Below are 130,209 nucleotides of genomic sequence, written 5' to 3' on the forward strand. Positions count from 1 at the left end.
CAGGTCGATCCGTTTCGGTCGGGTTTGGGGTGTCATACTAAGATTAATAAAATAAAATAAGTGAATAATAAAAATAAAAAATAAAAACAAAACAAAATTTAAAATAAGGAATAAAAGTTCTTCAAAAACCAGGACGATCCATGTCGCCACCATAGAAGAACTTCTAGCTGGTTTCCAACATTTTAATCCGTTGTTTGTTCCTCTGTCGATGTATATGAACCAGCCCATTTTGTTGCTTCTAATGATGTTGCCATATTTTTTTACTGACGTGACATCTACATTACGAGCCACTTAGTACCAAATCCAAGCCAACCCCAAACCATTTTCTAAGGTATAATTGCCTCAAGCTTCCTTCTCTCCATGTCGCATGAAGTTTTGGTCACTCGAGCTTTCTCGCCGTTGTCGAATGAGAATGAATGATACTACCCAACTTCTTCGGTTGGTACCTTCTCTACGATGGCCAGAAAGTGTATTGGCTCTTATACACTTCCATTCACTATCGGTTTAAGCTCCATGTTAATGGTTAGTTCATCTATCACTTCTACTTTTACAGTTATATATGTTACTATGTCAGTTGGATCAGAGACCATTTCAACTATGTCCAACTCCTCCTCAAGGTCTTCAGTTACAAGCTCAGGTTGAATCTCACCATAATTCTCATCATGGTCATCGATAATACAAGGGTTCTTTTGATCCAAGTTGCAAGCCTCAGACATGTCCTCTTTCCTGGAAGGCAACGCTTCGGATATTTCTTGCATTATTTTAATCATTTGCGCCATCATATCTAACATGTTTGATAATACCTCAGAGTTGGTCGTCCTAGTGGTTTCACATGAAGGCATTCTATACGAATCACATAGAGGCTCATCTGAACATTTACGCATGTCATGATCTTCTTCAAGTGCCTCATACGAATTACCAATAATGTAACACCCCTTACCTGTGTCTGACGCCGGGACAGGATACGAGGTATTACCGGACTTAAACACCAATAAACGTACAAAGTCGGGCCATAAAATTTTGTTCAAATTAAATTCATTCGTACATGTGAAAATTGTCCCTTATATTATTCCTTCTTTCGGAACAACTGAAGCTTTAGAATTCCACCAATGATAAGCTGTGTCTTTTAGCATTGAGACGATACATTTTAGACATTCTTCTGGTGTGCAAGATAATTCCTCTAAAACCCGAGTAGTATTCTCTAACCAGAATTCAGCCCGATCGAAATCATCATCAACTGCTGCTCAGAATTCTTCGGCCCCATATTTTCAAATTTTATCTACTGGAGCTTTCTCTTTTCTAACAGATTCAATACCTGTACCTTGTGGGATCTCGGGAACTGGTGGAGGAGCAGGAGGGGGAGCTTGAACTTGCTGCACTATAGGGTTAGTTCTTCTACTGCTAGTTTTTTCTCTTTGTACTGAAGCCGGAGCATGACTCCCAACTTCCTCGGATTGAGCTCAGTCGGATGACATTACTATAAGAAAAACACATTTTAAATGGTCAGGAGATATCACACTATCAATAATAATTTAAATAGCATGTATAGCTAATCCGTATTTGCTACATCGATCCTAGAACTGGCTAAACCATAGCTCTGATACCAACAAATGTAATACCCCCTACCTGTATTTGTTTCCGGAATAGGGTACAAGGCATTACCGGAGTTTACGAATTATTATTATTTTTTTACTCAATATAGCCCCTTTATAGATATCTAACCTTCCCTGCAAATTTTAAACCAAGACCAATCCACATCAACCAATCCAATTCAACATATTTTCAAGATATATTCATGCATTTTTATAAGATAACCTCATCACATACCAAAACCAAGATTTGTTAGCCATACCAATGGCTGACCTTACATTCATTTCTTATTAACATTTACTTTATTAGCTTATACATGCCATTGATTTCCAAAATAAAGTTTCTTTATATATCGAAATCTTGAGGTTGATAGTGTGATGTGTCTCCGACCGAATCCGACCTCCAAGCTCTTAACACTACAAAACAGGGGAAAAGGAAACAGGATAAGCACTTTGTGTTTAGTAAGCCAATGTAACAAGAATTATACTTACCTAATATTTTCATACAATGCAATAAACATTCAAATATCCATTCAATGCATTATTACCCTAACATGCACAAACTCAACATTCAAGTTAGTCCAATAATTTCCATGTATCAATAATATACACCATGATTGATGAGCTAATCAATACCATGATTTCCATTCCCTTGTTATTTTTCCATATTTATCCTGTTGAATTTCTCAAAATTTCGATGGATTTTCAGAGGTACACTTTTAGTGTACATTTCCGGGTCTGTCAATTCAAATTCATGTGCGCACATTTCCATTTCGGAGAGCACACTCCCACGAACCTCATCCTTACAGCGGGATTACCAATCCAGGGTAAATCCCCTGTAATATAACTCATAGAGTATTGTTGGGATTACCAGTCCAGGCTAAATCCCTTAGAACGACAATTACTCTAATGAGATTAGATCTAAATTACCAGTCCAGGCTAAATTCAGACCCTAGTTCGGATTACCCGTCCGGGCTAAATCCATTTTACACATATTCTTCGAGAGGGCTATATCGAGATAGGATCACCCGTCCGGGCTAGATCCTTTTTACCATCAATTCCTTTTCAGAGATCCATCGAATTTTCCATTCATTCAACCGGGATTTCTTCCCCTTTTATCAAATATATCAATGTTTCATCAATTTTCATACAATGAACATTCAAATCATATTCACATCAATAATATACATTTTAAGCATTTAAGAATATAATTCAAGTTACACGAACTTACCTCGATACTTGTTCGTATACAAAAATCTACTAATCCCGAACTTTTTCCTTTCCTCGGTCTAGCTTCGTATTTGAATCTTCTGGATGTAAATAAATAAATTTAATTATCAATTTAATACATTTCATGTTCATATGCAACATTCTCTATAATTTCATTATTATTTATAGTTCATTCAAAGCTGTCTACTTGAGTCATAGTCACTAAATTATTTGTATCTTGATCTACAGAACTTCAAATTAGGATCCGCTAATTTTCCCTGAAACTAGACTCACATATCTTCTTACCATAAAATTTTCAGTATTTTTGGTTTAGCCAATAAGTTCAGTTTATTCTTTAAAGTTACCCCTATTATGCTGTCTCACAGTTCTGACCCTTCTTCACTGAAAATTAATTATCTCTTCATAAAGGACTAGGATGATGTTCCCATTAGTTTTTCTTGAAAATAGACTCATTCAGGATTCTAAACATATAAATTTCAACCCATTATTTTTCTTCAATTTTTTTATGATTTTTCAAAGTCAGAACAGGGGAACCCGAATTCATTCTGACCTTGTCTCACAAAATTTATTATATCTCATGATTTACAAATTCATTTCTTACACTGTTTCTTCTATAAGATACTAGACTCAATAAGCTTTAATTTGATTTTTTTTCATCTTCTAATTCGATTTCTACAATTTATGGTGATTTTTCAAAGTTAGTCTACTGCTGCTGTCCAAAACTGTTTTAGTGCAAGCTGTTTATTATCATTTTTCCCCTAAGCTTTTAATAAATAATAATTTAGTCCCTACTCAATTAGCCTTTCAATTGAGCTGATTTTCCTCAATTAACACTTTATTCTATCACTTTAAACTACTTTATAACCTTTAGCAATCAGAATTTCAGCAATAGACTTTAATTCCAAACATTTTCATAATTACGTCTTAAAAATCAATTTCTATTGAAATTACCTAATAAAATCATCTCATAAACAAATTAAAGTTTCAATTTCATTCTATTTCATCATAAACTTACAGCACTCAACCATGGTGACTTTCAATTTCATCCATGAAATCAAAAACTAATGAATTTAATAGTAGGACCTAGTTGTAAAAGTCTTAGAAACACAAAAATTGCAAGAAATAGGCGAGCATTAACTCACTTGGTGCAAAAATTATGAAATACCAGCTTAAAGAACCCCTCCTATGGAATTTTGGCTGATGAGAATGAAGAAAAATGAAGAGAAATCTAGATATTTCCTATTTAGTCCTATCTTTATTTAGTTAATTATGCAATATTCCAATTTTGCCCTTAAATCATCAATTTTCCTGCTGATTTCACGCCCGTACGGTCCAGCCCAATTAAATTTTGGGTCTAATTTCCTATTAAATCCTTTCTCATTAGATACTTAAGGTATTTAATCATTCTAGCAACTTTTACATCTTTTCCAATTTAGTTCTTTTCATTTAATTGACTACCCAAACATTAAAATTTTCTAACGAAATTTTAATACCACATCACTAACATTTCGTAAGTATTTATAAAAATATTTCCGACTCGGTTTTATGAGACCGACATCTCGATATCTTGTTTTTACCCAAATTCTTCAATAATTTTTTTTCTAACTAACCTCTAAATTGGTAAAATTTTTCTATCGATATTTTCATACAATTTTCTATTATATTAATATTCATGCAATAATTTTTTAAAATAATTTCTCTTTAAATCGGATTTTTGGTTAGAAACCACTATTCCGATAACTTTGAATTTAGTCCATTACAAAAGCTCATTCACGAGCTACTCACAGGTCTGCTCACACAAGCTGTCGGTCAGGGCGTAGCTACACGGGCTGTTCACACAAGCTGTCAGGTATTCGCAACACATGCCAGACTACCCAGCCACCGGTAGGACATGCAAGACCAACACCCGAAACCACATAAACATATATCACATATCTCATGAGCTCATAAATCATATAGTTCCTAGTGACATGTCACTTGTATCCTAAACATTCCTAAGGTTCAAACGCGATTTTTCGATATCTCATCTCTATCAAGCTTGCTCGTAATGTCGGTCTCAATGTCCATAATACCAAACCACTTACTCATGGAGCAATCAAAGCATAACTCATAATAGCATTAAAAATAGCATTAAAGAATTTGAATTAACATAATATTCAAGCATCAAAAATACAACATGACATCACATTATTTGTATATGAACTTACCTTGGTACAAAATGATAAAAACGAGTCTATTCTTTGTAAATCTTGTTTTTCCCACGATCAAGACCTGAATCACGTTTTTCTTGATCTATAATGCCAATTTAACTTATTTAATACAAAAATTGTTCGAATCGACCCATAACACATACTTTGGTAAAATTACCTTTTTACCCCAAACATTTTACTTATTTACAAATTGGTTCTTAGGCTCGTAAAATGAAATGCATGCATTTTTTTTATTACCCAAGCCTAGCCGATTCATATTCCTACTCCTAGCAACCTACATTTTTTCTTTATTTCACATATTTACTACCCATTTTACCATTTTTACAAATAGGTCTTTTTCATGCATTTCCATCAAAAATCACTTAGTAAAAGATGTTAAACACACATCAAACTTTCATAATCCTCCATTAAACATCAAAATACATGCATGTCACACATGGGTATGTTTTTGAACATGAACCCTAGGTCAAAATAATGGTAGAAATAGCTAGATCGGTTGATGACAACTTCAAAAATGTAAAGAACATTAAAAACGAGGCTAGGATGCACTTAATATTGAGCTTAAAAATTGAAGAAACCTAGCTCTGGTGAGCATGGAAATTTCAGCTATGGCATAGAGAAGATGAGAAAATTTTGCTTGATTTTTCCATTTTTATTCTTTTATTAACCAAATGACCAAAATGCTCTTAAGGCTTTTCTTTCAAATTTTTCTTATTCAAGTCCTTTTTTGTCCAAAATTTTAGAACTTGGTCAAATTTCTATTTAAGGAACTCTAATTAATAACCCATAGCAATTTCATGCTTAAAGCTTCTAGAACTCAAGTTTTGCAACTTATTCAATTTAGTCCCTAACTTCAAATTGGACACTTTAGGCATAAAATTTCACACAAACATGCATTCATATCATGGATCATCAAATAATCATAAAATAATTATTTCTACTTCAGATTTGTAGTCTCGAAACTATTGTTCCGACTAGACCCTAATTTGGGATGTTACAAGTAAACGCTTGTGGATGTTTGACTATATCAGCACCTCGATTATCACTCCACTGGTACATTGATGTTTCGTTCCCTCGTTGGCTCATCTCGATCATGAACAGTTTTTTTATTCTTCATGATCTCTCATTCTTCATATGCTCCCTCCTCGTATACATCGTCATCCAAGAACATCTCATCATTAAACCATATATAGTCTGTTTCATCCATGTTTGAATGATTTTGTAAGATTATCTTTATGGATCAAAGACTGACTAAATAGGTGTTCCTCTCCTCTGAGGCATATACTGAAATTGACAAAGAGAAATAAAGAAGTCAGTTAACTAGATTAATAAAATTAAAAATACAAATTGTATCTATAGTTCAAAAATGTTCCTAATTATTCTATTAAAAAAATTAAAATCAACTTAGTAACATTGACTCCTTGGCAATGGCACCAAGAACTTGATCGCCTCCGGACGTACTAACGTCCAGAGTATGAATACTACTACAAAATATATTATATTTGAGGTGGTTTTCCGCAAGTATACGGGTCAGGTTGTAATATAGTTTGTTTACAGTGAAACACTTAGTAAGTATTCTGAAGATCATACCAAGGGAGGCTAGTACGAAATTAATTCTAACCTAAACGCCAATAGATCTAATTGTTACTTTAAGTAAACTATATTACAAATGAACATAAATAAAGGATTTTTAGGGTTTTTATAATAATAAAGACAAAATAACATAAAGGAAATAGACTTCAAGAGATAGAAAGGGAGAATAAATCAAATCTTGATTATAGGTGATTAGCTTGTTCTGGTAATCTCCATCAATTGTTGTTTCGAGCTCCTCGTCAATCAACTAGTCGATACCCTAACAGGATCTTCTGATCTTCCACTAACATAACGATTCAACAAGAACTACTTATCTTCTGACCTCATAGTCCATGCTGGTTTAGGGTAAAGGTGTTCACGAATAGGTAATACCAATTTTGAGTTAATTCCCACCTTGATGACTTTCCCAGGTTGTCAAGCCTACAGTTTGTTTCACATTCTTCCTTCCCTAAACAGTTGATCCATCTACTCATTAATCCCCCATAGAGGGATTAGTTCCTAATGGCTTTTATAGACAATATGAAATTGATATAAAGAGAAAGCATGCTAATTAAATTGACAAGATAAAGTAAATGAAAGAACCTGATTGTATTGATATTAATTGCGTATCCACAGAGCTTGAATGCTTCCACAATTCAGATCTCTTGAAATCAACAAGAACAAATGAAACAAATCTAAAACCTAAAAACGAAAGAAAACTAAACTAAATTTTACAAAGAGAATTTAGGTTAAAGGAATGAGGCCCTTAACATTTGCCAAAAGAGCCTATTTATAGCCTTTTAGTGGTCGTTGTCCTTAACCCTAAGTCAGTTGACATTCCCTAGCTTTATGTTCAATTGTGCGGACCAAAACGCCCCTACTTCCTACTTAGTTTCCACCCCAAAGTCGATGTCCTAGAGTCGATGTCTCGACACACCAGGACCTGTGTCGCGACATAGCAACTAGTATGCTCTTCTGTAGCCATCTGCAAGGGTATGTCGCAATATTGAAGGCAGACTTAAGTTTTCTTCATTTTGTTCCCTATGTTGCGACATCAGACCTCCCGTGTTGCAACATAGCATCCAATATCAACCTAAAATGTCTTCTAATGGTCTCTTGTACGCTTGCAAAGTATGCAGCTTTTTCTTAGGGCTCATTCGACCCTTAAGATCAATAAAAGATTCAATTTGCACATTTAATTGAATGTAAGTAAAACTAAAGAAACTTAACTAAAATGTAATGAAAATGCTTGTATTCAGGCTCCTTAAGTGTGAAAACTAGTTTAATCTATTACACCAAATTATTGCATATCACTTCGACTAATATTCATTCTACCTTGTGGGTTGTATCTTGCTAGATGATAAAATTCTTACATCACTATAGAGATATACTTAATACTCCACAATTTCACATAGCTAAACAATGGTTTATATTAACCCATGATTAGAAATGTGTATACATATGTATGTGTATATGTATAAAGAGCTGAATTGCGAAGAGAATTATTTCACTATTGTTTGTGAGAAAAGTTCGACGTTCACATCGTTTATATAATTTTACACTTTATTTTGATTTTGAAACAAAGTTCTAATTTTGATAAAGTTTATATAATTTTAGCTAGTTGCACTTCTCGCTAGCTTTGTATCCAGCTACGGTTAAATTCGATTCAAACATTTCTATGACATTAGACTAAATAGTATTTATGATTTATTTTTGTAAAATTAGATTGATCTATATATTTTGTTTATTTATTATTAAAAAATAAATCAAACAAAATCATGCTACGTTCCATGAATTGGTTTTTGTTGTTATTTATTTGCTCAAATAATCACTTTTAATTGTGATTTTATGTTCTTTCTTTATTGTGTGGCACACTTTTCACCAAAGAAAGTACACTTGCTCACATATCACTTGCTATGAATCAAACTCACTTGCACACATGGCAAGGTTGGCAAGATTCTTAGGTTGTTCCACTTTTGGAATGTGTTAGAGAGTATGACTCGGAAGCTTAAATAGAGATGATGAACTTCTTAACCCTTTTTTTTTTAGAATACAAATGCTTTCTCCTTATTTTTTTATTGAACAAACAATGTATTTGCACTTAAGGATCCATTTGTTTACCAGGAAAACATTTTCTGGAAAATGTTTTCCTGGTTTTCCAGTGTTTGTTTGCTTGAAAATAAATTACATTGGTAAAATGTTTTAGAAAATCGAGAAAATGAGAAGGGATTTTGGGCTCGTTTTTGGAAAATGTCTTACCGATTTTATATCTGTAAGACATTTTCCAACTCTCACTTGGTTCTTTCCTCCTCCTTCCTACCGTCGTCATCTTCCCTCTCCGTCTTCATCCAAGTAACTTTCCTTCTTCTAACTTCTTTCGTTCTTCATCTTTTATAATCTTCTTTAAAGCTCTTTTTTTTTCTTCTTATTCTTTACTTGTCCACATTTTAACCAATAATTTTGGCAATTCCCTAGAATTTTAGTGGTGAATACCCTTTTGTTCTTTATACTGAATTAGTGGAGGGTTTTATATGAAAGTGAAGTTATACAAGTTTCTTTCGATTCATATGCCTGAAATTTTATGTTGTTCTTTATTTCTTTATTTTTAATATTTTTCTGGGTTTGGGATTAAAATTTTATGCCTTTCAATTATACAATTGAAGTGAATTACAAATATCCTTTTTTTCTTTGTTTCTAGTATTTCCTTTGTGCTTTTTCCTTAGAGGGACAGTTTACGAAGGGATAGGCTTCATAGATTTATCTAAATGGAGAAGGAACAACCTAATCCTTTATTTTGAGACCTTTTCTCGAAAACAAGTTTTGTTGGCTTAAGAACTCTTGCATATTGATTTTCTCAAGGTAGGTTTTGGCATCAAGAACATTGCCTTGTGAGGTCACTTATATATTTTACAGTCATCATGATAGTCTAGCAATGCATTTAAAGAATAGAATTGAAGAAAAATAATGAATCTACCGAGTTGATTATTACTAGAAGGTTTTTGTTAGCAAAAAGTCCATGTCAGTCCATCGTTAGAAAGAGCTAAGACTTTGTTGTTCGCTCATCTTCGTAAGCAGCCCCTGCTTTACCTTTTCAAAAGACTGCTCTAGGTTCATCAGTTGGATCATTGTAGACAGCATTAGTGTTCCTAATTTAATTGATAGTAATATTGGATGCTTGCTTTCAGTTACATGGATAGTAAAATTGTAGATAGCATTAAACCAGTGTACAATAGTTCATAGATGAGGGTGCTTGTGAATTTTGTTAGTTGTATTCAAAGTAGAGAAAATTAATGTTTACACCATTTTTTTAAGCTGCCATTTTTAGGATGCCATTCAGCCATATATATGTTTCAAAATCAACCTCATCCAACATATTCTGAACCTAACCTCAAATAATCCATTCAAAATGAAGGACTTGTGATATTCTCGACATATATACATTAGCCAGACAAACGGAGCCTTAACATCATCTCAAGCTCAGTATGAGAACTATTTTGGGGGTTTTGAGCTTGTGTTCATTTATCTTTCCTTGATATAATTTGAATGATAACTAGCTTTATATATATGCTTGTTAATTGTTAAACCATAAAAAATCACTACCACCTTTCTCTTATCTTGATCTTTCTGGAACTTGCATTCTTTCTATCACTGCCTACAGTTTGAAAATTGTATTTACGGATCATAATTCACAAGGAAAAGGCTATCTACTTTTCACATGTCATAAATAAATAACTATGTTCACGTTACAATTTTTTTTTATACATGAGATTTTTCATTTGAAACTGTGCAGCTTCGTTCTGCTGAAGAAAGATGTAAGGAAGCAGAAGCTAGAGCTAAGGAGCTTGAGAAACAGGTGTGTTACTCTGTCTTCAGTTGCAAGATCTTAGTCTCCTGCTTGTTATTGTTTGAATGGCTTATCCTATTAAAATGTTTAGCATCATTTGACCTGTTTCATCTAAAGTGTTTCTACTCTATGAACCATTTTTGTTGATGTGGGGCACTTAAGTAATTTCAACTTGATGACACAAGCTAAATGCATATGGTTATATTTCAGAAGTCTTTCCTAGTTTTCCTTGAAGTACATATCTTGTCCCTTCCTATGCTGTTTATCTCTTGGAGAGCTTAACTTTATGTATTTGGTGGATTTCATTGTATAATTCATCTTACACTTACATAAGTTAAGGTCTCCACATGTCACAGATAACAGAAGCCTAATAATCAAAATTTATTTCTTTCGACTCAGCTAGTGCACCTTTTCAAGCAGGTTCTCATTCTCTCTTGATTTCATTGGACAAAAGGCCTTCACTCACTGTTTCTTGTTGTTTTTGATTAAAAAACAATGGCTTAGATAAGGAAGCAGGCGAGTTGTGTTAATGTTGAAAAATTCTTCTACAGGGATAATTACTATTATAATTTTGTTTTTCTCTCAAATGGAAACGTATAGGATTAATTAGTTGGAGTTCAACTGTTTTGGTCTTATGAGTTCCTATATATATATTGATATCTATTTTTCTGGTCTTATGAGTACTCCATTTGTGCAGTAAAGGAGAAAAAGACTGGACAAGAAGAACTGGTAATGATTTTCATTTAATCTGCATAGAGGATCCGTTTGTGGTATCTCATGACCTTAATCGAGTGGTGGACAAGTTCAGCATTAAAGTTCTAAGAGAAGAGTTTGAACGAGCGACTAATGTAGTGCAATATGATCCAAATCTTTAGATAACACTCTTTGAACCTTATGTCCCTAGGTAACAAAACCTTGTCCAAGTGTGTTAAAAAATCAATGGTTAAAGCTATTTGGTTGGTTTTTGTAGTAGGTGTGCATTGCGTCACCCATAATTTTCAATTTTGACCTCTTGAGTTCACATCCATTTTAAAAAAGTTCAAGCTTATTATATGTAATCAAGAAAAGAAATTTTCAAACATTTTATTGATAGTTGTTAAACAAGTTATAATTAATTGAGTGATAGCGTATAGAAAATTCCTGTATGATCCAAACATATTCATATCAAATGAGTGTGTTATATCGTATTTGTGTCTTCAAGTGAAACAAACAAAACAGTCTTATTATATAAATCTAATAAATCAATACAATATATGTAAAAACAATTTAAAATATAAATTTATTAATATATATATATAATAACCTCAATTAAACAATGTAAAGATAATAAATTCTTAAATATATATTTGTTTAATTTAAAATAGCTTTTATGAAATATTTTCAGTAAATCGACCAAACACCAAAAAATATTTTACACAGATTCATTCAAACACCAAAAAAATAAATCATTTTCAGAAAAATAAATCATTTTCCAAAAATTATTTTCTGAAAAATATTTTACTTACAAACGGAACCTAAATCTTTCTAACTAAAATATTTTAAGTAGATGTAATTTTCCTTGTAATCGTTATTATAACTTACTTTCCTTTATCCAAGTTAAAATAACTTCTCTCTCTTCCACTATCCATTATAACCATTTTTAATAATTTATTTAAAGCAAAGTTCCATTTTTAATTTCTTTAAAAATTCTGTGCAACTTCTTTTTTTTTTTTCTTTTTTAACACAATTACAACCAAGTTGCTTTAATCTTTCTCAGCTCATCACAACTATTTGCCGCCATACTTGTTTTTTAGAGTCTGTTCCGACTTCCTCCCCACCATTTATCCACGACACTCCATTTTACTAATTTGTAACCTCTACTCAACCAAAAGAACCCTCTACAGTGATCCCTGATTAAATAAACAGAAAGCAAAAATATCCATTACAGACTATATACAGCACCAAGCAACAGCACGTCCATGTATTTGACCGCGCAGTAGTACTTTTGCTGCAGGCAAAAACACATATTCCAAAACAAATTATTCATTTCAACGGCCTCACATGCCAATCTAATGGGTGTAAGACAACATTGTGCCTGGACTGAGAAGAGGACAGGCAGGTATGAAAAATTATAAATGTAATAACAAAACAGCGGGTCAATTTGGATTTCAGGATCTTCACCGGGTTTATGTGAAACATTAAAGAATTCATAGCAATCATTCCCCTAAGTGCCAACTCCTCCCCAACGGAGTACCCCAACCCTAGTGAACAATTTTCTTGATGGAAAAATCAGAACTAACCATTAGTAAGTCGTCAAGACTCTGTTGAGAGGAGGGATTGGATTCCAAAAACAATGAAAAGAACTCCACCCGAGAGTGCAACCTGCATCAAAATAGATATAAACTTGGTTTTACTAGTTGCTCACCAAATTAAATGCAAACCATAACTGTCGCATAAGGATAAAAAGGAAAAGTATGGATCTGGATTACAATTTTCTCAGATATCTGAGATGCCAGACTCTTTCCTCCTAGTACAGCAGCAGTGCTGCACACTGCTTGTCCCCTGAGAAAAAGGGAAAAAAAATGATGAAACCTTACTAATCACTAATCAGAGCAGGCATATACAGAATGAAGATATATAAACATATAAAATGGAAACAGCATTGTATACATACGGAGTGGTTTCAAAATATGAAGGAAATAGCGATGCTTCAGTAAATATGTATAGATATCTCTAATGGTAGTAGAACTTACAAAATTCCACCAAGAACCACACCGAATGGATTCTCATCTGCAGCCAAACCAATAGTAGCAAGCTGAAAAGACGGTGAAATACTCAGTCCAACATGATAAACATGCAATAGTCCTGTTAAAGAAAAGACAGAAATATGACATTCATGTTATAAAGTTTACCTGGCTCTTGTCGCCCCATTCACCGAAGAATGTGATGGAAAATGCCTGTAGAATAGGCACTTTCATATTATTTGACAAAATGCAAGCTTATCAAGATTCAACTAAATAGATTATATAACTTATGACCTTCAGAAATATGGGAGAGAAGAACTGTGTAAGAAATGGCTGCCTCTCCTTTTTTGAATCATCATCAGCCTGATAGCATAGGGAACAGTTAAATGTCTTCATAATCTTAAAATGTTACTAAAAAGGCTAAATACTAAAAAGCCCTTTCCTTTTCCAAATATCCTAAATAAGCTCCTATACAATTTTATCTAATTCCCCCCTTAGGTAGGGCTTGGGAGCTAAGATTTTACAATTTGAATTTGGATTTCAGAAATAGTGTAAATTGAGTAGTAAACTATTGAGAAATGTAACATTCATGATTTCTCAAATCCATGGATTTGTTAGATGCTTATCTAGTAATGAATTTGAAATTCTTAAAATATTTTTGGATTTGACAAATCCATGTTTTATCCTTCTCTAACATATATTGTATTGAATCTCAACTAATTTGCTCAAAATATATGCATCCCATTCTTACCATTTATATAATAAAAGAAATACAAATCCAAATTTCGAAATCCATTTTCCCAAACAGAGCATTAAAGTTCTAATCAAATAAGTTCAACATTGAAAGAAAACATGTTGTCGGTATATAACACTTTTCCCTTTTGAGAAATATACTGTTGTTTCTGTACCTTATTGCCCCCCTTGACTGTTCCTGGGTTTGCCTTCCAGTCAGCATCCTAGTCAGACCAGTAAAGTAACATTTAAATAATTTCATTTTTCGCCAAAAAGGGAAAATTCTACTTAAACATCAGAAAATTCATTAAAATAACCAACCAGTTTTGCTTCAACTTCAGCCAATTCTTCAGCCTCCCTATTACAGAAATATAGTCAAATCATAACATGATTAACTTACGGTAAAACAAAGTTTTACCTAATGACCAATGACAAATTCAGTCAGCCATCTTTATGACAACCACCCTTTATAACAGCATTTCATTATAAGAGTCAAGTTTCTAACAGAATCAATTTTTTATGTTTTATTTTAATCCTCTATAACAGCTTTTCACTAAGAACAGCAACAGCCATAATTATGAAGTATATTTTTTATTAATTAGTTCTCTACATCAGCTTATTGTTTCAAACTTTAAGTAAAGTTATAGCTATTTCATATAAGCAAACCTATTAATTATATTTTATTTAAATAAAAATTATCTTAGTTACGATATTATTTTAATAAAATGTTTAAATTTCACATAAAAATATAATAATCATATTTCATTAAATAAAAATAATATTTAATAAGTAGAATTAAATATATCAATTCAGTAACCATTAAGTTCTCTAATTAAGTACTCTATTATGAATCTGAAACATCATAAACTTATAAATTGATTACTTAACTTAGTAACTCATGATTAACTAATGAATTCTTCACCAATATAAGCATTATATTGCCACCAATAGAATGGAATCTGCCAAACAAATTTCCATTAAAAACTTCTTTAAATAGTTTATTAATAAAATATAAATATAATTGTTGGTGTTTAAATTGTTTCATTTATTTTATTAAATAAAATATAAATATAATTAAAAACTGCAAACTGCAAATTGCAACTCAAATATATTTTTATTTTCTATAAGGTGAAAAAAATAGGTTTACAACAAATATCCCGCTGTAACATCCAAATGTTGTTATATTATAACAGCCACATCTTGGTAGATAAATGAGACTATTATAAAGAGGGTTGATTGTAGAAGCCAAACCCAAGAAAATGATATAGGACTATTGAAAGAGTCTAAAGAGGTAATAAAAAGCATTACCCATTCTCCATAAATGCATCCCATAAAGACCACAAGCCAAATCCAAAGAAAAGCAGAGTCGTAATGTGATGTGTCCATTTCCTAGAGATCTGCATAATAAAAAAAATACAAGAAGAGAATGAGAGCATTTCCCCTACAAGTTCATTATTGTTATATGTAAAGGAGTGCATGGTACATAATTAAATTTGATTAAATTAACCACCCAAGCAGACTAAGGTTTGTTGTATAGTTCATAATGAAGGACACCACACTTTTACACACTAGAGTTCAACAGTACCACAGTTACTGATAGAACTACAGAATGCGTGGCTATTACATGCTTCACTTTGTATCCAACTGTTCAAACATAATTTACATCTGAAAAGATTTAATCCATGTTTGTAAAGAACACTCTAAGATTATAGTTCCACAAGAGATTGAGATCTAAGTTTGGAGGACAATATTTTATCACCAATAGCAGAAGCCCCAATATTAAATATAGCATATAGCTTTAAGTGGGTAAACCTATAGCCACACTGAAGTACATCCAGTGCATTTTGTAACCTGTAACTTTAGAGAACAGGGATCAATCAAATTGACTTCAATTCAGTTCTCATCCTAACACAGATATTCATATTTTCCAGGCAAAAATGACCAAGAATTACTTAGTTCACTAAATATTGCTAGGAGTTGTTCAAAAAAAGGCCTTTAATGTGGTTGTTCAGGTCCTTTAAAAGAAATTAAAATTGATCCACAGGTAAAAGAAGCCTTTCTCAAACAGCAACCAAACCACTTACAAGATTTGGAGCAGCCCAGCCAACAACAGCAGAAAGAATAGTCATCACCTACAGATAAAACGTTTCAAATAACTTGATGCTCAATTAAATAAAAGTTAACAGAGTGAATCTGAATGAAAATGATGCATGGAGAAAGGGAAAGAGAAAAACACTTACAATTAAAGCTGCCAGGCATCCTAACAAGACAAGTTTCCTGGGATGGCGCATTGCCAAGATCTTGAAACAAATAAAATACGTGATTTTAAAAATTCAATGATCGAGCTATTTCAGGATAAAATGCAGTAAATTTTGTGATTTTGGGCCAAGCACAATACTGCAGGATTTAATACAATATTCAAGTGAAAACATGGAAATCAGTATAACACAATTAAAGATGCGAAACGTAGGAAGTGCTTTCTGACATTTAAGTATATATCATATTCGTCTCTAAATAAAACCTGTATCAGTGACAAAGTTAATACTCTTATCCATCATGCGTTGGAAGTTTGGAACTAAATACCTACCCTCTCCAAGAACCAGAAAAAGACATTAGTTTTTCTAAGCTTAAAGCCATGTTCCAAGTTTTTAGTACTCTAAACAATCTACGCTCCATTTCTTCATTCATAAATAAGGCTTGCTTAGGTTAAAACGGCAGCTTCGTGTCACTGTGATAAATATGCATATTATCACCAAAGAAAAACTAAACGAACAAACATTAAAATTATTAACCTCATGAATGAAAATGATGATGTACTGCGTTTAAGAAATTTATGCACAAGTTAATTCCAGTAAAACCACTTGATTACTAAAAACCAGAAATTCAACACTTACAGAAGAAAAACATTTTACTACAAAATATTCAGCTATCATTACTATTGTCTCTTAGAACAGTTCATTCCCTTGAGTGAATACAAATATTTCATTCTCACGCTGGCCAATGGATAACAATTCAGAGTGTGGGTAACCTGAAAAGTTACAGTTTACATGGATGAAAAGGAAATATATTACTTTAAAGGTCTGTAATCTGATTCTTTCTTTTTCCTACATATGAGGAAATCCCAGAGAGAGGGGGCTTTTGAAATTAATCCTCTTAAGAGATAACAAGAAATACAAAGACTGTGTTGTTGAAGGATGGATTTAACTGGCACAGGTGACTTCGGGAGTAACTCATGTGAAATAAACAGATACTTAACCAGCCACATTTGTTAAAGTTTCCGCATTTCAAAGATACTAGCCAACGAAAGAGTAAATTGGCACCTTATTTTTTTCTAAGGATGGATTTAGCTGGCACAGGTGACTTCTGGGGTAACTCATGTGAAACAAACAGCTACTAACCGGCCACATAAGGTTTGACAAACAATGATTGTTTAAAGTTTCCGCATTTAAAAGATACTAGCCAACGAAAAGAGTAAATTGGCACCTTATTTTTTTTCTAAGGATGGATTTAGCTTGCACAGGTGACTTCTGGGGTAACTCATTGGAAGCCAACAGATACTAACCGGCCAAGTAAACTTTGTGAGGAAACTAATACCAAGAAATAGTGCAATATTAAACAAAGGTGAATTTATTCATGTCCACGTGATCGATCTGGAATGCACCTAATGAAGCAACTGGTTTTCTTTTTCCATTCAGAACTCATTCGCAATCAATTTTTAAGCAATTTAAACCCGCAACATTCCTATTCCTTTTAGGAGTGAGCAGTCCTTCAAAACTTTATAATCCAATCAAATGTCTGATAAGCAGGTTATTTTAGCCTCTTGCTTTGTTTTACACGCACAAAGGAGAATAAAATACTTAGAACATGATAAATTGAAAAAAAAAAAAAAGAAGAAGAAGAAGAAAAAGGAAAGAGCAACAATATTAAAACAATACAAAAGGTTGTAAAAGGAAGTTGACTGTTCATTATTGACAACATGAACAACTCAGTTTTAGTTTCAAGTCCTTTTCAGAACCATATTCAATACATATTAGTGAAACACCAATTTAATAAATGATTAACCAACCAAAGAAGAAACTCAAAATATAAGATTTGACTAACCGCGGCAGCAAAGAACGTCTTGTCGCCGATCTCCGATAGCACAGTCATGGCCAAAGACTTGGAAAAGCCCTTTTCAAAAGAAAAAAAGAACGATGATTAATTGTCGCAAATCAAAATTAAAAAGAAAGCCATAGTCGATTCTTCAATTTGAACAATAAAAGAAAATTACTTGCACAATTGAGGTCATGATTGCAGTTGCAGAGAGTGCCGAAAGAGAAATTCACAGAAAATAAAAGATTTCTTCTTTTAATTGTTTTGTGAAAAGGAAATCGACTCTCTTTCTCTCTCTGTGATTGAGTTCGAGCTCCGAGTTTATGACTCGGGCTGAATCTTTGGGATCACCGAATTAGCTGCCCAGAGAAAGAGACCACTAAACTACTGCTTAAGGGGAGTTCTATGGCAAGCATAGGGGAAGCTTTTGCCCATTAAAAGTTTGGTAAATTACACTGCAGATCAGCAATTATGCTCCACTTTCTGTTTTGGTCACTCCTTTATTTTTTTTTTATTTTTTTCTGTCCATTTCCCTTAAGAGCGTGACGAATAGTGGGGCTCGCAGTTAAAAATAATAATATAATAATAAATTTAGCTTTAAATATTTATTATTGTTTTAATTTCATCATAATTTTAAAATTTTAACTTTAATTTTACAAATTATTTTAATTTAATCTTAATTTTAAAAAATTTTAAAAATATAAAATGTATATAAATATTTTCAAAAAAATTATAATATTTTTTAAATATACATATAAGTTATTAAAAAGTTTACATTTTCCTCCACTTCTCCCGCTACTACTGCCACTATTTCCCCCTCCCCTATCGAACCACTTGGCTTAGACGATTTGAAGGATTAATGAGAACAAACCCTATAAAGGTTGGGTGTTGTGGAGTGCAGTAGATTGAGCACCCACCACGAGTATTGTAACGCTCTAAATTTTCCGATTAACTATACGAGAGTTTTTTCGGTAACTTCATCCTAGATAATAAATTCAATTTTATTAGTTCTTTTTGGACAATTGAGAGACCATTGAAAAGCAATTTGTAGATGTTTTTAAAGTTTCGAATTCAATTAAATAAAAATATAAATGACAATTGAGGTATAATTATGATTAAATATTAATGTTTAAGATTGTCTGTGGTGGTGAGATGACCTGTAAGCTATTAAAATCATTTTAGTCATCAAAAATAAATATTAACCACATGTACCAAAAAAGCTTTGACGTTTGACCCAGATATTTTAAATTGCTAAAATAATACACTTAACACCACCTTTGGTCCGCCATTGTTGAGCAAAAGAGAAGAAAATTTGTTCTTCTTTCACAGCCTTTTCTCCTCCAAATCTCTCCTAAATCTCTACACTTTTTCTTCATTTAATCATCATTTTCATCACGAGTTTTTGAGCTTTCCTAAAACATAAATGGGTTCGTACAAGAATCTGAAAATTAAGGTGAATATTTGTGATTTTACATCATTTTGATACTCCATCTCATATTTATGAGATTCGTTATATTAATTGAGTTATTTGAATAGCTATTTAATGTTGTCATTATGAATTGTTTATGAATTTTCACCAAGGGCGAAGTAAAAAAAATTAAATTGTACAGTCAAATTTTGAAAAAAAATATATATAAAAATTATATAAATTAATGTACAATATTAATCATTGATAAAGTAATACATAATATAGGTAGATATAAGTATACTAAGAAGTTGAAAATTTTAGATCCACTCTCCCAACATTTTTTGGGGGAAAGTAATGATTATGAGGTTTACAAAGTATTTTTTTACTAATATGTTATTATATTATCTCTATCATTCAAATGTTGTAATCTTAGTTCTCAATTCTTGAATAGCCAAAATGCTTTAAAGGCTAAACTTAACTCTTTTGATTTTTCTTTTTTTATATGTTGATTTGTATTTCACTTTGGTTATTCACCCTTATTGTTGTTGTTCTTTTTCTATTTCACTAGTAGACTTTTAAAAAAAAATTAAGCTTTAAGCACAAAAGTTTTTATGAAGCCAACATTTCAACTAGAAATTTTCTTTCACATAAATAAAAATCACTTAAGTATTTTTTGGTGTCATGAGAATGTAATATATCAAAATTTAAACACAAGATGCAATATATCAATTTTCAAACATAAGATTCACAATAATCACACTAGTAATAACAATTTCTAAATAAAAATGCTACATTTCTAATCAATATTCAAAAAATTCAAGGTTATAAATACAATAAATCCTAATTTCTTCATAGATTTGTATTAGTTAGCCTCTAAAAAATCATTACATAGTCAAGATGTTAGGAATCTCAAACAAAATCAATATCCCAAAATCATTCAATCAATAAAAAGATAAATCTTGCACAAAAATCTTAATCTATAACAAGAAAAGTTAAAACTTTGATCTTCTAGAGGTTACTCAATAAAGCTTGAAAAGAAAAGAAGAATTGTTACAAAGACCCACTTGAAGTATTCAAAGATTGATCACCTTTCTTGTAAAAATACTAGAGAGTTTGTGTGAGAGAAAAAGAGAACTTTGAGAGAAAAGTAATTTGTGTTAAAAGAAAATAAAAATATTAGGGATTTTTGAAATTTTAGTGGAGACAGATATTCATTTATTTTTATATAAAATATTTTTTTATAAAATAATTTTCTTTCAAAAATTTTGGTGAATAATTTGAAATTTTTTACAAGGTCAATTCATTAATTATATAAATTTTCTAAAAAAATTTATGAGTGAAATTCCCTTTTACTTTTTCTTAATGGGGTCTATGCATGTGGCTCCGCCCATGGTGCTTACAACATGCTTATTTATTTTGTGATAAAAATTTATTAGAGAAAGAAGCTCTCAACAAAGGTAAGGAAAAGATTGTTGATTGAAGTGGAAAGTGGTAAGCTTTCCATCATTTTGTTGATTTTGGATAAGTTCTTATGGGACTTATCATAATTACTTTGTTATAGGAGTTATTTAACTTAATAATATGTTAATTAATGAATTAAAAGATAAATTAAGAATTATGTGAAACTTGTGTGTGGGTGACTTAGTAGAAGGTTACTTGAATGGTTATTGATTAATGGAAATATGGATTTAAACATGAAACATAAATGTAGGTAGATGTGTATATATGGAAATGTGATTACATATGTGATTGATGATGATATATGAAATTTGTGTAATGTAAATGATAAGATAAGAATGGTGAAAGTTAAAGGTGTTCTTTGTTGAATTAATGGTATGAGATTTAATGGTTTGAACATGTTTTTAATATATTTAGAGACTTCTAAAGCTCTTGAAACATTACACTAATATGTTGATTGAGTAATGCCCTTGTAAACTTGGTAGGTTTAGGACACGGTTGGCATGGCAATAAGGATTATTAGCGCACGTAAGAGTTATATAGAGACTTGGAGATTGGTGTTGTTACCTTGGCTTGACATTCAATATTGGCCAAAGGAATGTTCTTTTTGAGAACCTTGGTTGTGTAGGTTGGAATGTACATTTGTGCAATGATTATATACATACATAATTGTGTGGGATGGAATTCTCGAGTGCTCAAATCTCGTTTTACTAAGGTTACAAAAGGCCCAGAAGGATAAGTGAATGTAACAGCCCGTTTTTCAATGGTGACGAAACAGTGGTTTCGGAACCATAAATTTCTATTGTGTCAGCCTGTAAATATTATTTATAGAACATTTGTTGAGCCATTAGAGTCGTTTTAATATTTGGTTAAGAAATTTTAACGTTTAGATAGCTAATTAAAGAAAAATGACTAAATTGTAAAAGGTGCAAAACTTAGTAATTATTGCATTTAGATGATTTAATAGCTTAAATAATAAATGTGGGAGGGCCAATGAAGCATTAAACCCTTATAATAGATAGTGAACGGTAATTTTGTAATTAAATCAAAATTAGACAAAGCATAATTAAAACAAAATTTCACCATCATCTTCATTTTCCCATGGTTTTGTCGAAAACACCATGAAAGGATAAACTTGGGGTTCAGTTAGCTCACTCCTTTTCATGAGTAAGTTTTTTAGCCCCGTTTTTAATGAATTTTATGTTTTTGAGATCATTACAACTAGGTCTAGTTAACTCGTACCTCCGTTTTTGAATCTTTTAAAAATTTTAAAAGTTTCCATTGATGAATCTTGGTTGTTTTTATGATAATTATGTGTTTAAATCTTTGATTGTGGTATTTGGTTGTTTCGTGAAGTAATTTTTATTAGCTTCTGATTTAAGGATTAAAATGTTAAAATCACATGGTTAATTGGTAAATAAGAGGTGTATTGTGGACTTTTTAGAAACCTTGAACATTCGGCTATAAGTTGATTCATTGAAAATGGTTAATTTTATGATTTTTAGGTTAAGGGACTAAATTGCAAAAGTTGTAAAATTTAGGGGAAATTTTATAAATTTTAAAAATAAAAGGGTATAAATTGTAGAATAATTTGGAATATGAATTTTAAGCTAATAATTGAGAAATTTTACTTTTTAGTTCAAGACCATATTGATTACGTGGAAAAGGGAAAATTATGGAATAGTCCCTAAACTTCTACAACTATTAATATTCAGTCCAGGTAAGTTTGCTTGGTTTGTAATTTAATATCTATATGAATTGTATGGTGATATGATATGAAATAGTGGATATTATTTGTTCTATTGATAATGTAAAGTTGTTTGGAAAATGTTACTGAATTTCGGTACTTGGGCCAGATGAACGCGAGATAGAGTACAAATAAATGGTGGTGTGTTATGTGGGGTTGGAGTGGAGATTGATGTGGCGTGCTTTATATATTTTTCCCTAGCATACCGAGGTTCTGCATTTGTTGCGAACCTTCGTGTTATACTATCATATTCTGGCGTGTTATGGGGGCAGATGTATAGCCTATGGGCTAGGCACTTAATGTCGAGGTGTGTTATCGGTTAGATTAGCTTTCATGAGTGTTTGGCGTGGTATTGGTTGGATTATATTTTATGAGCATTTGGCGTGTTTCTGTTGGACTACTTGTGTACTTGTATCCATAAGTCGTTCATCATGTCGTAAATTATTGTTATATAACTTGTTTAATAACTTTGAATGGCATGACATGTACTTGATATCTTGAAGTGATTTCATTCTGGACATGTATACTTTCCAGAAATTATTATTTGAGAATTGAATTGAGCTATGAAATTCACTAGTTTGAAATTGTGGATAACAGGAAACATTAGTTGTGGAATAGTATTTGGTTAAATTGTTATATTTATTTCGATAAGATTCATTGTTTCTGTCCGTCGAACTTACTAAGCTTCAATAAGCTTACTTGTGTGATTTGTATTTTCTTGTAGATATCTTTTTATGGGATGGAAGACCGGATCAGCACTCGAGTCACACTACCGATCCGATTTCGGTAGTTTTTGAATGTTTATTTTGGATTATATGGCATGTAATAGGTTGTTACGTCAAAGACCTCGTTTGATATTTGTTTATATAATCATGTGCCTAGTTGATCTTTGGATTTATGTTTGTTTCATAATATGAAGGTATTATATGGTTGCTAAGTGTGGTGATGAACATAAGTTTGTTAAATGTAGTTTGTTGTTTGATTTTGGTAAGCTTAGCTAAGAATAACTATTGATATATGTTTGATTTTAACTTGGTAAATTAGGAGGTTGGATAATTGGCTCAAATAGGATAAGTATGTATGTTTGAATAGTTGAATGCTTGATGATTTATATCATTGTACATGTATGTATAATTGTGGTACCAATGAGGGTACATTGGTTAGGCACTTAAAATGGTTGATTTGGCATGATTTGAGTAGGTTTAATGGTAATTTGAATAGGTTTAAGGGCTGGAGTTTGGAATGCTTAGTGTCTAAAAAATCTGGAAATGGTAAACTTGAGTTTTAAGGTTCATTTTGGCACACACGGGCTGCCATACGACCATGTACCGTACACGGTCTGAGACACGGCCGTGTGTATCAAGTCAGTGAGTCATATGGTTTGGCACACGATCTATAACACGGCCATGTGTATTAAGTCAGTGAGTTACATGATTTGAGACACGGGCTAGGACACGGCCGTGTGTCCCAACTTTGAATATTCATACGGCCTGGGTTATGTCACACGACCGTGTGTCCCCTATTTTTAAAATTTTTCATATTCTTCCTAAAATTTCCTGATTTGTTTCAAATTAGTCCCTAAGGGTTTTAAGATTATTTCTTTAGTCCTTTAAACTCGATTAAAGCCTCTTAAATGTAAGTTATTATTGCAATTTCATTACATTGTGGTATTTTGAGAAATTATATTGAAATGATTATGATTCTACCTGTTTATTTTTGTTAACTTGCTGTAGCATTCTTGTAACCCTATTTTGGTGACAGATACAAGTTAGGGTTGTTACAGTGAATTCAAGAATGTACACTTGTAATCATGAAGAAGAGAATAAAATCATGAGGTATTAATTGAATGGAATTAAAATATCCTTAACACTCTTATTTATATGATGATTGTTGTTATCTATTTCCTTATGAATTGTGCTTATATGACGTTATTTGTCACTTATATTTTCAAAAACTATATTAATGTTTCTTGTTTCATATTATGTTTACCTTTGTCCAATGGGTAACTATTAACTTAGCTAACTCATTCAATGAGGTAAGATAAGTATGGTAATTTCTATTTAACTTACTAAGCAATTATGCTTACACGTTGTTGTTTTTGCGCATAGATTGTAGATTCATAGATTCATAAAGCCAAGCTAAATTTGGGACATCAAACTGTCATTGAGACCTCCAAGAGCATGAAAGTTGCATATTTAGTTTATGGCATGTACTAGGGTGTCTACATTTAAATATCTTAATTTCATATTATTTGGTATCTATGTTGAATGTTATTCAAATTTGAACTTGGAAACTCTTCTTGGTATATCACTATACTATTCTTCTTTTGATTAATCAAGGGTATGCCTGGTTAATTTACTTTCGAGTGTACTATTTTTAATTTTAAAGTGTTTTATAATAGTTTTTGTATATATTTGAGAGGTTTTTTAATCATGTTATATGAATACCATGAATAAAAGGACCTTGTAAAAACACTTGAAGTGTTTTTGGATGAACTTAGTGAATCACATTGCGACTATGAAGTTGCAACATCATGACTTTGTATTTCTCCTCATCGCAACCTCATCAAATTAGTCACGCCACAATGTCATAAGTTCTTTGTCGCAATGTTGCGCCACTATTACCTCCCTGCACTATTTCAAGTTGTTTTGACCTTTCGGGACCCGTTTTAGGTTCCAATCACCTCCGATCAAATCTGAATAAATTCTAAACAATTTTAAATTATTTTTAAAATTTTAAATTTTTATAAAAATATTTAATTAGTTTTTAAAAATATTTTAAACTTTTAATTCTTAAAAAAACCAAAATTACTTACTTGCACATGCTTCGTTGACATCTCTCATTTATACCGATCATCTGGTACGGGTTAAGGGTGTTACATGCATGCATTTCAAATCCTATAATAATATATTCTATAAAAAAACTATTGATATAGGGAATCAACAAGGAGGAGACAAAGGGGAGAATGTGGTGCTTACAAGGAAACTGATTCACCTGTGACAAACAAAGAATTAAAGTACAGTGTAAGGCCTACGACATGGCCGTGTGATCTAAGTCAATAATATACACAGGTAAAGACACGAGCTGGGACACGACCCTGTGTCCCAACTTCAAATGCCCACATGGTCTGGGCTATGTCACACGACCTGGACACATGGCCGTGTAACCCCTGCATCTCAAATTTTTATGTTTTTCTCAAAAATTTCTAATTTGTCTCAATTTGATCCCTGATTGTTTCTAATGTAATTTTACAGCCTTGTAAACTTGAACAAAGGCCCATGTGCATAATTATTCTATGCTATGATATATGTTTATAAATTAATTGAATACTTATTATGGAATTAAGATAAATTATTTTGTCCAGTTCTATACCACTCCGATCCCTAATCCGGCAATGGAGTCGGGATATGAGAGTTACATTAAGCTAGTTTGGTATCGATTTTCCAAGTAGTATCGATACCACTTGAGAGAATTATCGATACCTCCTCTTCAGTATTAATACCTACGTAACAATTTTGGGAAATTTAGCCAAGTGGTCTAAATGCAAGTTTAGTACTTATTTTATGTTTATTTAATGAATGCTTGACATGTTTTATTGATAAAAAGAAAATGTATGACTTGCAATTCATGTGAATGTTATGTTAGTAAATAAAAGAAAAGATTAATGCGTAATAACGTGACGATTTGAGATAAACATGATGCGAGACGGTGGTGCTCGACGACCGGGCCAAGTATAGCATGTTACATTTGGTGGTATTAGAGGCAGGTTCAATAACACTCGGACCTACATGATTGTTATTAATGTCTTGATTGGGGTTTCACAACCTAAGTGATTAAGTTGTTTTGATAGCTTAAATTGCATGAGATATCTCTTGTTTGTGATGCATGTGGGGTACGAATGAGAACACATTGCCTTTAATTCCAAAAATTTCTTACAGGAACGAGACTCGGATCATTTCCCTGCCACTCACAACATTTATTTGCTTATGTGTGTATGCTAGATAATTAGATATTCCTCATAGACTTGTGAATGCGAGAGCTAGTGCTCAAGAGGATGGTATATCCTCTACACCTCCTATGCTGCCACGTAGAATGAACATACCTGATGAGGGTGTAGGCCCTCTGATTAAAGTGATAATTAGAGTGTTTCAGCAGATTGGTGGTGCTAACCCTACTGCTGCACCTACCAATCCTGCACCTGTGAATCTTAAGTTGCCGCTTGAACATCTTCAAGCGTTAGGCGGTAAAGCATTTTCTAGAGTTAAAAGGATTGATCTGGCCATAGCTAAGTACTGATTGGAAGAAGTTGAAAGGATCCTCGAGTAGATGTCCTGTTCTAACGAGGAGAAATTAGGTTGCATAGTGTCCTTACTCAATGGTGAAGCTTATCGTTGGTGGAATACTGTCAAGAGAGGTACAACTACCGATTGCCTAACTTGGGATTACTTTCTTGAGGTTTTTAAGAAGAAGTTCATGGGTGAGCAGTATATGGAAGCTCATAAGTGGGAATTTTTAGACCTTGTGTCTGTAGCTAACTATGAGGCAGAGTTTATACGCCTCAGTCAATATGCACCTGAGATGGTATTGACTGAGAAGGATCATTGTAAAAGGTTCCATTTTGGGCTTAATCAAGAGATTTGGGTTTACTTGGTGGCCCAAAATGCTAAGTTGTTTGGTGAGCTTGCGGAAAAGGCCAAAGCTGTTGAGGAGACTTTGGCTGAGCCAGCTCATTTTATGGTGGCTAAGACTGGTAAGAGGGCTTCTGATAGTGCTCCTGGACGATCACCCAAAAGAAGGCGAGATAATTACAATTTTGGTAAGGGTGCGAGATTTGAGACTCGATCGAATCAGTCTAGACAGTAGAATAATGTTATGGCTAACACTGGTGGTTTTAGATGGCCGCTTTGTGCACATTGTGATCGTAGACATCTTGGAGAGTGCCATAAGCTAATAGGTGGTTGTTTTAAGTGTGGTTTGAAAGAAAATTTTTTGAGGGATTGCCCAAATAGAGCTAAGGTTTCATAGGCTCAAAGTTTGGAACCTCTTTTTGCGCCTGCTAGGGACCGAGGTCATGGTAGAGGTAATGGGAGACCGGTTGGACAATAAATTGTTGCTCACACTTTTGCGTTGCAAGTTGAGTCTGGAGGTTCAACTTAGGTTTATACTGTTAGGGAACCTGAGGATTAAGATCTCACTAATGTTATTGCAGATACTTTCATTTTGTAATCTATTCCATTATTTTCCTTGGTTGATTCTGGTTCTACACATTTGTATAGTCTGAGTGAATTAGTTTGTAAGTTAGGGATTCCTATGGAGACTATTGATTTGGGTATGACTGTAATTAGCTCCGTTGGAGATAGTGTTGCTGTGAATAAGGTTTATCTAGGTGTCCTCTTATAATACAATTTTCTCTATTGATCTCATGGAACTACCATTTTATGGATTTGATGTTATTTTGGGTATGAACTGGTTTACTAAGCATAAGGCTAAGGCAGAGTTTGAGACAAAACGAATTACTTTAAGGAATAATGATAGGTTGGAAATCGTTGGGGTTGGTAAAAGGCGATGATTTTTGTCTAATATGGTTTTCACTTTGAAGAATGAAAAGATGATGGGAAAAGGTTGTGAGGCTTACTTAGCCTATGTGATGAATTTGGTTTGTAATGAGTTGAGAGTTCAAGATATTTGCACTGTTAGGGATTTTCCAGATATGTTTCTTGAAAAGTTGTCTGCCTTACTACCAGAACAAGAAGTGGAGTTTGGAATTGAGCTCTATACTGGTCCTATACCGGTGTCTATTGCGCCTTATCACATGGCACCAAAGGAGTTCAAAAAGTTAAAAATTTAGTTGCAAGAGTTACTTGATAAAGGGCTTATTCGACCAAGTGTCCCCGTAGGGCGCACCGATTTAGCTTATAAAGAAAAATAATGGTACAATGAGGATATATATTGATTATAGGAAATTGAATAAGTTAAATATTAAAAATAAGTATCATTTGCCTCAAATTGATGACTTCTTTGATCAGTTTCAAGGTGCGACGGTGTTTTCGAAAATTGACTTAAGATATGGGTATTATTAGTTGAAGAAAAAGGAGTCTGATATGTTGAAAACTGCTTTTAAGACTTGATATGGGCATTATGAATTTTTGGTGATGCTGTTTGGTTTAACTAATGCCCCTACCGCGTTCATGGATTTGATGAACCAAGTATTTCATTCGTTGTAACGCCCCAAATTTCTTATGTTTTCTTCTGTATAATTTTGTCATAATTGTGTATCTACTTCAGTGGTTAAATGTTCTGGGTGTGTGTGTGAGGTCCCAAGTTCAAGCCTTACCTTTAGCAATTTTTGTTATTTTTGGAATTAAGCCCTATCCTTGGTCATCGGACTTATATTTAATTACCTATAAGTTCATATTAGAATGAACTTGCTGGCCTGAGTGGTAAGGGTGTTGGTGTGTTGGAGGTCCTGTGTTTGAATCCCTGCGTTAATAAGGGTGTTAAATTATTTTTTGTTCTGTTATTTGATAGAGTTTCGATTAAATAGAAATTCTGAGGAGGTTGAGTAGTGGGTTAGTGAGAGTAATTTTGGGGATTGGGGATAATTTTGTTTTATTCAATTTTTTTCAAATTTTTCGGATTCCAGAGAAAAACTGACATTCCTCCTTTTCTCTTCTCTGCTGTTTCCTTTTCTTTTTTTTTCAAACGAAATATTTTCCTTTCCTCTTTACTTGTTATGATAAAATTTTGGCTTTTCTCGTTCGGTTAAAGTATGTGTGTATAGAATGGTTTGCTCGTTTGGGGTTCTTTTAATTCGGTTTTTGTGTTTTCAAAATCTTTTATTTTGGAATCTTATTGTAACACCCCAAACCCGGCCTGGACGTTATGGTTGAATCTGGCGATGTCACATTGAAGTGTTTTCCGTAAAGTGTAAATTCAATAGAAACCCATTGTCTATTAATCCTTTAAGTACGATCTTAAAGAAGATTTTAAGTTTTGTTGTTAATTTTCAAAATGTACGTTGTTTGTTGAAAATAAATCATATTAAAACTTCATTATTTATTTTAAAACGTTGTTTCTTGCGGAAGCTCTTAAAATTATATTAAGAAGACGTGGTGTTTTTGAAAAACAGTTATCTTTTTAAAACATGTCTTCTTCCTACAACTAACAGTTTATATCAAAGCAAGTATAAATCCCCAAATTAAAAATAAAAATCTAGAGAGGTCTTATTGTATAAAAATACCCAAATTAAAATACTTATAAATTAAAAGAGAAATATGAGAGCATAAGTTGTTTGTATGGCCACATTCGAGTCTCTCGCAGCATCGACCCACCTAAGGATTACCTGCACAGATAAGCAGAATGGTGAGTTTATGAAAACTCAGTGTGTAATCCCTTATAAGCCAACAATCAGAGTAAACACAATTTGGGCCTAAGCCCTTTCAGTTCCAGTTAGGGCCTTAGCCTAGTGTGGGCATGAGCCCATTCCAATAACAGTATCAGTGGGGCCTAATCCCATTACAGAATCAGTGTAGTATGCAATCAGAACATCCTACCCAATCCAGCCTCTACACACCATCTCTGTACCAACCCTACACACCATGTGGGGATAAAATCGACCCACCCATCCCTACACACCAAGTAGCACCGATTGCGGCACTAAAACAGTATTTGCAGTAGAGCTGCCAGTAATAGGCTTATAGCCTTTCAGTACACTTCCTCCAATATCATATATCTCACCCCATGCAATTCAACATAATATAAATGTATATACAGTAAAAACGGTATGCTCAACTAGTCATACATCACATAGGGGTCTAGGTATACTTACCGACCCAACAGTAGGTCCACAGTCGTCTCGAGCGACATGTGCAACCTTAACAGTCAAATAGTGAAAATGGGCCCAAAGGCCATAACACGACCCATGTGGGCCCACACGCCCGTGTGGCCCAATAATCTTCACACGTCTGTGTGGCTTACCCATGTGGGGCCCACGAGCCCGTAAGGCCCACACAACCCATTTCGGCCCAACATGGCCCAAATCAGCCTTACACCATGAAGTCGCTCATGGTCGACCTTAACGATCTTACACCCATGTTTAGGCGTTTGAATTACCACACGAGCGAGCGCACGCTCGTGTGGTATCGACAGTCACTTATTTCGGCTTTTACAGATTTACGAGTATGACTGTGTGGTTACACACCTAATTGCTAAAATGCAATACTAGAGCACGAGCACTCCAACCTACATTCAATCACAAGTTTCAGTTAATCACATCCCACTTGACTTAACGAAACCTCCACCAAACTACTTGTCCAAAAATTTACCTCTTTATTGATTAGATCAGTTGATTATGGCTTCCTCACTAAATCCGTTTGCAAGAGCCCTAAACAATAGGCCCTAGGGGTTTCTTGCACTCCAACTAACCCTTATCAACCATCAAACAAATGAACAGTCTAAACTAGATGAACAATCACTTACCAGAACCGCCATGCCCAAATTAGGAGGGAAGAATAATCGGCCTACACCCATACCAAAGCCGAAGGTGATAGGGATAAAGTGGTACAATTGTACCCCTAGCAGCAACCGACAGAGAAGAGGAGATATTAAAAGAAATATCATAATGATAAAGAGAAACAAAAAGGATATTCAAAAGCATTTACCAATTGTCAGAGAACAATTGCCAAACCAAAAGTAAAAACACAGAGAGGGAGAAAGGAGTATTCAGCTATCATAATAAGATGAAAAAAGTGGGATATGTTAAACTAAAAGAATTGAAAGAGAAGGAGAATAGGACATTCGGCCAAAGAGAAAAAGAAAAGAATGTTAGTCAGAGGAGTAGAGGAAGAAAAAAATCGAAGCAGAGTAAGGCTGCATGGAAAAATAAAGTCGAAACAACAAAACGAGAAATACTTTAATGGTCTCTAAGCAAATATCAGTCCCAAAAAGAGAGAAGAAAGAAAGGTAGAGAAGCAGTAAAACCAAAGGCATAATTCAACTTAATAGCAATAAGGAAAACAGTTGTTAAAGGAGTAGAGGGAGAAGAACAAAATCAGTCAGCAGGGTATTGAAAATGAAGGAAAAAACCGAAATGGGCAAAATGAAAAGTACCCAAAACATCCCCCAGCAAAATTCGGCAATCAAGAAGTGTAGAAAAGAACCAAAAGCAATCACAAAACTGTAAATGGAGAGAAATAGTTGCCTTCTTAGGAAGTAGAAGTTCACAAACGGCACAACTCTCCTTCAAATTCGAACTTGCTCGATTTACTCCTTAATTTCCTCCTGTCCACCAATTCAAACAATTGAAATCCCCCATAAACCTCTCTTCAGATTCGGCTAACAACAAATCTGTTCAAACTTATTCAAACTCTTAGTGTTTCGATCAAACACAATTTCCTCCCATGGCTAGCAGCAAAAATAATCTCCATTCGCACAAACAGGGATTCGAACCTCAGACTTCAGACCTCAGACCTCAGACACTAGCAATACGCCACTTATCCCCTAAGCCAGCAAGCTCTTTTTTGTCAAGTTTTATGCATATTTATTTAAAATCCTACAGCCTAGAGACAGTGCCTATTCCTTAAAAAAACAAAACTTTTTTGCACTTGCTCAGGCTTGAACCCAAGACTTTGCAGACACTTCCCAGAACACTTAACCACTGAAACAAATATATATTTGTGTCACACTCTTACATAACTAAATATTTATGTGCAGTCTCTTAACTGCACCCACGCAAGGCTTAAAACTTCTAGGCCCAAAATTCGGGGCGTTACACTTATTGACTGCTTGGCAGCAACAAATCAAGAAGTAAGGAGCTCTCTTCGTTGAGGATCGAATTGTTGAGGTATTAGAGTAAGTGTTGGATTTCGGTAGTTACGATTTGGTCGTGAAGTAATTCTGACTCTGAGGGTTGGTTTGTCAATTTTTAGGTCCTAGAGGGTTCGTGGTTGCTGAAATGTCAAAACCATACCAGGTGTCTACCCAAAACGCAGAAAAACAAGATTCGACGAAAGCTGAAAAACCCCACTGTCGACGCCACACAGTCGTGTGGTAGGCAGTGTGCGACGACACGGCTGTGTGATCGATGAAGGCCAAGCCGTGCGCAAGACACAGCCGTGTGATGGCCGGAGTGTGGCCGTGTGAGCCATATGGGCTAGGCCAAATTGGGCATGTGAGCCCACATGGGCATGCCACACAGGCGCGTGGTATTTGGGTCAGGCCATGTAATCCACACGGGTAAGGCCAATCTAGGCATGTGGGCCACACCGGCGTTCGGGCCCATATATCTGAATTTTTCCCTAGGGTTGCACGGGTCATCCCAAACGATTGTGGGCCTACGGTTGGGTCAGTAAGAGCTAACAAACCCTAAATTATATGATTTATTTTACTGATATCCTATACTGGGCATGATAGAATTGTACATGTAAGATTATTAATCTAGTTAATAGAAAGCATGTTAAATTGCATAACTATTTATGTATCTGCTACTGTTATTAGGGTGGGATGATGTATATTGGAGGAAGTGTTTTGAAAGGTAGCATGCCTATTATTTGGCAGCATAGCTGCGTTATATCTGTTATGTGTCGCATCGGTACAACATAGTGTGTAGGGCTGGGTGGGTGTTTTAAATCCCACATAGTGTGTAGGTGTAATATCCTGATTTTGGGCCTAGTCGAAATAGTGGTTTCGTGACCACAAAATCCGAGATATAAATAATTATTTTATGATTATTTTGAGGTCTATGATATGATTTCATGATTGTGTGAAAATTTCGTGAAGAAAATTTATGCATAAAGTGCTTAAATTGAAATTAGGGACTAAATCGAATAATTTGTAAAACTTGCATTCTAGAAGTTTCTAGTATGAAATTGTTTTGAAATATTAATTAGGAGGTCTTAAATAGAAATTTTACCAATTTCTAAGTCTATGGTCAAAAATTGGACATGGATGGAATTTTTGGAAAGTTTAGTAGTAAGGGCATTTTGGTCATTTAGGGGTAAAATGAATTAAAATACAAAATTAAAAGCCAATTTTGCTCATCTTCAACCCCATGGCTGAATATAGCAAGGAGAAACCATGGCTAGGGTTTTTCAAGCTTCCAAGCTCGATTGTAAGTCCGTTCTAGCCTCATTTTTAATGATTCTTACGTTTTTGGAGTCCCGGTAGCTCGATTTAGCTTATGCTAGCAATAATTTAACCTAGGGTTTATATTTGGAAAAATACCCATAGGTGAAATTTGTGTATTTTGGTGTTTTATGATAGAATATGAGCTTTTAGATTATGTTAGACAACTTGTGCTACTCGGTTTTAAGTGAAAACGAGCAAAATGGCTTAATCGGTAAAAATACCTAATAGTCATAAGTACATGTTAGAGTGAGAATTTGATGTTGCCATAGAAGGGGAAATGATCAGCATGTCATAAAACATAAGAAAATAGGCTGAAGTTTAATTTATGAGCTTTGGGGCAAAAGTGTAAATATACAAATGTTTAGGGGCAAAATTGTAATTTTTCCAAAATATGATTTTGGGTCAATTTGAATAATGTGAGTCCTAATTAGACTATATTTTAAATGATAGAGCAAGGAAAACTGAAATTCGGGCTAAAATGGGGAAAATACCAAGTTGTGGACGAAATGGTAAAAGTAGCCATTTTTGCATACGAGGTAAGTTCATGTGTAAATGTAGTAACATAATTGTCATTTTAAGCAATTAAATGTTGTTTGTATGATATGATGCTGATTATTATCATGAAATATTATGCTTTGTGGTTATTGTTGAATAATATGTAATTATGTGAATTACTTGATGAGTATGAACTATCACCGAAGTATCGGTTCTGATATTCCATGGAAGACGGCAAATGTGAGATCGAGGGAAAAAAAGCCCGTTTGAACCTTAGGAATAGATTAGGATACAAGTGACATGTCACTGGGATATTTGGGCATCAGAACTCGTTGAGTTGAGTCCGAGTTCACTTATGGATGCGAATGTCCGAACTCGTTGAGTTGAGTCCGAGTTCGAGAGATGTAACTAGGCATCCGAGCTCATTGAATTGAGTCTGAGTTCACTTATAGATGCGAACGCCTGAGCTCGTTGAGTTGAGTCCGAGTTCACTTATGGGCGGGTTACATGGTAGCTTGGCTACATATGTGGCACTTATGTGCAAACTTTCCATGTATCCGAATTATATTCCGATGTGTTCAACGGGTAAAATTCTACTCAAATGGAGGAATACTCGAGATGAAAGGGACGTATTGGTAAGTGTTGTGAAATTAATACTTTGAACAGGTATGTACTTAACCCTCGGGTTGAAAACTCGATATAACAACAATATGGTAAGATGATAAATGAAAATGTGATATGAATGTCTCGGTGATGATTATGCAAATGATGTTTTATGTTTGCTTATATAGTTGTGTTACTTGCTATTTTCATGTGAGCTTACTAAGAATTTATGCTTACTTCCTCATTTTCATTCCTTGTAGTGTTGACAAGCCAGCTCGGAAATCGGGAACGGTCGGAGGCATGCTCACACTATATCCGTATACCATCTTGGCATAATGGCTTGCATATTTTGAGTATGGCATGTATAGCATTATAATCATTTTGTATATATGGTATTATGATATGGTTATTGAGTGGTATGGAAATGCTTGGTAATGATTAGCCATTGGAATGGCTAATCATGATCATATTTGGTGTTATGTATGCTAAATTACTAGCTAATCCATGGAAAACATGAAATAGGTAAAATTTACCATAAAATAGATTCAGACAGCAGCAGTGACGTGAGTTTGAAAAATCATTAAAAATAGTAGAGATACAATTAGATGGTGAATAAAATATGGAATTGAATAATTATGAGTCTATTTTCATATGGATGGAACAAAACAGGTATATGAGTTATATTTTATGAGATGTTTAATTTTTGTGAAATAGGGCCAGAGTGATTTCTGGATCCCCTGTTCTGATTTTAGAAATTCACCATAAATTGTTCAAAAATAATTAGAAGTCATGATTTATATGTACAGATTCCTTATTGAGTCTAGTTTTATTAGAAACAAATTGCATAGTCATTGAAACTCTTTACAGGGAGATATCTGATTCGTAATACACAGAGGTCAGAGCAGTCGAACCCTGAAACAGGGGAGACTTTAACTAATAAAATGTACTAATTAGCTCGACCAAAAATTCTAGAAAAAAAATTAGTAAATAGATATATGAGTCTAGTTTCAGGGAAAATTTTACGGAATTGGATTTCGAGTTTCGTAACTCGAGATATGAATTTTTAAGCGACTATGACGCAGATTGTTAGCTTGACTAAAAATTTTAAAAATAAATTGTTTGAGCTGTTTAAGTAATGAATTAAGTCTGTTAACACCTCGTGTTCGACTCCGGCGACGGTCTCGGGTACGGGGTGTTACAGTAAGGATGGTCGGAGCTGGTGTGTAGAGGATAGGGGTAGGATATCTGATTTTTTATTCTGATTTGCATATTTGTATCTGTATCTGTAATGGGCGTAAGCCCGAATCTGTATTTGACTGATTCTGATTTAATGTTGTGAGCATCCTTAATTCTGTAGGGTTACATACTGAATTTACGTAAACTCACTATTTTCTATTTATTTTGTACAGGTAATCTACAGTCTTACGTGGATCGGTGCTACGGAGCCCCTCGGTGGCCACATGTTCGAACTGGTTATAGTTACAATATAATTTGCATATGTTATGGTCTATTCTTTGTTATTCCATGTAATTCGGCCTTTATGGACTGTTTTAGTTTAACTTAGGTTAGACTGGGATTTTATGATTTTACAACTGTAAACTCGGATTCTACCAAAAGTAAGGGTTTTTCTAAAATCTTGAACACCTTTCTAAACACAGCGATTTTAAAAGCTTCCGCTACAAAAATGTTTTACCTCTAAGCGATTAAATGAATGAGAGCTTTGAAATTGTTAATAGCTATAAGGGCTAATAAACTAGTATGGTTTTAAACTTAACGACAACAGTTTTCAACCCCATTTTATGTGAGACTTCCAAATTCGGCCATAACATCTAGGCCGGGTTTGAGGAGTTACATTCATACTCAGATCAATTTGTGGTCATCTTCCTAGATAACATTTTGGTGTATTCTCGTTCTGAAAAGGATCACGAATAGCATCAAAAGGTTGTCTTGCAGATTTAGAAGGATAATCAACTACATGCGAAGTTAATTACGCGTGAATTTTAGCTTAAGGAAGTGACATTTTTGGGACATATAGTTTCGGCAGAAGGGATTCAAGTGGATCCTAAGAAGATTGAGCTGATTTTAGAGTGGAAACCGCCTAAGAGTGTTACAGAAGTTCGAAGTTTCTTAGGTTTTACTAGTTACTATCATAAGTTCATTGAAAGCTTTTCCCTTATTATTTCACCCTTAACGAAACTACATTAGAAAAATGTGGTGTTTAAATGGATTGATGAAAGACAGAAAAGTTTTGAACAGCTAAAGGAAATGTTGACGAAGGCACCTTTATTGATTCAACCAGAACTAAGAAAAGATTTTGTAGTTTATAATTATACTTTTAATACATGACTTAGTTGTGTGTTAATGAAAGAAGATAAAGTTGTGGCTTATGTTTCGAAACAGTTGAAGACGGATGAGCGGAACAACCCAACTCATGATTTGGAGTTAGCTGTTGTAGAGTTTGAGCTTAAGATTTGGCGCCATTATTCGTATGGAGAGAAGTATGTGATTTACACTGACCACAAAAGCCTTAAGTATCTCCTCTCCTAAAAGAAGTTGAATTTAAGGCAAAGTCGTTGGATTCAACTTTTAAAAGAATATGATTGTATGATTGATTATCATCCTGGCAAGGCGAATGTTGTTGTTAAAGCATTGAATAGGAAGTCGATGACGGAGTTGAGACCTATGTTTGTACGCTTGAGTTTGGTTAATGATGGTGGTTTGTTGGTTGGACTTCAAGTGAGGTTGACTTTGTCTCAGCAAATTAAGGAAAAACAACTATTAGATGGACATTTGTTGAAGAGAATTCATCAAGTTGAATAGGGTGTTAGGGGAGGATTTAATATTGGTGCAGAAGGTATCTTGAATTTCTGAGGTAGATTGTGCATACCGCAAGATGTGGATTTAAGATAAGCGATTCTCACCGAGGCATACAGTAGCCCTTACGCCATGCATCCCGGTAGTGGTAAAATGTATCACGAACTTTATGAGATTTATTGGTAGCCTTGGTTGAAGAGTGATGTTATGGATTTAGTGACTCGATGTTTGGTTTGTCAAAAGGTGAAAACTGAACATCATTTTCCTTCAGGGTTTTTGCAACCTTTTGTGATTCCTGAATGGAAATGGGAAAAGATTATTATGGATTTTGTTTCGGGTTTGCCTGTGACTCCATCAACAAAGGATTCAGTATGGGTTATAGTTGATCAATTTTCGAAGAGTGCACATTTCTTAGCTATGCATACTAATTATTCATTGCAAAAGTTGGCAAAGTTGTATACTGCTGAGATTGTTCGTCTTCATGGGGTTCCAGTTTCTATTATTTCTGATAGAGATCCACGATTTACTTTGAGGTTTTGGAAAAGTTTGTAAGAGGCTTTGGGATCGAAGCTTACTTTCAGTACGACTCATCATCCCCAAACTGATGGTCCATCCGAGAGAGTAATTCAAGTGTTAGAAGATATATTACGAAGTTATAGGATCGAGTTCAGTGGTAGTTGGGAACAGTATTTGCCTTTGGTAGAGTTTGCTTACAATAATATTTTCTAAGTGAGTATTCGCATGGCATCGTTTGAGGCTTATGGTAGAAAGTGTAGGACTCCTTTGTGTTGGATAGATTTGGATGAAAAATGAGTTGTTGGACCGGGTTTAGTTTGAGAGACCGAAGAGAAAGTGATGGTGATATGCGAGAGTTTGAAACCAACGACAAATAGGCATAAATCTTCTGCAGATTTGAAACATCGAGGCATCAAGTTTCAAGTTGGCAATAAGGTGTTCTTGAAGGTTTCTCCTTGGAAGAATGTTTTGAGGTTTAGAAGGAAGGGTAAGTTGAGTCCTAGGTATGTTAGACCATATGAATTTGTTGAGAGGATTGGATCGGTAGTTTAACAACTCAAGTTGTCACAGGAACTTGAACAAACCCATGATGTTTTCCATGTGTCTATGCTTTGGAAGTATCATTCAGATCCATCACATGTTGTGCCAGTGGAGGAGATCGAGGTTCGACCTAATATTACTTATAAGGAAGAACCGGTTTAGATTCTAGCTCGTGAAGAAAGGTTTTGTGAAATAAGAGAGTTCTGCTAGTTAAGGTTTTTTGCCACAACTACGAAATGGAAGAGGCTATTTGGGAAACTGAGGAAGCAATGAGAAGTAAATATCCTTACTTGTTTAACTTAGGTAAATTTTGAGAACGAAATTCTTTTTAGTGGGGGAAAGTTGTTACACCCCAAAATAGGGCTTAAAAGTTTTGAGGGTATTTTAAGAATTTTATATGCTCGGAATTTTGTAGGTTTAGTAACCGATAATGTTTGCGACAAAGGCTATTAGGATATTAAACTAATTTCTAATAATGAGTTTTAAATATCTCTAATTTTGAAAATAGGACTAATTTGTAAAAGACTCAAAATTGAGAGTTTTTATGAAGCAATTTGCCTAGAATTTTAAAATTGAACCTAATGAACCCTCATTCCTAGTTTTATTTCAAGATAGTTCTCCCTTTTTGCTAGTGTGTCGTCCCTTGCTCTCTTCTTGTTCTTCCAATTGCTTTTGATCTCCAATTCATAATCCCTCTTAATTTCCAACATCTCTTGAACTATAAATCTTCACTGAAACCAAGAAAACACCCAAAAACTTCATTAATTTCTTCATCTTCTTCAACAATGGATTTTCTGGAATTTTTCCAAAGTTAATTTTTCTTGCATTCAAGGTAACCAATCATCTTTCTATTAGTTTTAAATGTTATCTAGACTTTTAAATCGAATTTCTACCCATTAAAATACATGTTTTAGATAAAAGTCAAAATTTTAGTCGTTAATGGTGGATTTCAGGTTGGTGGATTAAAAATCGATTTTAAAGTATTTTTCAACTTTTTTTAACATAATTAGAAGGTTTCTAAAGGTATTTTGAAGTTTCGTTAAGGAATTCTCAAGTTTTAATGAATTTTAGTCATAATGGCCAAAACTTATCAAAAAATGTCGGTACCTTGAAACATGTCGTTTTATGTACTTAAAAGGTTGAGAATTATTTATAGATGACTACGTAGATGAATAGAATTCATTTTGTGCGAAAAGATTAAGTGTAGGCTGAGATTCTCGAATTTAAAGTTTTTTATGTCGATGGTTTCGGTTAATAGTGAACGTAGTATGCCTTCGTTTTGATTCTAATATGGTTATTATGTTTAGCTAACTGAGAAAGAGCAGGCTCAAATGATAAGAGAAAAATTAAGCAGGTGTAGTGTAACATCCCCAAAACCCCTTGGTCAAAAATAATATGAGATATATTTTTAGTGAAATAAAATATAAAGTAAAGGATAAGGGGTGTTAGAGAAAAATGAAATAAGAAGTATGTTGTGAAATATTAATTTGAGCTAAGGACTAAATCATAAATATATGAAAAGTTACGTGAGAGGTTAAAGTATAAATATGAAAAAGTTGAAGAGTCAATAGTGCAAATATATTACGGGTGGAAGGGCTTAGAAAATAAGGAAAATGGAATAATAAAGACCAAATTGAGTAAGTGAAAGAAATACGAGCGACTAAATCAAAATTTTACTAAATTAAGTAATGATTCAAGGATGGAAGTTTGAAAGATCATAAAAGGTAAAATAGTCAATTAGCAAGAGAGATAATTCTAGAATGTAACGATTATGTTAGTGATATTTTGTGATTTTTTTAATAAAATATTTTATTTATATAATTTAATTAGATATTTATTAATAATTTAATTAAAAATATTGATATAAAGGGAAGGAAAAATGAAGAGTTTTCTTCATCTTCCCAACATGAGGAAGAATAGAGGAAGAGAGAAATTTTGATTTCTTTACAATTTAGTCCATTGCCAAGAAATCTCACTATTTCACCCAAAATTCTTTGAAATTTCCATAGACACTAAAGAGGAAAGATGAAACAGAGATCCTAGAGAGTATATTCATCAATTTAGAATAATAAATTGGTAGATAAAAGTGAAGAAAATTAGAAGAAAAGAGAAGGATAGTAAGGAAGATGAGAAAGAAACGGAAGTGAGAAAATAAGGGAGGAACTCTTGACAAAAAAAATGAAAGTTTTCATACAAACCATACTTGTATTCAATAAATTGAATTAAATATATTGTGAATAAAATGGATGAAATATGTATTTTAATCTAATTTCTTGAAATAGAAAGTATCTAATGAAGCATGACATGTAGAAACTTGAAATACAAAGCTTCTAAGTAAAAGATAATATGATGTGTGTTGTAAAAAGCATTAAGATTAAGAAATGATTATGTTATCTACACATAAATATGAGTGATTAAATTGAATATAAATTAAAGGTATAATGACTATGTATGATTAAATGAAAGTAATGTAAAGAACCATGAAAAAAAAGTAGACAAATTTACTAAAAATAGTTTTGGACAGCAGCAACGACTCTGCTTTGAAAATTCACCAAAAATAATATAAAACACATTAGAGAGTGTATCAAATATTAACTTAAATATTATCAAGTCTAGTTTTGTATGAAAGAAATGGTGTAAGCAATGAAATTGTATATTTTTATATATATTAGTTTTTGTGGGACAAGGTCATAATAGATTCGAGTTCTCCTGTTTTGACTTTGGAAAATTATAAAGAAATTTAAAAAACTTATTAGGGAAAAAAAGTTATACTTTTTAAATTCTTAATAAGTCTATTTTCAATACAATAAAATGGAAACACCATTTGAACCCCGTATTAAGAGATAATTAATTTTTAGTAAAGAAATGCCGAAGCTGTCAAGCAACAGGACAAGGGAAATTTTGAAGAATTTACTGTATTGATTGGATAAAGTAGAAATTCATAAATTTTGGATAAAAAATATGTTTGATTCTAGTTTAAAAAAAACATCAAGTAGATCTTAATTCTAAATTTTTTAGCTCAAGATATAAATAATTTAGTGACTATGACACAAGTGGACAACTTTGATATGAACACATAAGTAAATAGTGTTGTAACACCTTCTACCCATATCCGTTGTCGGAATAGGGTACGAGGCATTACCAGAGTTTACTGAACATTTTCAGATAATTCTGAATCATTTATTATTCATATTCTGAAAATAATCATAATGTCTCTCTATTGGGCCCTTAAAGCCTAAAACATACATTTAAACATTCAATTCACATTCATGTCACATAAATGTATAATTTAAACATTCAATAACTCAATTCAAGTTGCACGAACTTACTTCGTTGCTTATTCGTATTTATAGTTTTACTAATCCGAAAACTTTTTCTTTTTCACGTTCAAGTCTCATATTTGAGCCACCCGGATCTTTATAAATAAATTTGATCATCATTTTTATTTATTTCATATTCTAATACATTCAATTAATCTCTAGGAAAAATTATCATTTTACCCCTAAACTTTTGATTAATGACGATTTCATCCTTAGACACAGAAAAATAAAGTTCTTGTAATTAAATCCTTATTTCGAACCTAATTATTCTTATGTATTGATAACAACCCATAAATTCTATAAAATAACAAAATTTTTCACAATTTCAACACTTTTTAATTTAATCCCTAAAACATGTTTTCACTCGATCTTGATCTAATTTAATAATTTCATTCAATTTTATAATTTAAATAATAAAACAATTCATTTCCTTCATTTTGGTCATTTTTGACATTTTACAAAATTACCCCTACAATTTTTATTTTATTCAATTTAGTCTCTGAGTCTAAAACATACAAATTATCCATTTTAAATGTAAACCTATTAAAGGTGGCAACAAACAGCAGTATGTATGTTACCTGGATGAAATACTTTTCTAAATTTTTCATCCCATTTGCTTCTGTTCGTTTGGTTACAACTCCTAAGTCCTTGAATCTCAAACTTACTTCATACTTCATCCGGAATTATTACCTTGTTGCTCTAACTTCAACAAGAGCTTCATATTTCATCCGGAATAATTACTTTGTTGCTCTAGCTTCAACAAGAGCTTAATGTTTCATCCGGATAACTTGGTTCTGTTTTTCTTCATGTGTGAAAAACCCAACAAAACCCTTGCTAGCTGAAAATTCATATATTGATTTTCCTCCTCCTCCTCTCCATTCCACATCCTTAATTTATATAATATGCTTATAAGTAACATTATCAATAATTTCAATATTTACTTATATGTATATTCAAAGCTGTCCACTTAAGTCATAGTCACTAAATTATTTATATCTTGAGCTAAAGAACTCCAAATTAAGGTCCGTTAATTTTACCTGAAACTAGGCTCACATGTCTTCTTACCATAAAATTTTAAGAATTTTTTCTTTATCCAATTAGTACAGTTTATTAATTAAACTCTCCCCTATTTTGCTATTTAACAGTTCTGACCACTCTTCACTAAAGTTTAATTATCTCTTTAAACAGAATTAAAATGATGTTATCATTTGTTTCTTATAAAAATATACTCATTGATGAATCTAACCATATAAATTATGTCCCAAAATTATTTTTATATAATTTTTAATGATTTTTCCAAGTCAGAATAAGGGATCTCGAAATCATTCTGAACCAGTCTCACAAAAATTCAAATATCTCAGAATACAGAATTCCTTTACTTTCTTTATTTCTTTTATATGAAAATAGACTCAATAAGATTTAATTCTCACTCAGCTTCTAATTCAATTTATACCATTTTTCGTGATTTTTCAAAGTTAGCCTATTGCTGTTGTCCAAAACTACTTTAGTGCAACATATTGATTACCAAGTTTATAACACTCTTATTTCCATTCTCTACCATATTTCCCATTATTTTCTCTCATTTCCCTTCACTAATATATCAAGAACATGGATCCGTATATAATAAAACTCTACCGTAACATCATTCTCATGCTTTTGATATTACCTTACATGAGAAACTCTACTTAAAATATATTGAAATCTTAAAATTCTTACCTTGTTTCATTGACTTCAATCTTTAACTTGATTTTATCTCTCCTCCAGCTTCTATTTCTTGAATCTAACTTAATATTCTAGCTCCCCATGGTCTCCTTGTGATCTTTCTCTCTTGATGGCTATGGAAATTATTTTGATTTCTAGGTGAAAATGGTGGATTTTTGCTGAAAGGACCAAATTATAAAGAAAACAAAACTTTCTTTCTTTCTCACTTCTTCTCACGTTGGTTTGCATGGAAAAAGTGATAAAAATTCTTCTTCTTTCCTTCTTTTATACTTAATAAATAATCATAAAATAATATAAGATCTTATTAAAATATTAATAAAATAATATTTATTTAATTAATAATTATAAAATATCATCAACATCATCATTACTTTCTAGATTTCTCTCTCTTCTAATTGACCATTTTGCCCTTTGTGATCTTTTAAGATTCTATCAATGAATCATCACATAATTTGATAAAATTACAATTTAGTCCCTCATAATTCTTTTCCTATTCAATTTAGTCCTAATTCATCCATTTTCCTTAGTTTCTAGATCATTCCACCCTTAAAATATTTACACTATTAGTCCTTCAACTTTTTCATATTTACACTTTAGCCCTTCAAATTAGAGTATTTATTCTTATGCAACAAAGCTTTTCTCACTTTTACAATTTAGTCCTTTCTTGAATTAATATATCATAATATACTCACCAATGTTGACAAAAATCAGAATTTTTTTCTTTTTTTTTCTTTTTTTTTGTCACTTTATTTCCTTATTTTACTATATCAAGGATAGTATTTTACTGTAAAAATTTTTGGGATATTACAAGTGCAATTATAGTTAATGTTACATATAAGCATATCTGGAATGGAGAGGAGGAGGGAAAAAAATAGTAGATGAATTTGAAATGTTACGAAATGGTTATAAGTGATGGAATGACAAATACATGTGAGAATGTTTAAATGAATTTATAAAATAATAAGTGAGGAATTGTTAATTGATGTGATTTTAGAATCTTGGCTAAAATTTTATGAATAATTAAATTAATTGGCACAATTTAGAAATAAATATAGAATATACATAAAGTAGGTAAACTGCTTTAGAAATTGCAAGTCCTCCAATGGATCTTTCATTGAACATCAAGTTTTAATGAGATCCTTTAACTCATAAATAGTTTTTCCATAAATTCAATTATTACTAAAATGAGTAAAATGATCTTCAATAATCAAATAATAAAATAAATCCATCTGAAATTTTTGTAGTTGCTTCAGCAATGAATGTGACATCCTAGAGGTACCCAGCGACCGAGTCGAGTATGAGAGTGTTATATGTAGTCGATATCATATTTCAGTTACATTGCTGGTGATTTCATGAACTCAAATTCTCATTGGTTATTTTATTTGTTTCAACATTGTACTGTTTGGGTATGTTTTACTTCACGTTCTGCTGATGATGGGGGGTTGTTCTATTTCAGGAGGTAAGTTGTATTGTTGATGCATGTTTGGTTGTAACTATAAGCTGGTTGTTTTGATGAGTTGTTACTGGTAAAGCCTTATTGAATATGTTATTGTTGATCGATCAATTAGGTGATATGTTTGGCATGATTTGTTTGTGTTATTAAACAACATGTTTAGTTAAATGCTTGTTATATGTTAGTCGTGAGAATGAATGATATTCAGAAAATGGAAGGATATATTGGAGGATGAAAGATGAAGAAATGTATTTTGCGCACTTTTTGCCACATGTTATCTGGCTTTGCGAGGGTTCAAGCGGATTGTACGGAGAATGTATATGCAAGATATTTGGCTTTGCGGGTGTTCAGTTAGACAATACGGAGATATATGTGCACAAGTATTTGAAAACCCTACAAAGGTTCTACGTAAGTAAGAGACTCTGCGAAGTCTAAGATTTTAAGCCTCATGTATTTAAGCAAGCCCCATGGCCATGGGCACACGCAAGCCCACAAGACTTATCTCATTATTTAAGATTACGAAGTCCGCAAGACTAGTTCTCTAAACTTCATGAAAAAATTATATAAGGAATTCCACTAGGCGAAGTCCACGAAACAGTTTGCATATATAAATATGCATCTATATGTAAGTATTCATCTACGTATCCGCATGTATGAGTCCACCATATATGAGTCTGTAATCATGAATCTTCTATATAAATCTGTATGTATGACTGTCCACTGAGATTTTCTTTATGATTCAAGCTATTACAATCCACTGATCTTATATTCATATTTCAAGTATTAAGAGTTCAAGAGACATCTTTCACAAGAGTTAGTATGGACTACTATTAAAGCAAGAGATCACGTAAGCTTTTCCTTATACTCAAGCTACAAAAGTCCGTATTAATTTATTTCCTCAAGCCAAAACTTGCAAGGAACTTCTTTCATGTAGAAGTCCACCAAGGACTACTTTAAAATCAAGAGTCTGCAATGACTATCCTCCAAACAAGAGTCTAGTAGTGATTATCATTTACGAATGAGTTCACAAGGATGAACCCGTATATATGAATCAATGATTATGATACCACACATAAAGGTTCTCAAGTATGGTCTGCAAATATGGATTCGCCAAGATCGAGTTTGCGTATGTAAGGCTTTATATTTAATGTGTAAATTCGCATGTAAAAATCATCCAAGTGTGAATCTCTATGCCTAAGTTTTCTGGAATAAATCCATTGTATGCTAATCTGCAATGATAACAATTACTAAGGTAATTAACATATGTTCTATTGATAAAAAAAGGAAATAATTCGTCTTGTATGAAATCATTGCAAATATGTAAGCAAAATCATTTCACACTGTAGCCTATAGCACGAGCGATAAAAATAGAGAATTGTGACAATGTAGAAAGAGTGCAAATTTTCAAGTTGAGCCAACACAAGGGATGACAAAAGTACGCCATGGATGACAAGAGTATGCTTGTACAAGTGATGTCAAACAGAGGATCAAACCTCAGAAATTTTGACTTATAAATTCATAAATGGTATGTTATATTAGTAACTCACTAAGTTCATTCGAACTTACTTAGTTTTGATATATTTTCTAGGTATAATGGTTTATATAATGAGTTAAAGAGGGATCAAGCCCGAATTTGTGCAAGCTTGGGCGAACTTGCATTCTTAGTAGTGACATGAATATAATGGGGTAATCTAGAGGCTGAGCCTCAGGGTCAGAATTTACAATGAAAGAAAAATGATTTAAAATATTAAAGCTACTATTATTAGTTTTTCATAAGTTCACTTGTTACGGTTTTTTTAATCTAAGGATCTATACTTGTATTTTCATTTAACACATCAGCAAATTTAAAAATGTTAAGATGTTACTAACATATGCGAACTAAGTTAAGTATGATTAAAGAAGGCTTATTTGGTTGTTTTAGTCATGTTAAATTTTACAAGTTAGTTGTAAATTGTCCATAGTTGCTTCAGAAAAGTAATATGACACACTATACTAGGGTGTTACATTACACCTCTAGTCCCTTCTGCTTTTTTCCCTCAATTCAATTTAATCACTCTAACTTTTGATTTTATCATTCTGGCCCTAATACTTTTCACTCTCTTACAATCTAATCAAAACCCCAGATTAATTTCTCTCGATACAGAGACTTTTCCAAATGCCTACATTTGTCTTCATTGTCTCATAACACTGATAATTTCACACTTTTGACTTTTTCAGATTATAACTGATTCACCATTGTTTATCACTATTTCAAATTCCTAATTTTGGGGATGTTACAGTAAGCGTCGGAATGAAGGGTGGATTTTTTGTGTAGAAAGGAGCAGGGGTGAACAAAATTCGATCCTCCTCGAAAAAAAAATGAAAACAAAATTCAAATTTTGAATTATTCAAATTGAGTTAATCGAATCAACTCGAATTTTTTTTTCTAATTTTGAGTTTGAGTCAATTTTTCGAATAATTCAAATAAATTGAATATGAAACTGTATTATTTTAAATTTATATTATTATTTAGTCTAGGCATTTTACATTTTTACCCCCAAACCCTTTTACTCTCCTTCATTGCGTTTGCCCCACCCTTTACCCCCAAATCGAAATCCCCTAGAAAATCCCTAAATCATCCTTCTTCTTCATCAGTTTTTGAAATCCCTCTCCCATCCAGCCATTCCTCACCCATCTCCGATTAAACCATCATTCTTCTTCATCAGTTTCTGAAATCCCTCTCATGTCTAGTTGTCCTTCACCCGTCTTCTAGCCTAAAAACCCTTAGCATCTTTCCTATTCACTAATTGAGAATGATATATCCTTTTCTGTCATTTTCATGATTATTTCTTGTTTGTTCATCAATTGTTGTGGGTTTTTTCACTTTTAGTATTTGGGGTTTTGAATTTGTTATGGTTTGTTTTAGTTTGGTTCTAATTTGGTTCAGTATTTGTAGCGTTGCTTCTATTTCGTTCTCTTCATTTTGGCAGCAAATGACTTTTTCTTTTTTTTTAATTATTATTAGTATGGTAGCTACTTTGTATTAAGTTTGGGGACATTGGTTTTGCCTACACCGTAGGCTTGTGAAATGGTAAAATTTTGTATTATTGAATTGTCCATTATGGTATATACTTATGAATATTAGTAGAGAAGCAAATGGAATCAACTTTTATTGAAGGTAAATTATCATGTTAGTTTTTTCATCGAATTGGTCGTATTGATAAACCAATGTTTGACCAATTCGACCATGAGTTTGATTTAAAAATTAGTGTCTAATTTTACAATTTTTCATTCATATTTACAAAATATTAAATGCCAAATTTCAATTTTCACCAAAAGGAGTTGATGCACTAGTTTCAAATTCTAGATTAATTATTTAAATAGGCTTTTTTTATTTTTTAGATTTATTTTTGCACTATATTAGAAAAAATTCAGTTTAAAACGGTTTTCTTGCATAGCAGAAAATTAAAACTTTGAAAATTGACCCAGTTTGTGATTTTATAACAATAAACCTTATACCAAAATTGTACATGTGTTTTTGGATAAGTGGATCCTTGATGTTTTCCGGCTTTCAACCAAATGATCTTCTCTGCTATTCTCGTACCAAGAATTTCTTTGAGTGTGGGATCGAACCAATTGAATCGAAACACAAAACTAGAAAAAGTTTTCTTTTCTTTTTGGGGTGAATACAAAAATTCTCTCTTCTTTAATAGAACCTGGTAGACCTGTTATTCTGGAAAAATATGTTTAATAGTTAAGAATAAATTCTCTCTATTTTTTGGCAAAGTAACAATCTATCGAAGGAGTGTCTAATGCCTTACATGTTTCATCTATTTATAAGAAGAGAAGGTAGAATCCTTGTTGAGTTATAGTGGTTTATTTCAAATAGAAAAACAATTTTCTACTTAGAGTAAAAGTAGAGTGGACGGCACACCCTAGTATTCTTACTAAGGTTGTCACCCCCTTCATGCTAAATTAGGGGATTTGGGGGCTCTTTCATATCGGGTCAAATTACGAGTACTTCCAAGGCCTTTTGACTCAATACTCTGTAATGTTATCCAACCTAATTTTGTTTTTCTATTTCCCAAAATAAACTTTAATATTTATATTCAATTAAATAATTTTCTAATCCCAATTTTACCCTGGTAAAATTATGATGATTTTACCTCTAGTAAAATTTCTGAAAAATATATTTAATATTTCACAACTCAACTTATTCATTATGACCAAATCATTTATTTTCATTTTCGGGATTTAAAACAGCTCAAAAACATAAATTCATTATTTTAATCATTTTTTAGTAATCCATTTACATTTGCAAATGTATCATTTCTCATTTCCATTTTGAGAAACCTACATTCATTTCCAAATGTTTCCTTTTTTCTATTTCAGAGAAAATCATAATCATTCTTGAATGTTTCTCATTTCTCCATTACTATTCATTTCGTTCATTACGATTCAAGCATGCAATTCATTTCTAGTTTCAACAAGCTAGCAGAGGGACCAATTGGACATATGTAATTAGGGCTCAAATGATTTATAATTAAGTTTCGACTCTTCGCCTATTAATTATAAACTCATTTAGTCACGAAGTCATTCCACTATAGTATCATGACTGAGCTCTCCCTAATGGCATACCATTACGAAAGTAACTACACAATACTTGTCCAATGACCTTGTCATAAGTGTGTTACCATCATAGGATATCCTTAATCTCTTTATGATAATATCCTCTCTCCCAATATGATCCTATTTTATCTCATGGTAACCATTACATCTTTCTTCAAGAAAAGTCAATTATTATTAAATTGTAATCAAGTCATTAATCATAAAAACGAACGACTCGTGGCCACGTTTACTTTTCATCAACCATGTAATGCCAGTGAAAGGATATCATTTATGTAACACCCCTAACTTGTTTTCATCACCAATTAAGGTTATAGAGTGTTACGACACATAACAAATCAAATAACAATACTAAACCATCCAATTATTAATTTAAATATCAAATATTCAAAACCAATCTTCAGTCATAGCTTATATCGAGCTTATGGTACCTAAAAATCATTTTAGAAACAATCAGAGACTAATTTGAAATAAAATAAAAAAATGTAGGAAAAATAGAAAACAGGGGTCACACGGCTATATGACCAAGTCATGTGACAAAGCCTAGGCAGTGTGGTCAAACCGTGTACAGTTCAAAAATAGGGTTACACAGTCGTGTCGCCAGACTATGTGCTCCGTGTGCTTGATTGTGTGCAAACGAAAATAGGGTCACACGACCGTGTCTCCAAGTCGTGCAACAACCTGTGACCGTGTGTGACAAACCTGCACAAAAAAATTTAATAGACCACATGGTCATGTGGTGTGACTGTGTATGGCAAATGGCCGTGTGACAACCCGTGTCCTAAGCCGTGTGCACCTAAATTTGCTTCCAAAATGAGGCAAAACATCATTCATTTATTAGGTACCAAGCCAAACCATTTCCAATCACTTTGACCTATTCAAAACACAAACATTCCCAAATCATACCAAATCATCCACCTTTGGTAACTAACAAATATGCCATCATTGACACCACATACAATCAACATTTATCAACCAATCAATTCATCCATTCTAGCATCCTAACTAACATTAAGTTGATAAGCTATAAAGGTAACATATTTTAATCTATTCTTAATGTGTTTTTGGATGATTAATTATGTAAATTAGTGAATTTGATGCTCCTAATCCTTTAAATTCATGTTTCTATACTTAAAAGAGCATTTGGGAGTGAAAGGAGTGAAAAATGAGTCAAAATCAGACAAATAGAGCTGTTTCTAGGATCCACACGGCCTGGGCATTTCTACACGGGTTGGCCACACGCCTATGTGCCAGCTTGTGTCGATATCACACCCTGTGGTAAACCGTAAATTATACATATTTTTACCCTATGCTTGGCATACTTATGAATGATTTTTCTTTGGTTTTAGTGAATTTGATGCTTCTAATCCTTTAATTTCATGTTTTTATACTCATGAGAGCTTAGGGTAGCAAAAAGAGTGAGAAACGAGCCAAAAATGGACAAATTGGGCTTAAAATAGTGTTACACGGCCTAGGCACTTCCACACGGGTAATCCAAACGCCCGTGTGAGGCACATGGGTAGTCCACATGCCCATGTGTCATGGCCGTGTCGACATTAATCCAAGTCAAAATTAGACATGGTTTGAGCACTTGCACACTGGCGTGGCACACGGCAGTGTCCCTGTCGAGCCCAAGTCTAGTTTTACTCAGAAAAGGCCACTTTTGAGGGTTTGGAAGCATTTTAAAGCCTATATAAACACTCTAGAAGAGGATTAGAGGAGACACGTGGAGTAGGAAGCAGAAAATACTGAAGAACAACCATCAAAATCACCTCGGAGCCAGGATCTACATCAAGATTGAAGATTTTCATCCAATTTCCTAGAAGTTCTTTGGGTTTCTTTATGTTTTGTTGTTTCCAAACTTTGAGATGTTTTCTATTAGTATTATGAACTAAACTCGCTAAATACCTAAGGGAGATGAAACCTAAGACGAATCTTATTACATCTTTGATTTATATGATAAATATTTGTTCTTATTCTTAATTGTGAGTTTTAATTCTTGCTTTAATATTCCAGGATATTAATTCAGGTTTTTGATGTGCTTATTCAGTGGAGGAAAAGTCCATGTTTAAGAGTAGATCATTCATAATTAAACGGAGTTGCATGCAATCCTAAAGATAGGATGACATAAATCTGCCGAATTAAAGTCAATTCTAATAAGGGAATCCATAGATCGAGTTAATGCGATAATAGGGGTTTTAATTAGAAAGAGATTTCAATTAATCAACCTAGAATCAGTTGATTTTAGTCTCGAAAGGGATAATAACATAAATCAGGGATTTCTATGGAATAAGTCAAGTGAATAAATCGTCTAAGTCAAAGGTAATAAGTGAAGTCTAGGTGGATTCTTTCTTGGGTATTATCTTCTCAATCGGTTTTTCAAAAGTATTTTCCAACGTTCATCTCTGTCGTAATCTTATTTAATTATATAATTAGTTTAGTTTACAACATTTTCTTAAATTTGAGGCTAGATAATAAAAAGAGAGTAATTACTAGTACTTTTAGTCCTCGTGGATACGATATTTCCGGTCTCACGATAACTATACTACTGTTCGATAGGTGCGCTTGCCTTAAGTTGAATTTTTAGTTAGTTTCACGACCATCACCCTGCTTCCCAAAAACACGGAAAAACCTAATTTTTAGGTTTTCTGAGCATGTTAAAGTCTATAAATACCAATTAGAAGAAGACCTAAGGAGGCGCTCCGAGAAGATTGAAGAGAACACTCGAAGAATGCCATCGAAATCAACTCAAAAGTGGATCTCCTTCAAGATCGAAGATCTCTATTTAATTTCTTTCAAAGTTTTATTGAGTTTCTTTATGTCTTGTTGTTATCCTAACTTTGATATGTTTCTATTCAAGATTATGAACTAAATTCCCTAGATACCTAGGGAAGATGAAACCTATGATGAATCTTATTATTTGATTTTTGATTTAAACGATAAATACTTGATTCTTGTTCTCAATTATGTATGATTATTTCTGGTTTTAATATTTCTGAGATATTAGTTCAAGTTTAATGTGCTTATTTCAGTGGAGCAAAAGTTTCTGTTTAAGAGTAGATCTAGCACAATTAAGTAGAATTGAATGTAATCCTAGAAATAGGACGACATAAATCTACTGAATTAGAATCAAATCTAATAGGGGAATCCATAGATCGAGTTAATGCGGCAATAGATGTTTTAATTAGAAAGAGATTTCAATTAATCAACCTAGTGTTAATTGTTCTTACTCTCGAAAGAGATATTAATATGATTTAGAGATTTCTACGGATCAAGACACAAGTGAATAAATCGTTTAATTCAGAATTATAATAATAGGTGAAGTTTAGGTGGATTCTTTCCTGGATATTGTCTATCTCATTAGTTATCTTTGATTATTTTCCTATTTCATTCTCGGTTGCGTTCTTAATTAGATTAGTTTAATAATTTTAGATTAAAATAATCACTCCAATTTGTCGGCTAAATAATAGAAAAATGGTAATTACTAGTACTTTTAGTCCTCGTGGATACGATATTCCCTACTCACCATAACTATACTATTGTTCGATAGGTGTGCTTGCCTTAGTCGTATTTATAGTTAGTTTAGTGACCATCATAAGCACATCAAAACTTGTTACCACATAATCATCCAAAATATCATTCAAACATGACTTATAATAACACGTTACCAAAATGTCAAATATGTAATACATATAACAATTTTGCATATAAGTGCACTTACAATTAAAGTACCAAAACATGTTCAACATTTGCAAAATAAGTATTCTATATACATGCCACAAGTAACCACAATTCAAGACTTAAAAATCTACCGATGTTAGAAGATGGTAGGTGAGAGCTCTTTTGATCCAATCTATACGTTCCGGTTATCCAAAATCTACAAAACATAATAACAGAAGTAAGTATATACAATACTTAATAAGCTCATACAATTCAATTCAATAACTTACCTTATTCATTTAATAGGTAATTGCAAATGCTATTCAAACTAATATTCCTATCATGACAAAGTTCAATAATTCTGGATTAGCAAATAATGATCATACGAATAGTTAGAATTAATATTTTGTCTACATTAATAATATAATGTATATCCTTTGATTTTTCCAATGGAACTTTGTAAAATAACACAATACACAAGTGTGAGAAACATATAATGCTCGTTCGAGCTAGTCGGGTACATAAATACATGTATCAGGTTACCTATCCGAGTTAAACCATTGACAACACAGAAAAATAGCCTGGCCAAGGCTATATATACATGTAAGGTTACCAGTCCAGGCTAAACCTTTAAAGCGACAACGAATTACCAGCCCAGGCTAAATCCGTGTCACATGTATATCCGAGTCCGCAACAAATGCTAGAGCTTAGTCCAGAATGGGAATCATTCAGAAACCTCGTGTATGAGGCTTTTACTCGGTCCATCAGAATTATCTCAGAATTTGATTTATTACCACTTAGTCTGATTTCCATTTCAACAGTTTATATATAAATATTTAACAACATTTAGTAACAAATCATAATCATGGAAGATATTATGAACTTACCTGTCAAGTGATTCAACTATCAATGACTAATCGGTAATTTTTCTTTTTCCTCATACGTCCTCTGATCATTGAGATTCTTGATCTATAGTATAGTTTAATTTAATTAAATCAATTCAAACCACATAAATAATCAACTTTATGCATTTAAGTCCTCTTAATCACATTTTACAAATTTACCCCTAAACTTTACCCTTCATGCAATTTAGTCCCTAAACCAGAAACTATGAAATTGAACACATTTAAGCTTACAACAAGCTAGCCGAATTTCCTATAATTCATGAACACCCCATATATTTCTCAATTTCACTATAATTCCATAAAATTTTACTATTTTAACAATTAAATCCTTAAACATCAAAATCACTAAAAATTATTTTATAAATTTAGCTATCAAGCTTACAAAATATCATCAAATTTCAAAAAATTCAGAAACTCAACAATGGAACATTTCAAAACATTTAATAGTTTTACAAATTAACATCCAGGTTAGCTAGATTAAGCTAAAATGATCTCAAAAACATAAAAATCACTAAAAACGAGAGTTGAATACATACCATGCATGAAAAACCAAGCTTGGTCGAAAGCTCCCTAAACTTATCAGTGGTGCTTTCGATTTGGTAAGGTGAAAAGAAAAATATGATGGCTATTCCATCATGTTATATTTTAATTTCATTTATTTACTATTTTACTATTTTACCCTTAAAAATTAAACATATTTTCTTATAACACAACACCAAAACCGTCCATTATATATTTGTTAGGTACAATTACTATTTAAATTGCTCAGTTCACATCACTATAAGCATTCAAAACCTTTAGCTAATAGCAATTAACTTTAGTAGCTTTTATGATTTAGTCCTTTTATTTAATTAATTATCTAAATGGCAAAATTACCTAGCCAACTTTTAATACGATATTATAGAAACTCTATAAATATTAAATAAATAATAATTACAGACTTATTGGTCAGAATCATGGTCACGTAACCACTATTTTTTATACCATTAAAAAATGAGATGTTACAATTTACCCATGTCTCGGTCTATGAATTTTATTGTTCTGAATGACACTACATACTACAAAAATCATACATCCAACACACCAACTTTTAGTTCATTATCTACTCGAGCTCATGCTTTTACTTACATCAAAGTGTACGAGTCATGCATACATAGCCCGCCATCTATTTAGGATTTAGGTATGCCACACTATGAACGTCACAAGTGAATAAATCCATAAATGGATTCAATATATATTCTGCTTAGGTAATATCCAATGTATTGTCAGTCACATCTATGTCTCTATCTTCTGGGAGTCATCCATTTCGATGCCTAAGACAAAACACCTTCCCAATTGGACATGATAGACGACATATTAGTCTTTCAATCGGTTTGCTCATTTCTGATTAGACTAAGAACATGTTTAAGTTTGTCTACTAATATAAGATGTCTTTCTGTATTACAATCCGACCACGTAATACCGCTTATTAGTTAAACATTAGACAACCAGTTAGGAACATTTGCTTCCATTTTTGCTTTGCATGCAAAAACCATATGAGGACATTATACAAAGTATTAATGTAATTCATGAATGATTTTATTCATCAATTTGTTCAAAAAAATTACATGTGCACACTGATGAAAATACTACACTTAGGGCACTAGATCTAACACACTAGACTTGCTCAATTTCCATAAGTTTTTGTATTTGATACTACTAAACCATATAAAAAACTAGCCAAATAACTCAGTAGTAGTTAAAACCTTATGAAATACCAAAAAAAAGAAAGAACAAGTGAATTTAAAAACAATTCCTTAATCATTTAACATGAGAAAGATTCAAATGAAAAAAAAAAACACTACAATACTTAAAAATGTCATTTACTAATATTTCATCAATTGTTCTAATGATAATATTTTATTTTGTTTGCTTATTTGAATTTATGTTAATGTACGAGTTAATATTATTAAATTGTTTATCATGTATGGTAGCTAAATAAATAATATTATTAAAGTGATGGAAAAAAGTTGGGTTGTATTATATTTATATCATTTAATGTAAAGTGAAACCATGTCTTGGTTAAAATGTTCTTGTGACATTTTTCTCATTAAATTTCTAATGTTTTTTTTGTTTACTCGTAGATAAGTGATCCAATGTTAAAATTATGGTGTAAATTTTTTTATGGTGTCTTTTTCATTAATTTCCAATGTTAAATTTTTTTTATTTACTTGTAGATAAGTGATCCAAAGCAAGATCGTTCAACTCAAAGATCACAAAATTTTTCCCCAAGTAGAGATGATCAAACAAGAACCAAGGGAAATGTTCGAAGAAATATTACTCTAAGGGTAGCTTGTTGGAATTATTTCACCAAATATGTAACTGAAGAGGGGGGAAATAGTGCAATGTGCAATGCTTGTGATGTTACACCATGTAATCAACTTTGAGTTCTATAAACAATTTGAACAATTGTTTGAAAATATGCTTAAAAAGACCTCAAGGAAATACATATGACCCAAAGAAATCAAATTAACATTTGTGAAGACTAGCCAAGAAACAACGGATTTATCAACTTAGGTGTTTGACAAAGATGTTGTTAAAAAGGCATTGTTTCATATAATAATTGTAGATTAACAGCCTTTTAAAATTATAGAGGAAGAGGGGTTCAAATACTTGCCCACGGTTTAGTCTTCCATTTCGTTGGACAATTTAAGGGGATTGTCTTGATTTATTTAACTCCATTAAGAGTATAATGGTGAATTATTTTGAAAAAGATATAAGTAGAGTTTTTTTGACAACAAACACTTCGACTTCATTACAGAAGATATCTTACATGGTTTTAACGACACATTGGGTGGATGATGAGTGGAGGTTGCAAAAAAGGATTATAATTTTTTTGTTCAATATCTACTCAAAGAAGTGAAAGCATAAGTCAAGCCCTTGAAAGATGTCTTCAAGATTGGGGGATTGAGAGGGTCTTCACTATTACAATTAATAATGCATCCACCAATAGTGTTATCGTTGAATATTTGAGAAAGAAATTGAATCATCAAAATACTTTTGTTGCAAAGGGGAAATTTGTGCATATGAGATGTGTTGCACACATTCTTAATCTCATTGTGTAATATGATATTAAGGATGCTTATGTGTCTGTGGATCGAGTTAGAGGTGTTGTAAGGTATATAAGAGCATCACCACCAAGATTAACAAAATTTTACCAACGGGCAAAAGAAGAAATAATAGATAGTAAGACTCAATTGTATTTAGATGTGGCTACTAGATGGAACTCAACATATATGTTGTTAAAGGTGGCAGAAAAATATGAATATACATTTGAATCATATGCACGTGATAATCATAACTTTTTTTCTTGACCTCACAGTTGGGGATGGAGTTCCTACATTTGATGATTGGGAAATTATTCAAAAAGTTATAAAAGCGTTAGAGCCTTTTTATCATCTTACAATAAAGGTGTCTGAAACTTTACGTATTACCTCTCACTCACTTTTTGAAGTATTAACGGATGTGCATTGTCTTTTTTGTGGGTGGCCAGATTGTGGAGATTTAGACATAATTCCTATAACTTCCAAAATTGGGGATAAGTATAATAAGTATTGAGGTGAAGGAAACAAGACCAACATGCTAGTTTACTTAGCGATTATCTTTAATCCACGATGTAAAATGAACTTTTTGGGCTTTAGGGTCAACTTGTTTTTTCCTAATGTTGCTAATGACATTATGAAAATGATTGATAAACAATTGCATTGCTTGTTCAATGAGTATTCTTCTAATGTCGAGAGAATTCAATTGTTTTAAGATAGATCTAGTTTCAACAAATTTTTTCAGTTCAATAGAAATAGATCAGTCATAAATGCAAATAAGCTTGGCCAAGCAAAAATACTTTAAGAAGAAGATACAAGTTGGACTAGAAAATAAATCTAAGTTAGAAGTATTTGGGTGAGGAGGACGAAGTAAACAATTCAAGTTCATTTGATTTATTATTGTGGCGAAAAATGAACAGTCATAGATTCCCTATTCTTACACAAATGACTCGAGATATTCTTGTTATTTATATCTCAACAGTTGCCTCAAAAAGTGCATTTAGCATGGGTGGATGTGTTCTTGATATTTTTAGAAGTTCTCTACCTCTTGTCATGGTCGTGGCTTTGGTTTGCACACAAGATTGGCTTCGAAAATCTAATGATCCGATCAATCCTTAAGACTATGTTAATGAACTTCAAACCATGGAAGATGGTAATATATTAATTTTGATTCATAAAATAAGTTTTTGTGTTATTTATATTAGTAACCATTCCCAGAAGTTAACTAACACTTTTGTTTTTAAATTTGCTAGACTTATCCAAAATACCTGAAGATCAAGAAGGTAATATACTTAGCATTAGTTTATAAAGTTAAATGTTGATTTAATTTATTTTTGTAAATATTTTTTATTATTTAACTAACTCATTCAATACTTTTACTAGATGTTTCAAGCTTATCGACGGTGTTTGAAGCAAAAGAAGAAGCTTAAGCTATTCTATAACGGTTTTTGAACTGATGTGTTTTTGTTACTAGTTTGTTGTGTTATTGCTATTGTTTATTTCACTTTTGTTGTATTATTTTTATTTTTTATTTTGTTGTTTGGAACGATGTAGTTTTTTCCTATATTTTAGACTTTTGCTCATGTTTTCTATCATAATCTTGTTATGTTATTAAAAACTTTAAAGAAAAATATTTTAAAAAAGATTATATAAAAATAAACAATACCAAAGTCATTTTTTTTTAATTTAACTCAAACAAATAGGTTTGATTCAAATTCTATCTTATTTGACTTGATTTGAGAAAATTTCAAATCAATTTAGGATAATAAAATAAATTCGTCAACTCGATTAACTTGAGTTTTTAAATTTAATTCAATCGAACGCCCACTCTTACAAAAGAGGATAAATTAAAAAGGAGAACTAGGGTTTTATTAAGAAAATATGAAAAAGAAAAAGAAAAAGAAAAAAGAAAAAAAACATGAAAGCCACATGAAAATTAAATAGAAGCTAGGTCAGTGTCATGTTATGTTTTCGTAGTAGCTTTAATATCGGATAACAGTTTAGTGTTAAAAATATTACAAATCAAAATCTCACAAATTAAGGTTTAATCATCAAAGTATAATTTAAACTAATAACTATTGTTGGTAACGAAATAAACAAGTTGAAATTTGTCCCTAAATCAAAACCCTGACTCGCGGAAGTGAAGCACACACGCTAAGAAAAACACTCTTTTTTAACCTTTGAAAATCACAACGTTTTCTCCCTTTTCCACTTTTTCCTTTTCAAGTTTCACTTTATGATATTTGAATAGTTTAGTCGTCTCTTTCCCTGGGCAGCTGATTTCGTCATCCCAAAGATTCAGCCCAAGTCAAACTCGGAGCTCGAACTCAATCACACACAGAGAAACACAATTGATTTCCTTTTCCACTAAACTATTTAAACTAGAAACTATTTACTTTCTGTGAATTTCATTTTCGGCACTCTCTGCAACTGCAATCATGACCTCGCTTGTGCAAGTAATTTTTTTTTTATAGTTCAATTTAATATTCGACTATGACATTCTTTTCAATTTAGATTTAGTTTTGATTTGGCGATGATTAATCATTACTTTTGTTTTTGTTTTGAAAAGGCCTTTTCCAAGTCATTGGCTATGACTGTGCTATCGGAGATTGGCGACAAGACGTTCTTCGCTGCCGCGGTTAGTCAAATTTGAGTTTTCTCTCTATGTTTTTTGGTTGGTTAATTCATATTTATAAAACTGGAGTTTCACTATTTTCTATTGAATATGGTTCTGAAAAGGACTTGAAACTAAAACTGAGTCTATCATGTTGTGACTAATGAATAATCAACCTACATTTACAACCTTTTGTGTTGTTTTAATAGTGTTGCCCTTTCCTTTTTCTTTTTGTTTTTCTTTTTCTTTTTTTATAAGTTGATCATGTTCCACGTATTTTATTCCCCTTTCTGCGTGTAAAACAAAGCTAGAGGCTAAAAAACCTGCTTATCAGACATTTGATTGGATTATAAATTTCACGTGTAAAACAAGGCGTGAAAGATTTCATTCCTAAAAGGAAAAGGAAATATTGCCGGTAAAAATTTCACGGTTGAAGATCACTTAGAAGATAGTTGTGAATGAGTTATTTTCTTTTTTTGCTCAGCTTGTGAATGAATTCTGAATGAAAAAAAAAAAAACCTCGACTTCAGTTCATTAGGTGTATTCCAGATGGATCACTTGCACATGAATAAATTCACCTTTGTTTAATATTCCACTGTTTCTTGGTGTTAGTGTCCTTGCAAAATTTACTTGGCCAGTTAGTATCTGTTGGCTTTACATGAGTTACCCCAGAAGTCACCTGTGCCAGTTAAATCCATCCTTCAAAACAATAAGGTGCTCATTTACTTCTTTATTGGCTAGTAGCTTTGAAAATGCGGAAACTTCAACAACACAGTCTTTGTAATTTTTGTTATCTCTCTTAAGAGGATTAATTTCAAATGCCCCCTCCCTCTGGGATTTCCTCATATGTAGGAAAAAAAGAGAATCAGATTAAAGACCTTTAAAGTAAAATATTTCCATTTCATCTATGTAAACTGTAACTTTTCAGGCTACCTACACTCTGAATTGTTACACATCGACCGGTATGGGAACGAAATATTTGTTTACACTCAAGGGAATGAACTGTTCTGAGCAACAATAGTAACGTTAGCTGAATATTTTGTAGTAAAATGTTTTTCTTGTGTAAGTGTTGAATTTCTGGATTGTAGTAATCAACTGGTTTTACTGGAATTAACTTGTGGAAATTTTTCTTGAACGGCAGTATATCATCATTTTCATTCATGAGGTTAATATGTTAATGTTTGTTCGTTTACTTTTTCTTCTGCGATAATATGTTTTTTTATCACAGTGACTCGAAGTTGCTGTTTTAACCTAAGCAAGCCTCATGTATGAATGAAGAAATGGAGCGTAGATTGTTTAGGGTACTGAAAACTTGGAACATGGTTTTAAGCTTAGAAAAGCTAATGTCTTTTTCTGGTTCTTGGAGAGCGTAGGTATTTAGTTCCAAACTTTCAACGCATGATGGATAAGAGTATTATTTTTGTCAGTGATACAGGTTTTATTTAGAGACAAATATGATATATACTTAAATGTCAGAAAGAACTTCCTACGTTTTGCATCTTTAATTGTGTTATACTGATTTCCATGTTTTCACTTAGATATTGTATTAAATCCTGCAGTATTGTGCTTGGCCCAAAATCACAAATTTTACTGCATTTTATCCTGAAATAGCTTGATTATTGAATTTTTAAAATCACGTATTTTATTTGTTTCAAGATCTTGGCAATGCGCCATCCCAGGAAACTTGTCTTGTTAGGATGCCTGGCAGCTTTAATTGTAAGTGTTTTTCTCTTTCCCTTTCTCCATGCATCATTTTCATTCTGATTCACTCTGTTAACTTTTTTTTATTTTATTGAGCATCAAGTTATTTGAAATGTTTTATCTGTAGGTGATGACTATTCTTTCTGCTGTTGTTGGCTGGGCTGCTCCAAATCTTGTAAGTGGTTTGATTGCTGTTTGAGAACGGCTTCTTTTGCATGTGGGTAAATTTTAGTTTCTTTTAAAGGACCTGAACAACCAGATTAAAGGCCTTTTTTGGGCAACTCCAAGCAGTATTTGGCATCTTTGTTTTAGGACGAGAAGCCGAGAACTGAATTGATGTCAATTTGACTGATGTCTATTCTCTAAAGTTACAGGTTACGAAATGCACTGGATATGCTTCAGTGTGGCTGTAGTTTTGCCCACTTAAAGCTATATGCTATAGTTAATTCTGCTACTGCTGCTATCAGTGATAAAATATAGCCCTCCAAACACAGATCTCAATCTCTTGTGGAACTTAAATCTTAAAGCATTCTTTGCAAACATGGATTAAATCTTTTCAGATGTAAACTATGTATGGACGGTTGGATACTAAGTTAAGCCTGTAATAGCCACTGTATTCTGTAGTTCTATCTGTAAATATGGTATTTGTCGAACTCTAGTGTGTGGAAGTGTGGTTTCCTTCATTATGAACTATACAGCAAACCTTAGTCTGCTTAGGTGATTAATGTAATCAAATTTAATTATGTACCTTGCACTCATGTACATGTAACAATTATGAACTTGTAGGGGAATGCTCTCATTCTCTTGTATTTTTTTCAATTATGCAGATTTCTAGGAAATGGACACATCACATTACGACAGTGCTTTTCTTTGGATTTGGCCTGTGGTCTTTATGGGATGGATATATGGAGGATGGGTAATGCTTTTTATTACCTCTTTAGTCTCTTCCAATAGTCTTATATCATTTTCTTGGGTTTGGTTTCTATTTGTCATGTGTCATTAGGTAAGCTTTGCTATGCTGTAAGTTAATCATGTGATGATCTGATTATATTTCCTTAATAGGGAGGCTGAAGAATTGGCTGAAGTTGAAGCAAAACTGGTTGGTTATTTTAATGAATTTCCTGATGTTTAAGTAGACTTTTTCTCTGTTTGGGGAAAAAAATGAAATTGTTTAAATGTTTCTTTACTGGTGTGACTAGGATGCTGACTGGAAGGCAAACCCAGGAACAGTCAAAGGGGGGAATAAGGTACAGAAATAAAAGTATATTTCTTAAAAGGAATAGTGTTACATGGCGACAGCATGTTTTCTTTCAGTGTTGAACTTATTTGATTAGAACTTTAAGGGCTTAATTAGATAATTTTGTATAGGAGCTTATCTAGGATATTTGGAAAAGGAAAGGGCTTCTTAGTATTTAGCTTTTTTAATAACATTTTTAAGACTATGAGGACATTTGACTGTTTCCTATGCTATCAGACTGATGATGATTCAAAAAAGGAGAGGCAGCCATTTCTCACACAGTTCTTCTCTCCCATATTTCTGAAGGTCATAAGTTATAAAATCTATTCAGTTGAATCTTGATTAGCCTGCATTTTGTCAAATAATTTGAAAGTGCCTATTCTGCAGGCATTTTCCATCACATTCTTTGGTGAATGGGGCGACAAGAGCCAGGTAAACTTTATAACATGAATTTCATATTTCTGTCTCTTCTTTAACAGGACTATTGCATGTTTATCATGTTGGACTGAGTATAGCAATGTCTTTTCAGCTTGCTACCATTGGCTTGGCTGCAGATGAGAATCCATTTGGTGTGGTTCTTGGTGGAATTTTGTAAGTTCTACTACCATTAGATATCTATACATATTTACCGAAGCATTGCTATTTCCTTAATATTTTGAAACCACTGTATACAGTGCTGTTTCCATTTTATATGTTTATATATCTTCACTCTGTATATGCTGTGATTAGTGATTAGTAAGGTTTCCTCTTTTATTTTTTCCTTTTTCTCAGAGGACAAGCACTGTGCACCACTGCTGCTGTACTTGGAGGGAAGAGCCTGGCGTGTCAGATATCTGAGAAAATTGTAATCCAGATCCATACTTTTCCTTTTTATCCTTATGCGACTGTTATGGTTTGCATTTAATTTGGTGAGCAACTAGTAAAACCAAGTTTATATCTATTTTGATGCAGGTTGCACTCTCGGGTGGAGTTCTTTTCATTGTTTTTGGAATCCAATCCCTCCTCTCAACAGTTGAGTCTTGACGACTTACTAATGGTTAGTTCTGATTTTTCCATCAAGAAAATTGTTCACTAGAGTTGGCGTACTCCGTTGGGGAGGAGTTGGGTTGCTATGAATTCTTTAATGTTTCACATAAAACAGGCGAAGATCCTAAATCCAAATTGACCCGCTGTTTTGTTATTACATTTATAATTATTCATACCTGTCTGTCATCTTCTCAGTCCAGGCACAGTGCTGTGTCTTACAGTCATTATTAGATAGGCAAGCAAACGCTTCACCTATGTTCGTATCTTGCACTCAAAGGCATGTGAGGCTGTTAGAAATGAATAGAATTTGTTTTGGAATAAGTGTTTTTGCCTGCATTCAAATACATACACGTGCTGCATATAGTCTGTAATGGATACTTTTGCTTTGTGCTTATTTCACCAGGGATCATAAACTTTACATGTTTGAGATTCAGCAATCTCTTCCCATGATTGCGTACCTGAGCTAATTAAAAGTGAACCATAATCAGTTTAAAATTTCAAAATGTGAAAGCATCACCATTGGCAATGCCAATGTTGGGCGTTCTATTGTGAATCATAATTATATTCTGTTTTAATCAAGATTTGGGTTTACAGTTCAGCAATGAAACGCAACAATTTAAAAGCAAAGAAATCAAGTTCATGCCATTGGCTCATACCATGGCCGTATTATCAGTTATATGGTTTATTAAGTTTTTCCATCTTTAGTGTTCTACCAACAAAGTAAATAATCTCTTTTTATTGTTTATAATCAGCCTCTCAATTTTTTTTTAAAAGAAAATATTTTCCTAAACGCAACCGACCTTAGGCTATTTTTGGACATTAATTAAAACGTGAAAACAACGAGAATAAAGCCATCGGTCCCTCCCTTGGTCTGGAATAATGTAAGACGTGTTCCATTCCTGATCGTTCATCAGGTTCATTTTTGTTCTTTTTTCCCCTTGATATTTTAAGGTGTCACTTCTCACAAATTGTTTAGCAAATGCAAAGACAGACATCTACGGAGCCAACTTTACTCACAATTAGTACCCAACATCCATCCTCTTGTCTATAATTTGACCATACAAAATGTCCAGGTCCGGGGATCATACAACATTGTATCAACACACACATATACAGCATTTAAAGCTCTAAAAGGAGTATGTATATACATTAACAGTGATAAAAGCCAAATAGGTCTACTCTTCAGCAACCACCACTTGCTGGTTCAATTGAACTAAGAAGCCCATTCCCCCTTAGCTGCATGCAGTGTTCTTCAGCATCGGCCTGTGCACAAATAATCACCACTGCCAACCCATTGTAGTGTGCTTCTTGCATTATATTAACTGCATTGTCTAGGGTCATCCCCGGGATCACTTTCATCAATACTTGGACAACATATTCCCGTTTATTATAGTTGTCATTGTGTAGCATGACTCGATAAGGTGGGGCTATTTTTCTCGACTTCCTGAGCAAGTTATAACCATAAATGTTTAAAGAAGGTTCTGTGGAGAAAGCAATATTAGATAACAGACATAGCATGGGCTACTCCTGCATGCATGCCAATGCATGAATAGTTCAAAGACACCGATTTAACATCACACACGCAACAAGTGTGGGCACAAAATAGTTACAGGGTGTGGAATTGGAAATCTCCCCAGTTTCTGGATTGTGAAATGTTCCAGTCAGGATGCACCGCTCATTTTTGTAGGAAGCGCAAGTTGATTTTGATTGTCCAACTAAAAAAGGAGGGTAACCAGCAAATTTGCGAGAAGAATGCTCATGATAAAACAATATCAATGATGAGTATTTCACATCAAAATATCTAAAGGTACAATAATACATTTGAATTTGGGGATGCACCTTAGATCGAACTCAGATTCACGACCAGGAGTGGTTCTCTCTATAACTGGCTTCTCCAAGATTCCTCCTCCTTTACTTGGTCCTGTGGTCGATATAGCCATGAGAACGCCACGATTGGTACATGGTCCTCTGCACAGTGACCGTTTCTCTCCTGTTTTGTATAGTTTTAATTTAACACACATTGATAGAAAGCAAGGAACCATCAGTATTAAGCGCTCTACTGATGCCAATTAAGTTTGATGACTAATAAGAAATGGAGGACAGTTTTTGGATATTGAAACAGAACACCATAATTATAGCTTTCGAAAAGAATAATAGTTAATATCATTCATTTCAGTAGCTCAAGAGCTCAAAGCAATTGAGGTTCACTAAATCCAGTCAATAAAAGAATTGGAACTCAACAGACTCACTACATTACTGTCTGTGGGCAAGAAAATGAGATTAGTAAACAACGCATGATTACATAACTAATATTCAACTTTCCGGTCATCAATAAGGAAAATGTACTGATCTCATGTAATCAATACATTTTGCAACAAGTCAATAACTAAGATTCAAAAGACCATTTTTGGATTTCAGAGCTACTCTCAATAGGTCTAAAGATGGCAAAATTTCTCCTTTTCTTCTCTCATTTTCTTGGATGAAGAAGTAGCTATATAAATGGATCCAATCATCTACAACCAAATTCATACCCTCAGAACTATACAACAAGAAGAAAAATGTCTCCGGCTAATGATGAGTGAGCTAAAAGGCTGAGAATCCAAATCCCTTTCCCACCAACAGCTAGCAAAAAAACTAAGCAGACCATACATCAATAATGTTGCCCTTTTAGGAAAAAAGAAACATCCTCAATAGCATGAATGAAAGTGAGTTATTTTATAACAGTTGCCATCTTCATTCCTAAACCAGCAAGTCCCTGCAAAGCTCTAGCCCTCTAAAAAGTACAATGTCAAATAATACCAGCAAAAGGAATTTTGTAATTAAAATATGTATGTTCGTATATATTTCTTATTCCTAAGCATTCTTCACAAACCACAGTTTCAACGAAATAAAAATTTCTGCAAAAGAGTAGCCATCCCAGAAAATGAATCCGCATAAAGCTCCATCCTTTTTAATCCGAATCGTTAATAAAAGCACTTCTGCATCTATTACTTGGATTATTGGATGAATAATTCGGAGGAACTAAGCAGAACATAAGCGACAAGAGTCATCTAAACGAAGTGGCTGCGATACCCAGATGCGTTTTATGGTTTATTCAGTAATAAATCAAGAAAAATTAAAAACTTCACGTATAACCCAAAATTGAAAACCCAAAAAGAAGAAAGTGGAGAGAAGGAAGAACCTGGTTTAGGATTAAAGACGGTGTTTGGTGAGAGAGATAATCTACCACGTATGGCAGTCTCCATGCCTCTCCGACTCTATATTTCCACACAGTCTCTCCTCACTTCTGTCTAACGAAAAATGTTTTTTAACCACTTTTTTTTGTTTTAGATTTTTTGTTTTTCTTTTTTTCCATTTTTTGTGGCTAAACAACCCAACACCATTTAGACCGAAAGATTTTTACAACCCAAATTTACAAGTATGATTATATGGGCTAAATAAGGCGTAAAAGCCGTTTATTTTTTAATTAGGACTTTAGGCTATTTTTATTATTTAAGGAAATAGATCAATTTTAGGAAAAAGAAAAGGAAAGTGTATCCGGTTGTGTAAGCTTCCCGCACAGGTAGCAGAAAGCGCTCTTAATTGGACACGCTGTCCCTTCCTCTTTCCTACCGTTAGGGTTTTTAATTTTAAATTATTTTAGGGTTAGAGTTTTTGAATTTATAGATTAGGATTTATGGTTTTCTATTAAAACCACGAAAGTTCATAAGTAGATTTGAGGGGTCGAGGATGTGATAACACACCTCAGAACACATACATTTCATATGTCATAGCGGGATAGGATCATCACCTCAGAAACCTATCGTGGGGAAATCAGGTTTCAAGATAATAATTATTGATACGATCAGGGGTTAAAGTCTAGGTAGAGGTCTCAGTCGGCAGCTGTGATGCGGTCACAAGTTCGAGTATAACCGGGGGATCAGGTGACAATCGTTACACGGTCAGGAGTTCAAGCTTTTTGGATACCCACAAACGATGCCCTATATATATTATATATAAGATTGATGTCATAATTATAGGGAAAAACTTTAGGGACATCTGGTGTAATCAACGCAATTTTTTTCTCTATTTCCAAGCAATCGGTATCTTTAACTTTTCATTCTTATCTGAAGGTTGACACAAGCTGAACACAAGAGGGCTTTTAAGTGGAGAGCAGATGTTTCGATGCAGTGGAGGTTAAACTCCGGTCGGCGCTGTAACAGTTGTAGTTATTAATGAGTATTTAATAATGACAACCATCATCGCCCCGAAAGGAGCATCACCTTTACTGCACCGCAATAGCCGTTCTCTGCCTGAAGGTCCTCTTGCATCCACGACGCTGCCGGCCTTAGAATAAAAAGGAAGGTTAAAGGTACTGGTTGCCTAGAAATAGAGAAAAAAAACTACACCAATTATAACGAAAAGCCATAAAATTTTTCCGTATGAATATGCCCTCAAACTTTTACATGATATTTACAGGGCATCATTTTCAGGTATCCAAAAAGATTGAGCTCATGGTCGCGTAATGACTGTCAACTGGCTTCTTTGTTATACATTGATCCATTATTGTATAATAATTATCGATTGAGACCTTCACGTATTCCTCCACGCATAAAGCAAAATCACCCCGGAACCCAACTTCGTAGGATAGGTTCTGAAGGTAATAGTCTTATCTAGATAGGACATGTGAAATATATGCATCTCGGAGCGATATCACATTACCGATGATTCAAAAATACCTCAAACATTAAGAAAATATTTTATAGATGAGGGATAGAGGGGGGAGGCGATGACTGAGGGACGATGAAGCTTGGTGTGTGTGAGCCCTTTTATAGGTGCAAGAAAGGGTTGATTTGCAAACTAAAAATTTTCTTTCATTGAAAACGTGCTGTAGGAGTTGAAGAATATATTCGAAACATTGTTAAAATAGCCAAAAAAATACGATGCATCAAACACTTTTAATGTCTATCAGAAGAAAAATGTTAGAGAATGCTCGCCCAGCTAGGTGCGCTTTCCTAATATGTCAGTAGGAAAACTCCCCCAGCTGGGCATGCTTTCTCTAACATTTTTCTTCTATTGTGTACATTAAAGTAACCTTTGCAGAATACCTAGGGAACATGTTATAAAGTGGGTTGAAATTATATGATTTCTGAACGCGTTTTGAATGCTCCAGTGTATTTGTATCATACAAAATTAAATGAATGCATGCATTCATGAATGAATTTTGAAGTATGTATTCCCTTTCTCCCTATATTATCTTTTCTATAAAAGGGATGTATTTTTAACAACTTAGACACATATGAAATAAATATCAAACATCGAGTAGTTGTCTTGCGAGAGTTGTGTGTACTTCTTTGGACATTCCTTTACTTATTTTTTTACTTTTATTAACCCAATTCATGATCGATATTGAAATGAGTCGACGAGTGAAATCTGTTATTTACTACGATGGTCAAATCTGTAATACAGAGATCACGATAGTGTTCGTAAAAGTGAAGTCTATGGAATTGGTGTTCAATCTTACAATTAAATTGTATAAGCTACGAACCAGAATAAGAAGCAAAGTCAATGGATCGACCCAGGGAAGAATTTCAAAGTTGCAATGCAGATTTCTTACCTCCGTTGACCCCTAAAGGAATGAACTCTTCAACCTAACTAGTAAGGTCCATCTCAAGACGGTCATATTATTGCACTGCTCAAGCAAAAATGCTGTAATGGAGTTATACATCGAATTCACCGAAACTGATGGATCTGGCCTATTTTCGACCATCGTTGCGATGAATATGGGAACCGAAGCTAAAGTAGAAATTCCTACTACATAGTTGTGCAGTGGGTTCACTAGCTAGTTACAAAGCAATTTCTACGATATCCTCAAAACATTTATGGGCAGACACTCATCGGTATCCAGCATAGATCTAAACTTCGGTGTCCAGTACCGGTCAGGGTTCGAGCATAACCTAAATATTGACACTCGAGCTCGACATTTAATCAATGTATTCAATTTCAACTTTGCCACTGGGTCGATGTCATGGGGCAGAAGTAGTTATACGAGGGGATCATCGATGTACACCAAACATCAAATTGATGTATTTTTTTGACGAGCACATGGGTTATAAGAGAACCAATTACCTATTTAGTTCGACGGAGACCAACGAGGGTACGTCCAACCCTTTGCTCGAAAGTGACAATGAAGTGCAGATGAGGGAGAAGATGCGACCCATGAAGAATGTGTTGGTGTGGAAGAAGAGGTGGCAGAGGGAGAAGATTCAAGTGAGGAAAAAAGGGTAGGAGATGCAATTGACGGGGAGGAGTCGAAAAAGGGTAGGAAATGTAGTTGACGGGGAGGAGTCGAATCCTAAGCCAATCTAGCAACGCGGTCCGAATGGTTCAGAAGTGGCACTATTTTCCAAACTAAAGTTGAAACCTTGTGAGTCTAAAGATGGTGCCTTGGACAATACTTCGGATCCGTGATTCTAGGCATATGAATCTCCTCCTCACATGACGAACATCAACTTATCGACCAATGGTGGTTTAGAATTTTCGCAACTATCGCACAAAAAACCTGATCACGCAAGTACATCTCGTGAGGTACGAGTACTGAAAGTTGGAATGGAATACCTAAACAAAGATCATTTCATTGTTGCACTGAAGTAGGACAACTTTAAGAATGGCGTGAACTACTAAATCATGAAGTCTCGTTCTGAAAAATTCAAAGAAAAGTGTACAATGTGAGACGGGAAGTGCAAGTGGAAAATCATGGAGTCTTTCCGTAAGAAAATCGATCTGTAAACAATAAAAAAATATTTTGGTCCACATAACTGTGTTGCGTCAGGTGCAAGTCAGGACCATTTGATGCTAGACTCGAAAAAGATTTCTAACATTATTCTACCAATAGTGAATACAAGTCCTAGGATTCTCGTCTAGGTGTTGATTGCGGACATCCATAGCTACTACAAGTACACTTTAATGTACTACAAAGCGTAGGTTGAAAACAGAAGGCTATGGATAAGTTGCATCATGAGTAGGACGATTCATATAACTATCTATAGGAATGGTTTCAAGTATTGGATCAATACGTATTTGCTTCCATAACCGATCTAGAAACGTAGCTAAAGTACTTCAATAGTTGATTGGTCATTGGGAAAAGAGTATTCCATCGAATCTTTTGGACATTTAATCAATACAGAGAGGTTTTTCGGCATTGTAAGCCTCTGGTTCAAATTGAAGGCACCTGGCTATACGAAAGGTATCAACATCGTCTGTTGATTATCGTTGCTTAGGATAGTAATCAAATAATTCTGCCGATAGCATTTGCAATAACTGCTGGAGAAATGAAAAATGACTAGGATTTCTTCTTGAACCGATTGCACTGCAGCGTTTGGCCATAGTCAGACATTTGTGTTATATCAGACATGAGAACTAGAATAGTGTCTGCAATTAAACGCTATGGTAGCCTATGAGATCGGTCTTATCATCGGTACTGCTTATGACATTTAAGATCCAACTACCACAAAAAATATACTTCAAAAACTGAGTGAGATCTAGTAATTGATATAAGTTTGTAGTTCCAACTATTTAATCATTGTACATCGAATAACCATACTGGGTTTGTTTGTTACACTAACGGGTAGGCATTTTTCAATAGGTTATGAGCTTGTCCAACATCGATTCTATGAAATGTTGAACAACTTGAGTACCATCAATGCCTACGGTGCAACGTACCTAGCAAATATACCATATGAATAGTGAACGCAATCGTACAATGAGGTCCTATGATATGGGCACATGACATCAAACTTAGCCGAGTTTATAAATTCCGTACTAAAGAGGATGCATCATTTACCAGTAACCTCTGTTGTCAAAGAAACATACTTTCACCTAGCCGACTTGTTTCTGAATAGGGCAACAGTGTATGCTGGACAAATAACGAACGGCAGTAATTGGTGTGATAATGTCATGAAAAAGATTTGATGAAACACAGTAAGGGCGAACATTATGTATGTAGTGTGCCAATTGCGTCAGAACCTCGATTTTTGAGTCATTGAGCACGCTAGGCCCGATCACGACATGTTAATGGCATCCTATTATGTGAACCTAATAGCAGGGACTTACGATTGTGGATGATTCCAAGTATTTCGGTTCCTATGCATACATGTAATTGCTACATATGGGAACAAACAAATTGAGTACGCACCTTACATCAATGATGTCTACTAACTAGAATGCATTCACAATACGTAGAGTCCTGAACTCCCAACCATCTTAGATGAGAGTATGTAATCGTCGGTGTCTAGCGTGCAGTACAAGTTGGCACTGAACAAAGACCTCTGTCATGTCCTCAAAGGTAGCCCGAATTCCACTTGAATAAAAAACAATATTGATATTCAGGATAGGGACAATCAACAGTTATTATGCGGGTACTGTAGAAACCCAGAGCATACGAAGACAACATGTTCTTTATACAGGGGTACATTGGGACTTCATGTAACACCCCTAACCTGTATCCGTCGTCGAAACAGGGTTTCGGAGCATTACTAAAATTTACAGATCACCTAAAAAAATTCAATTAAATACTTATCGATTCAATGCATCTTATAAATAAATATATTACCATTCAATCAATAGCTTGACACTTCTATAAGCATCAAACAGTAACATTGTTAGTATACTAGTACATATTTCATATAAATTCAACATTGATATACTTATTTTCTCGACATGTCACACTTGAGTTTAATAATTGTATTTACTTACTTAATTTCCTTGTATCAAAAATTAGAGATAATCATATATGTACATGTCATGAAACATATCATTCTCTTACCGTTTCTTCATAAGTATATATCATTCATTTCATTATATCAATATTTCATGTTCCATCATTTCCATATATTTTATGTATATTTATTCCGGTAATAGCTTATATCAAACTTAACATAAATTATATTCCATGTACTTATACTTATTTCGTTTATCTATCTTCATAATTATTTCATACAACTATTTTGTACATATATTTCCATATGACCAGTTCTTGTAAACATTTCACACAACCATTTCATATAACCATTCGTCATCTGATACATATTACCTGAATATCAATTGTTTAACAGATGTTATAGTGTCTCCCATCCACGGTCTTATTTATCTTTGACATGATGTCATAGTGTCTTTCAACTATGGTCTTACTCATTTTCTGTCATGTTGCAATTGTATCTTTCAACCATGGTCTTGTTCATTTCATGTCACGTTGCCATGGCATCTTTCAACCATGGTCTTATTCATTTCCCATCATGTTGCCATGGTATCTTTCAACTATGGTCTTATTCTTTTCATGTCACGTTGCCATGGTATCTTTCAACCATGGTCTTATTTTTTCATGTCACGTTGCCATGGTATCTTTCAACCATGGTCTTACACATTTCATATCATGTTGTCATGGTATCTTTTAACCATGGTCTTACACATTTCATTTCAGAAAGCACACTCCCGCGAACCTCTTCCTTACAACGGGATTACCAGTCCAGGCTAAATCCCCTGTAATATAAACTCATAGAGTATTGTCGAGATTACCAGTCCAGGCTAAATCCCCTGCAACGACAATTACTCTAATGAGCTTGGATCTGAATTACCAATCCATGCTAAATTCAGACTCTAATTTGGATTACCTGTCCGGACTAAATCCATTTTACACGAATTCTTCGGAAGGGCTATATCAGGATAGGATCACCCGTCCGGGTTAGATCCTTTTTACTGTTAATTCCTTTTCAGAGATCCATTGAATTTTCCATTTATTCAACAGGGATTTCTTCCCATTTTTATCAAATATATCAATGTTTTATCAATTTTCATACAATGAACATTCAAATCATATTCACATCAATAACATACATTTCAAGCACTTAAGAATATAATTCAAGTTATACGAACTTACCTGGTGAAATTGCAGAAATATCAAGATTCAGGGGCATTTTGGTAATTTAACATTTTCCCAATTTTCACCCGATCTTAAATTGATAATTTCATTCAATTTATTAATTTTGATAATAAAACAATTCATTCCTTTCAATTTGGTCATTTTTGACATTTTACAAAATTGCCCCCTGAAGTTTTACTTTTATTCAATTTAGTCCCTAAGCCTAAAACATGCAAATTAGCCATGCTAGCTGAATATTCATATATATTTTCCTCCTCCTCCTCTCCATTCCACATCCTTAATGTATATAACACACTTGTAAGTAACATTATCTATAATTTTTATTATTTACTTTTATGAATATTCAAGCTGTCCATCTATGTCATAGTTACTAAATTATTTATATCTGGAGCTATAGAACTCTAAATTAAGATCCGATAATTTTCCCTAAAACTAGACTCATATATATTCTTGCCATAAAATTTTTAGAATTTTTGGTTTAGCCAATAAGTACAGTTTATTCTTTAAAGTTACACATGTTCTGCTATCTAACAGTTCTGACCCTTCTTCACTAAAAATTAATTATCTCCTCGTGCAGAATTCGAATGATGTTCCCATTTATATCTATTGAAAATAGACTCATTCAATATTCTAAAAATATAAATTTAAGCCCCTAATTATTTTTATCCAATTTTTTTATGACTTCCAAAGTCAGAACAGGGGAACCCGAAATCATTCTAACCTTGTCTCACAAAATTTATTATATCTCATGATTTACAATTCCGTTGCTTACATAATTTCTTCTAAAAGAAACTAGACTCAATAAAATTTAATTTCATATTTTATTCATCCCATAATTCGATTTCTAAAATTTTTGGTGATTTTTCAAATTTAGACTACTGCTGCTGTCCAAAATTGTTTTAGTGCAAGATATTAATTACCATATTTATAACACTCTTATTTTCTTTTTCTACACAATTTCTCATCACTTTCTCTTATTTTCTCTTCACTAACATATCAAGAACATAGGACTATATGTAAGGAAACTCTACATTAACATTAATCCCATACTTTTTCAATAATATCAAACTTAAAAATATATTGAAATCATGATGTTCTTACCTTGTTCTATTGATTTCAATCTTCATCTTGATTTTCTCTCTCCTTCAGCTTTCATTTCTTGAATCCAACTTGATATTCTAACTTCCCATAGTCTCCTTAACATTTTTTCTCTCTTGGGAGCTATGGAAATTCTTTTGATTTTTGGGTGAAAATGGTGAATTTTTGGTAAAAGGACCAAATTGTAAAGAAGTGAAAACTTCTTTTCTTCTTCTTCTTCTTCTTCTTCTCACGTTGGTTTTGCATGGGAAAGATGGATGAGAATCCCTCATATTTCTTTCTTTATATACTAATAAAATAATAATAAAATATCTTATTAAAATATTAATAAAATAATATTTATCTAATTAAATAATTATAAAATTTAAAAATATCTCTAGTATCATTATTACTTTCTAGATTTCTCTCTCTTCCAATTGACCATTTTATCCTTCATTATCTTTTAAAATTTCATCCTTGAGTCATCATTTGATTTGGTAAAATTACAATTTAGTCCCTCATAGTTCTTCACCTATTCAATTTGGTCATAGTTCATCCATTTTCCTTAGTTTCTAGATCATTCCACCCTTAAAATATTTACACTATTGGTCCTTCAAATTTTTCATATTTACACTTTAACCCTTCAAATTTTGAGTATTTACTCTTGTGCAACAAAATTTTTCTCACTTTTACATTTTAGTCCTTTCTTGGATTAATATATCATAATATCCTTCCCAATATTGACATAACTCAAAATTTCCCTTTTTGTCACTTTATTTTCTTATTTTACTATATCAAGAATAATATCTTACTGTAAAAAATTTTCGGGGTATTACACTTCCTCGTTGATAGCATTATTTTCTTCTAAATAATATATTCATTACCATGCTTCCATTATTCAGGTGTTCCAAATTTGTTATACATTGAAGTAACTCACGCACAACTTACGTTAAACAGTAAAAAAGACAAATGTGATGCTCGAATGAAAATTTTTGGTTTATTTATTTATTCCAAAAATATATATTTACATCGCACTGTTTAGAAAAAATATATATCAATCATAAAAAAAATAAATCAATTGTCTCGTCGAGGAGATTGTATGTCATAAGGTGATATACGATAGTTGCATGGAGGATTTTTGTGGGGCTCTAGAGGTACGGGCCTATAGACTTTCTGTTTAGTGCCATCACCATCTCTACCCCCACCTCGCAATGTCCCGTAGGCCTTGTCTCTAGCTGCACTAGCGCCATCATCGTCCTACGTAGTTGACTGTTGTGTCGACTTAGGGTCCCATCGTGTATCATTCACTTCCGTAGCCAGTGGTTGCGTCGATGAGCCACTCTAAAAAAATAAATATGCTTGTGATGTTTGTGTCACTATCGGCGTATAACAATAAGGTGATCCAAATCCTGGGTACATCGATATTGTCCTCGTCATTGACACTAGCATCGATTGTTGTATGGGTTTCTGTATCGGTGTCATCATCGATGGCGGTGATGCGTTGGCATTTGGCCAAATATCTAGGTTAACATTGATATTAGCATGGGAGTGAAGAATGCGAGGTGTTAGAGTATGCCTAAAGACCAATCATGATATGATTGTAATAACATACTTATTTTACCTCGTTTATTAAAATAAGGCACAACCATTATTATTTCAGTTTATTTTCTGTATATAAAAATAAACTGTTATAATAATGTCCTGAGGATAATATAATTATTCTTAAAAAATATTTAGTCAACTATTTTTATGGGCTTGGACAATAATAATGCATTAAGACTTATGTGTACTTGATTGATGACAAAGTGTTGTCATTGACATGAGATGTCAAAATCAACACATGAGTATGTGTGTTAGAGAACAACATATTGGACTAACTCATTTTTTAGTATGTTTCTTAGATTATTATTTAATAGTCACAATATTACTCATAGTGATTACTATGTATATGATCCTCAGACTTAAGATCACCATTATCCCAACATCGTAAGTCGTATATTTTGATACAGTCAAACGTACACCTTAACTGGTTATTCTATAAAGGCTGATGTTGGATATACCACAATCTATGTAGTAGGATATGGTTGATCAATATATAATTTGTCCCTCCTAAATGATGGGAGCAATATCCAAAACCACTTGATTGAGTAAGACTAGAAATGCATGGCCATACTCGAATAAGTTGATATGAGATATCATACTTATTTGTTTTTCATGGTCTACTTAGGATATTAAGAAACATTAGATGGACTATGCAAGTGTGACTATTCCATGATTTGTGTCCATTTTAGATATAAATGACAAAAAGATTTAATACATGAAGGGTTAATCATAGAGAAGTTATGTCGAATCATGACTTCTTGTAACTTAGGTAGCAATGATATATTGCTAGGAGCCACTCATTGTTTGTAATATTAGAATCGTTCTAGTATTACTACTAACATTACAAGAACCTACAGAGTCACACCCTATAGTTGAAACGGACGAAATCCAAACATAGTTGATATTATGTTTAGTTGTCAATATGAATTAAATGGATTAAAGAATTAATTTAATTGGGCAGTTATATATCGAACGAATTATATGTACAAGTATGTCGTACACATAATGAAAAATATGGTTAAATTAATATATGGATTTAATTAATATAAAATTTAACTAAAAATAATAATTTACCGAAATCCTTGTTATAATTATTGTAATTATAATTTAGGATTGAATATTATTATAATTATTTTAATTGTAATTTTTTTGGTCAAACATTATTATAATTATGATAATTATAATATTTGGTTAATTATTATGATTTAATTCATATCAAAATATTAATGATTCCTGAATTAAGAAATATAGGGTTTTGAGGAAAACCTAATATACCTTAAATAAGGGATGTGTGAGGTTTAGCAGCCATCAAGTAATATTTTTCTCTAAAAAATGTTTAGAGAGTGTTTATCGTTCGTTGTCACACTGAGTGGATTGCGTAGAGGTCGAAATGTTTTCATAGCAGCTTGGAATTGACATACAATTGTGTAATCTGCTTCTTCGATTTTTTAGACGATTAAAAGTAGTCGTTTATACCCTTTTCACCATGATTTGTTCCTTGCACATGGATCATTGGATGTGATCACCGGATTTAATTTTTTGCTGCACCATGAGGTATACCGGTGATCCAATACGAGAGAAGTCGATGCCCTAAAACATGTACCTATCGAAACAGAAGAACTGCTCACATACCACAGTAGTGCGAAATGCAATACTTATGAAGAAAGCATGGGGTTAGTGAAATAAAGAGGAACAAGTAAAGTGAACTGACCCGAAAATTGCATAAACATAGGCAGCGCTTCTTCTGCCGGAGCCGATGACAAACCTGTTGTGCGACCACATCCCCTCCTATACTGCTACTGTGACGGTTGTCATTGCTTCTTCGGTCGAATTTGCCTACTCTTCGCCTTTGGCAATAGTAGATACGACTTTCTGACGACTCTGAACCACATCTTGTAATCGTTATTTGTCGACGTGTCCATTGAGAAAAATGGTTCGTGAACAGGTAAGGATTTCATCCCATGATCTCAAGTCTAGATTTGCACCTTGTGCTTCTCTGCCCAGTAATCGTCATTCATCGTGCATTTCCATCATCCTGTATACTACCAATGGCACCTTTGCGTCCCAAATATCCTAGTCCCAAAATACTTCTAGCGGTATTCAAATTATGATATCAGCGTTGGTGTACATCCATTCAAACTAAAAAGTAGAATTATAAATATTGTTACGTATGATTTTTTTTTACTAATAATTGCATAATTAATATATGTTTGAAAGAATAAGTAACTAAGCTCGGCTTCAGAATGTTGATCTAACAGCAACCTAAAATCTTTAAGCTCCTCCAGTAATCTTACGTAACTCGGCCCATGGTTTCACTTGTACAGGCGATATGTTAGTCGAAACATATAATAAATAAAAATATTTACTGTACAAACTACATATTTATTAATAACTTTAAAATTTTTGCCTCTTCACCAATAAGAACACTAATGGGTCGGTCACTTTGTGACGTAAAAACGGTAGTCGCCACCAGGCCCACGATTGCAGCAGAAACAGGCAACCACCAATGGACATCGCATTCGGTATCGTAGCTTGACACAGCTCTCGATATAACTTGGACAAGATAGAAAATCCCCAACTTAGTTTTCCGCATTCGGTGAAGTTCATTAGATGTAGTAACCACCGTATGTGCACCAAATTTAGATATTTATCGAGCATTAAAATTCCCCCAATTATCTTCATGATGAATGCTCAGGCGTATTGTTCTATGACCTCCTCTGCTAGGTCTTCAGAAAGCTCTTTAAAATTATCCTCGAACAAATTGATTGATATCTGGTCACCATCAAACCTGTTCGGGACCTTCGCAATATTGCTCTAGAGAGGTCCACTTTACTAGGAATGACCGCTGATCCCATGATGACTGGCCCATCTACTGGCAGATCTAGTTGTAACGCTACGTCCTTGAGTGTGATTGTACACTTGCCGCATGAAAAATGGAAAGTGTGTGTTTCAGGCCTCCATCTTTCCACCAATGCGCTGATTAGTGTAGGATTGAGTTTGCAGCCTCAGAGCATGTGAGAAGTGTTCAAGAATCCAACCTCTTGTAAGTAGCTACAAATTTGAGGGACCGAAAGCTTTCCCATATTATGTATGAACCCCTCCAAAACACAATCGTCCGCCTATTTATAACATAAAAAAATTATTTCAAATTATCAAAAAACAATTAATTAAGTTTAACATAATTAAAAATAACAAAATTTAAAATTTCGTCTTACCATTGTTGCTTGGGCAACAAAAATATGCTTGTCGTCAAAACGAATTAGGGAGGCAACCATTTGTGAGAAATTAATTTGAACGAATAAAATACGAGATAATTAAAAATTTATATTTTTAAATGAGAATATCAATAAATTTAGAACAAAAAAATTTGAGAGAATTTGAGAGAGTTGAAAGAAGGATGTAAATGAAAAAAAATGAAATTTAGAGATATTTATAAGGTAAAAATAAAGTTATCGTTGGCCATTATTTTTTTTACTGTTAGTGAGACAACATTTAAAAATCTGTTGATTTTTATCGCTGAACGTGCTTTCTCTTCTCTCTCCTAAAATTGACATCATAATTTAAAAAAAAAAACCACTTTTACGCCTAATTTTACCGATTATGTATCCTACAAATCATAAATAATATATTTAAAAATATGATTCAATTTAATAAAAAGCATTATAAACTAAAAGTTAGATATATTCAGAATAAATTTAAACAAAAAATACATTAAAGTAATATAAAAGAGAACTTATTTACATCTAATTACTAAAATATCAACAGTGATATTGAATTCGCTCCAACTTGAAGCATTCACTTTCGATTTAACAGTATATATTTTCATATTAAGACATCTTTATTTTAAGAAATTTAGTTTAGTAACGCTATTAAAATAATATGAGAGTATTTTTATTAAGTTAAACTCTCAAAGATTTTATGCTAATAAATATTAAATATATTAAGTTAATAAATACTAAATATTAAAAAACTATATAACATAACTTGCACGCAAGTTCTTTAAATTTAGTTTCTTTATAATTTTAAGATTTAACTTCAGACAGCTCACATTTTTTCTCGCGACCGTAGTTCGCATCTTTCTCGCCAATATCATGAGCTCGCCAATCTCAGAGGGCTCACCAATTTTGGTGGGTTCACAATTTCTAAGAATTTATCATGTTTAGTCTTGCATATATATTCGTTTGGTGTTGTGAGTTCGTCACTCTTAAAGAGATTATTATTATTCTTAGAGAGTTCACCGAAGTATTTTTGCTGCATGAATGGTAATCTAGGAACATAAACCAAAGAAACTGAGTAGTTTCCTGATAAACTTCCATTCTAATTTATCAAGATGAAGTTGCATAGGTGGAAATTGAGAGATAGAAGAGACATCTTTAAATTTAGGAATGAGAGTAATAAGGTCTTGGAAAGGGCCTTTGGAACGGATCCTTGAAATCGTCAAGCCAACACCGTTGATGTAATCCATTCGGACCGAAAGCTTTAAGAGATTTAAGGGACCAAATTGCTATATGAGGAGAAGCTGAATTTCCGAAGGCCAATTAAAACCACCAGCTAAGGACTTAAAAAGAAACTGTAAAATGCTTTTACGTATAATCATAATATTAGTAAATTAATAGTTCCATCACCTTTACTCTTATGACTGAAAAAGGAAAAAGCAATGCTCGAATTAATCCACTACCACTAGCCCCATGACTGACTCCAATATCTCTTCCTCTTCCTCTTCCTCTTCATCTTCCTCCGATTCTGCTTCCATCGCTACCGTCGATCAGGTAAGCCCCTTTTCTTTTTTTCATTTCATTTCTACAATTCTACTCAAATAACTACCCCCACCCCCAATCAAACATCCTACCTTTTTTCTTCTTGTTCATATTGATTGTGATGTAGCTTTATATCTTGTCCTCTTCAGTTTATTCAACAAACTATAATCTGAATTCCCAACTTTTCCCTTTTATGAAAAAGAAAAAGAAAGTCATGATCTTTGTTGGTGTCTTCCCCCAACAGTGGTTGGTATTGTCCTAGTGGGGTTTTATCTCCCCTCTGCGCCGAGAGCCCTGAAGGGTTCGCGGAGGTGTAGCGTCTCGGTTAATGGAGATACCACCTGCAAGTCTCACGGGATAAGTGTCAGTTAATACTATACTGGCATGATGGATATATATTATATATATTTCTTTTTGCAGAATGTAAGGAGGAATGGGAGAATGATAGATGATGGCGACACGTTTTCTCCAAAGGTGCGACGTTGGCGTGATGTTTTCTGGTTAGCAATATTCATGCTTCATTTAATTGCGTTGGGATTTGTGCTCGTGCTTCTTGGACTCAATAGGTTTAAGAAATCAGATAGGCTAAACATCGATAGATATACGAATCGAGTTTGGGAGCATAATAATGGATTGACGGAGAATTATTGGCCCAAGTATGCTGTTGCCGGTGGGGTTGTGGCCGCCCTTGGATGTATTTGGTTGTTGTTGCTTGGTTCTCATGCTAACCTAATGATGAAGGTTTCAGTTCACATTTTGACAACATACCTTGCTGTGATTAGTGTTTTATGTTTTTGGTGTAAACAATTTTTTTGGGGTGTGGCATTTGCAACCGGTGCTGCGCTGCAGTTCTTGTACGTAATATCAGTTGTAGACAGGTATGGTTTGGGGCTATTCTTTTGTAATCTCGAAATTTGTCACCTAAGATTTATTCTTTGTCGGATGCTTTAAAGAGACAAAAGAATAGGTTACAACTCATTTATCTTTCAACTTACTGTTCAAAATTCCTTTCGTTGGCTGAAATATTTCCTTGTTTAGCTTTTATAGATTTTAGGCCATTTCTTTTTCCAATTTATCAAATTGATAGTAATGTTGGAGTAACGCTAGTTGGTGTTCTACCGAGGTTTCGAACAACCTTTTTAGGAATTGAAATGTAAGTTTTGGTTTTGATGGCTTGGATTGAGAACAAAGAGATGCTTGAGCGTTGGTTTGTGCAATTGAGATAACTTTATTAGAATTAGGAAAAGAGTCACGAAATTGAGTCTGCCCATTTTTGTATCAACGAGGATCAGTTTTCCTCATAGAAAATGAAATTATGTTTGCATTAGCTCATGATCTGTCTAGTAGTGAATGCATAGTATGCATGAATATTCTATCTTTTATGGGGTGATTACTCATTATAATGGAGAATCATATGCATGCTAATATTATGCCAAGGTTTGTAGATCTCTGATCATTTCAACGTGGTTAGGAGTAGATAATTCTGTTTTGGAATATCAGATCTTACAAAACCTACCTTGACCAGATTATTTTTCTGTTTTGACAGACTTCCATTCACCATGCTGGTCTTGCAAAAAGCTGTAAAGATGGTATGGAGTCTTCCTGAAGTTATGAGAGTTGCCTATGCATTTATGGCAGTCATGCTCTTGTGGATGGGCATATGGTCTTTTGGTGCAGCTGGTGTTGTGGCTTCAAGCAGGGGTGACCTCGGACGCTGGTGGCTTCTTGTGGTGAGCTGGCAAGTTTTGCCCTTTATTCCATTTGTTGTTACTGCAATGAGAGTTACAGGAGAGTGCTATTAGAAAAATGATTGATTACGTAGTGATATAAATAGTAATGCTGTCATTTGAACTTGTAGGTTCTCTCTGTAAGCTTGTTTTGGACAGGTGCTGTCCTCTGCAATACTGTACATGTTATAGTCTCTGGGCTGGTGTTTCTTGTACTAATTCATGGTGGTCGAAATGCTTCATCAATGCCTCCCAATCCATTGATGAAATCTCTACGATATGCTGTAACAACGTCTTTTGGGAGCATTTGCTATGGGTCACTTTTCACAGCTGCTATTCGGACTCTGCGGTGGAAGGCAAGCATTCCAGCATTTGCTTTTCTCTGACTGGATTACTAATTTTATTTTTCAAGGTTTAAATGAATGCTTTCTATTTCAGTATTTAATTTCAAAATGCATTTTAGATCAGGGGATTCCGGTCAAAAATTGGCAACAATGAGTGTTTGTTTTGCTGTGTGGATTTTTTGTTTCAACTTGTGGAGACCCTTGTTCGATTTTTCAACAAGTATGCCTACGTCCAGGTAATTTTATGAACTTCTCTTAGTAATCTTTCTAATGAACTCGTAACTAATTCCTTACAGCACATGTAGCAACATTACATCCACTATTTTAGCCTTCTTATATTGACACTAAATACTGATTCAACTTCATGATATCATTCATGTATCTTAGGGGAATATCAAAATAGTAACTTAGACGTCGTTTGTTGGATGGAAGGGCGTTCCCAGGAGTTGTAGAGTGATTTGTCGCTTTGTTATTTTAGACATGTCCATTTATCCCATGAATTTTCCAGGCAAGAGAATCTTTCGTTTTTCCTTCCGTCTGTTGGGTGGTTGATGACAGGTTTAGCCACAAAGAAGGTTTTCTGTTTTTAAACTAGACCAGTTGATTTCTCATATTAGTCGTAGTGAGAGCTGTATAATGTGTCTGCTGTTATGAATTCCTATGAACGATATTCCATTAACTGTAGTATGGTTTTGCTTGCTCTGTTTCTACCAGATAGCTGTTTATGGCAAAGGTTTTAACCGAGCAGCAAGAGATGCCTGGGAGTTATTCCAGTCAACTGGAGTTGAAGCTCTAGTGGCCTATGATTGTTCTGGTGCCGTTCTGCTCATGGGTACCGTCTTGGGTGGGCTTATCACAGGAACTTGTGCTGGTGTTTGGACATGGATGACATGGAGTGACAGAGTGATCATGGTCGGGTCCACTGCAATGTTGATGGGAATGGTCTTGGTAAGTGTATTTTTCTATTCTCCAACTAAAGACTGCTATAGTTAACCAACCCTATTCATAATCAGTAGTAGTAAATCTTTGTTGCTCAATTTGGTTTAAGGTTAACGCGTTGTAAAATAGACCTTAATCTTGTTTGTCTTTTTAAAATAGACCCCTATCTCTTCTAATATTTCTGCCGGTTATTTTTGTTGGAAATATTGGGGCTGCTGCAGGTAGGACTAGCAATGGTGGTAGTAGAAAGTGCAGTGACATCTATATACATCTGCTATGCGGAAGACCCGTTGTTGATTCAAAAATGGGATCCTCAGTTCTTTAACCAAATGTCGGAAAAGCTGCACCAGCGTCTTCAGCATAGGAGTGCACTAGCCAGGGAGATAGACTCAAAACCAGCATGACACCCACATGCAAGATATATTCCATCTTTGAAACAAACTGTTGTTGTGTGTGTTTATTATTCCAAATATAAATGACTTTGTTTGGAAATGCAAACAAAATTTTAGTTGAAGGATTTATTTCATAAAAAAGTGGCATCTCTTTTCTTTTCCCTAAATTATTCGTATGATACTGACTTAAGGCTGGGGTGGTTTCAGAGAGTAGTGGGCAGCTTTGGAATTGTTTATTTATAGGAACAGATATGTGGGAAGAGGCTGGGACTGATGGATTGGTTGGTTGGTGCAGATGGTGAGTTTTGAGAATCCATTTCTTTTTCATTTACTTAAATTATTCATAACTCAATTTATTAACATTGAAACAGGGATGATTTAATTTAATAACGGATATATTAAATTAAGTAATATTTTTGTAAAAAATTCCATTTATTTCACTATATATTCTTTCATCCATTTTGTTTGGTTGATATATTTTCATTTTGGGTTGTAGTTCTAGTCCAAGTGGTGGTGGTGTAACCTTGGTAGTGTAGAATATAATAAATATAAAAAATAAAAGCAGTCGAGTCGTCCTGTTGTTTGGCAGTTGGGCAGGCCATAAGTGTACGGTAGCCGTATCAAATGCTTCTCTCTCCCCCGAATTTAATTGAAGAACTTGACTTGCTGTTTTAGACAAAGATTTTATAAATAGATATCATGTAGGTAATAAAAGCATAATAAATGTAGTCTGCACATTGGCATTGGGTGTTGTAAATTAGATGAGTTCAGTCTCATTAATGTTGTTTTCATGGATTAATAAATTATCGCACTCTCACTTCCCCAAAGCAGAGCTATTTAAGACACTCTGCTCTCCACTTACATCACTACGTATATGTATACGCTTCATACAATGCCATTGGTTGAAGCCTCATGCAATCGTTGTTAGATGGTAATTTTTGGAGTGTTAAATATCTTTCTTTTTTTCTTACAGTTTTATGATTTAAAAGTTAAGTTATGGTGAATCTCATATCCAAGTGGTAGGACAAATATTCATCCTTTTTAAGTGTTTTCTAATCGAGCAATAAGAATGATAATGTCAAATTCATCATCTTTTCGATAATTCCATCAAATCTATTTTTACATTAAGTGATCAAATTTCATCCATAATCCTATATCGAATCTACAATTAAGTTTTACATAAATGACATCATAAAAGTGAATGCTTCAAAATTTTATTTCTCTCCCTTAAATGAAAGGAATGAGAATAATCTTAAAAAAACTCTACTCAAATAATAATATGAGACCATCAAACCACCAAAAAAAAATGACTATACTAGAGGCTCGTGTTTTTCGGATCTTTTGTGTTCTAGTTTCTCAACTTCTCTATGACTCGTTTTGATTGTGTTGTTTTCTAGTAACTGCACATTTGTTGTTTTCAGTTTCGCAATGTTGTTTCCATCGCCACCGAAGCAAGTATCTAGAAAAGGGCATAAGGTGATTTGCTCACTTTGTTTGCTAGCAGCTTTTATCCCTAAGTGTTAAAATCACTCACGATGTGGCTCGAGTCTTCTTTGCTTTGTTCTCTTTTAAGTGACGGATGCTTGAATCAAATGTAATTTTCTTTCTTTTTATATATGATTTAATTTATATAAGTCTTTAGTTATAATTTTTACTAAATTTTCTAATATTTCTGAAATATTTTATATTATTTTTTAGTGATGTTATAATATTAATAATATCCTTTGAGAAAAACAAATGGCTCTATATACCTTCTTGGTGTGAAGCAACTCTAAAAATTTGTGTAATGTAACCAAAATAAATAAAAACTAGAGAAGGAATCCAATCTAATCCAAGCAATACAAAGGGCACCATCAAGTCTAAGTTTATAAAACAAACAAGCAGAGAAATAGGAAGAAAGAATCATCATATGTCATCATCATCACCTATTCGGTTCAGAGACAAAACTAACAGAGAGGATCAATTGAAGAGAGAGAGTGAAAGGCGAAGACAAGGGTACAAGTAAGGTCGGGACTTTTGTTTTCAATCTTGTCTTGGGGTGTGAGCTCTTTACCATTACTCACTTGCATCTACAGTGCGTGCAAATATGGAACTTCACAACGTAACATGCACGTAAAAAAAACCCACACTGCTGCTAAATCTTTTATCATCTACCACAAGCCAAAAAAAAAGTTTGACACCAGCAAAACAAATGGGAGAGTGAAACAGACGCTCATCAAGGAGAGGATGATACAGGAAACAATGGGGAGGTTTTTATTGGGAAACTAAAATCCCAAATCTGAACGCATTAATAAAAAAGCCTGAGGTGATTTTTTTTCGGAAACTCATATAAAACAAAACCAAAAAAAAATCACCTCTATCTATCCTACCCTCCATTAAAGATCCTTCCCCAAGGATTTTCCATTTTTCATTCTTCTTTCTCCCACTTACCTGTCTCTTTCTTTCATCCCCCTTTTTTTCTGTTCTTAGAAAAAAGAAAATGCAGAGCTTCAAAGCTGCAGCACCTCATACTACCCCAGACATGTTTTGCCACTCTTCTTTTTTTCTTAGGTATATTTACTTGCCCTTCACCTTAAGGCATCGTTTTGGTATACACGTCTCAATGGTTACACTTTTGTTTATGCATGTAAAAGAGAAAACAAAGACTTTTTCCCTAACTCTTTTCGGTGTCTTCCGTTTTTTGTTTGTGTTTTGAGTTGAAAAACAGGGGGGACGACGATTTTAATCCCGCTAATGCTTTTCATCACGATGATTCTGTTGACTTAAGCTCAGGTATTCTCTTTTTATCTAAAAATGCATGCTTTTATGTATATATATATATATATTCTTTACTGCTCTTTGCTACTTTAAGCTTTCCTAACTACCTTTTTCTGTTTATAAAATTTTCTTGTAGGCTCCATTTTTAGTTTAAAATCCAGTAATGTTGATGTTGTTGGCAATAGCTTGCACTATGACGCCTTCAACACGGTACTCAAACCAATCTTTCTCTTTGTACATATTTCTGTATAGTGCTGATGTTGTATGCAAATGTTTTTGCTTTGCTGCAGGGAATCAGGGCAGCAGAGATAGTTTCAAGTGGGACGGGGTGTTTGGATACAGGGCAGTTCATGTATCAGAAAGGGACAACGTTGGGGAATGGGCATATTGAAAACTGGGGTGACTCTGGCCTTGCTGATAATAGCCAACAGACTGACACTTCTACTGATGTTGACACTGATGATAAAAACCAGGTTTTGTCTCTCTGTTTCTTCAATGTTCAACTGCTAAAGATCATGTTTTGTTCTAAAAGTTTTGCTAAAGGTGTAGTAGTAGAAACTCATGGTACTTCTTGATAACTAGGAATTAATGGGGATAATTATTAGTTCATAATTGGTAATGGTCTTGCAGCTTCAACATGGAGCTATTATAACCGTGGATCAGTCCAAGTCAAAAACTGGTGATCAAAAGGTTGTAACATTATTTAAGTTGTGGTGGGGTTTAGTTTCAATTTTCGAAAGCTAACTGAGTTGCCTTTTTGCTTACAGACACTTCGGCGGCTGGCTCAAAATCGAGAAGCTGCAAGGAAGAGTAGATTGAGAAAGAAAGTAACGTGTTTATTGCTGGTTATAATGTTTTTTTTTTCTTTTTAGCTCTTTATTTCTCTGTGGTGGATAAATGGGATTTTAGGGGTCTGAGTGATTAGGCCTTAAGTTGTGAAGTATGGAATTTAAGTACATGTTCACTTTATCGTGAATCAACCTTTTGAGTGTTAAGGATTAGTCATTATAGTGGTCAGTATGGAAGAACAAATTGAGGTTGTATCCATGTAATGGAAAGGTAGGATGCATGGCATTGGGTTTTAGCATGATGGATATATCATCTGTTGCGCCTTAATGGAATGTTGCTGACAATAGTTGTACAAGGTATTGGAATAAAACTTGAGTGACCTTTTAGGTGTAGTTGATTTACCTTTTTCTTAAAGTGTTTAATTCCACACCTCAAATAAAATATGGAAGTGGTACACCCCAGTGTCTTAAGTCCTCAGGTGAATATTAAACCAGATGCATCTGGTTGGATCGTTTATAGAGTTTTGTTTTTGGATAGGCATACGTCCAGCAGCTTGAGAGCAGTCGACTTAGGCTTACACAACTAGAGCAAGAGCTTCAAAAAGCACGACAGCAGGTATGCGGAGTAGTTCATTTTATTATGTTTTTATTGATCCGACCCCATAGGTCAAAAGGCATTTTAATTGGTGTATAAACCAAAGCTATCTTTGTGTCTAATTACCTTCATGTTTTAATGTAGGGTATTTTTATTGTGTCTGGACTTTCCGGTGGCCACGGCCTTTCTGTTAGTGGAAATGGTGAGGAAGTTTTCGACACTGTTCATGGTGTTTAACTAGTTTCTTCTTTTTTCGTTCTTTCCTCTATAAGCTATCCCGTAAGATTTTTAGTTCATGGTAACTGCAAACGCACTAGCCACCAATGGCAGTACCAGTTGTATGTGGTAATGCTTTTCAACGCTTTAAACTTGTGATCTCAAGCATTGCCTACCATCTGCATGCTCATATATTCAGTGATGAAGTTAATCATGTTGCATGGAGGACCATATTCCCTGCATTGTAGTAAATTATGTAGTAGATTAGTGTATCGTGCAGTATAATGGGACCATTAGAGATAAAAGCAATAGCTTATAAAACATATTGTAGAGATGATTTCCTCACATGGTTCAATGGTTATACTTTCAGCAGCCCTGGCCTTTGACATGGACTATGCTCACTGGCTCAATGAGCATCAACGGCTGATTAATGACCTAAGATCAGGTCTTAATTCTCATCTAGGAGACAGTGAATTGCGCATTCTTGTTGAGAGTGTGATGGCACATTATGATGAAGTTTTCAAGCTAAAAAGCATTGGTGTAAAGGCAGATGCATTTCATATGCTTTCTGGCATGTGGAAAACACCTGCAGAGAGGTGTTTTATGTGGTTGGGCGGATTCCGTTCGTCCGAACTTCTCAAGGTGTTTTACTCTTTCGATATTTTTCTCATTCTATTATCTTTCTTTTGAAGTATCCGTTTTGTGTGACAGCTCTTTGATTTTGATACTTTAGATACTTGGAAACCACCTTGAGCCTTTGACAGACCAACAATTAATGGGCATATGTAATCTACAGCAATCCTCCCAACAAGCTGAAGATGCCTTATCACAAGGAATGGAAGCTTTGCAACAAGCTCTGGTAGACACTCTTTCATCTGCATGTTTGGGTCCTACTGCCTCCGGGAATGTTGCAGATTACATGAGCCAGATGGCTATTGCAATGAGCAAGCTTGCTACTTTGGAGAACTTCCTTCACCAGGCTGACCTATTGAGACACCAAACTCTGCAGCAAATGCATCGGATTTTAACCACTCGCCAAGCAGCCCGAGCCCTGCTAGTTTTTAGTGATTACAACTCACGCCTTCGGGCACTTAGCTCTTTATGGTTAGCTCGACCCAGAAACTAATGATAATTCTTTCATTCCATGAAGCTTTTGTTGATTTCATTAATGCTTTTTGCACATATTGATGTGGTTCTGCCATATATTGCACCTTCTTTCACAACCCATTGAAGGTGATGGGATGGCCATGTAGAAACATGATGGTTATGCTATGGTTGTAATTTCATTTACTAAAGTGAGAAAATTTTCCAATATTGGCCTATAGAGTTGGCATTATTCTAAATAGCGCTGTATGTTAGGTAGGACACTTTAATGCTTGAAAGTATTTAACAACATATTATTATTAACATTTAGATCTTTGAAAGTAACCGACAAAGCTTAAGATGTATATTCTCCTGTCTGGTTCATGATTGTTTGGTTGTGGCCTGTGTGTTTTTTCTCTTGCGCATTCTTGAAGGCCTCCGCCATCTTCTGGAATTGTTGATGTGGGGGATGAACACTCCAGTACCACTTCTATTGCTATTATCATTTCTCCATAGATTTGAAAGCCAAGTTGGAGCTGAGTTCGTTTTCTCGCCGGCACACCAACTGAAATAACTTGCATGTCTTAAGCGACATAGATTTGCAGCCCCCCTGGTTGGTGGGGAGTTGTTAGTTTCAGTTTGTTGATAATCGTCGTCGTCTTCAGCTGTTAAAAGTAGAATCTGTCTTCTAATTTCAGCATAGAAGCCATCGTCTTCATAGTCCATGTCCATGTCCATGGGAAAAAGAGAAGTTGGGAGTAAGGTGGAAATTAAGGCTTGAAGAGCAAGTGGCGTGGTTGGACAATTTATAGGAGAATCTGGAGAAGAAGTAACATTGTTTAGGGTCAATGTTTCAGGTCCAAAGAAACCTTGATGACTTTAAGTGTCTCCAAATGGATCTTTGAATGTCCCACTTTTTGTATGTTAGTTCATGTTTGTCTCTTAATTGCATTTATTTAATACAAACCCCTTCGAGAACTGGTTTGTGAAGCCAAGTGGATTAGAAAGAATGATTCAGACCTTGTATTTACACTCCACTTTCAAAACCATTGAATCATGACTAAGAAAATGATTTGAGTTCATGGAATCTGATCAAGGAATTTTCCAAAAAAATTAAATAAATTTAAAATTTTACCTAAATAACGAAAACTTTATGATTCAAAATGGGTCCCCAATACAAAATTTTTCACCTTTAATCTCAAAACTTGATAATTTCATCATCCGAAACAGCTGATAAGGCCATGTTTTCTCTCCTCTTGCCATGCCATGATTGATAACATTCTTTTTTTCTTTTATGATAATTTAATTTATTATACTAAATAATTTTAATTAAATGAATTTATATTTTTAAAAAGAAAACCGTCTGAATTAAGAGGAAAACAATAATTAAGGGTATCAAATAACAACTTCTTGACTTGACTGCTATGACGGATACCGTATCAGTCGAGTGGTTAAACCATAAAAATATGAATATTTGCCTATTTGGTACGTAAAGTTGATCAACCAACCCCCCTTTGAAATATTTTTTGGGATTCTCTGGTTTCTTCATTTCCCATGACCATGGGCTAGTAGCCATTTTTTCAGCCCAATCCCTTTTACAACAATAGGATTGCTTGTTTATGAACAAAAATAAATAAATAAAAACGCCTCCAATAAAGTGGTCTGGCCTAGCTTGACATGGTGACCTGATCGATTGACTGAAGTCCTTGGACTGCAAAATAACGGACATCAACATCTGGGTCCTCACTCAGCTCTACCAAGCATGGACGTATCGTCTTCTCCACCACCTATTGCAACAATTCATTACAAAATTATCAAGAAGGCAGAGCCAAAAGCAATCGAAATAAAAAATTGGAATACTTACAGACTGATCAACTACTGAAATCAGAGACTGCAAAACCTTCGCAACATTAAACTTAATATTGGGAACCCTGCAGAGAGCAAACAGTTAAAGACATCACTAATTGGGGAATACTATATACATAATACACCTTCATTATCAACTTTTTGCTAACCAACCTGTCTTTTGATGCATTGACAACAACTGGCAACAGTTTAGAACATGTTATTTCTGAGCCCATAACAGGACCAAGGAGAGAAATGGCACGAAGAAGGGTCATCCGATGAAGATAGTGTGAATCATTAGCTATCTCTAGTACCTGATCAGATAACACCCCCAACTTTCACATTAAACAAAACTGTCAAACCCAATGAGAAAAGGTGCAGATTAGCAGGGCAGCTTTCATGAAACCATTCTGCATAAAATTTTATTTTTTGGCCATAAGGATGCTAATAAAACAGAGCACAGACTGAAGGACTAGGACAGACATCAGTTTAAATTTCAGATTACACTTCTTATTTGCTTTCAGTAGTAAAAGTAAACATGACTTTTTTGCTTTTACTTCTTGCTTTTTGGGTGAAGAAGATCAATTGTCAATATTATTGGACAGACCTGTGGAATAATATGCTGCATCGCCCAATCTGGGCCGAATTCTTCAGCAAGACGCTTTAAATTTTTAGCAGCTGCATCTCGAATAGAGTAAACCTGTAATAATTACAATGCACAATAGTGCTTAAGATAGAAATCATACCATTGTTTGGAATCAGGGTATAATAATTAACAACCCAATGAGAAAAGCATTCACATATTAAATAGAGTTCTCAGTTTGTATGTTACTCCCTCCTAGCTGCCCTTAAATATGTTCCTCTTCCAATTTACCACAAGACTTGAAATGCTGGTTATATAACCATTTTCTTGGAAATTGTGCTTTTTCAAACTAAACAAAACTTGGAAAGGAAAGAATATTTCATGAGAAAGTCAACAATATATTCAATTATTTGAAATTTTCCTTTCCTGTCTTAAAGCCATCAAAAGTAATATAACTAGAGAATCTCGTCCTGGATCTTTATTCAATGCATAGTTCCCCAAAACTATAAGTCTACTCATGAAAGAAATATTAGATATACAGAAAGGTTTTAAGGAAATAACTAGAAAATGTGAAAAACTATAAGAGAAAGATAAAGAGTACAGAAATATGGCAACATGCAAAGAAAACATTTTTGGGCAATGACTAATAACATGCGTTCCATGCAAGATAGGAGAAAGACACAAACCTTATCCTGCAACCATTGCATGCAAAGGCCACCAAGTTTATCATCAAAAAACCCAACCCCTAACTGATTTGCCAATAATGGTATATACTCAATTATTGCAAGTCGAACCCTCCAATGCCTATCCTCAGCGAGCTCAACAATGGCTGGTAGTAAGGATTGGGACAATAGATCAATCCCAATAACCTGCCAGTAAGAGTTAATTTAGAAAACCTGAAAGCTGCTTGAGAGAATGCAGTTACTTTCAATCATAAAGGTTACACCTAGGATGCACTAAAAGCATGTACACTAGTAAATAGAGAGTTGTATTAAAACTTGAATCTATTCATTATTAGTAACCACTCCTGAGAACCTCCTGCCATTCAGCTTCAACTGGTTTATATGGTTAATAAAAATTGAAATTTCAAGCAAAAGCAAAGCAATTGAGGTAGCAAAAGATAAGCAGATCAGCACAGACAGAAAACAGCACTGAAGCTTTAAGTTGCAGCTAACCTGATTCACTTGATCAAGTTTGCTGATTACGTTGAGCCGCACATCAGGGAATTCATCCTTCAAAAGGGAGAGAAATATTGGAAGAAGCTGCTCGATTGTTGCATCCTGCAAGGACCATGAAATGGAGTTCAATAAACCCATAAAAGCAATTTAATCCAGAATCTTGATGCATCCAGCACAACATTGAGAAATCTATTTAAGACAACCACAAGTAAAGAATACAAATAAAAAGACATTATATCCAAACTCAATTGCTAGGAGAAATTTACATTGGTAAAATCAATCATTTCTAGCTTGTATTTACTAGTCATAAATTACCAGCCAAAAAAAAAAAAAACTTACTTTCTATGATACTTCCTTATCGAGGAATTACTCTATAATACATTATCAGCGTTAAAAAACCTTAATTTCTACGATCTTCCTTATTGAGGAATTACTCTATAATACATTACCAGCATAAAAAACCCTTACGGTCTATGATACTTCCTCATCAAGGAATTACTCTATGCTCTTACCTTCCCAAGGACAGGAGCCATTCCCATCACAACTGAAGCCAAAGCAGCGCGGACATGCTGGGAGGAATCCAATGACAGTTCCTGTAAAAGGTATTTGTAAATTGCAATGCATTGAAATGAGAAGATGGCCAATGTATTTAACATAACATGAAACACAGAGCACTTATTCTCCAATAAGATATTTCCATAGAGGATCGGAAGCTTCTTATTATAACTGTATGTACCTTAACACATGGAAGAATGTGTTGGATTGCAAGTTCTGGACTCAAAATTTGACAAAATTTAGTTACTTTTCCTGCAGCTGCAATGCGAACTTCAGCCTCATTATCACGAAGTAACCGCACATATGCAGGAAGCAAATCAGTCCTGAAAACACAATCGACATGTATAAGAAGTCACCAAAAAAACTCCACCTTAGGTTAGCAGGACTGATAATGGTACAGGGGCAAAATTCCATCTATATCACATAGTATATTTTATTAGCAGCTCTGCAATAAATAAATACCTAATAGGCTCTGGTCCCAGAGCTTCACAAAGTTCGTATAATTGATTTGCAACCATATAACGCACACGCCAAGATTTATCCTGTTAGTTACAAGAAATAGAGCAAATATAAGAGCACGTAGAATCCACAAAACTGTTTTGACGATAAAGTTTCCTAAAATCATCACAGAATCTTTTATATGCAAAAGAAAACTCAGGAAACTCAATAGCATTTGCACCCCCATACCCTTCTGGTTGCTTAAAAGAGTTTATTAGATCATGAAAATAGATCAAAACAGCAGTATAACTACACTATAAATATTGCCATGCAACAGAATAAAGTCTTCTGGTCACTTCCTGAGGACTGACTTCCAAAAGTCAACCTCCATATCATCTAACCACAGCTTCATGCACTTTTAATATGATACCCAATAGATCATACAGCATTAAAAGAATTATTAAATTATTAGTAGAAGAAATACAAATAACCTGCTACAAAAGCATGTGGCAACAGTAAACATAAGGTTATCAACAGTTTTAACTTTTCCATAAGACATGGCACACAAGATTATATAAAAAGAAAAGGACAATAAAATTTGTAAAACTCACACAAAATTAAATTTAAATGAGACAAATAGTGAAATTCACATTAAGTGTCTACACATATACCTGGGAGAAATTAACAATTACAGGGAGAATGCGTGCAGCACAATCCTGGGGCTCTAACAACTTTCCAAGAGCAGCACATCCCTCAACAGCCAATAATCGAACTGTATCTTGATCTGATACACAAATTTATAGAAGTTTCTTGTGTGAACTCATGAAAAATAAATGTAAGATACATAAAAACTAAATGAATAAATATACAAGTTCAGCTACTAATGCTTTTACTATAACCATTAAAAAACACTAATAATATCAGTTTTATCAGGAATCTATCATTGCAACACTCCAGCATGATAAATCTATGATTCTGAGGCTAGACCCTGCCTGCAAAGCTATCAGGTTTCCTCCCCTATGTCCATATCCCACAAATCGCTTGCAGGTTGAAGCAGTCTTGGGAGGATGATTAACCTTTTATTTGTTGCTAAGTTTACATCCATCAATATTCTACATGGCACACTTATTATAATTTGATGCAAAGAAAAAAAAGAAAGCCCTGCATCAACATTTGATAACAAGTCAAGCAAGACTGCTAGCCTATTACCAAGTAATTAACAAACTAGTCAAGTACATTCAATATGGAAAACAAAAATCAATTTTGTTTTTGAGCAAGATGGCCTAAAGAATACTTGACAAAACCCCAGTAAGGAAACGAAGTCAATCACCAAAAATCAGGCGGCAGTAGAGGAAGCACAGAACCAGCATCCACGTGTGGAAAGATAAATAATGTAAGCTAAAAACTACAGAGATTTTCCTCAACCAAGCATGTCTAAACCATTCAAATTACCATCTTGCGTAAGATCCTCAAACATTTGCATGATGTCAGCCTTCAAGTGAGCAGATTCAACTGTTCCAGCAAATTTCCACAGATTTGACGCAGCAGACCTTCTTACCATGGGCATGTCATCTTGACATAGTTGACCGTATATAGACCGTAATTCTGTTTTCAACGTCTCAGGGGCACTTGGATAAGCAATGTGAAACAGCCCACAGGCTGAAACTCGAGCTGTAAACCATTCTCCAGCAGCCAGCCTCTGAAAATTTAAAAATTGGAACCATAAAGGATGGCAGCCAAGAGTAGTTTGCATAAAAAATAGAATGGTGCCAAACTAGAATGGCTCAAAGAAATACACATAATCCATGTAGGATTTGATTACAGGTAATGTCTAAGTGGGAGTAACTCCAGTCCATCAAATGAGTCTGTTTTCTTATTTTCTTTTTCACTATTATCCACTATGGCCATATTAGCTGCAGATGGGCCTCCGGTGATATTGTTAAGTGTTAAATATTACGTATTAACAGTTAAGTGATTTTATGTTTTAAGCATGTTTGGTTATGTAAGTGAACTATAACTGGAAATGATATTTTAAAGCGACAATGTGAAAGTTTTCAGTATGGAAGGACCAGCTTTTTACTTTGAGGGAGAATGCATTTAGACAGAACCATTTTGAAAACTTTTAATAATAAAACAAGCTACCTTTACTATTATTTAAATTCCATTCTTTTATTGTTTTCATTGTCCTTCACATAAAAAATGTTTCACAAATAGTTGAAAGTTGAAAGGGTTTCAAAATTCATTGTCTCCAGTTACCATAGCTTGCTTAACTAAATCAGAAACTCAATTTCAAACCTACACCGAATAGTTTCTTGGCACACAGCTTAAGCAACAAAAAAGCTTTTTTTTTTTCAATGTAAATTAAGCACTTAATAATCCTTATTGAGAGTTTTATAGTAAACAGAAACTAAACCTCACTAAACAGTAGGAAAATACAGCAATGAAATAAATAACAACAAATCAAGATATGAAAAGTCTAACCTTAACTAAAGGAGTAAACCGCTCAATCAAATCATTCTCCCTCATCTGAGATCCAATTTTGCATAATGACTCAACAGCTTTGACCCTTACACAGGTTTCCTCAACAGTGCAAAGGGTTTCCAAAGGCGTCAGCAAAACATGGGCATGCTCAACACCCCCGACATAGGGAACAAACACTCCCAGCTCCTCAGCCATTGCAAGAAGCACCTCATCGTCATCATCATTGTTTTCACTGAGAAATGGAATTAATTCCAACCTGGTTCGATCTTCCCCGAGAGCACGTGCAATTGTCGAAAGCCTACGGATCGAGTTTAAACGAAGTTGGATATCGTCATTTTTTAGCTCATCTATCAGGACAGCTATTGGATACAGTGGTGCTTCAACCGTAGACATCGTGTTCCAATGCCTGGCAGCTTCAACTGACTAGTTTAAATCTGAAAAAGTTCACACTAGACCATTTCAAATAAAAATAAAATCTTTTGTCCTTAAATCTCATGATTCAATTAATACTTACAAGTAATTAAAACAGATAAAATTAGATGAACAGATCAGTCCCAGACAAAAAAAAAATCAAATCCACAAAGTTTCAAAGAAATTTTGGATGTAGAAATTAAAAATGGAAATGGAACTATAAATTTGGAAAATGAAAATGGCAGGCACTGTAAGATCGGAAGGTGACATAACTCCAAATTAGTAACAAAATAATCAATACATTTTTTTTGTTAAAAAAGAGAGCTGAAAATGTCAGAGAAGAGCGATAAAAATGAGAAATGGGAAGTGGGGAGTGATTAATCTTACCGATCTCGACGCCTTCCCGCCGGCTGTCTCTCTCTCAAAAAAAGAACAGAAATATTTTCGATTTTCGTCTCTACTTAACTTGATGGTTTTAGTGGGTATATTTAGATTCATAAAATTTCCGTACTTTTTTGGGCTAATTAATTACTAGGCCCTGAACTTTCTTTCTTTACAAAAACGTCTAAAGCCGAACAGAAGAGGAATATGGCCCAATGTTTCCTTTAGAAGCTTCACAAAATAATTTGCCACTTTACCCTTGATTTGACATTTAATTTTTTTATTTTTATTTTTAGAAATTCAATTATTCTATTTTTATATTGAAGTTTAATTATTAGTATTATTAAATTATTTTATTAAATTTATTGATATAATATTTTAAAATAAAAAAATATTCACTTGAAAAATAACATTGTAATGGACTCAAATTTAACAAAAAAATTTAACGTTATTAACAATTGAACTCGTATATTTAAATTTGAATAGTAAAAGGACTAAATTCTTTAAAATAAAAATAGAATATTTAAATTTTAAAGGTATAAAAATATAAGGATTTAGAGCATATTTTAATCAAATATTAACTACAATTATTTTTATGTAAAAGAATCTTTTTGTCTAAAAAGTCAAAAGAGAAATTACTTCAATTCAAAGTAGACATAACCTTTTCTTGGGCTAATTTTTATAAATATGCTGAAAAAAATAATTGAAAACCTAGGCTAAAACCCTAAAAATTTACTGATCTACGTTATTTTTTGAGAGAGAAAGAAAAATGTGTGAAAACAAATCCTTTAGGATGCGTTTTCAGTTAGGTAAAAAAAAAATTTCTTGCAGTTGGAAATTAGAAAATTGTAGATTGATTTTTATCCATGTTTGAGATAGACATGGTTACAATTTTAAAGAAGGTTTGAAATTATGGTGGTGTTGTGGAACTAGGTGACCTATAAATTTTATCTACCATGTGAGTATGGAGCCATCACCCAAGAAGTAAGATCACATTGCAACTCAAGGTCCTAGTTGACGATGATTATACAGTCTGGGGTGAAAGTGTAACTAGGGCTTCAAGTTTACAAAGATTATGCTGTCAAAAGATGGAGCATAAATAAGGTTGTAGTTGGCAGTGGTTATATAGGCATGACAACGAGTTTCTCATCAGAAGAGGATGCTTTATAAAACTCAAATATAAATATGAGGAAGAAAACGTAGTGGCATTTTAGTACAATCAAGTAATGCGTCTTATCCACCATCACCGAAAGCGATGATCCCATTATTATAACTTGTGACAGCATTGGGGTGTAACAGGTTATATTAACAAGGTCACTACCTTTGATGGAGATAGACAACATGAATAATTCGATTATATTGGAAGGCCCTTGCGTTTTCCTTCATCGCACATATGTTTGAGTTTTATGAAATGAGCTCTTTTGATGAGACGACTCGTTGTCATTCCTTTATTAGCATCGTAAACTATGACCCCATTTATGTGTAATCTATTGACAGCATAACTATTGTAAACTTGGACCTCGAGTTGCAAAGCGCTCCCGGCTCTTAGGTGCTAGCGTTATACTAGTACAACATGTGAAATTTGTAGGTTACCGAGCTCTATGAAATCACCGTGAACCCAAACACAACTTAAAACTATAACTACATCACGCTCAAAGTAAGAGAGAAATAAATCTTTAAACCTGAAATTTTCAACACGCAAGAAGAAGAAAAAAAACAATTTAGAGAAGATTGAGATGTGATGAGTAGGACGATGAAGAATGGGCATTTATATAAGGGACAGGGTTGGGTATAAAGGAAAAAAAATTATCCTGAGAATCCTGGGTTATAGCGTTCAGATACAATCAAACTGGAGTGGTTGAAATGGCCAGAGAGAAAACGCTCCTTGCAGTGGACGTTTTCCTGTAACATGTTAGACATGTGGCTTGAAAATGCATCCTGTAGGAAGTGTTTTCACTACCATGTCAGATGAAAACGCCCCCTGTAAGGAGCGTTTTCTCTTTGGTCATTTCAACCACAAAACTTGATTGCTTCTTAGCCCTTACAACCCAAGATTCCTGGGATAAAGTTGATGGAAGAAAATGTAGGAATCACATGTGTAAAACTCACATGCCAAAGTTAATATTAATTATTGAATTGTAGAAGAGTTAATTAAAACACTAACTCATGCAGTGAAAACATTAATGTAAATGCCCAAATTTGCCCGGCCCGGGCCCAATATAATAAACAGTCCAAATATTGACAATCTAAATTTCAAAATACAAGGCCCAAATTTTGTACGCCCAAAACTAAAAAAACCCTAAAGCCTGTTTAGCCCACAACCTTAACTTTCAGAAAGGAAAGCTAAAACCCTAGGTCCCTATGTGCTGCTGCCCATGTGCGCCGTACCAGCAGTCTCCGCATCTTTCGCTTCCCCCACGTGCCTCATTGGCGCATCCAACGCCCGAGGACTGACCATTCTTGCCTCGTCCCATCATTTTCGTCTAAGACCTGTAAACGAAACAAGAAAAAGAGCAGAACAGAGGCAATACGAACACGCAAACTGTACGAAAAAAAAAGTAGAATGAAATAATGTATTTCGGCTATAAAGCCATGAAAAACTGTTGTAATGGGGTTTTTTTTGGAGAATACAATAAAAAAAAGAGAAGTTTAAAATAGATTTAAAAAACCAAAGGTCACTGTTATTTTTTTTTTCCTTTTTTTTCTTTTTCTTTTCTTTTCGAATACATTTATACATGCTTTTTTTCTCAAAAATAGTATATATATTTAGATATAAATATAGTAAAAAAAGATAATTTTTTTTACCTTTTTGGCGATTTCCAACCACCGTGTACAGTGCCTGGCGTGGTGGCCGATGATCGGTTCCGTGGCCGAACTCTGGAGAGAGGCAGAGGGTTGAGAGAGTTGAGAGCTTATGTTTTTTTTTTTGAGAAATGAGAACTGAAATGAAAGTTTAAAAAAAATTTGGGCTTTTATACAACCTTAAAACGGCACCGTTTAGGGGCCAGATTTTTGACGTCTAAACAACGTCGTTTCAGCCCCCCTTACCCGCGTGTTGACCCGACCTGGGGAGGATCCGCGCGTTTCCATTTATTGGGTTATTTGCGCGATTAACCCTTCCCTTTTGCATTGGCATTTGATTTGGCCTTATTCATATTTTTTATTCTTTTAATTTCTCCCTGGATTTTGCACACTGTTTCGAATTGGTCCACGTTAAAACGTTTCGTTTTGGGGTTTGGTCTATTTTCATTTTTCATCCCTATTAGTTTACACGCGCTCTATTTTAGTCCCTAGCAGCTTCTATTATTTACGATTTTCACCCCGCAGTTTTACTTCGATTTTAATTCAGTCCTCAAACTCTTACTTTAAATCGTTTTGTTATATTATTTTAAATATAATTTATTTTAGGCTTTTGTATACAATATTTATTTTAAACTTTACATTGTATATATTTTGAATTTATATATATACATATATATTATATTTTAAACTATTACATATATATTGTCTATTTTAAATTTTATATGTTAATTGTTCTATAGGTTAACTATTTCAAATTCCTTTCATTGTTTATTATAAATCTTTTATTATTTATTTTGAGATTTCTTATATTGCTCATATTTAGACATTTTGCACCAACATCATTATTACATATATATTTTAGTATGTGTTTATTTACTTATTTATTATTTCTTATGTATACGTTAAATTTTTTATTATTATTACTTTTATTCTTTAGTTACTATTATTATTCTTACTAATGCATTATTATTATTCTTTTATTCTACTTTATTATTATTATATTATTACTATTGTTATCATCATATTATTAAACTAATTAATTTTATATTGATTTTGTTACATTATATATTTTCTTTTTGTATTTATTTACATTATTAATACTATTATTATTATTTCTATTTTTTTGAACATATCATGGATTTTAAATTATTATCAATTTTAAATATCTTACATATGTTATTTCTTTTAAACTATTATAGGTATTATTTTGAAATTTTTATATACATCTTTGTATTTTAAAATATTATGTATATATACACATATATTACTTATTTTAAATTTCTTATATGTTATTAAGTTATATCGTTTTATATGATGATTGTGTTAAATTCTTTTTATTACTTATTATAAATCTTTCTACTACTATTAATTTTAAAAATTTCATGTGTTATTTATGTTAAACTTTTGTACACATCTTCTACATGTTAATTTTTTTTTATAATATCATTTATTCTAAGCTTTTATGTGCAATCTTAAATTATTGAATTATTATTTTAAGTTATTCTATTTATATTATTTTGTTATCTGGAATATTAGTGATTTTAAATTGTTTAATACTATTTACTTTAAATTATTTTTCATAGTGTCTATTTCAAGCTTGTTTTTTCCTACATGTTATTCGTCTAGAATCGTCTTATTGCTTATTTTAAATTGTTCGTATTGTTCATTTCGTTTCTCTTCAATTATTAATATTTAAATAATGTATGTTTAGTGATTATTGTCATTGTGTGTACTATAATTCGTTCACTTATTTTCATATTATTGTCACTCATTTGTATAGCATTTTATCCATGTATATTGTTCCATGTTTGTAATTTCACCTTTCATTCGTAATTGTCGCATTGTAATTTTCAATGTATTGATCCGAAGTTCATGATTCTATTTCATTCCAAGTCAAATTAATGTATTTTGGGTCGACTTTATAAAATAAAGGTGAAGTTTGGTGTTTAGCAATTCGATAGATCGTGCCCTAATGTGTTGGGTTTCGATCTTTCATTTGTTTAAATAATCAAATTTCCCTTTAAAATTTCGTCCGCGTTTTCTAAACCTTAAAACAAAAGCGATGTTTGATGTTTAGAAATTCGAGGAATCGTGCCCTATCGTGCTGGGTTAAAATTTCTCGTTTGTTCAAAATTATCGAATATTCCTTTGGAATTTCACTCATGTTTTAAAAATTCTTTAAAATGAAGGCAATGTTCGAAGTTTGGAAATTCGGGGAATCGTGCCCTATCGTGCTAGGTTGCAATTTCCCGTTTGTTCAAATAATCGAATATTCCTTTAGAATTTTACTCATGTTTTCTAAATTTTAAAAAAACAAGGCAATATTTTGTGTTTGGAAATTTCGAGAAATTGTGCCCTACGTGCTGGGTTTTGATTTATCGTTTGACCGAACAACTGAATATCCTTTTTAAAACTTCAATGCATGAGTTTTGTAAATCATGAAATGATTTTGGTATCGAAGGTTTGAAATGTTGTGTCCTACGTGCTGGATGTGATATTTTATTTCTTCAGAACAAGAGAATCTTAATATCCACCTCGAGTTATCCAAACATTCATAAAGAGGGATCATATTTTAAAATTTATTTTAAAATCTTTTCAACTTTCGACATAAAGACATTAATTAATCAATTAGGTACCAATTTTGAGCGTTACGAGGGTGCTAATCCTTCCTCGTACGTAACCGACTCCCGAATCCGTTTTTTCAAATTTCATAGACCAAAATCATTATTTTAGTAAACTAAAATGTTTTATTAAAATGACCAAACTTCTTGGTGATACGATACACCTAAACAAAAAAGATTGGTGGCGACTCCCAATTTTCGTTTTCTTTTCAAAATACAAACTCGATCCCCGTTTTCAAAAAAATTATTTCGACAATTAACTTATTCGTTTATTCATTAATTTTTCTTGTAAAGTAGGGGTGAGTGTTTGATTGAATCAAGTTGAATTGAGTGAAAAATTTTGAGTTAATCGATTTGACGAATCATATTTTATCATCCTAACTCAATTTAAAATTTTTTTGAATCGAGCTGAGTGAAATGAAATTCAAGTGAGTCAAATTGAGTGAAATTGTTCGAGTCAAATTATAATCTTGTGCCTATATAACTAACTCTATGTTAGAGCACATAAATTTAAAAGCACGTGTTAGAATTAAGTGACTCGAATCCTTATTTAAGTAAAATACAGTGGTAAAATAAAATAAAAGAAGAATCCATATAGAATTACACTTCTTTTATTTTATTTTAGAATAAGGTTTCTTAAACCTTATTAAATTCTATCTATTTGATATTGATTAGAATAAGGTGTTTCAGTCTTACTAGAATATGGCTTTACAAGCCTATAAATAGGCATAGTCTATTCCTCTTGTATTAAATTTGAATTTGACATAGTGAATTTTTTTCTCCTCTTCCCGTGGTTTTTTCCCGAAAGGGTTTCCACGTAAAAATCTGTGTGTTTATTTTATTTTATTTTATTTTATTTTTCACAAATTGGTATCAGAGCTTCCGGGTTGTTCATCTCGATCACGGTAATGGCGTCTTTGAAGTATGAAATTTCACTGTTGGATTGCAACACCAAATTTGCGTTGTGACAAATTAAGATGTAAGCAGTTCTTGCACAGATGGATCTGGAGGATGCCCTGCTAGGGATAGATAAGATGCCTTCGACATTAACAGATGAAGAGAAGAAGCGTAAGGATCGAAAAGCATTAACACAATTACATCTGCATTTTTCCAACGGAATTCTGCAGGATGTGATGAAAGAGAAGACTGCCGCTGTATTATGGAAGAGGCTAGAACAAATATGTATGTCGAAAACTCTAACAAGCAAGTTGCATATGAAGCAGCGTCTTTATGCTCATCGTTTGGAGGAATGTGCGTCTGTACACGAACACTTAACAGTGTTTAAAGAAATTCTCTCAAACTTGGAGGCCATGGAGGTTCAGTATGAGAAGGAAGATCTAGGGTTGATTCTACTTTGTTCGTTGCCCCCGTCTTATTCAACCTTTAGATACACGATTTTATATAGCCGCGAGTCTCTCATAGTTGATGAGGTTTATGATTCTTTAACCTCGTATGGTAAGATGAAGCATCTTGTGGTTAAACCTGACTCTCAGAGAGAGGGTCTTATTGTTCGTAGGAGACAAGATCGGAATGCTGATGATGATCGTGGTAGGACAAAGGAACGGAATCTTCGTGGTAAATTTAAAGGTAGATCGAAGTCTTCAAACAGAGGTAAAACTTGTAACTTCTGTAAGAAGAAAGGGCACATTAAATCTGAGTGCTATAAGCTACAGAACAAGATTAAAAGGGAGGCTGCGAATCAAAAGGGAAAACAACTAGAAAATTCCGGTGAAGCTGATGTTGTAGAAAATTACAGCGATGGTGAACTTCTAGTCGCTTCTGTTAATGATTCTAAAGTAAGCGAGGAATAGATACTTGATTCAGGCTGCTCCTTCCACATGATTCTCAATCGGGATTGGTTTACAACTTACGAAACAGTGTCTGAATGTGTTTTTTGATGGGAAATAATGCTTTGTGTAAAATCGCATATGTTGGAACAATTAAAGTTAAGATGTTTGATGGAGTTGTCAGAACACTTAGTGACGTATGACATGTTCCAGAATTGAAAATAAATTTAATTTCGTTGAGTACTCTTGATTCAAAAGGGTACAGATACACGGCTGAAAGTGGGGTTTTAAAGATTTCCAAAGGGTCCCTTGTTGTGATGAAAGGGTAGAGAAAGATTGCCAAGTTATATGTTTTGTAGGGTTCTACTGTTACTGGTGATGCAGCTGTCGCTTCGTCTTCCTTGCTAGATGGTGATATTACTAAACTTTGGCATATGCGCCTAGCGCATATGAGTTAGAATGGCATGGCAGAATTGAGCAAAAGAGGACTTCTTGATGGGCAAGAAATTTGCAAACTGAATTTTTGTGAGCATTGTGTTTTTGGGAAGCAAAAGAGAGTTCGATTCACTAGAGGAATCCATAACAAGAAGGGAATGTTAGAGTATATTCATTTTGATCTGTGGGGGCCATCCAGAGTGTCTTTGAGAGGTGGAGCTAATTATATGCCAACCTTTATTGATGATTTTTCCAGAAAAGTTTGGGCGTTCTTCCTGAAGCAGAAAAGTGATGTGTTTTCTGCATTTAAGCCTTGAAAAATTATGATTGAAAAATAGACAGGAAAACAGATAAAATACCTCCGTACAGACAATGGCTTAGAGTTCTGTTCTGATGAGTTTAATAGATTGTGCAAGTCAGAAGGGATCATGAGACACTTGATAGTTCGTCATACTCCACAACAAAACGGCGTTGCAGAACGAATGAACAGAACGATCATGGAGAAGGTTCGATGTATGTTGTCAAATGCCAACTTACCAAAGTCATTTTGAGCAGAAGCAGCTTCTACTGCATGTTTTTTGATCAACCGATTTCCATCCGTTGCCATTGCGAAAAAGACTCCACAAGAGGTATGGTCTGGTAATCTTGCTAATTATTCTAATTTAAAGATCTTTGTGTGTCATGTGTATGCTCATGTTGATAATGGAAAATTAGAACCGAGATCCATTAAATGCGTTTTTCTTGGTTATAAAGCTGGTGTAAAAGGGTATAAGTTATGGTGTCCTGAAAATAGAAAAGTTGTGATTAGTAGAGATGTTGTTTTTGATGAAACTGCTATGATACCTAACTTATATCTTAAAGAATCTTCCAATAAAGAAAATCAAAAGCAGGTGGAGCATCAGATTAATACAGAGTTAACTCCTCAAGCCAAAACAAAAATTGAGAATAAAGTTGCTTCTTCACCACAATACTCTATCGCCAAAAGTAGAACTAGAAGAGAAATTAAACCTCCAAAGAAGTATGCCGAGGCTGATCTAGTTACTTATGCTTTAAATGTAGCTGAAGATATAGATGCGAATCAAGAGCCATCTAATTATTCTGAGGTGGTTAGCTATGAAGACTCAGAAAAGGGGATGTTTGCTATGCAAGAAGAGATGGAATCACTCCACAAAAACAGAACATGGGACCTTGTGAAACTTCCTAAAGGTAAAAAGGCTGTTCGTTGTAAATAGGTGTTTAAAAAGAAAGAAGGGACTCCAGGAGTTGAAGAACCCAGATATAAAGTAAGGCTTGTTGCAAAGGGTTACAGTCAAATTCCAGGAGTGGACTTCATAGATGTATTCTCCCCAGTTGTTAAGCATAGTTCGATTCGAGCTTTACTTGGTATTGTGGCCATGCATGATTTGGAGCTTGAGCAGTTAGATGTAAAAACTGTATTTCTGCATGGAGAACTTGAGGAGGATATTTACATGCAACAACCAGAGGGTTTTATAGTCTCAGAAAAAGAGGACTATGTTTGCTTGCTGAAAAGGTCCTTTTATGGTTTGAAACAATCACCAAGACAGTGGTACAAGAGGTTTGATTCCTTTATGACTTCTCATGATTTCAAAAGAAGTAGTTTTGATAGTTGTGTTTACTTTAAGAAAAACAGTGATGGTTCTTTTGTGTATCTACTTCTTTATGTTGATGACATGTTGATAGCAGCAAAAGATAAATGAGAGATAAGAAAGGTCAAAACCTAACTAAGTAAAGAATTTGAGATGAAGGATTTAGGACCAGAAAAGAAGATACTTGGAATGGAGATTCTCAGAGATAGAAAAACAAGTAAATTGTACCTAAGTCAGAAGGGGTACATTGAGAAAGTTCTTTGCAGGTTCGATATGCAGAGTGCTAAGCCTGTTAGTACTCCTTTAGCAGCCCATTTCAGACTTTCATTGGTTTTTTCTCCACAATCAGATGATGAGATTGAGTACATGTCACATGTTCCATACTCTAGTGTAGTGGGATCTCTCATGTATGTTATGGTTTGTTCACGTCCAGATTTATCATATGCAGTCAATGTAGTTAGCAGATACATGGCGAATCCGGGTAAAGAACACTGGAAAGCAGTTCAGTGGATTCTAAGATACTTACGAGGTACTACTGATGTTTGCTTATAGTTTGGAAGAACTAGAGATGGAGTCATTGGGTATGTTGATGTTGATCTTGCTGGAGATCTTGATAAAAGAATATCTCTCACAGGTTATGTCTTTACAATCGGAGGTTGTGCAATTAATTGGAAAGCCACTTTGCAAACTACAGTCGCTTTGTCTACCACTGAAGCTGAGTACATGGCGATTACTGAGGCTTGTAAAGAAGCTATTTGGTTGAAGGGACTCTTTAATGAACTCAATGAAGACTTTCAAATCAGCACAGTATTCTGTGACAATCAGAGTGCCATCTTTCTTACAAAAGATCAAATGTTTCATGAGAGAACAAAACACATTGATGTTCTGTATCATTTTGTTCATGATATTATTGTTCGAGGTGATATTGTTGTGAGCAAAATTAGTACTCATGAAAATCCTGCAGATATGATGACTAAGTCACTTCCTATAACCAAGTTTGAGCATTGCTTAGACTTGGTTGGTGTTCATTGTTGAAGTTAAACCCTTAAGGGGTTTTGTGGAAGAGGTGGAGAACTTGTTCGTTGAGAGTTCGCAATGAAGAACTTGTTCATTGAGAATTCGTGTCAAGGTGGAGATTGTTAGAATTAAGTGACTCGAATCCTTATTTAAGTAAAATATAGTACTAAAATAAAATAAAAAAAGAATCCATATAGAATTACATTTATTTTATTTTATTTTAGAATAAGGTTTTCTAAACCTTATTACATTCTATCTATTTGATATTGATTAGAATAAGGTGTTTCAGTCTTACTAGAATATTGCTTTACATGCCTATAAATAGGCATAGTCTATTCCTCTTGTATTAAATTCGAATTCGACATAGTGAATTTTCTTCTTCTCTGTCCGTGGTTTTTTCCCGAAAGGGTTTCCACATAAAAATCTGTGTGTTTATTCTGTTTTATTTTATTTTTCACAGCACGTATATTTGAAAACTTTTTCAAAGAAAAATAAAAAAATACATTAGTATGATAAACTTGATTCATTAATTAACTTAGTTAGGTCCCTACAATTATTATTCTAGAAAGTTTTTAAATTTTTTAACTTTCTTTATATTTATTTTTTTTTTATTTTTTTGAAATTTTTATAATTTTTACATATAAAATTTGTTATTCGAATTATTCAAGTTATTAGAATTGTAAAATTAAACTAAAATTGTAAATTTTAAACTCACAACTTGATTGCATACAAATCAAACCAATTTAATAAATTTGTTCTGTACATGTAAATAAGTGTACATTTCATATGTAAAACAAAATATATAAAAAAATTTACAAAATTACAGAATAACGTAATCATAGGCATCCCAAATATGTACCACAACCAGGTGGCCGTTAGGCACGCTTAAGGTTCTATCGCACTATTTGGTTTGGCGGCTGCTCATTGACTTCAACTTCACCTTGACATGTCGGAGTTGATTGCTGACTTCGTCTCCTTCCTCTATGGTTAACTGTGATTGTGTCCTAGCTGCCCATCTTAGATCCCTTCAGGTTAAGTCGACGGTTGCAAGCATAACCCACCTCGATAGAACAACGATGCTGGGGGTGTTTACGACACTATCAATGGGCCACTATATGGTGTTATGTGGCCCAATTGCGGATTGAAAGTAGGAATTGAAGATGATACTGGATGCGTTGGTGTTTTTGGCGAGATCAACATGTAATATGGTACGGTGTGTAACGGTCCTACATAATATATCCCTAGAGAATGTGTTGATGCAGGGAATGATGGGGCCTATTGTGGTGCTTGTGTAAAATAAACTAGTGCTGAATGTGTTGATGCAGGAAATGATTGTGCATGATGTGGTGGTTGTGTAAAATAAACTGAAACTAAAGGTGATGATATGAGGAATGAGTGTGCATGTTGTGATGGTTATGACAAAAAAACCTAGGTTAGAAGTAAAAACAAATGAACCACATTGATCGGGAGGTTGCATGACAACCACATTGATCGGGAGGTTGCTTGACAATCAGGTCCCCCAATGCAAATAGAGCAGATGTCAATCCCGTCGCGTCTTTGCCTCATAACCTAGGATTGATAGGCCATTGTATTGGCCTCCTATGGTGACATTGCCTACTCATTTCTGCAGCCAACAGCATATACAATTTGTCATTATGCCTAAACTAATCCATGTAATTTAGAGACGTCACCAACTCCGATGTGAGAAATGATTCACGCGTTGGCAACAAATCGTACCTACGCTCTTATATCTCGATGTACTTCTTATGGAATGTTGGTCAATCTTCCTCGAGTCTCCCTCGCAAGTTAGTTTTGTGTAGGTCATCGAACTCCTAAAGTTGTGATGGAATACGTTGCGTACACTTGAACTGCCCTATGACTCGATTGAATTTTTGCATCTCAAACTATCACAAAAATTACCAATAGCTCTTTGATATGCTAGATGTTGCGATTGACAAAAAATTCAATCGGGACGCATTCTTGAATCATCGGACCCGAATATGGTATCCAGACAAATTGCATTACGAATTTATAATTTTTAGAATGTACACAATATTTAATTTCAAGTTTTTGAATACGTATTATATAACTTTGAAATTCATAAACGAAACTCATCTTTAGTTTTTGGTCTAGAGCTAGTCAGATATTTGCAAGCTCAGTCGATATACCGCTATGTCTCATGAGGTTGTTGCACCTATTCAAATAATATGTTATTTCAAAATTACAATAATGAAAAATGAAAATGATAATGATAATATGGGATGAATTTTACCATATGACGAGTGAGAATTCATAAAGGAGTTCCACTCGGGACCGTAAAAATGGTAGTCGATACCATGCCCACAATTGGAGAAGAAGCATGCAATCACTGATTTTAGCTTTATCTGGTATCATTGCTCAATACATTTCTTGGTACAATGTCGCTAGTGCTGCTGATCCACAACTAAGTTGTCTTGATTCCTTCAAGTCAACTAGTAGTAGTAGCCACCTCAAATGCACCAAATTGCGAGATTTAACTGGCATTAGCAGACCTTTGATCAACCTCAAGATGAATGCGCATGCGAATTGTACCTTGTCAACGTCGCTCGCTGAAGCCTCGATAGTTTAGAAGTTGTTCTCTAACCATCTTATCTCATTTCGGCTACCCCTAAACTTGTTTGGCACCTTACCTAATAGTTTCTTGCATGTTGCACTCTAATCGGCACTAACAACTAGCCCCATAATGACATCCCCATTGACCGGTAGACCGAGTTGTAAGATGATGTTTTCGAGTGTAATTATACACTCGCCACAGGGAAAATGGAACGTGTACATCTCCGGTCTCCATCTCTCAACCAAAGCACTAATGAGTGGGGGATCCAATTTAGTCGCCCCAAGCGTGTGAGCTACATATAAAAAGTTTGCATCTCGCAAGTGTCCATGAATGACCTCCAATGCACCTTCCCTTAAATTGTTTATGTACATCTACAAATTTTGCTATTTAGGTTGAGTATATAAACATAAAAAATTAATAATCTAAAAAACATAATAATTAACTATTTAAATTTAAACAATTTAATGAAGTTTCTTATCCTTTACAATCAAACGTCAAATATATGATTGTCGTTCAAATGAATAAGCTGATTTGCCATTTAAAATTTATAAGAAAGGAATAAAATCAAATAAAATAATGTTGAGAATCTTTGATTATTTGATAGCATTGAATAGCATAACTTTAGAGCTTACATCTACTTTTTAAGGATTTTATTTAAAGGTATTCTTTCCTTAATTGATTCAATATATCATGTATAAATAGCCATACATATTTCTAAGAAATACATACTTTTGAGTGAGTTTTTCTTCGATACATTAGAGTATTCATCTCTGATTTCATCATGATATCAATTTTTTATCCGATTTTTTGGGATTTTTTCTAATTTTAAAATTTGTTCCAAAAAAAAATATCATAGAAACATAAAATTGGTACTTTAGACCCTAGCTTTATTTATTTTTTCTTTCATCATCTCTACCATTGGAGTCGGCATCCACTCGTCGATGAAACCCCAAAATTTGGTGACCAGAAGATCTGCATGTGGGCCTCACGTGTTGTCTCAAGCTTCTGCCTCTTTGTTTCACGCGCTGCGCATGACATTCACCTACTATTGTCATGTTTTTTCAACGTCGTCATTGTGCTCTCTACTCCATTCCAGTCATTTTCCTCTAAGTGGTGGTGTTTTTTTGCTAAGTTTTTTTTTATCTCTTTTGTATTCTTTTTAGGTGTTTTTTTCCCTAATTTTCCAAGCAACTTTTTTTGTATTGGTTGTTTTTTTTCCAGCACTATCTCTAAAGACGAGAAGCTCGTGATTCCAACCGATAATCCATGGTCACAAATTAGTCTTGAGAAGCTTTATAAACATAATTACCTTGCTTGGTCAAGGTACTGCTTGTTGTTTATCAAGGTTTGTGGCTTGCAGGGATACATCACGAGTACAACGTCGAAACCTGAACCCATTGATTCAACGTTTAGTCAGCGGGATTCAATTGTTATGGTATGGCTTATCAACTCTATGCAACCCAATATTTCCAAAACTTATTTGTTGTTTGATACTGCATAAAAAATTTAGAAAGCTACCTCTCTCACTTACTATTATGTTGGGAATGATAAGAAAATTTTTGAGATTCGTAATAAGGTCCATGGTACAAAATAGAGGGAGCTAATGATTTCTTAATACTTTGTTAAATCAAGTGGGTTGTGGCAGGAACTTGATTATTATCCAGATTTTCAGGTGTTTTGCACCAATGATGCCAAAAAAATTCAGAAGATGTTGGAAAAAGAGCACGTTTTTTTATTTCTTGCATGGGTTGAATACTGAGTATGATCAGATTCGAGTTCGAATTCTTAGCAAAACTTCGTTCACTTTTCTCCATGAGGCATACTTCTATGTACAACAAGAGGAGAGTCTTCGTGTTGTTACGCTCTATAATCTACCTCTTGAGAAAGCTAGTGTTATTGCTAACTAGGATTGTCCATCGGGTGGTAAGTCTGACAAGGATCACTTGATGTATGACTACTGTGGTAAGCCTCGACACACTAAAAATTCATGCTGGAAGTTGCATGGTCACCCCACTAAGGTTGTGGTGGAAAATAAGAGGGTAATTCTCAGCCTCAGGTAAATTTTTCAGATTATGTGACAACAGAGGACAAGTCCACTTCTACTAAGAGTTTTACCTTAGACGAGATTCAACATCTCCAATACCTCTTATCTTAATTGAACTCTACATTGATTGCCAAGTCTAATCATGTGAAATCAGGTATTGTTTTAAATGCTACATCAACTTCTGAATCTCAGATTATTGATTTCGGTGCGAATAAATATATGACAGGGTCAAACAAATATTTATTTAACTATACCACTTGTCCATATAAAGATATTGTGTGAATAGCCGATGGCTCCAGTACCTTTGTCTCTGAAACATGTTTGTTATTTGTACTCCCAATCTCACTTTTTCTTCTATCCTCTATGTTCCTAAATTCCTAGTTAACCTTTTATCTGTTAGTACTATCACTAAAGCCTTACATTCTAAACTTTAATTCTTTCATTATCAGTGTGTCTTTTAGGACCTCTAGACAGGAAAAACGATTGGCAATGGTAGATTGTGTGATGACTTATATCTTTTGGATCGATCGCCCAGTATGTCTCAAGGCTTATTTGGAGACAATAAATATGTCAATCGAGAGATAATTCAGTGGCATAGGTGGTTAGGACATCCATCATTTACTGTTCTTGTCAAGATGTTTCCTACTTTGTTTTCAAGAACTCAGTTAAACTCTTTAGTTTATGATGCCTGTGAGTTTGCTAAGCATACAAGAAATAGTTATCCTTTACGAAATAATATAAGTACTATTCCTTTTAAGATTATTCATTTGGATGTTTGGGGCCTTACTCGCCTTACTTTTTTATCTGGTAACCATTGGTTTGTTACATTTTTTTATTGTTGCACTCGGATGACATGGGTATTTTTATTAAAGTCTAAAAATAATATTTTCTCGTGTTTTTATTCTTTTCATAAATTGATTACTACTTAGTTTGATACAAAGGTTTAGATTTTATGAACTGAAAATGGAACCAAGTTTCATATGGGATTTTTCATCAAACCAGTTGTCCAAGTACAAGTGCTGAGAATGGTGTTACCGAAAGAAAACATCAACATCTTTTGGAGGTTGCTAAATCACTTATGTTCACTATGAACCTCCCAAAGCCTTACTGGAGGGTTACAATTTTGGTTGTTTCTTATCTCATTAATTGGATGCCTCTTCGAGTCCTTGATTTTAAAAGTTCCATAGAAACCTTGTAGGGCAAGATGAATTAGCCAGTTTCACCGAAGGTCTTTGGTTGTGTTTACTTCATTCATCTTCGACATGGGAGAAAACTAGATCCTCGAGCAGTTAAATGTGTTTTCATTAGATACTCTCCTACATAGAAATGTTACAAATGTTATCATCCACCATCTAGAATGTATTACTTAAGTATGTATATAACATTTTGTGAGGATAGACCCTACTTTTCTTCATCACGACCATCTCTTTAAGGGGAGGTTATTGAAAATGAAGAGATGATATCCTATTCTGTTACCCTTCCGAGGGAGAATTTAGTTCCAGCAGAGACTTTGGTTCAAGAGAAGACTAGTGGACATTTGTTGGATAGGCTTGATTTAAGGACACACACTAGGAAAAGCAAGAAAGAAGACGCCATTATACAATCTACTTTATGCCCTGACTCTTTACTATCAGGTGAGTCTTCTCTACCTGAGTTTGCTACTGATTTAGAATTACCAATAGCCCAACGAAAATGTGTTAGAACTTGCGCTTTACATCCTACCTTTGACTTTGTCTCTTATGATTCATTATCCCCATCCTATAAAGCTTTTGCTTTGTCATTGTTCTCTATGTCTATTCCACAGGATTGGAGAGAAGCTATTATTGATCCAAGATGGAAAAAGGCTATGATTTAAGAAATAAGACTTTAGCAAAAAATAAGACGTGAGAACTGGTTAATTCTCTTGAGGAACAGAAAATGGTTGGTTACAAATGGGTGTTTACTATCAAGTATAAGGTTGATGGTTCAACTGAAAGACTCAAAGCCATATTAGTAATGTAAGGATTCACTTAGACATACGGAGTGGATTATCAAGAAACATTTGCTCCAGTTGTTAAATTAAACACAATTAGGATTTTTCTATCATGTGCAGCAAATCTCAACTGGGGCTTACAGCAGTTTGATGTAAAGAATGTATTTTTACATGGAGACCTGAAGGAAGAAATGTATATGACAGTAAATTTATATTCGAGGATAAAGATACTTAAGGAAAGGTATGTAGACTAAAAAAGGTCCTATATAGACTAAAGCAATATCCTAGAGTCTGGTTTGAAAGATTTAGAAAGGCCATGTGTCGTTTGGCTATCGATAAAGTAATGCTAATCACACCCTCTTTACAAAACATCACAAGGGTAAGATTAGTCTCCTTATAGTTTATGTTGATGACATAATTATGACAGGAGATGACAGTGTAACACCCCTATCCCGTAACTGTCGCCGGAATAGGACGAGGCGTTACCAGGAAATTTGGAAGCAGATCAAAACAGTAAAATTTTGAACATTTTTTTTCTTTTTCGTGAATAAAGATTGTTCATTTAATTAACTTTCTAAACACAAACAAAGATCAAACTTATAACTTATAAAAGTAGACTTCCAAAAGATGCCATATTCGCATGGCTTATAAACAATAGATATGATATCATTCTAGTATAATATATCCTATACATGCCATAAACTAAATCCAAATCACAAGGTTTCCATAATAGTAGATAGTGTGATGAAGTGCTGACGATCCCCGAGCTGCTAATCAGAGTCCACAATCTATAAAACAAAGACAAAAGACAAACGGAGTAAGCTTACATAAGCTTAGTAAGTCTTAAGTAAAACGATAATTTTGCAGAATCAAATTCAATTATCATTTATCACTCGATTTTTCTAATCAATGAAGTCAATCTAGAGCTCCATAACGAACTATAATTTCAATAACCACATCATTTAGTTACCACAAATTATTTCATGATAATGACCAAAATGGTCAAATATTCGTATGCTCACAAGGCACACTTAGCTCATAATTACACTCCAATCTAAATGCCTCTATTATAGTTTAATCGAATACATTCTTATGGCATAACACATTGGCCAAATGTATCATAGTCACATGGACTGTGGTCACATTTGCATTCATACTCTTATTCACATATGCATCGCTTTGTATGCTTTTGATCTAATCCGAATTGAAAATCACATACGAGTACCTGATACATACCTGGCCAACTTAATGTACTGAACATCTTTAACTGTCGTTTCATTACTAAGCCTCATCGTCTTAGACCGTGTAGAAACCCCGTTTAACAATATCAAGAGATCTCACCATTCCATCAAATAGTTCAAACCTCATGCACGCATATATAGTTTATCTATTTCTTCCAAATTTGATTCACATAGTCTTTCGCATCTAGAAACCTCATATCTACTTCTAATTCAATCAATCAAACTAAAACATAATACTTTTACCACGTTTGGTTTCCATATTTAGAAGCACATAGTAATATCATAATCTATCATGAATAGATTCACAGAGTCACTACTCATTTAGCATAACATATACTCTTTCAATAATCATAATCACTTGCTCAAACGTACTCGTTTCATGCACATACATGAATATATATATATATAAAACTTAATTCCTTATTTCATAATCGCATCAAAACTTTCAAGTTTTTCAACGTGGCATGTATTGAATTACAGTATGGGTACGCAAAGAACCAAACATAAACCTTATCACATATACGTAGGTTGACAAAATACAATCCTTCCCTTGCATTTGTACATCTAGCCGAATACAATTTATTCTCAATTTATAAGGCCTTTTTGGCCGAATATGCACAATTACATATATAAATCTCAGCACATACTTTTCTTTACTTAAAGCTCATACGATAAATTTAAATCAAATACTTTGTCATACTAACAACCATTGACCGAATAGATTATTCCCTTATTCAAAGATATAATAATCATTCCCACATATGTATCATTCTTTAATACTAATAATTCACCGAATCGTTGGCCGAATGTACACGAGTACATACATGAAAGCTTAGTATATACTACATTATACAAGCATACCAAGACTGATTAGGTCATCCTCATTTTCGCAATAAAATAATCAATCACATATACGTTTTTCTTGAATGCTAGTGATTCACTTTGAGGTAAACTTACAAATGAGGAGGTAATATGTATCTGAACATCTTAAATGTATAGTAATTACTTGATGGTAGCTCACTGCGAACATTCAAGATCATAATCTTACTTAATTCACCAGCATTAAGCCTGCGGGACTTTAAACCCGGATACAATCCCAGCATGAAGCCAGCGGGTCTCTAACCCGGATACAATCTCAGCATAATTCATTTAATATATATTTATATTTTTACTAACTTTGGCCTCATTAAATATCTAATATTGCACACTTTTCACAATTGGTCATTCGGCCTTATCACATATTCACTTACACATATATCACATTAACCATTCGGCCTTATCACATGTATGCACTTTCACATTCATCACATTGGCCATTCGGCCTTATCACATATACACACTTTCACATTCATCACATTGGCCATTCGATCTTAAGCTAGATATTACGCCTTGTCATTTTATTTTGTCTTAGGTACAAAATCACATTAGTAAATTGATTCAAATACATAAAATTTTCCATTCGGCCTTAGAACATATCATGGCCACATCATATTTTTCAATTTAGCCATTTCTATAATAGTATCCATTAATCAAAACTCAAAATAGGTTTAATTACTTAGAGACTTACCTCGAATGTCGTCGAACGACTAGGATCGGCGATTTGGTTAGTTTAGCTTTTCCCCTATCCGAATTAGGCTCCTTAAGCTCTTGAGCTTAATCTAAAACAAATTTAACTTATTAAAATCCCATTGCACTTGCTTATGGCCGAATACCACAAGAAATTTAATAGGCCATATAACTACTTTTAGCTCAATATAAAATAATCGTACACATATTTAATCACCTTAAACAAATTACTAAGTATTATAGAAAATCAAAGCATACTCATCGTTAGCCTTATTCGGCCATCTCAATACGTTCTAAGTGACCATATGTATATACGTCTATACTAAAGTGCTTTACATTAATAACACCATATCAACAATGTATAATGCCGACCCCTTTAAACCAATTATCCATACAAATATTATTTGTACACATTTCCTTACCTAAATTTCACATTCGGCAACCACTTAATCAACTTAACAAATTTTCTATACTTCAAAACCACAAGTAAATATCATAATTTGTATCATTACATCGATTAAACTAAATCATGCATTAGCTTTTAGCACATTCGGCCATTAAAGAGACAACCCAATTAACATTCAAACCTTTTAAGCTTAGATTTCCTAAGGCCGAATATCACATAAAAACCTTTAATACACATGCAAAGTTTACACTTTAACTAATTATACATATACTAATAAACCGAATATTATTTAAACAACCATTTGAATAATTCTTTATCACATGTTCACAATCGGCATAACCATGTTACAAATTCAATACATAAAAATCTTCTTATCCAAGGCTATATTTGACCTATATGTATTTTCTTTACAACCATTCATCAACAATTAAGCACATGTTTAATGGCCGAATGCACATACCTCTTACTCAGCCTTAACAGAATTTTTTTTATCAAGCTTCCATTTCCACTTAACTACGAACCATTTAAAACAATCAATATTTTACACATTGCCGAATGCATATATATATTCATCCAAACTCATAATTTCACAAGCTTAGCCTCATTTAATGACTACTTGTTCATCAAGACATTAAACACATCATGCATAACATACAAAGCATCCTTAGCCAAAAAAATACTATCACAAAACTTCCTTGGCCGAATGTCATCTTTTTCCATTAACTAGATTTTGCCATGGGCTTGCTTCAATACTTGAGACCACTCAAATAAATATTCAAACTTAATCCTTCATTTCATTTCTCATTTTAGCACATATTCGGCTAATATATAAATATATGCTATCAATTTAATTACAATTATAAATTTTCAACTCAAACTCATTCTTTACCTCGTCTTTCACCTTAATTCAAATTCGGCAAGTATATAAACATATATTAGCAATTTAATTATAGCATTCCACAATTAAGCACAAGTTTCATGCTTCACTTTAATTGCCGCATAGAATTTGCTCATTTTAATCACCTATAACCTCACTTAACAAAATTCCTAAAACCACATGCACTCATTTAACCACCTTTTTATTCATCAAGGTAATTAACACTCAATTTATAACATATTGCAAATTCACGGCCGAATGCATCAATATATTAATAAACAATAATTTAGTTCAACTCCCCATTCACTTCCTTATTCAGCATCCGTATAATTACAATCTAAAATTTAAAATATAATTTCCAAGAACTTGGCACAACCTTACTTTACACTTTAATAACCGAATGAAATTTTACTCAAACTTGCCCCTCATAGCAAATTTAATTAGTCTATCCTCATCCATAAACACTTATCATCAAAACATCCACAATCTAATCCTTGAAGCCATGACCGAATGCTTTATGAAATAAATTCACAAAAATTAACATATGGGTCATGTTGTGAGCTTCAAAACTAACAACATTTCGCAAAAATTAAAAATAAAATACATGAAATCTCACCTTAATTCCCAACACCAAGTGACCGAGTGCCTTTGGTGTTCTTTCCTTTCTTTCTTGCTTAGTTACGGCATTAAGAGAAAACAAAGAGAAAAGTTTCTTTGTTTTTATCACCATTCTTTTTTATTTAATTCATGTTTTCAAATTATAAACTATTAAATATTATTTACTAAATATAATATACACATAATGCCAAAATCATAACATCATTACCATCCACTAATGTTAAAAGTGGGCCATTTGACATGCAAGTCCACAACTTTAGTAATTTAACATTTTAATCACTTGGACATTTGCCTATCATATTTTTAAAGTTTCTCAAATATGTCCTTTTTAGCTAATTTCACATCCAAATGACAAAATTAAAACATGAAATTTTTACACATACTTATTCACAAATAATAAGCATAGAATATAACAATTAATTATTTTTGTGACTCGATTTTGTGGTCCCGAAACCACTTTCCGACTAGGGTCAAATTAGGGGTGTCACAATTCCCCCCCATTTAGGGATTTTCGTCCCCGAAAATTTCTACCGATGCATAGTTTAGGATAACGTCCTCTTATTGAATTATATCCATATAAACATTAGCTCATCGATAGCAATTGTAATTCATTACTGATTTCGCATCGATCTATAAAATCAGTTTCTTATCTTAAAACAAATACATAAACATTTCTACAAGTATGCACATATATCTCATTTTCTTGATTTCATAAGCAATAATCACTTAATTTAATTCACAAATGCATTTCAAACACATATTAAGCACAAATTAACATGTATAATTCACATCATCAACCCACATATTTGTAACCCACATTTTCATTCATGTATAAGCTGTAACCTGACCGAAAGTACACACATACTCAAACATCCCAATAAATATCCTTTATAACTCCATCATATCTCACTATTCAACTTAACCTATTTCCAACAGAAAATCAACTTCTACATACCTGAACATTGAATTCATTTAGCACATTCAATCACCGTCAACGATACCAGTATACAATCAATTAGGCATAAAGCCTCATATAGTATACCAGCATGGGATTTATTTTAGCACATAACCCATATATCCAAAATTATCAGCATTCATCAAAAATTCTTACAGACTTTCAAATGTCGAACTTAATCGAAATAATTTCTTGAACATGATTAACAAAAATAGGGGTTATTTAGCAATAGCACATATGACTTCATATACCAAGCATCCCATAAACTAAATCCGTAACACATTTATAACATGAATTCATTTCTTAACAACATATCTACCATCTTAAATCAATTCCTTCGTTCCATACGAGGTCTTACATGAATCTTGTTTTACTCACTTAATGTCTACTGACCGATCTCGCACACATAGTGCTCGGTTGAAGAACTCGCACTCTCAATGCCTCTAATCATTTGCACACATAGTGCCCCTATTCATTTGTTGTTACATATTGAAATGACTTAACCAAGTCTATAAACATCATGTATGTACACTTTTAAACATATCCTTTCAATTAACTTTGAATTCATATAGTAATGAACACTTAAACTTTACTCAAATTATCGGCACGAAGCCTATTAGGCACGAAGGCCCGAATACACATCACCAGCATGAATGCTCTTCGGGACCTAGCCCGGATATAACACCAGCACGAATGCTTTTCGGGACTTAACCCTGATATAACTCCAGCATGAATGCTCTTCGAGACTTAGCCCGGATATAACACCAGCACGAATGCTCTTCAGGACTTAGCCCGGATATAACACCAGCACGTATGCTCTTCGGGACTTAGCCCGGATATAACACCAGCACGTATGCTCTTCGGGACTTAGACCGAATATAACTCCAGCACGAATGCTCTTCGGGACTTAGCCCGGATCATCGGCGAGACCTTTAGCTCGGATGAAATCTCCACAAGAAGCCAGCGGGTCTTACACCGGGCATAATCTCAAGTTTCATGTATAATTAATCACATGGTACAACATTTCACATAAATCATGTGACAGCCCTAAATTGACCCTAGTCGGGAAGTGGTTTCGGGACCACAAAACCGAGTTAAGAAAATAATTAAAAGTTATATTCTGTGTTTATGAAGTGAGTAAATGCATGTGTGAAAGTTTCATGCATTAATTTGATCATCTTTATGTGAATCTTTTTTTATATGGACTTATATGAAACTTTGTTGGAAAGTGAGAGGCTAATTTACAATGGTCTAATAGTACATGCATTGAAAGGAGGGGTTTTGCATGTCAATTTACCCATGATAAACATGGTGGCCGGCCAAGGAAGGAATATGCTCCACTAATTCAAAAATTAAAATAATTTTGTATTAACAAAGGATTTAATAATTGATATTAAAGGAATTATAGTATGGAAGGAAATAATATAATGAGAAGTGGGAGGAGAAACCAAAGTGACTCATCCTTACTCCTCCATTGCCGAAACTAGAAGAAAGAAAGAAGAAAAACTCTTGTTGAATTTCGGCTAAGGTGTTTTGATACAAAAAGGTATGTTTTATGCCACTCTTGAAAATGTATGCATAATTTGGAGGTTTGGTTTAAAAGCTACTTGAATCTTGGATTGAAGTTAGGTTATTATGAGGGTTGAATTTCGGCCTAGGAGCTTAAAATTTTTAGTAGAAGTTTTGATGACATTAGATGGATAGTTAGGTTGGATGTGTTAAATTGTTAAGTGTTCTAGCTTGAAAGTTAAGGTTAATATGGCTTATGGGGTTGCCGAATCTAGTTTAGAGAGAAAGAAAAATATATGTATTCGGATGTGCTTCAAGGAATGACATTAGGGTAGCTAGAGTCTAAGAACTTTCGGTCAAGGACTATTGCGTGAGCAAATTCGGTATAGAGGTTTAATTGTTAAGTGCATTGTGTTCAATGTTTAAAGAATGGGTAGTAGCTAATTAAAGTTAAGAAGGCTGGAATTTCTTTTAAGGGAGGTGTGACCTTAACATGAACAAAATAGAATCAGCCTTAAGCTTGACTAAATGGTTCGGTTATTATTAGTTTAGAAGAAACCTATATGAAATGGTTGATATATGGTGAATTGGTAGTACTCTACTTGGGACAGCAGTAGTAAGGTGATTTTCGAAAATCGCCATAATTTGTAGGAGTTGAATTAGAAGCTGAGTGAATTATGTCATTAAAGCTTCAAGGGTCTATTTTCTTACAAAAGAAACTATAGAAACAAAGGAGTTACCGATCTAGAGATATTTGAAGTATTATGGGGCTGAGTCAAAATGACTGCCGGATTCCCTGTTCTGTTTTTAGAAAATCATTATAAATTGTACAAAAATGATTATAAGATAAAATTTATATGCTTAGACTCCTTAATGAGTCTAGTTTCAAATGAGATTAAATACAACACACTTGGAATTCTGTAAAGTGAGAAATTGGATTCGTAGTGAAGAGTGGTCAGAATAGTCAAACAGTGAAATAGGGGAAACTTTAAGAAAAATCTGGTATTGATTGGCCAAGCCTAAAATTCTGAAAATTTTATGGATGGAAGATATACGAGTCTATATTCAGGGAAAATTAACGGCAAGTGATTTGGAGTTTAGTAGCTCCAGTTATAAGTAATTTAGTAACTACTGCTCAGGAAAACAGCTCGTAGTGAATATGAGATTTGTTGTAAACATTAATGAAAGTTTGCCGATGAATTATTTATTGATAATATAAAGCTTGCTATAATCTATGTGTGTGAAAGTCGGATCAATATATATAATATTATTCGGAAAGTAATATTTGAATAGTCGATTAATGACTATTTTAATTTTTGTTGAACTTAAGCTCAAGAGCAAAGGGGAACTAGATCCGATAAAGGGAAGGAAAAAGTAATTGAATAGCCGTTGAAGTCGTTCGACGACATTTGAGGTAAGTCTTCGAGTAATGACCCTACTTGAATTATATTGAAATGATTAGTCATATTATGACGGATAGTCGAATGTGCATAGAGACTATGTTATAAAGCCAATTGAAATTATGCTCTTTGTGTGTGGCTATTGAGCCGAAATTTGAAAGATTTAATAAATGTTTTGTGTTTGAGCCTTAGTAACGAAGAAATGATATGGATGTGTTATGATTATTGATATATGTGTGCATGAGCATTGGAATATATCCGGGCTATGACCCGAAGGCAATTATGCGAGTTGATATATCCGGGCTAGGACCCGAAGGCAATTATGCGAGTTGATATATCCGGGCTAAGACCCGAAGGCAATTATGCGAGTTGATATATCCGGGCTATGACCCGAAGGCAATTATGCGAGATGATATATCCGGGCTAAAACCCGAAGGCAATTATGCGAGATGATATATCCGGCTAAGACCCGAAGGCAATTATGCGAGTTGATATGTTCGGGCTAAGACCCGAAGGCAAATGTGTTTGCGGTTGCATTCGGTTAAATACCGAAGAAACTTGGGTTGAATGTGAGCATTTTGTGCTGTAACTAATTTAATAATTATGCTTGACCAACCCGAATGATAAGGTATGTTTGCATGTGCATTGGAAAGTCGGTTTGTTTTAAATGGTATTCGTGCGATCGGCTAACGAATTCTCGGCTTTTATAAAGGTTGATACCTTGTGTACCTATGTGGGTGAAGTGTGAAGTAAGTATGGGTATGAGAATGTGTGTTAATAAAGTGATTTAGTTAACTATGTGAATGTAATACTGTAGTCAAAGCCGATTTCATTACTTGAGACTTACTAAGCTTTAAATGCTTACCCGGTTGCTTTGGCTCTCTGTTTTATAGATTTTGCTCGTTAGCTATCGGATTCGGGATCAGCGAAGTCGAAGTCATCTACACTATCAAGCTCTTTGGTACTCTTTTAGTTGAACTCTGGATATGGCATGTATAGGACTACCCCCTATTGTTTAAGTTCTTTTGTGATGTATGTGTGTAAAGCCATGCGAAAATGGCTTGTAAAAGTGGAGTATGGCATTAGACCATTTGTGTGTATGTATGTATATATATGGTTTCATGATGTGACTATGGTTTGAAATGGAAGTGTTGGGCTAATGATCAGCCATTGGAATGGCTAAATATGATCACATGTGGACCTATGTAGGGCAAAATCCTAGTTGGTCCATGGTGACCACAAATAGGTAAAGTTTATCTTGAAAACAGATTTTGACAGCAACAGTGGTGTAGAATTGAAAATCACATAAATTCGTAGGAGTGGAATTAAATAGTGAATAAATTATGTAATCAAACCTTGATGAATCTACTTTCATATGGAAGTAACGAAACAATTATAGGAACAGTACAGAAAGAGATATTCCGGTTCTTGTGGAACAGGGCCAGAACAGTTTCTGGATTCACTGTTCCGCCTTTGGAAATTCACTATAAATTGACCAGAGATAATTAGGGGTCATACCATATATGTATGGATTCCTCTCTGAGTCTAGTTTCCATAGAAACAAACGGCATCAGTATTGAAGCTCTGTGCAGAGAGATATCCCAGTCGTAATGGGAAAAGGTCAGTGTAGTCGACCCCTGTAACATGGGAGACTTTGACTAATAAACTGTACTAGTTGGCCCAACCAAAAATTCTAGAAAAAAATCCATAGGTGGGGACATGAGTCTAGCTTCAGGGAAAAATCACAAAACTGATTTTGAGTTGTGAAACTCAAGATATGATTTTTGAAGCGACTAGTACTCAGACTGGGCAGTGTCTGGAAAAATTTTTTTTCAAAGTTTGTTAACATCTCGTGTCCGACTCCGGTGTCGGTCTCGGGTTCGGGGTGTTACAATTTAGTGGTATCAGAGCTACGGTTTAGTCGATTCTAGGACTACCGTAATGTGTTGGGGTCTAGCTATACATGCCATTTTATGTGATTAATTGATAGTGTGGTGATTTCTGACATTTGCAAATGTGTTTATTTATAGTAATGGATCCCGATCCCAACCGAGCGGTAGCTGATGATCTTGAGAGTGTAGCGCCTGCTCCCGCACAAGGGACAGCGCCGGTGGACTCTCAACCTAATGCGAGTAACCCGAACGATGAAGCTAGACAAGCTTTCTATAGCGTGATGAATGATTGGTTCAACCAATACATTCGAACTAATACGGCTGTTCCACAACCCCCATTCCCGACAAACACCACCCCCGCACCTACAATACCTCCGGTAACTGACCAAATAAGGTCAAATAAGCCCCCAGTTGACCGAATCCGAAAACATGGGGCTACTGAATTTAAAGCTACGGATAGCGACGATGCCGAGCAAGCTGAATTCTGGTTGGACAACACTATCCGGGTACTAGATGAGCTATCTTGTACACCCGATGAATGCCTAAAGTGTGCTATCTCCTTGCTACGTGATTCTGCCTACTATTGGTGGAGTACTCTGACTTCTGTTGTGCCCCGGGAGCAAGTAACTTGGGAGTTTTTCCAAACTGAGTTTCGGAAAAAGTATATCAGTCAGAGATTTGTTGATCAAAAACGGAAGGAATTTCTCGAGCTTAAGCAAGGTTCTATGTCAGTTACTGATTACGAGCGAAAATTTGTTAGACTTAGTAGATACGCTCGGGAATGTGTTTCGTCCGAGGCTGTTATGTGTAAACGCTTCGAAGATGGGCTGAATGAAGATATAAAAATGTTCGTTGGCATTCTTGAGATACGAGAGTTCGTAGTACTTGTCGAGCGAGCTTGTAAAGCCGAAGAGCTTAGAAAGGAAAAACAAAAAGTTGATGTGGAACCGGGGAGTTTCGTAAAAGATTCTCGGAAAGTCTCATCAACAGGCATCGAAGAAATTCGAGATGATGTGGGCCGGTCTAAAGCACTTCGGGCCTTTTAGACGAGATCGTGATCGACCCCCTGTGGGTACACGAGGCACTTCAGTCGCCAGTGTTGGAATGAACGTCGAGGCCGACGGAATGTCGACATTGCGGTAAATGGCATTTGGGGAGTTGTAGATCCATGACCGCTCCTGTTACAAGTGTGGATCAGTGGACCACTTCATTAAAGATTGCCCGAGGCTGTCTGAACAGAATGTAAATCAGAGTGGGAGACCGGGGGCTACCACTGCTCGAGGTAGATCATCTAGAAATATGGGCAATGCTAGTGGTGGTCAGAGAGGATCTAGAGATGCTACGACCGGATCCGAGGCTCGTGCACCTGCTAGAGCATATGCTATACGTGCCCGCGAGGATGCTTCATCGCCTGATGTTATTACCGTACTTTTACTCTCTTTGATACTAACGTAATTGCTTTGATTGACCCCGTTCTACTCATTCTTACATATGTGAAACCTTAGCATCCAGTAAGACTTACCTATTGAGTCTACTGAGTTGTAATTCGGGTGTCAATCCCTTGGTCGTTACGTGCTTGTCGACAAAGTGTGTAAGAAATGTCCCCTAGCAATTCGAGGTTCCTGTTTTCCAGCGGACTTGATGCTTTTGCCGTTTGATGAATTTGATGTTATCCTTGGTTGGATTGGTTGACCGTGCATGATGCGGTTGTGAATTGCAAGAGCAAGACTATTGATTTGAGGTGCGCAAATAACGAAGTAGTCCGAATTGAGTCCGCGGACTTGGAGGGGATACCAGCTGTAATATCAGCAATGTTGGCACAGAAATATGTGAGAAAAGGGTGCGAAGCATACCTTGCATATGTGCTTGATGACAAAGAAATTAGAAAAGAAACCCGAATCTGTGCCGGTGGTTGTGAATACCCGATGTTTTTCCTGAAGAATTGCCGGGTTTACCACCTGTTCGGGAATAGAGTTGGTATTGAGCTTATACCTGGGACTACGCCGATTTCGATAGCTCCGTATCGTATGGCACCAACTGAGTTAAAAGAGTTGAAAGCTCAGCTGCAAGAATTGACAGATAGAGGTTTCGCTCGGCCAAGTTCTCACCTTGGGGTGCACCCGTATTGTTCGTGAAAAAGAAGGACGGAACCATGAGGTTGTGCATTGACTATCGTCAACTGAATAAAGTGACGATAAAGAATAAATACCCACTACCCACGTATCGATGATTTGTTTGATCAACTAAGGGGGCCTCAGTGTTCTCAAAATAGATTTGAGATCGGGTTATTATCAGTTGCGGATTCGAGATTCAGACGTACCCAAAACTGCTTTCAGAACGAGGTACGGTCACTACGAATTCTTAGTGATGCCGTTTGGGCTCACTAATGCCCCGGCAGTATTTATGGATTTGATGAATCGGATCTTCAGACCATATTTGGATCGGTTCGTAGTTGTGTTCATTGATGACATCTTGGTCTATTCAAGAGATGAGACCGAACATGCTGAGCACCTGAGACTAGTGTTGCAAATTTTACGGGATAAGGCAGTTATATGCTAAGTTCAGTAAGTGTGAGTTCTGGTTAAGAGAGGTTAGCTTCTTGGGTCATGTGGTATCCGCGTCGGGTATTCGAGTTGACCCGAACAAAATTTCAGCCATACTTGACTGGAAACCTCCGAGAAATGTTACTGGAAGTTCGGAGCTTTTTGGGGCTCGCCGGTTATTACCGACGATTTGTGAAAGGTTTCTCGATGATAGCCACACCAATGACGAAGCTACTTCAAAAGGATGTTAAGTTCGAGTGGACGGAGAAATGTCAGAAAAGTTTCGACCAACTGAAAACTCATTTGACTGAAGCTCCAATTTGGTGCAACCCGAATCGGGTAAAGAGTTTGTCATCTATAGTGACGCATCCCTACTGGGTTGGGTTGCGTATTGATGCGAGAAGGTCGAGTCGTGGCCTATGCGTCGAGACAATTGAAGCCACACGAGAGGAATTATCCGACCCATGACCTCGAACTAGCTGCCATCGTATTTGCTTAAAAATATGGCGACATTATCTGTTGGTGAGAATGCCATGTATTTTCGGACCACAAAAGTCTCAAATATTTGATGACTCAACGAGACTTGAATCTGCACAAGACGTTGGCTTGAGTGTTGAAAGATTACGACTGTCATTGATTACCACCCGGGAAAGGCTAACGTGGTCGGACGCCTTAACCGAAGTCATTGTTGCTTTGCGAGCGATGAACGTGCATTTGTCTGTTCACCAGACAATGTGTTAGTAGCTGAATTAAAAGCAACCATTATGACTCACCAAATCGTGAAGCCAGAAAGTCGATGATGAATTGGTTGCAAAACGGCTGAGTGTTTCCCGACGAGGGATCAGAGTTTCAAATTGACGACATAATGGTTTGAGGTTCAGAATCGGTTGTGTGTCCAAGGAATTCGGAACTCATTTCGATGATTCTGAACGAAGCCCATTGTAGCCGAATGTCATTCACCCGGGGAGTACGAAATGTACAACGATTGAAACGTCAATTTTGGGTGGCATGGTATGAAACGGGACATCTCCGACTTGTGTTCGAGATTTTAATATGTCAACAAGTGAAAGCGGAACATCAAGTGCCTTCAGGATTACTCCAGCCGATCATGATACCCGATGGAAATGGGATCGAGTCACAATGGACTTTGTGTCCGGACTGCCCTTGTCAGCAAGTAAGAAGGATGCGATATGGTTGTTGTCGATAGACTAACTAAGTCGGCTCACTTTATCCCCGTGCGTACGGATTTTCATTAGATAAACTAGCTGAATTGTATGTTTCTCAGATTGTGAGATTACACGGGGTACCGATTTCTATTGTGTCGGATAGAGATCCGAGATTCACCTCGCGATTTTGGAAGAAATTGCAAGAAGCTTTGGGTACCAAGCTGCATTTTAGCACCGCTTTTCATCCACAAACAGATGTTCAATCCGAGCGGATAATTCAGATACTTGAGGATATGTTGAGATGTTGCATCCTCGAGTTCAGTAGTTCATGGGAACGGTATTTACCTTTGATTGAATTCGCTACAACAATAGTTTTCAATCAAGTATTAAGATGCACCTTACGAGCTTTGTACGGTCGTAAATGCCCGTACACCATTGTTTTGGACCGAGCTCGGTGAAAGCAAAATTTTCGGAGTTGATTTGATTAGAGATGCGGAACAGAAAGTAAAGGTAATCCGTGAAAGTCTGAAGATAGCCACGGATCGTCAGAAGTCGTACGCAGAATTTGAAACGAAAAGACATCGAGTTCAGGTGGGAGACAAAGTGTTCCTTAAGGTTTCACCTTGGAAAAAGATACCTCAGGTTTGGCCGTAAGGCAAGTTGAGCCCAAGATTCATTGGGCCGTATGAAATATCCGAAAGAATTGGTCCAGTGGCATATAGATTGATTTTACCCCCTGACTTGAAAAGGATTCACAATGTTTTCATTTCGATGCTTCGACGTTATAGATCCGATCCGTCACATTGATTAATCCCTCGGAAGTTGAAATTCGATCTGACTGAGTTATGAGAAGAACCAATCGCATCCTAGCTCGTGAAGTGAAAGAGTTGCGAAACAGAAGGGTTCCGTTAGTTAAGGTGTTATGGCTCAAACACGGGATCGAGGAAGCTACTTGGGAAACTGAGAGCTCGATGAAAGAACGATACCCAAACCTATTCACCGGTGAGTTTTTTCGGGACGAAAATTTCTTAAGTGGGGAGAGTTGTGACAGCCCTAAATTGACCCTAGTCGGG

At 34.1% G+C, this 130,209-nt stretch overlaps 6 protein-coding genes and 1 pseudogene across 17 annotated transcripts; 4 read left to right on the forward strand and 3 right to left on the reverse strand.

Moving 5' to 3' along the window:
• Positions 1–5,912: 5,912 nt before the first annotated feature.
• Positions 5,913–18,497, reverse strand: LOC107932397 (GDT1-like protein 4). 6 transcript variants are annotated; one of them, XM_016864374.2, is made up of 13 exons: positions 18,171–18,472; positions 18,002–18,070; positions 16,141–16,200; positions 15,985–16,032; positions 15,209–15,297; positions 14,222–14,258; positions 14,077–14,124; positions 13,463–13,531; positions 13,337–13,381; positions 13,178–13,239; positions 12,914–12,986; positions 12,725–12,806; positions 6,299–6,313 (listed from the first exon to the last, which is right to left on the reverse strand). In XM_016864374.2, exons 1-12 carry the CDS (start codon positions 18,186–18,188, stop codon positions 12,738–12,740), a joined length of 687 nt encoding a protein of 228 aa, XP_016719863.1. In that variant the 5' UTR covers positions 18,189–18,472; the 3' UTR covers positions 6,299–6,313; positions 12,725–12,737. The 6 variants fall into 6 exon arrangements, with proteins under 6 accessions (XP_040940802.1, XP_016719863.1, XP_016719862.1 ...); XM_016864373.2 differs by lacking the exon at positions 6,299–6,313 and adding an exon at positions 12,132–12,334; XM_041084868.1 differs by lacking the exon at positions 12,914–12,986 and having other exon boundaries at positions 5,913–6,313.
• On the forward strand, positions 8,529–11,549 carry LOC107932398 (uncharacterized). The gene is made up of 3 exons (XM_016864375.2): positions 8,529–8,953; positions 10,392–10,454; positions 11,143–11,549. The coding sequence occupies exons 1-3, from the start codon at positions 8,820–8,822 to the stop codon at positions 11,318–11,320; spliced, it is 375 nt and encodes a 124-aa protein (XP_016719864.1). The 5' UTR covers positions 8,529–8,819; the 3' UTR covers positions 11,321–11,549.
• A 41,037-nt stretch (positions 18,498–59,534) lies between the features above and the next one.
• LOC107932378 (GDT1-like protein 4) lies at positions 59,535–64,453 on the forward strand. Of its 2 annotated transcripts, XM_016864349.2 has the most exons (12): positions 59,535–59,898; positions 60,012–60,080; positions 61,713–61,772; positions 61,885–61,932; positions 62,585–62,673; positions 62,820–62,856; positions 62,957–63,004; positions 63,232–63,300; positions 63,382–63,426; positions 63,524–63,585; positions 63,766–63,838; positions 63,946–64,453. In XM_016864349.2, exons 1-12 carry the CDS (start codon positions 59,881–59,883, stop codon positions 64,015–64,017), a joined length of 690 nt encoding a protein of 229 aa, XP_016719838.1. In that variant the 5' UTR covers positions 59,535–59,880; the 3' UTR covers positions 64,018–64,453. The 2 variants fall into 2 exon arrangements, with proteins under 2 accessions (XP_016719838.1, XP_040940804.1); XM_041084870.1 differs by lacking the exons at positions 59,535–59,898; positions 60,012–60,080 and adding an exon at positions 60,438–60,770.
• A 586-nt stretch (positions 64,454–65,039) lies between these two features.
• Positions 65,040–67,428, reverse strand: LOC107932406 (ATP-dependent Clp protease adapter protein CLPS1, chloroplastic). Its single transcript, XM_016864384.2, has 3 exons — positions 67,202–67,428; positions 65,860–66,010; positions 65,040–65,464 (listed from the first exon to the last, which is right to left on the reverse strand). Exons 1-3 carry the CDS (start codon positions 67,263–67,265, stop codon positions 65,203–65,205), a joined length of 477 nt encoding a protein of 158 aa, XP_016719873.1. The 5' UTR covers positions 67,266–67,428; the 3' UTR covers positions 65,040–65,202.
• A 13,761-nt stretch (positions 67,429–81,189) lies between these two features.
• On the forward strand, positions 81,190–84,896 carry LOC107932402 (CTL-like protein DDB_G0274487; annotated as a pseudogene).
• Positions 84,897–87,014: 2,118 nt separating this feature from the next.
• Positions 87,015–91,223, forward strand: LOC107932380 (transcription factor PERIANTHIA). Of its 5 annotated transcripts, none has more exons than XM_016864352.2 (10): positions 87,015–87,324; positions 87,482–87,546; positions 87,668–87,741; positions 87,822–88,004; positions 88,162–88,221; positions 88,299–88,358; positions 88,858–88,935; positions 89,059–89,116; positions 89,504–89,772; positions 89,864–91,223. In XM_016864352.2, exons 1-10 carry the CDS (start codon positions 87,254–87,256, stop codon positions 90,254–90,256), a joined length of 1,311 nt encoding a protein of 436 aa, XP_016719841.2. In that variant the 5' UTR covers positions 87,015–87,253; the 3' UTR covers positions 90,257–91,223. The 5 variants fall into 5 exon arrangements, with proteins under 5 accessions (XP_016719841.2, XP_016719842.2, XP_016719840.2 ...); XM_016864351.2 differs by having other exon boundaries at positions 87,032–87,324; positions 89,501–89,772; XM_041084871.1 differs by having other exon boundaries at positions 87,041–87,324; positions 87,471–87,546; positions 89,501–89,772.
• Positions 91,224–91,664: 441 nt separating this feature from the next.
• On the reverse strand, positions 91,665–98,239 carry LOC107932396 (serine/threonine-protein phosphatase 2A 65 kDa regulatory subunit A beta isoform). 2 transcript variants are annotated; one of them, XM_016864369.2, is made up of 13 exons: positions 98,092–98,239; positions 97,294–97,727; positions 96,265–96,511; positions 95,484–95,596; positions 94,837–94,916; positions 94,556–94,697; positions 94,332–94,412; positions 93,817–93,921; positions 93,328–93,510; positions 92,666–92,758; positions 92,233–92,372; positions 92,078–92,144; positions 91,665–92,000 (listed from the first exon to the last, which is right to left on the reverse strand). In XM_016864369.2, exons 2-13 carry the CDS (start codon positions 97,684–97,686, stop codon positions 91,881–91,883), a joined length of 1,764 nt encoding a protein of 587 aa, XP_016719858.1. In that variant the 5' UTR covers positions 97,687–97,727; positions 98,092–98,239; the 3' UTR covers positions 91,665–91,880. The 2 variants fall into 2 exon arrangements, with proteins under 2 accessions (XP_016719858.1, XP_016719859.1); XM_016864370.2 differs by having other exon boundaries at positions 97,294–97,742; positions 98,092–98,212.
• Positions 98,240–130,209: the final 31,970 nt, after the last annotated feature.

The sequence above is a fragment of the Gossypium hirsutum genome, chromosome A13, assembly GCF_007990345.1.
Source record: "Gossypium hirsutum isolate 1008001.06 chromosome A13, Gossypium_hirsutum_v2.1, whole genome shotgun sequence".
Taxonomy (NCBI): Eukaryota; Viridiplantae; Streptophyta; class Magnoliopsida; order Malvales; family Malvaceae; genus Gossypium; species Gossypium hirsutum.

Bases quoted from the DNA above. Each gene is read 5' to 3' on its own strand.
- LOC107932398 (XM_016864375.2), top strand. From the start codon at position 8,820: ATGAGAAGGGATTTTGGGCTCGTTTTTGGAAAATGTCTTACCGATTTT. The intron at 8,954-10,391 runs GTAACTTTCCTT...GAAACTGTGCAG, and splicing joins CCCTCTCCGTCTTCATCCAA to CTTCGTTCTGCTGAAGAAAG. The intron at 10,455-11,142 runs GTGTGTTACTCT...CCATTTGTGCAG, and splicing joins CTAAGGAGCTTGAGAAACAG to TAAAGGAGAAAAAGACTGGA.
- LOC107932406 (XM_016864384.2), bottom strand. From the start codon at position 67,265: ATGGAGACTGCCATACGTGGTAGATTATCTCTCTCACCAAACACCGTC. The intron at 66,011-67,201 runs GTTCTTCCTTCT...TATACAAAACAG, and splicing joins CGTCTTTAATCCTAAACCAG to GAGAGAAACGGTCACTGTGC. The intron at 65,465-65,859 runs GTGCATCCCCAA...TAACTTGCTCAG, and splicing joins GAATCTGAGTTCGATCTAAG to GAAGTCGAGAAAAATAGCCC.
- LOC107932380 (XM_016864351.2), top strand. From the start codon at position 87,254: ATGCAGAGCTTCAAAGCTGCAGCACCTCATACTACCCCAGACATGTTT. The intron at 87,742-87,821 runs GTACTCAAACCA...GCTTTGCTGCAG, and splicing joins ACTATGACGCCTTCAACACG to GGAATCAGGGCAGCAGAGAT. The intron at 88,005-88,161 runs GTTTTGTCTCTC...ATGGTCTTGCAG, and splicing joins ACACTGATGATAAAAACCAG to CTTCAACATGGAGCTATTAT.
- LOC107932378 (XM_016864349.2), top strand. The intron at 61,773-61,884 runs GTAAGTGTTTTT...TTTTATCTGTAG, and splicing joins GATGCCTGGCAGCTTTAATT to GTGATGACTATTCTTTCTGC. The intron at 63,586-63,765 runs GTAAGTTCTACT...CCTTTTTCTCAG, and splicing joins GTGGTTCTTGGTGGAATTTT to AGGACAAGCACTGTGCACCA.
- LOC107932396 (XM_016864369.2), bottom strand. From the start codon at position 97,686: ATGTCTACGGTTGAAGCACCACTGTATCCAATAGCTGTCCTGATAGAT. The intron at 94,917-95,483 runs GTATATGTGTAG...TGTAACTAACAG, and splicing joins TAATTGTTAATTTCTCCCAG to GATAAATCTTGGCGTGTGCG. The intron at 93,922-94,331 runs GTAAGAGCATAG...TGGTCCTTGCAG, and splicing joins TGGCTCCTGTCCTTGGGAAG to GATGCAACAATCGAGCAGCT.
- LOC107932397 (XM_041084867.1), bottom strand. The intron at 16,033-16,140 runs GTAAGTGTTTTT...TTTTATCTGTAG, and splicing joins GATGCCTGGCAGCTTTAATT to GTGATGACTATTCTTTCTGC. The intron at 13,382-13,462 runs GTCATAAGTTAT...CCTATTCTACAG, and splicing joins TCTCTCCCATATTTCTGAAG to GCATTTTCCATCACATTCTT.